The sequence below is a fragment of the Dermacentor andersoni genome, chromosome 4 (genome assembly GCF_023375885.2).
Source record: "Dermacentor andersoni chromosome 4, qqDerAnde1_hic_scaffold, whole genome shotgun sequence".
Lineage (NCBI taxonomy): Eukaryota > Metazoa > Arthropoda > Arachnida > Ixodida > Ixodidae > Dermacentor > Dermacentor andersoni.
In genome coordinates, this window is record NC_092817.1 from 211,575,102 (window position 1) to 211,719,280 (window position 144,179).

Here is a 144,179-nt window from a genome sequence, read left to right on the forward strand (position 1 = left end):
CCTCTTGGCTAGATCGCACTCTCCAGGATCAGTATTCACCATGACTGTACCTTCAGCACAGTGGCTGAAATGTAGAACTGTGGACTGCCAATCTTTTGATTGTATGTTTTAATACTTGCAGCACAATGAGAACCTTATTTGCAACATTCTAGCAAGAAATTTGGGAATTGCAGTGACAACACCAGTAGACATCAGAACCAGGGGAGTTAGCCCATAGCAGCTATTACTGTAAAAAAGAAGACTAGCATAAGCACAAGAATTCAGGTGGGCAGACTACATGCCTTTGTTCTGGTAGCGGTCCACTACTTTGGTACTACAGTTAATGATCTCGAACGAGTTCAAGGAGCAAGGATTTAGCCCAGAAAAATTTTACACTGAACAGCTGTATCTAGTTATATCGGTTTGCCTATGCAGCTTTATATAACCCTGTCCACACGTACCTAAAGCACGAGTGGCATTGTGAAGAAAAAAAAGCGAGCTTTTAATATTGCTTTCGAGAAAATTCATCTGTTTCGGCCTAACAGTATATATACGTACTGCACATACCTGCATTCGGTATACCCTATCACCAACTGTAAGTCACCTTCTTACCTCATCAGTGAATCACTCCTGCAACCAAGTGTGCTGGTCCGGGTTTTACCTGCATTTCCTCCTGTGCAGTTGGTAAAAGTCTTTGGCAGTTTACTGTAACTTCATACTTCAAGCATTTGGTTGCATAAGAGGCTTTGGCAACACTGACAACCCTAATGCCTGGATCGTTAGGGATTTTTTAGAAGGCCGTGGCACCGAGGGACGCCGTGGCGTGTTCGTTTTCGGCGTGATCGTTCAAAAGTTGTTTCTTTATTCTATGATCGTTCTCCGGCCCACGCGGACCGCGCGTTGTTCAACGTTGCTTATGTGATTGTGCTTGCGTTGCTTGTGTGTTGGTTGTAGGTTCTGTGTCACTTGGTGGAAAGCCGCGAGTAGTGGTGGTGCGGCTTTCGCCTCGGTGAGCTCTGGCAGTACAGAATCTGCGTTGTGCGACCCGTGCTTCCTTGACAACTGAAATGTCGAAGTGGCCTAGCGCCTCGGCAGCGAAGTTCTGCGAACCGTGATGTGGCGTCGCCGTGTCCGACTTTGCTTAACGGACATCGAGGGATGTGCTGCTCACTAAAAGTCATGTAAATGCGACTGCGTCGACCGCCCACTGTTCAGCGCTGAATGTGTGCTGTGCTTGAAACAAGTGGTGCAGCCGTGCAGCGGGGGTGGTGTAGGAGCAGAGTGGGTCTCCATTGGCACGTTCACAGATATGTGCTCCCGTTTTGGTCTCATTAGCGGCTGTCGCGGGATTGTGGTGTGCTCCTTGCCTAGTATGAATTTTACGATGCTAACACACGGCATGTTCACGTTTTTCCGTGCTATATGTCATTTGCATGACGACCGAGTTGAAAAGGAGGCATATGTCTGTGTTGTTGGCGTTTGTGTGTCGCAAATTACTTCCTATTGTGGAGGTTCTGGCAGTCTTATTACGCAATGAGTACGAACGTAAACATATAAACATATTTCTGTGTCTGAAATTTTGAAATACCCATAATACCCTTTACGACTGATAAGTGGGCTACACAGCCTGTGTGAATCAGCTGCCTTTTGTTGCGACGCTCTTCCATGTAGTAGACTGATGCATGGTGCATGTTTATTTCTGTACTGTTGTAAAAACCATTTGTTTATTCACCCAATACAAATGTACTGCTTCTTCGCCGCAGTGCGTTTTAGTTACGCGGTGAACGATGCTAAAAGTGGGAGGGGCCGTTATCACCCAGCATAGTATGCCCACTCAGGCGACCTGAGAGGTGGCGGTTGCGCGAGTGTATAATTAAAGGATTCTTTTTTTTATGTCCAGTGACAGTGGCCCCTTTCCACTTTTAGTATGCTTCACCGCAGTACATTGCTTAGGCTTCACCGCAGAACTTAGGTGTATTGCGAAGAAGGTAATTTAAAAAGTTCAATTATGCAACGTTTCTTTCGTAGCTTGCTACACCGCAATACGTGGGTGGAAATAAGCATCGTGCAGTAAAGCATACCAAAAGTGGAAAGGGCACATAGGTTTACACTGTGCTCATTATATTCAATTGTGATATAATTTGTAAGTGCATCTGTGCTTGTAGTAAGCTTCATTGACAATTCTTTGTACATTACAAATTCATATTGCAGGGAAGCTTAATAAAGCACATTCGCCATTTTGTAATGCATTATTCACCTTCAATGCAGGAGCACAATGCGGATTCATGCTTATGTTTCTTTCTGGACTGCACATGCTCCTTGAGAATTGATTCGTCGTTCATAAGTGCACAGGTACTGTACTCTAAACTGGAGGGCTGAAGTTGATACGGAAGCACAATCTTTATTAATGGGACAAGATGTTGCCAAGATGGTTGCAGCACAGCTTTTTTTCCTTCCAGGCACCTTTTCTACTAGAAGCTTGCATTGCAGTGTTTCGAGCCTCTTTGAGCCAGCATAGCGTATATAAACATCGGACCCCGATTGGGAACATCACCGATGCTCTCTGCTGTAAGCTGTGCTCAGGAAAAGGTTATGCCTATCTATAGAAAAAAAAATGTAGCATGACCAGACAAAATAAAAGGGGGTGCGCTGCAGCAATACTAAGTGTTAAATGGTGCCTTATCCTTTCCCTTGAGTTTTCTGTTTTGAGCTTTTTATTATGGTTCCTCCACAGTAACCACACGAGTGCTGAACTTGAGCTTGTTGATTTCAGATCTCATGGTTGTTACTAACAGAACAGTGTGATAAACGAACAAGGGCTTGGAGGCATCCAGTCACCTTGCTTGTCTCATGGTGTTGCTTCATGAGCACCGTGAGCCTCCAGACTAACTAGGAAGGGAGGTGTGTTGCAATCGCTTATGAACACTACTGCCACCAAACCAACAATGACAACTTTTGGACAGTAGAATGCTTGCACCCAGCAAAGTCTAAGAAGGAAGCATTCAGGATGTGCGAACTGGGCCTTTTGAAGCGGGCATCATTGCTGAAGGGGCTCTGCCTATCTGCCCTCTTTATCGATACACAAAGATGATTTCCTCTTTGAGAGGGATCGTTTCAGATGTCGCTACGTGGCAACAATGCTGGGTGTATAGTAGCAGAGAAGCTTGTCTTTACCCACTGTCAATAATATGTTCCTTCTCGAGTGCCCCTGTGGAAGTGCCTACTTTTTGGACACGAAGTGCTCTCCATGCATGCATGCATTTTTAGCTTGTAATGACGTCGATTACCCCTTGCCTCAAGCTGGTCCTTGTTGATGTCACCCAAGAAGGCATTGGGGAGTATGGCGATGCAGACTTACATAACACTGTTGATACCAGTGAAACCAGATCAATGCAGCTGCTGTTTTCTTTTTTTTTGTCCACTCCATCTTCGTCACTTACAATGAGCAGTTCTTTGTCCAAACAGAAGGCACATGTAGTTGGTCATGCATAGTCTGCGCACTAAGACTTGTTGGCGTGTTATAAGAGACCTACTGAGAACCACAGTGTCTATATGCAAAAACCTTCTGATGTGTTGATGACTTCCTTCTCTTTATCACACTTTGCCTGATGAAGCCAGCAACTGGATCAATTAGATGTTCAACAGGCTTCCCACTAGTTTTCCCAGAGTCTCCTTTACCAGGGTGCTGCTCATAGATATCTGTTTTCTTCACCTTGCGCTGCACTTCAACCATGGCCACACCTGCTAAACCTATAGCATGCGATCAAAAAAGTGCTATACATCATGTTGCTCCAAACTCGGGACATGTGCTACAAGGCCTTGAGGAACACCCTCATTTATTTATGCCCTCATCACACTGTACGAAGCTTCGCATGATAAGTGCGACAATTAACATCTGCTGGTTTTTCAGTGTTATTCCTGTCCAGCTTGCTGAAAGCTATCCTGAGTGTTTCAAAAGCAAACGACCGCTGCTGGACAAGAAGTGCTTAAAACAATGGTTGCTATAACCACATATGTCACACAAAATGAAGGCCACTGAGTATACAGGCGGTTTACTTCATATCCGAGAAGCTTGGTTCTCCCTTTACTAGTGAATGAACTCAACTTGCCCCGAATACATGGCCTGTGACAAACTATGTGCCAGATGCTGTGTCCCCTGCAAAGCTGAAGATGTGTATGAGATCCTGACACTCTGCAGCGGCTTCTACAATGGGCAAACAGGCTACTATAAAAACGACTGCCTTTACTAATATGCTAATAACATAAAAACAGGCAGAAATTTGGCTATTCATTGGACCCAACAGCAGGTGCAAGCCACTCTTCCACCAGATGTGTGTTGTTCACAGAAACTGGAGCTATACAAATGCAGATAAAAACAATGATGTTTGAAAGTAGTAGAGTTGAACTACATTCTGCACAAACAGTGCTATCAGCAGCGCTGGTACCTTATAGCCACAATTCATGGCTGCACCACCATGCAAAGGCACTATTCTTGAATTATTAACCTCTATTATATTTATGGTGGCCATATATTGCAATTACATATCCACATTGTGTGCAATATGGTTAAATGTCAATTATGATAGCCATTCCTAATCTGAAATGCAACAAAAGAGCAAATATAGGCAACAAATTGCAATTCAAAGACACAAACGACAACCAGTGCACAGGATAAGTGATAGACTTCCTTTTATTGAAGAAGAAACGCGACATGTGTCATGCCACCACCAGTGGGTAGCAATCTTTCAAGCTTGGGTGACAGAGGCAAAACTTAGCAAAATGCCACAATCACGCTGTAAAACGGCCTTGGACACAAAAAACCGACATCATATTGTACAGAATGAAAGGGCAAGACTCCATCTAAGAACAGTCTATGGCACCACATACTTGAAATGGTGTAAAATACGTTGACATGCCCTACTCGTAAAGAAAAAGCAACAAACACAGAAAGCACGCCTTAAAATGCAATGTGAAGAGTCTGAAACCAAGAAAAAACAACCCGAAAAAGGTTTCGCTAAGTCTTTCAACGATTAAAATTGTCAAACTGTATTATCACTTCTTAATGAACCTGCACAGCTGAAAAGGAAGGAAGGAAAGCCCAATAGCAGGGCTGCAGAAAATGTCACCGAATAAATATACTTTGCTTACCAACGATACCCGTGGTTTAGTTGTGGTCTGTGTATAAACTAATTGTGTATAAACTTTTCTTGTTTAGAATGGTTTAGCGGATAGGGAAAAAATGACCATAAGAACACCAGGTGTATGCATAGTCTATGCACAAAAAGCCACTGCTTTCTTACTTTACTTTCTCTGTACTACTATTCACGAGTATTTAAGTGCCTTAATAGCACTGCTAACATCCTACTGCAAAACACAAAATTGGGCAAGTTGTGGCATAAAGAAAATTGCAGTTTCACTCATAATGTGAAACAATGATGCAGTAGCTGGTGAAATATGTGCAGGAAGCTTACTTCATGCAGTGTTTGTTGAAGTGAACACTTGCCAATGCAAGTCGATAATCTCCTTAAAAAAGTAAAATAAGTAAGAGTCGTATTTATTTGTGGGAGTTGTGCCTCAGTGTTGAAGTGGAAATACTTGGCTTTTCTTCCTCCTCTTTCATATCCGGACTTAGCCACTGATCCACACCAAAACAACCCTTTAGCTTCTTACTGCTGAATTCGTTTTGGTTTTCTCAAATCTATATTTGGGCTACCCATTGCTAGGCCTCTCGCTTTGCTTGAGGAAAACAAGACACCAACAGCTCCATCCAGTAAATCTGAGAAGCCAAGCACTAGAAGAAGATTAATGAAGCAGATGTACTCAATCATTGTCATCACATGCAAGAAGAAAACTTAACATAGGACTGCCTTCACAAATGGGAAGGTCATGTGTAAGAACTTGAAGGTGTGGATGCCAGCTCTATATACAGTACGCAGACATTGAGCAGGTGGTAGCCAATCTAGGCACCTGTTGGCTAGATCACGCTCTCCGGTATCAGTATTCACCACAATTGTACCTTCAGCAGAGTGGCTGAAATGTAGAATTGTGGACTGCCACTCTTTTGATCGTATGTTTGAATCCTCACAGCACAATGAGAACATTATTTGCAATAATCTAGCAAGAAATTCGGGAATTCGAGTGACAACACCAGTAGACATCGGAACAACCAGGGGAGTTAGCCCATAGCAGCTATTGCTGTAAAAAAGAAGACTGGCATAAGCACAAGAATTGAGATGGGCATACTACATGCCTTTGTTCTGGTAGTGGTCCACTACTTTGGTGCTACAGTTAATGATCTCCACTGTCACTGGACATAATAAGACTTCTTAAATTATACACTCGCGCACCCGCCGCCTCTGAGGTCGCCTAAGTGGACATACTATGCTGGCTGATAGCGGCCCCCTCCCACTTTTAGTATGCTTCACTGCGTAACTAAGCTGTACTGCGGCGAAGGAGCCGTACATTTGTATTGAGTGAATAAACAAATGGTTTTTACAACAGTACAGAAATAAACGCGCACCATGCATCATTCTACCACACGAAAGAGCGTCGCAACATACGGTAGCTGATTCACACAGGCCGTGTAGCCCACATATCAGTCGTAAAGGGCATTATGGGTAATTCAAAATTTCAGACACACATATGTGTTTACGTTTACGTTCGCACTCCTTGCGTAATAAGACTCCCAGAACTTCCACAATAGAAAGTAATTTACAGCACACAAACGCAAAGAACACTACATATCTCGTTTTCAACTCGGCCGTCATGCAAATGACATACAGCGCGGAAAAACGTGAACATGCTGTGTGTTAGCGTCGTAAACTTCATACTAGGCAAGGAGCTAGCACACCACAATCCCGCGACAGCCACTGATGAGACCAAGACGGGGGCACACGTCTGGGCAGAGTTCTGACTGGTGTGGTTTAAACCTGTTGCCAGCTTTGCGGGTCAATGTTGCCAGACTGAAGCGAAGTTCGCGGTTCGCAGAACTTCGCTGCCGAGGCGCTAGGCCACTTCGATATTGGTGGCTAGATCACTTCGATATTTCAATTGTCACCACCGCCGGGTTCTCAAGAAAGCACAGGTCACACAACGCAGATTCTGTAGTGCCAGAGCTCATCGAGGCCAAAGCCGCATTGCCGCACCGCCACTACTCACGGCTTTCCGCCAAGTAACACAGAACCTACAACCAACACACAAGCAACGCACGCACGATTACATGAGCAATGTTGAACAACGCGCGGTCTAGAGAACGATCACGCCGAGGACGAACACGCCACGGCGTCGCTCGGCGCCAGCATCGCGCCTTCTCAAAAATCCCTAAATGATGCTGTCCCTAGGCACCTAGGATCAGGTCACGTGAGGTATTTTTGTACGACGAATAGACGCACGCCTCTCTACGTAATGATGACGATTTTAGTTTTGATTTTGCCGCTGCCATCTCTCGGTCGCACACCTTAGTTCACAACGCCACAGCTACTCTTATTTCCGTTCCACTGTGGAAGGTACACTTTCGCTTCTCTAATTTTGTATAGGTGCTCTGTGATAACACATGTTGGAACACTCCGTGTGTCTTGAATGTCGCTGTGCTGATACCGATGCCAAGCAGAAGCTGCCGATCGGAAGGCTTGTGAGACAACCGAGGAAGGCGGTTACTACTGGTGAGCTGACAGCCTGTTTTACGTAATCAGTAGCCTAAAGAGTGGCCTGGCTAGAGTAGAGTGTCTGATACTTGTAGGAAACTACTAGACAATGGTTTAGTGGACCGAACGCCGCTCGCCCGCTCCGCGCGTGCAAAAATTGTGCGAGGGCACTGCGAGCGAACTGAAATGCAGCGGAGACGCTCTTCGCGGACCGATCGCGCACGTACGCTCTTATAATGAAGCTTTATTTCAAATACAAATTTATATCGACACTTTTTTGCTACGTATATATATTAGAGGCATGTGTTATACAACATGATGTCTTCGATTTTGCCGTTGTTGTCAAACGCGTCGTCTGCTAGCGAGCGAGCGCTCGTTGCATGGACACTGGCGGACTGGTGGTTTTTCTCGCAAAAAGTCTGCAGTAAAGTTTATGGTTTTACTTGCTTTGGTGCGCCTGCGACTCCTGTCGGCTGGTATCAATTGTAGTTTTGGTGACATGATTCTTAACTGTTTTCTAAATGTAACATGTAATTTTTTGCCACAAAAGCCGCCTCGTATCCAGCTTTTCTGGACACGAGGGTTTAGTTCGCGTGAGTGTCACCACGTGGCATACTTACCTTAAACTTTTCAAACATGTTTTCAAACTTCTCGCGGTGACGCGTGATGACGTCAACAAAACATAAATAAAATAATTAAACGCTATCCCTGCGCATTAAACTTCGCCACAATGCTTGTCACGCCGGCGTTATCAGTGTTCTTGGTAAAGCGTAGCCGCTCGTCGCCTGGAAATGACTTGTGATCCTAAGAGCGTTTGGTCGTGACGAGCCATGATTGATTCTGGGCTTTTGATATGGTTCTTTTGTTTTTTTTTCCTTTGTCTAATTTTATTTTTCACGCTGCGGAGTAAACAAGCTAGGGTAACCTTCAGAAGCACTCCGTGGCAGCCTTTCTTCAGTCGGCACACATTCTTAACGTCCGAACATCGCACAGCGTCTAGACGCCGTCGTGGACGGCTTTTGATTTTGACCTATTAGTTTCGTGAAGGCGCCCCCAGTTATTTCCCTAGCAACTTTGCTATCCGCACTCATGGGCTACCGCAGCAGCTGCAAATCCAGATGCGCTTTAAGCGACACTAAAGTGAAAAATGATTTCTTCTGCATCAGTAAGTTACCGTTCTACAACACCAAAAACACCACTCTTACAAGTTAGCGTTGTGTGTGTCCCTTTGTGTCTTCTCTTGTCCCGTCTTTGAATCGCTCTACCATACTCCCCTTAACGATAAGACGTTTGGTAAGCCAGAAAAAGCGCAAAAACGAAATACAGGTGGCGACGCCTACTTAAGTTCTCTCACCTGGGTGCTGTGACGTCTTGGATTTTGATGGCATCTCCTAGGGCCTACTAATTATATATAGCGGTACAGATTGACTACATTGCGTTCTAAAGGAACCAAATATTAAACATGGCAAGTTTCGGGAACCTTTATTCAGCCAACGCGCCCCGCAGGGGCGTCTGCGTCAGCAGGCGTTTGGTGTGTTGCGACACCACGTACCCGAGCACACGAGGGTTGGACCCTCCCGCGTGTAGCCGTGCGCGGCTTAGCCGTGTCTGGGGAAAAGGGGATCCTGGGGGTTGAGCCGATGCTGGGTGTTTGGACCTTTAAGGCCCCCCGGCGGAGGCAACACACCTCTTCGGCCTCGGCTTCACATAGACGGCACCCCCGGACTGACCCACCCGGGGGAAATCGGCAGTCGCCTTTTCCTGTCCTTCTCTCCATCTTCGTCTTTCTCTCTCACCTTTTTTATCTTTCCTGTCTTCTCTTCACTTCTTATTACTTCCTTATTTCCTGGCGGCAAGGGTTAACCTGGTGTAGTTTATCCAACCTTGGGTCTATTATATTAGGTTATAGCGTCTATGTACAGCTGGCGTCTGCATTTCCTTCGGGTCTTGTAGCGTCCCCTTGTTGGGCTCGATGGTGGGTGGCTGGCATGGCTGCCGAAATCAAATAAACATGTATGGATTTATCATCCTTCCCCCGTCTGTCTGATCGGCCTCTTAACAAAAGAGGACGCACCGAAGAAAAGCTGCTATTTTCTTGTCAACCTAAGCAAACGTTCGCACGATTTCACGTTATTCATAGTGAAAATCCTGAAAAGACAGTTAGAATGATATCGCCGTTCACGGTTGCGAAATGTCTCACTGACTCAATTGGCCCAGGCTACAAAGTCACAAAAATGGCTAGCGGTGATCTCCTGCTTGAGGTCCGTGACAAACAACAGCATGACAAGCTCCCAAATCTGGTCTCCTTCGGTAATGTAAACGTAACAGTGACTCCACATCGATCCATGAATACAAGCAAAGGAGTAATTTCCGACGACGACCTGTTGTATCTCAGCGAGGAAGAACTTCTAGAAGGTTGGAAGGAACAGAACGTCACCACAGTAAAGAGAATCATAATCAAACGGGAAAACAAAGAAATTCCAACTAAACATCTGATCGTTACCTTTGCGTCCAGTGTGCTGCCAGAAACATTAGAAACAGGGTATACTAAAGTTCGAGTCCGACCATACATCCCGAACCCTCGGAGATGCTTCAAGTGCCAGAGGTATGGCCACGGCTCACAAAGTTGCCGGGGTCGACAAACCTGCGCAAAGTGCGGTGTCCAGGATCACCTTTCAGATAATTGTAATGGCGCACTCCACTGTCCCAACTGTGGCGGCGGACATGCAGCTTTCTCTAGGGCTTGCCCTACAAGGCAGAAAGAAAAAGAAATAATTAGCCTCAAAGTAAAAGAGAACATTTCCTTCCAGGAAGCGCGAAAGCGCATTTCCTTTCTTCATACCGCAGGGTATGCTGCTGCGGCGCGTAAGGGGGCAACGCCGCAACAGACTCCGGCTTCGGCCCGGACCACAAAGAATGTGGCCGTGGCAGAGCCACCAGCCCCACAGGCGACAGCAGCCGGCTCTGCTGCGCCATCTCTGAAGGAGGGTCCATCGACCTCTGGGTTGGTGGCCTCCAAGGCCCTGCTTTTCGAGGCAAGGCCTAAGGTGAAAACACCCCGCTTGTGTGAGCGGAAGTCCAGCGGCTCCCAAGAGTCGATGGACACAACCCCGAGCCAGAAGGCGCATCCAGCGCCTCGGGAGCGGCGCGAGTCTCGCGACCGCTCCAAAAAAGACAAAACCCGTACCATAATCACGGGGCCTGAAACGGCTCCGTGAGTCATTTCTCAAACTTGACTCCTCTTGACACACAGCACATAAACACAAACAATATGGATACACAAATATTACACTGGAACGTGAGAGGTCTGATCCACAACCTCGATGATGTCAAAGAACTCTTACACAAATACAATCCAAAGGTGCTGTGTGTTCAGGAGACACATCTTAAATCTACACAAACAAAGTTTCTTAGGCAATACGCTATTTTCCGGAAGGACCGAGATGATGGTGTTGCATCGTCCGGCGGGGTAGCAATAATAGTAGGCAGAGGCGTTGCCTGTCGGCAACTGCAACTCCGAACTCCTCTTGAGGCAGTTGCTATCCAAGCAGTGCTATTCAATAAACTAGTTACTATCGCGTCCGTATACATCCCCCCAAGTTATCAACTCTCTAGCACAATATTTCAAACCTTTATTGATGAGCTGCATCGCCCTTACATAGTCGTCGGTGATCTAAACGCGCATAGCCCACTGTGGGGCGACTCTCGCTGTGATGCGAGAGGACGGCTTGTAGAAAACATTCTATTCTCTTCAAGTTCCTGCTTGCTGAACAAGAAAAAGCCAACATTTTACAGCTCTACACACAAAACATTTTCTTCGATAGATCTAAGCATAGCGTCTAGTACAATTGTGCCATATCTGGAGTGGGATGTCATTAATAACCCTTATGGAAGTGATCACTTCCCCGTCGTTCTAAACCTTAAAAAACAAAGTGAGTGTCATGCACATCTTCCTCGATGGAAAGTTGACTCAGCCGACTGGACAAAGTTTCGCGAACTAACACAGCTGCCATGGAATGATATCTCTGATCTTAGCTTAGACGACGCAGTAGCATACATAACCGCGTTCATTATTGAGGCTGCATCAGTATGCATTCCCCAAACAAATGGGTCGCCATCGAAGCGACGTATTCCATGGTGGAATGAGGAGTGTAGGGAAGCCAGGAAAAAGCAAAACAAGGCCTGGAACCTCCTTCGTAACTCCCCAACCACAGAGAATCTGATTAATTTCAAGGCGATCAAGTCGCAAGGTAGAAGAACGCGCCGCCGCGCTAAACGCGAAAGTTGGAAAAACTACATAAGCAGCATCAATTCATACACAGACGAACGAAAAGCCTGGAACAGGGTGAATAAAATAAAAGGCCGCGAAACTCATCCCTTACCTTTATTAAATACACAAGGAGACACTCTTGAGGATCAGGCAGATTGTCTAGGATCACATTTTGAGCACATTTCCAGTACATCTCATTACACAGATACATTTCTGAAATACCAGCGACTAGCAGAACAGATGAATTTGGGTCGGTACAGCTCATCCAATGAAGTATACAATCGTCCATTTGAAATGGCTGAGTTCCAGGCCTCACTGAACTGTTGCAACAAGTCCGCCCCAGGAAGTGACAGAATAGTGTATGAGATGATCAGACACCTACACCCTGAAGCCCAAGAAACACTACTGTCACTCTTAAATTGTATGTTCTCCGCAGGCTACATTCCGTTTGCCTGGAAAGAAGCAATCGTAATCCCCATTCTCAAAGAGGGCAAGGACCCTTCCTCAGCCGACAGTTATAGGCCTATAGCTCTGACAAGTTGTCTATGCAAATTGTTTGAGAAAATGATTAATCGTCGCCTCATCCATTTTCTGGAAAGCAACAAGATGCTTGATCCCTTACAGTGCGGTTTTAGGGAAGGTAGATCCACAACAGATCACCTTGTACGCATCGAGACAATTATCCGTGATGCCTTCGTCCATAAACAGTTTTTTCTGTCAGTATTTTTAGATATGGAAAAGGCATACGACACAACCTGGCGCTTTGGAATCCTCCGTGACCTGTCTGAAATGGGAGTTCGAGGCAACTTGTTGAACGTGATTCAGAGTTACCTCGCCAATCGGACGTTCCGTGTTAGAGTTGGTAATGTTCTGTCTCGCCCATTTACACAAGAGGCCGGTGTTCCACAAGGTGGTGTGCTGAGCTGCACTCTTTTTATTGTCAAAATGAACTCGATCCAGACTGTCATTCCACGTACTATGTTTTATTCTGTATATGTGGATGACATCCAGATAGGTTTCAAATCATGCAATCTAAGTATGTGCGAGCGACAAGTACAGCTTTGCATAAATAAACTGTCTAAGTGGGCTGACGAAAATGGTTTTAAGCTAAACCCTCAAAAAAGTACATGCGTCCTGTTCTCTAACAAGAGAGGCATACTGGCGGACCCCGCAATAGATCTAAATGGAGAACGGCTATGTGTGAGCCACGAGCATAAATTTCTAGGTATCCTTTTAGACAGCAAGCTAACCTTTGTACCACACCTGAAGTATCTGAAATCAAAGTGCCTCAAGACTATGAATCTGCTGAAGCTCTTATCACGTACATCTTGGGGAAGTGACAGACGGTGCCTTCTAAAACTTTACAAAAGTCTCATATTAACACGGCTTGACTACGGAGCAATAGTCTATAATTCTGCCGCACCTAGCGCTTTGAAAATGCTAGATCCTATTCACCACCTAGGTATCCGCCTTGCTACAGGCGCCTTTAGGACTAGCCCTGTGCAAAGCCTCTACGTCGAATCAAACGAATGGTCATTGCACTACCAAAGGACATACTTAACTTGCTCCTACGCCCTGAAAGTTAGCTCAGATGTTAAACATCCTTGTCATTCCACTATATCCGACTTTTCCACTGCAAGGCTGTTTCGTAACCGCCCGGCCACTAGGCCTCCTCTGTTCCTCCGGGTGGAAGCACTCTCAGAAAACACAGGGGTCCCTCTTTTACACAATGTCTTAATGGCTCCTACACGGCTTCCACCGCCTTGGGAGTGGCAGACCATAAGATGTGACATCTCTTTTTTAGAAATATCGAAACAAGCACCTGAGGCTCACATACAATCGCATTTTCTTGAACTTAAAGAAAAGTATTCCTGTGACGAATATTACACAGATGCTTCGAAGTCTCCTGCTGGTGTTGCTTATGCAGCTCTCGGACCCTCATTTTCAACATCAGGGCCACTAAACCCACACACCAGTATCTTTACGGCAGAAGCGTACGGTATACTTTCGGCTGTTAAACACATAAGGCGCAGAAATGTCGCTAAGGCTGTTGTCTTTACAGACTCGTTAAGTGTCGTGAGAGCGCTAATTAGCTTACGAAAACATAAGAATCCCGTTCTGAATGAGCTGTATAGCTTGCTGTGCTCTGCATATATGTGCAACCAAGTGATTATACTATGCTGGGTACCCGGCCATAAAGGTATAAAAGGGAACGTAGCTGCTGACGAAAACGCTACGTCAGTGAGTTTTAGCGACACAGATGGAAATATCCCCATTCCTGCCATAGACCTAAAGCCCTTCCTGCGCCGTAAATTAAGAAATCACTGGCAAGCAGAGTGGGATACAGAAACTTTGAATAAATTACACATTATAAAACCAAAGCTGCGGAATTGGATAAGTGAGAAAACAGCACGGTACAAGGAAGTACTTCTTTGCCGATTAAGAATAGGGCACACTTACAGTACTCACTCCTACCTGTTGACTGGCGGGGACTCTCCTACTTGTAGTAGGTGCGGCGATAGTTTGACAGTCCTCCATGTTCTAATCCAGTGCCCTGCACTAGAAACAGAGAGGAAAAAGTATTTCCTTTCTGCATATCGGGAAAATATACCTCTTCATCCTGCATTTTTTCTCAGTGATGAACCGTTTTTTAAACTGCAAGTAGTCCTAGATTTCTTAGCCGAAACCGACACTCTGAAAATAATTTGGCCAGGAAATTCTAACACGTGATTACCAGCCCAGTGATTGAACAGTGATTACCAGGGCTGTCTTGATGCTCTAGTGTAACTGTTGTTTCATCTTCGTATGTTCTTTATATCAAAGCACAATTGCCATCGTCCACGTCCATAACTAATCAGTGTCATTATTTTAGAGACTATATATTTACGCCATTTACAGCGAAAATTTTTAGGCCCTTATACAGCCATGTCACACCTACCATAATAAATTCACAGTCCACGCCATTCACAATAAATCCTTTAAATTACCATTTGTCATGGCGCTCTTTGGCCATAAGTGGCCCTTGCGCCAATAAAAACCACATATCATCATTCAGCCAACGCGGCCCAAATGCGAAAACATACTTTGGAATCCCTGACGTCACGCTGACGTACCGGCGCCGGGTTTTCGGCTTGCTCCAGAGCGAGGCTGAAGACGACCAGCGTCGAGCAATCCGCCTGGCCGTTGAGGCCGTGAAGACTCACCGTCCTCAACGCGCGGGGACTGCTTCGTCCTCCCCCCCTACCTACGTGTAGATTAAGAGGCGGGCACCCCAGCTCGGTGGAATAATAAAGTTTTCAATCAATCAATCAATCGGCGCGAAATTCAAATACTGATACTTGGAACTTCATTTTCTCATCTAATAATCAAACTATCTTTTTGAAATGATGCCTGCAGGGTTCTCAAACAATGCTGCATTAGTCTAAACTGATTTATTGTTTCGCTTTAGTGTCTCTTTAAGTTTTAAGACATATACATGGATATGTTGGTTTCGCACCTCGACGCAGAAGTCACGAAATAAGAATTGAGCAAACTGTCTCTATGTCGCCGGCTTATTGCCGAAGCTGCTCATAATATTCCATCACATTTACTGGCCACCAAGCCAGGTACACCCTTGGGTATGACATATACAGTACTTGCAGCTAGTTTCCAATGTAGTCTCCTATGACGGTTATTCACGTGGGTGAAGGAAGACCGCTATTTAAAATTATTCTGCAGTAATATATGCAGGATTTGTGTGCTCTCCATATTGTCTACCATGTTGCCGTTCCGCCTTTATAATATAGCCGCAATGTAGACTAGCATTTATCGAACGCCATAAAGGCTACCGACAACTCAAAGACCTCGCGCACAGCTCCTGATAATTACTTGTATTCAAGAGTTGTGCGACTGCCAAGAACATCCTTAACGAATGTTACATAACACATTACGGGATTTTACGTGCCAAAACTACGATCTCATTATGAGGCATGCCGTAGCGGGGGATTCCGGAATAATTTGGACCACTTGGGATTCTCTAACGTGCGCCTAACCCCAAGTACACGGGTGTTAACGCATTTCACGCCCATCTAAATACGGCTGCCGTGGCTGGGATTCGATCCCGCGACCTCGTGATTAGCAGCCGAACCCCATAGCCACTAAGCAACTACGGTGGGTAAGGAATGCTGGAAGTTCGAGGAAGGTGACACTCGGCATGTGAGACAATTTGTTCCCATCCTGGTTGCACGAGAATCGGTACCAGCCGTCATATATTGATACCGTAGTGGAGTCCGCGTCCAAAATTTCAGACCCGAATCAGCGTGTAATGACTGACGACCAGGCATCGATTGCGCTTATACATGCAGTCACTTGACAGCTGCCGAGCGCTGGCGTCGGCCACAAGACCTACTTGACCTTTGTTCAACACTTGCCGACATTCTCGCCTTATTTCGCACCATTGCGTTTCAGCTGATCTGCTTCAACATCCAATTTATTTGAGCCAAAGTTTGGCCCCCCTGTCAATGTTATGTTCTTTTTTAGGCAATCCTTTACATTTAAGCTAATGCTGTCCTGAGATTTCAAGCGGTTTCACCTTTCCCAAAATGCCCACATTTTTGTCGGCCTCTTTTCATATTTTGGCGGATTTCTAGCAGACGTTGAACCCATAGCATGGCCCCCTGACCACGCTGTTCAAAGAGTCATTTAATTTCCCTGACGTCTTAATTATGCAGTCTTCTGTCTTCTTGACGTTCATCAACCTCCTGATTTCCCTGTCACTCGTATCCCATTTTGACGACTACGATCCCACGGAAGTTGGCAGCGATGTAATGGCCATGGGATTGAAGCCGTTTAAATCAATTCTACCATGGACACGACAGCCGCTTTTGCTCATTGCGAATGAAAATATTGCCTTAATGAGCGCCATCTTAAGCATATAAATTCACTGTCTAAAAAAATTTTGCGGATCCCACGCACAGTGCGAATCTATATAAGCGAAGCTTTCTGTGTTCTTTGCTTTGATTGTCGTTAATTAACGGTAATGCTGACTGCGAATGTATGATTTCTTCAGCGTATAGTGCAATACGAGAATTGATGGCTAATGTTACATTGCGTGCACTACTGTTCTTTGTCCGCGTAATACACAACATACAGCGAGCCGTGTTTGCTTGAGGCATTCTTGTTTGTAACCTGTGAGAGGGTTGCGCATTGTCATTGCTTCACATGGCACATCGCATTGCGGCAGACGTCTTGGCAGACTTATGGTGCGCTGCGTGCAAAACCACTATCGGATTATGCGGCACGCCTGGTGGCGTACTCCGGATTAACTTTGAACATCAGGGTCTTTCCACGTAAGTACGATGCTCTGAACAGGAGCTATGCCGCTGCAAAGTAACCTGGGGTCTAGCGGACCAACTGACTGAGCCATCTTTCCGGCCAACATCCAGGGGTCACGAGTTCAAATCCACAATTTCCTTCCTTTTTTTATCTCTTTTCTTTTAGTTGATCATTGTAACAGAGAATTACATATCTTCGCCACTACCGTCCACACGGAGACCCTCTTAAAGAATTTTTTTTTTAAATACTCCTACTTTTTTTCCCTCTGTTATTTATGGCCACTAACGTTCAGGTTATAAACTACCCGGTTTCCCTAGTTGAGTGCTATGTGTGCGCTTTAACCGAGCTCAGGTTGGTCGACCTTGACTGATCGAAGAAGGCACCACTGTAGGTTTAATGAGGCATACAATTCCCGTCTCCCTAGTGCTTAGGCTCGCTGCTTTCCCGGAATAACATTCCCTCCTTCTCATTAGCTCTAGTATAATCACTGTCCGAAGTTGTAGAAAGGATGAAAACACCACTGAGAGCCGTCAAGGTGGCCTGCTTTGTGCGAATCTCAGTGGGATAGTGCGACTGAACATTCTGAATAACCACCCGGAACACGAGTGTTCGGACGACAAGAGACAAGCAGACGCGACGAGCGGATCATACAACACTCGGGGCCTCTTGGTAAGCGCTGAAAAGCTTTTCCCTTTTTATCTTTACGCAAAAGTGTTAAGCGCTGTTCAAATTTAGCAAAAATAAATCGTGTACCTAGGCGCGCTCAAGCCCGTGTGCAAGCGTAAGATGCGGGAAACAAGAGGCCAGGGCAACCGAGAATCGACACTATGTGGTGCAACCTATACCAATCAGCAAAAACCCACGAAGGGCGGACAAATTGCGTAGCCGCCTGCGGCATTATCTTACTGAGCCATGTCTTATGCTCGGTTGCGGTAGTCGGAAGTTCAAATCCGTTGCCCTATTTCTTTAACGTGCTCCTAACTCACAGTGCACGACCGTTTTTGGATTTCGCTCCCACCGAAGACCGGCTCCCGCGGCGGGGATCGAACGCCCGACCTCGAGAAAGCCATGGCCGTCAAGCTATCGCGGCGGGCAAAGAAGTGTTGATTTGACGTGCGACCACTTCAGTAATGTCACCTATACCCTACGGTAATTAATTGCGGCTTTGCTTATGCACGCCCTGCGTCAGTTGTCCACTTGACAAATTTGCATGGTGTTTATTTTTTGGAAATAGCAGAAACGTGCAGTGCCGTGCCTTCAGTTTGCCCGCAACCGCTGTCTTGTTTACAGTAGTAGAGTTTCGTTATCCTCTCACGTCGTCTTTTCCCTGTCCCGTCCTTCGATCCCCCCTCCATTCTATCTACCATTCTTCAAGACTTGCATGTTAGGATAAGGGTAAGCGCTGCAGTTTCTGCAATGCTTTTTGCTGGGGGTCACGGATAATTAGAGTTGTCAAGAGGCTAATGTGACGACGCCCAGGGAGCTCCAGTGGGCGCTATGCACATGTGACGCGATGTAAAGGTCCAAACAAGTTTCTTATTGCTCCGCATTTGCTCTTTTCCACGTTCCTTCCATGGCACGCTCTGAACCTTCCTCCGACACGGCGTGCCAGACAGCAACAGAACCAGTGGAAAAGTCGAAGGAAGAAGCAAAGAAAGCTTCACTTTAAAAAAGTTGTCTTTATTTGTTGGCGTACAGTGGCTTGACGCTGTGGCGTCATCGTGTCCTTTGCGGGATTTCTAAGCGGCGAGAGCCAATTGGCCGACTTAATTGGCCACTAGACTTTCTGCCTTCAGGAGCAACCTTATCCTGTTGCCAAGGCGCGAACGGTCTGTGCAGTTTACTGCAGAGCTTCAAGACTGTTTTTTAGCCTGTTCATTATTTGCGCCCTCCACAGCTACACTGTGGAGGTACTTCCTTTTTAGTACACTGCGTTAATAAGTGAACTTGTTTTCAAATGATACTCTCTAATAATGTTGTATTCTTGCTATCATTGTCGTACGTTTTCTCCACGGAGTACTCAGGCACCCTCTAATGAAATTATTTAAATTTTTGCCTGGTTACGCCTACCATTGTGATGCACATAAACGTAACTTCAACTCATTTTCTCAGAAATAAGCGCTGAATGAAACGCTGACGTCATCCTGAATAAGATCAACAAGCGCTGTAGTGCTCTACGTTATGATGCCCGTATTCGCAGGCTAATTTTTGTGTGTTTTTTTTTGGCGGGGGGGGGATGTGCCCTTGAACCGTAGAAACGTCGCTCGGAAGTCTTTGATGTGCTCGTTTTTATTCTCAAGCACCCAAGCTAAACTGTCATCGCCGCAACTTCATGATGTCCTGGTGGCAGGCCACCATGGCGCAAGTATGACAACGCTGACTCATTAAAGTTGGCACATACTATTTTGTGCGTCATACCTCGTCACATTCATTTTTAAAACTATGCCAGAGCTCGAAAAGGCCGGCCAACTCAGTGAACCCCGTTCCTATGTTTATTTTCGCGAACTGTGTGTCTATCGTTGTGGTTACCAAATACGCTCAGCGGTATGCTACCACTTATTAGATCTTGCCGTTGAGTGCGGGAGTTGGCCTACGTTGAGGAGGATTTTGAGAACTGAAGGTTTATTTACATTATTTACTGTAATAACACAAAGTAATGACGGCATCGACGGCCGGCAGCAAATCGGACGCTGCGGCCCGTGGCAAGAAAAATGAAAAAAGAATTCTCCCTGTCTCTCGCTTTTAACCCCTTCCGTCTCTCGGGGTCACGTCAGTTTCGGCCAATCGTCGAGCCAGTTCAGGTGTCGTCGTTTTCCTCCAATGGTAGGCGACCGTGCAAGTGCCGTTACATTCGGCCAATGGGGACGCTCCAAGGGCTCCGTTGTCCGAGGGTGGACTTGCCTCCGGCGTCGCCTCCTCGCCTGGAAGCGCTCAGCTGGAGGAGATGGATTGTTCTCGAACGAGCTTCCAGAGCCGCAAAACAGCTTTGCTCGGGACCACGATCAACTACCTAGCTGGAACCGTGCCAGCCTCCCGTTGCACTTTCGGGAAGAGTCAAGCAAGGGGGGAGACAATAGCTCGACGTGCGGCGCATAAGGTGGGGGTCGCCAACCTGTCTGACGGGTCCGGTAACGTGGTAGACGCGCCCCGGCGCACCATAATTGGAATGCGACGGCGATTGGATGTGGTCCGGCAACTTGAGTGATGCCAGGAAAAGGGTCCGTATCCAACAGCTCCTCCTCGCCCCGGAAGTTTGGAATGGCCAGTGAACTCAATTCGCTGGCCATGAGGAACGCTGATGGAACATGCAGTGTACTGGTGACGAGCCTGGTGTGACGAATTTCTGGATCCCGAGCTCTGGAGAACGTACGTACAACAAACGAAACAACAGAGCGCTGCACAACGTGCGAGCGCAGGCTCTTCACCCCTGACTCGTCAGGCTATTACTATGTCAAAATCAACCCTTGTTTTTTTTTCTAATTTTGATAAAACAGTTCCAACCACCTTTCTAAACAGCTTCCCATATCTCCCCGAATGCCGACAAGGCTAGAGTGATATTGTCGTTGCAAAAGAAACGGGAGAAAGTTAAACAATTTATAAAAAAACAACTTTTTATCTATACACAGATACGCAGCGGTGGCGTAGAGGTAGAACACCCGCCTCGCGTGCGAGAGGTCCGTGGTACAAATCCCCGGTGCCGCGCAATTTTCCACCGGATCAAAAAAAAGTATCCGCGTGTTGATAAAATTGCATAAACAGGCCTGGAGTGTGGCCTGATCCCGGTGACCAGAACCGGTAACGCACTCCCTCACCAGAGCAGGATTGGCCACCCTGGTGTAGTACTTGGCCACAACCTCCTATATGAACACAACAATCAAACCCCGGCCCTCAGTCCCCAGCAGCTGTGAAGCAACTGGCCACGGCGGCGGTCAGACCTGGGACGCAGCAGAGGGTGCTAAGAATCCCTGGCTCCGGACAGGCCGCCATTGGAATATGAACCTGGCAACGTTTAACGCTAGAACGTTCTAGTGAGACGAGTCTAGCAGTACTATTAGAGGAATTAGAGGGCAGTAAAGGGGATATAATAGGGCTCAGTGAAGTTAGGAGGCCAAAAGAAGCATATATACAGTGCTAAAAAGCGGGCACGTCCTGTGCTACAGGGGCTTAACGGAGAGACGAGAACTAGGAGTCGGATTCCTGATTAATAAGAATATAGCTGGTAACATACAGGACTTCTATAGCATTAACGAGAGGGTGGCAGGCCTTGTTGTGAAACTTAATAAGAGGTACAAAATGAAGGTTGTACAGGTCTACGCCCCTACATCCAGTCATGATGACCAGGAAGTCGAAAGATTCTATGAAGACGTGGAATCAGCGATGGGTAAAGTCAAAACAAAATACACTATACTAATGGGCGACTTCAATACCAAAGTAGCCAAGAAGCAGGCTGGAGACAAGGCAGTGGGGGAATATGGCATAGGCACTAGGAATAGCAGGGGAGAGTTATTAGTAGAGTTTGCGGAACAGAATAATATGCGGATAATGAATACCTTCTTCCGCAAGCGGGATAGCCGAAAGTGGACATGGAGGAGCCCGAACGGTGAGACTAGAAATGAAATAGACTTCATACTCTGCGCTAACCCTGGCATCGTACAAGATGTGGACGTGCTCAGCAAGGTGCGCTGCAGTGACCATAGGATGGTAAAAACTCGAATTAGCCTAGACCTGATGAGGGTACGGAAGAAACTGGTATATAATAAGCCGATCAATGAGTTAGCGGTAAGAGGGAAAATAGAGGAATTCCAGATCAAGCTACAGAACAGGTATTCGGCTTTAACTCAGGAAGAGAACCTTAATGTTGAAGCAATGAACGACAATCTTGTGGGCATCATTAAGGAGTGTGCAATAGAAGTCGGTGGTAACTCCGTTAGACAGGATACCAGTAAATTATCGCAGGAGACGAAAGATCTGATCAAGAAACGCCAAAGTATTAAAGCCTCTTACCCTAGAGCTAGAATAGAACTGGCAGAACTTTCGAAGGTTATCAACAAGCGTAAGACAGCTGACATAAGGATGTGTAATATGGATAGAATTAAACATGCTCTCAGGAACGGAGGAAGCCTAAAAGCAGTGAAGAAGAAACTAGGAATTAGCAAGAATCAGATGTATGCATAAGAGAGAAAGCCGGCAATGTCATTACTAATATGGATGAGATAGTTAAGGTGGCTGAGGAGTTCTATAGAGCTTTCTACAGTACCAGTGGCACCCACGACGATAATGGAAGAGAGAATAGTCTAGAGGAGTTCGAAATCCCTCAGGTAACGTCGGAAGAAGTAAAGAAAGCCTTGGGCGCTATGCAAAGGGGGAAGGCAGCTGGGGAGGATAAGGTAACATCAGATTTGTTGAAGGATGGTGGGTAGATTGTTCTAGAGAAACTGGCCACCCTGTATACGCGATGCCTCATGACTTCGAGCGTACCGGAATCTTGGAAAAACGCTAACATAATCCTAATCCATAAGAAAGGGGACGCCAAAGACTTGAAAAATTATAGACCGATCAGCTTACTGTCCGTTGCCTACAAAGTATTTACTAAGGTAATTGCAAATAGAATCAGGAACACCTTAGACTTCCGTCAACCAAAGGACCAAGTAGGATTCCGTAAAGGCTACTCAACAATAGACCATATTCACACTATCAATCAGGTGATAGAAAAATGTGTAACCAACCTTTATATATAGCTTTCATTGATTACGAGACAGCGTTTGATTCAGTTGAAACCTCAGAAGTCATGGAGGCATTGCGGAATCGGGGTGTAGATGAGCCGTATGTAAGAATGCTGAAAGATATCTATAGCGGCTCCACAGCCACCGTAGTCCTCCATAAAGAAAGCAACAAAATCCCAATAAAGAAAGGCGTCAGGCAGGGAGATATGATCTCTCCAATGCTATACACAGCATGTTTACAGGAGGTATTCAGGGACCTGGATTCGGAAGAATTGGGGATAAGAGTTCATGGAGAATACCTTAGTAACTTGCGATTCGCTGATGACATTGCCTTGCTTAGTAACTCAGGGGACCAACTGCAATGCATGCTCACTGACCTGAAGATGCAGAGCAGAAGGGTCGGTCTAAAAATTAATCTGCAGAAAACTAAAGTAATGTTTAACAGTCTCGGAAGAGAACAGCAGTTTGCGATAGGTAGCGAGGCACTGGAAGTGGTAAGGGAATACATCTACTTAGGACAGGTAGTGACTGCGGATCCGGATCATGAGACCGAAATAATCAGAAGAATAAGAATGGGCTGGGGTGCGTTTGGCATGCATTCTCAGATCATGAACAGCAGGTTGCCATTATCTCTCAAGAGAAAAGTTTATAGCAGCTGTGTCTTACCAGTACTCACGTACGGGGCAGAAACCTGGAGGCCTACGAAAAGGGTTCTACTTAAATTGAGGACGACGCAACGAGCTATGGAAAGAAGAATGATAGGTGTAACGTTAAGGGATAAGAAAAGAGCTGATTGGGTGAAGGAACAAACGCGAGTTAATGATATCTTAGTTGAAATCATGAAAAAGAAATGGTCATGGGCAGGACGTAATGAGGAGGGAAGATAACCGATGGTCATTAAGAGTTACGGAATGGATTCCAAGGGAAGGGAAGCCTATCAGAGGGCGGCAGAAAGTTAGGTGGGCGGATGAGATCAAGAAGTTTGCAGGGACAACATGGCCACAAGTAGTACATGACCGGGGTTGTTGGAGAAGTATGGGAGAGGCCTTTGCCCTGCAGTGGGCGTAACCAGGCTGATGATGATGATGATGAACTATACACAAGCAAATTTTGAAACTACAAGTATGACTTCCAGCCCATAATAACAGTTACTACCTCGTTAGTCAGAGGAAGGAAGGTAATAAGTCGGTTTACCGAAACCAACCCGCTCAAACCATCCGCCTTCCAATTTAACTTGCCCCTTTTCTAATGGACAGTGAAGTTATATTCCTGGAGAATCAGACTCCATCTGAGCAAGCGTGCGTTCTTAGAGGACATGTGTCTGAGCCAGGTCAGAGGACAGTGGTCGGTCTCGAAAGTGAATTTCGCTCCGTACAGATAACAAAATGATTTCTGGACCGCCCAAACTAAGCAAGCGCATTGTTTTTGGGAAGCGCTGTACGCCTCTTCTCTGGACGTTAATTTTCGGCTAGCATACAGTACGGGATGCTCCTCCGCGTATTCGCCCATCTGGCTGAGGACGACTCCCAACCCTGTGTCACTAGCGTCGCACTGCCCGATAAATTCCTTAGAATAATCGGGGGTCCGAAGCACTGGTCCTGAGCTCACAACCTTTTTCAGGTGCTGAAATGCGCTTTCCTTGGCCTCATTCCATCGAAAATTTTCGGGCTCTCCATTTCAGAGGGTGTCTGTCAGGGGGCTGGCTACCTGTGAGAAATTTGGAATGTGCCGCTGGTAATATTCCACGAGCCCCAGAAAGGCTCTGACATCCGTCTTAGTTTGCGGTTTAGGAAAGTTATTGATATGCCCTATTTTTAGTTCGGAATGAGCTTGGAAAAGCTAAACGGTGCATTTTGAAGCCCGAAACTTTGGTAGTCGAAATGTGCCAAGCGGGGAAGTGAATGCTGCGTAGCGACTTGAGCTTTCTGACATGGGCACCAGCCAGTACCCCCTAAGTCGATTGTTAAAATGTACTGGGCTCCGTCCGCCCGTTCAACTCGTTCTTCTAGGTTACGTATAGGGTAAAGTTGGTCCCTTGTAATCGCATTCAATTTCCTATAGCCCACACATGGCCGCGGCTCTTTCCCGCTCGCCTCTACAAGAATAATCGGGGAAGTGTTGTCCCTCTCTGCTGGCTCAATGATTACCCACTCAAGCATTCATTTGATCTCTACTTCCATTATTTCTCGCTGACGAGGTGAGACCCGGTACGGTTTGGATTAGAGGGGCTCTTCTGATGTCAACTCAATCTCATGAGTAATGAGCGTCGTTCTCCCCGGCCGGCTACTGAAGCATTGGCAAAATTCCTCAAAGAATTCCCGGAGGTCGCTTAATTGATCGGCCTCGAGAGCCAGTCGGTTTACAAACAGATTCAGGTTGTCCTCTATGGAGCGCTCCGCATTTGTCACTGTCGCTAAAACTGGAAGTTTGACCGCTACTTCTTCAGACTCGTTTACCACCATGTTCACAACCTCTTCCCTTCCACAATAAGGTTACATTAAATTGCAGGGGTAAATTATTTCTTTATTCCTTTTTCCAAGAACTTCTAGGGTTTAGTTAGTCTGCGACATATTCTGGGTAACCTTTACGGGTCCGTCCCACTGTATCTCAAGTTTGTTTTTTCGTGAAGGCCTTAGGATTATGACCCTGTTGCCTATCTTAAATGTTCGCCTACGCGTATTTCTGTCATAGTACGCCTTCGCGGTTGCCTGGGCCTCTTTTAGATTTTTTCAACCAGTTATCGCGAGATGCTTAAGCGATCCAGCAATTTTAAAACGTAACTCACCACCGTCTGGCTTTCACCTGTTCCTTCCTACATTTGTCTTAACATTCTGAGGGGGAACGGATTGTCGACCGTACACCATCTCGGAAGGTGTGAACCCCGTTGCCTTATGTGGGACTGTTCCCAACGCGAACATGGTTGCGAGTAAACAGTCCTTCCAGTCTCCTTTGTGTTCATGGCACAATGCACGTAACACTCTCTTAAGCACCGAGTGCATCTTCTCAACGCTGCTTGATTGTGGATGGTACACCGAGCTGTGCATTAGCTGGACACCACACCTTTCTAGGAACGTCGTGGTTAAAGCACTTGTAGATACCCTCCCCTGGTCAGCCTGAATCTCTGCAGGAAGACCGATTCGCGCAAGCGCGCACAACAGAGCGTCGCCTATCTCGGCGGAGCTCAGTTCCTTCAAAGGAATCGCTTCAGGAAACTGTCGCGGGACAGAGCACGGTCAAAAGGTACATGCACGTTGATCGGTTCAGTGGTAAAGGCCCAACTGTGTCGATCACTAGCCGACGGAATGGCTCCGTGATTAAGGGAAACAACTTTAAATGTGCCTTGCGTTTATCCCCCGGCTTCCCAACTCGCTGACACGCGTCACAGGACCTTACATAATTTTCCACATCCTTAAAGTATCCTGGCCAGTAATATTCTAACAAGAGCCTCTCCTTCGTTTTGTTGATTCCTAGATGGCCCGACTAGCCATTTCCGGGACAGAAAGTCAGGAGATCCGCTCGCTACATCTCCGGAACGATTAGTAGAGGATACAGCCTCTATGATCTCGGTAGTGTCTATACAGCAGTCCTCCCTTTTCGTGGATGGTAACGTTGCGCTTTGCTATGCCCTCTTTCGCGCTGTAGTGTAAACGTGTCAGAGTCTGGTCGCTCTGTTGTTCCGCGATGAGCGACTCCCTGTCCACCTGAAGAAGCCTGTCAAATCCCCCAGAGGCAGGTGAAAGTACAGAGCTGCTCTCCCTTTCTGTTACTTCCACTGACGACCTTTCTTCGCTACGCGAGTTTTCTACGGTGATCACTTTAATTGGCACCTCTGCTGTCACTCCGTTTTTTTTTTTCCTCCGTTGTCCGAGGTTCTACTAGTGAACGCGCTTCCCCGCGTTCCGCCACCGCTGCGCTGGGGTACTCGGTAAGCTGAGCGGCGATTTGGCGTGCTCGCGAGCGGATTAATGCCTGCATCCTTCTTTCTCCGAACTCCTGACCGCGCCCCCGTAACAAACGCCCCGAATGGTTTGAAAAGAGATACGCGTAGTCCATTGGTAGCGTCTTCGAAACGCCTGCCTCTGTCTCTAGTTCTGCGAAAGGACCAGAAATTGTCACTCGTACTATTGGCAGACACACGCGATGTTCCTCAAGCACTGACTTGAACCAAGTTACCTTCCCTGTATAGTCCTCGGTGTTTACAAAAGAAGGGTGAACTAGGTCCATGGTTGCTCCACTGTCCCTTAATACCTTACAGATTTTTCCGCTATTCCGTAGCTCCTGGAGGTGTGGACGGAGAAGCTCCATGCTTTCGTCGCTTCCGCCCACGTAGGAAAGCACTACCGGCTTTTTTTTTTTTTTTTGCAATCCCAGGCATAGTGACCTACTATAGGCCCTGGCACTGATAACATCGGACCGGTCGCCTCTTCTCGAACTCTCGCGTATCAATCTTCTTTGTCCCCTCCTTCGGAGAGCTGCAGGCTCCTTTATCTTTGCTCCCTTCCTGAGCTTTTTCATCGACTCGGCCCTCTGGGTAGTTTTTACCTGTGTCTATTTTTTGCGGTGGATATACCTTCTCGGATTATCCCTTCCATTTTCCCTTCCATTTGAACGCTCGTCGTCGGTAGTAAGTTTTCGTCGCATCACGCACTAATCAGCTAGCCGAGCGCCTTATCTACCATGTCTACGACATCTCTATCCTGCACCAAAAACCTCTTTGACTGTGAAATGCTGCGGTAGAATTGTTCGAGACAAATACACTCTATAATTTTGTCTCTACTTTCGTAGACTTCGGCACCCTTAAGCCACTCAACAAGGTTTGTTTTCAAACCGTACGCAAACTCTGAGTAGCCCTCGTCGCTCTTTTTGCTCGCTTCTCTGAATCGCTGCCTAAATGCTTCCGGGGAAATTCGGTGCCTCCTCAACAGCGCTGCCTTTGCTTTCCCGTAGTCTTCCGCGTCATTCGCCGTTAATCTCGCGACTATATTCGCTGCCTCACAAGGCAACAAAGTCACCAACCACTGTGACCAGGTGCCCTGAGCGAAATTACACCTTTCACAAGTTCTCTCGAAATGAACCAAGAATAAGGCAATGTCCTCTCCAACCTTGTACGGTTTCATCCGCTGGTCCGTCCGACATGGCTCGACTTCGCTTGATCTGCTATGGTTGTCCCCTTCACTGCCCGCCGCTGGACGCAATTTCTTAAGTTCAACTTGTAGCTCTGCCATCTCTTTCTCGTGCTTTTCCCGTTCTCGCTTACGCTCAAACCCATTCTCACGTTCTTGATGCTCCCGCTCCCGCGTTTCTTGTATCACCTCCCAAGAAATCTTAGTGTTTTCATCATCATTGCCACTATCTTGAATTGCCTTTTGGATAGCCGGCTTTTTCATCTTTTCGTCCGCCTCAACTCCTAACACGTCGCACAATAACAAGTCTGACCTCGTCAACCTTCTAAGATCCATGGCAGCTGCCCCGACTGGTGGTTAGAACTGTTTTCCGTAAATAATTCGTGCGAACACAAAATATGCAACAAATTCCTGATTCCTAGAACCATCAAAATGAACACGAAAAATTCGAAGTCTGGCGAATCAAAAGGAAAAAAGCACGCGCTCACTCACGGATGCAGCACCATGCCATCCGGTTCATCGGTCCGCTGTTCCCGGTTCCTCAGAACACCCTGGGTCGAAGGCTTTTTCTTCTTCGCTGTTCCCAGTTCCTCAGGACTTCTTTGGACGAAGGTTCATCCTTACCGGTGCTACCAGTACTTCGATATTGCCGCTGAATGCGAGAGTTGGCCGACGTTGAAGAGGATATTGAGAACTGAAGGTTTATTTACATTATTTACAGTAATAATACAAAGTAATGAACAATCATAAAGGCATTCACGGACGGCAGCAAATCGGACGCTGCGGCCCTTGGCAAGAAAGCGAAAAACTCTTCTCCCTGTTTTTCGCTTTAACCCCTTTGGTCTCTCAGGGTCACGTCATTTTCGGCCAATCGTTGAGCCAGCTCAGGTATCCTCATTTTCCTCCAATGGTAGGCGCCCGTGCAAGTGCCGTCACATTCGGCCAATGGGGACGCTCCAAGGGCTCCGTTGTCCGAGGGTGGACTTGCCTCCGGCGTCGCCTCCTCGCCTGGAAGGGCTCAGCTGGAGGAGACGGATTGTTCTTGAACGACCTTCCAGAGCCGCAAAACAGCTTTTCTCGGGACCAAGATCAACTACCTGGAACCATGCCAGCCTCTCGTTGCACTTTCGGGAAGAGTCAAGCAGGGGGGGGAGACGATAGTTCGACGTGCGGCGCATGATGTGGGGGTCGCCAACCTGTCTGACAGGTCCGGTAACCTGGTAGATGCGTCCCGGCGCACCATAATTCGAATGCGACGGCGATTGGATGTGGTCAGACAACTTGAGTGATGCCATGAAAAGGGTCCGTATCCAACACACTCAAGCCTTTCTGGCGACCTGAGCAACTGAAGTCGCAGGCTTTCTTCAACACGGCGTTGACGTTCAGTATAAGATGTTCAATATGTCCAATATATCCATAAGAAAGGAAACGCCAAAGTCTTGAAAAATTAGAGACCGACCAGCTTACTGTCCGTTGCCTAGAAAGTATTTGCTAAAGTAATCGCAAATAGAATCAGGAAGACCTTAGACTTCTGTTAACCAAAGGACCAAGCAGGATTCCGTAAAGGCTACTCAACAATAGACCATATCCACACTATCAATCAGGTGATAGAGAAATGTGCGGAATATAACCATCCTCTATATATATAGCTTTCATTGATTACGAAAAAGCGTTTGATTCAGTTGAAACCTCAGCAGTCATGGAGGCATTACGGAATCAGGGTGTAGACGAGCCGTATGTAAATATACTGAAAGATATCTATAGTGGCTCCACAGCCACCGTAGTCCTCCATAAAGAAAGCAACAAAATCCCAATAAAGAAAGGTGTTAGGCAGGGAGATACGATCTCTCCAATGCTATTCACAGCATGTTTACAGGAGGTATTCAGGGACCTGGATTCGGAAGAATTGGGGATAAGAGTTAATGAAGAATACCTTAGTAACTTGCGATTCGCTGATGACATCGTTTTGCTTAGTAACTTAGGGGACCAATTGCAATGCGTGCTCACTGACCTGAAGATGCAGAGCAGAAGGGTCGGTTTAAAAATTAATCTGCAGAAAACTAAAGTAATGTTTAACAGTCTCGGAAGAGAACAGCAGTTTGCGATAGGTAGCGAGGCACTGGAAGTGGTAAGGGAATACATCTACTTAGAACAGGTAGCGGCCGCGGATCCGGATCATGAGACTGAAATAATCATAAAAATAAAAATGGGCTGGGGTGCGTTTGGCAGGCATTCTCAGATCATGAACAGCAGGTTGCCATTATCCCTCAAGAGAAAAGTGTATAGCAACTGTGTCTTACCAGTACTCACGTACGGGGCATAAACCGGGAGGCTTACGAAAAGGGTTCTACTTAAATTGAGGAGGACAGAACGAGCTATGGAAAGAAATAGGATGGGTCTAACGTTAAGGGATAAGAAAAGAGCAGATTGGGGGAGGGAACAAATGCAAGTTAATGGCATCTTTGTTGAAATCAAGAAAAATAAATAGGCATGGACAGGACATGTAATGAGGAGGAAAGATAACCGATGGTCATTAAGGGTTACGGACTGGATTACAAGGGAAGGAAAGCTCCATTTATTGGAGCCTTTAAGGTAATAAAATGAAATGAAATGAAGGGAAGCGTAGCAGGGGGCGGCAGAAAGTTAGGTGGGCGGATGAGATTAAGAAGTTTGCAGGGACAACATGGCCACAATTAGTACATTACCGGGGTGGTTGGAGAAGTATGGGAGAGGCCTTTTCTCTGCAGTGGGCGTAACCAGGCCGATGATGATGATGATGATGATGATGATGATGATGATGATAGATATCCTCAAGTACTTTTCGCGGACTTCACTCACCGCTTTCTCTCCAATGTCATCTCTTACACTACTCGCTTCTGCTAGACACAACACAAACACGCAAAGACCTTAATGAAGTATCAATTAAACGCTAGTTGGCATGCTGTCGATGTACATTGCCACTGATCACTGGGATAGGAGCGTGGTCCTGTCTTTGGTGACATTATCGGTCTACAGCCTCGCTCAACAACACCGCTCGTTACTCATCACTTTTTTTTGTCGATAGGAGCATACTGTATTTCCTCTGAATATACTTTCACCTTTAGGTGTGACCTTGCGCGCCCGCTTATTCTGTTACGCTGACGGCGACCGTTGTCGTCAGGCTGCCGCTTCATTTTGAGCTTCACCGTCACCAGAGAGCACAGAAAGCTGACTTCACAAATAAAAGCCACTGGGATTCGTGCATTCTGCATTTGGGAGCTGGGCACGCTAAGCATTACGCTAACCATTACGCCACCACCTACGCTACCACCACAGCGTAGTTGTAATCCACAGACCCTGCCACTAAGGAATACGCGACGACGTAGGACCGATGAATAAGTAATTGCCAAGATTGGTTTTCAGTAAACCTTTATTACCAAGAACGGCGGGTGCCTATATTAACGCAAAGGACGGATGCTGGGCAGTGACTCCAAGAATTTGCTCGCCACATCACACATCTACAATGGAATTCAACTGGCTTCACCAACTCTCGCTTACATTCTGTCGACCGTAAACTGCGACTTCTCCTGCCACCCGGACTCCAGCTTTCCCTCTCTTTGTTCCTAGCTCTTCCCCAATGTGCTGATACCTGCTTGCACCGATGCTTGCTCCTTTTTTTCTTCAATAAAGAACGCATTCAATCATTCATTCCAAAGTTGCTGCAGAAAGTAGCGTGTCTTCATCTCCATATCCACCATGTCTCTCACCGGGACTCTCCCATTGCAAAACAATTTTGCTCTGTTGCAAATGACTGGGCGTCAGATATACAATTTTCTAGGAATGGCCAGCAGCGCGGCGTGCAATTTTGGGTGGGTGACGAGACAGTATGAAACACCTTCTCTGCCACTTCCACACTTAGCGCTCTGCTCCGTGAACTTCTATTAGGCGCTAGGGCGAAGCACGAAATGAAAGAAACCTAGATGTGCTGGTCGCGGGTAGCTCTTATCAGATTGGTGATGCGTCTATTTAAAATATACATTTCTTCTCTAAGCCTAAATAACAGCGACATAGGCGACGTGAGTTACGATAGCTCGTTAGTTTGGACTAACGACGCTTTTCACACAGCGCTTTCGTCTTATGCGTGTTTGCGAACGGGAGTGAAAGGCAGGAGGGTAACACGCCTTCCTAAAATGAAACATTCGGAATAACTCTTTGTTTGACGGTTGGACATATGACAAGGGCCCACGATACGGACCACCTGCGAGTTGATATCAGCATGCAAAGGGAGAACTCAGATGAAACGCTGTCAAGCGGATAGGCTTTTAATTATCGTATACGGATATCTTCATTGAAATTCCTTACCATGTTGTGAAAGCCGACTAATAATAATATAAATTTTCTGTGTTATTAAGACCTCCTGTTAATACGAGGTTGCTGCCTTTCACAGCCTGCTAAATTAAAAAGTAAGCTATGAAAAATAAATTGTTGCGGTAAATATGTAAACGCACGCGCAACAAAAGTCCTAGTCCATTTCCCAGTATTCACTCAACGAAGATGTAGCACGTCTCTACTGCCACGTCCCAGTGATAAGAAGAACAAAACATTCCAAAAGAGTTAGTCACGAATATAACTCATTATAAGGTAAGCTTACACTGGATGAAGATGTAGACAGTTGGGCAGCAGTGCACTACGGAGCCACATCTAAATATTGCCACTGCTTTTGCAGCCCGCGACCGGATTCGACCAGCGTGCTCACCCGTTCCAGTCCCTAGTTGAATCCCCTCGGGGACCCCCTTAGGCACCTCCTCTCCCCAAACCGCTGTCGTTCCCATGGTCGTGGATGCGAGCCACTGTCACCAGACAGTAATCACTGGTCGATTGCCGGTTTCCCAAATCCCACGTAATCTGCCCTTCACACTTATGCCTTGTATTTACGATAACGAGGTTATGTTGCTCACAAAGATCTAGCATCGACTTCCCGTTGCGGTCGGTATAGTCATCTAGATCCTGTATATGGGTATTCATATTACCTAATAGGATAATTTTGGCATCATTCCCGAAACCGTTAAAGGGAAGCTGAAGAGTCTCTCGAATTCAATAAGACGCTCATATACGGATGCGGGAACCTTATAAACCATGAAGGTAAAATTTTTGGGGGGATTTTTCACTTATGAGCGACGCAATCGTCGGTTAAAATTGCGCTGTAGCTCCGCCCCCCGTCGAGCGCCGCGCGCGGCTGCTGACGCTGACGATGCGAGCGGAGATCGGAAACCGCGGAGTAGTGACGTCAACACTGGTGTTCCGCTCCTTCGCAGCCTCCGCGACCGTGCCTGACCGGGCTTATTTCTGCGTGCGTGCCGTCCTAATCTGCTTCGCTCGACCCTACATTCCTTTATTTGTGTGTATATAGGAGTGGTAGTTGACGTGCGCAGCATCAATTGAACTTGTAGGCCGATCATGCCGGCGTTCTGTGCAGCCTACGCTTGCACGAACACCAGCGGCCGCGACGATATTCCGATGTTCCATTAGTTCCTGCAAGACAAGAAGCTTTCAGCTAAGTGGGAGGCTGCTGTGAAGCGAAACAACTTCAAGCGCTCAAGAACAAGTGTTGTGCTCTAACCACTTCCGTGACGATTACTACCGGAGTTTATCAACAATGCGTGCTTTGGGTTCTCCTAAAAAAATATAGTTAGCACGCTGAACGGAAGGCGCATGTTTATCGCCCACCCTTGACGCAGGTTTAATCGCCAAGCGCCGCGAATTTTCTATTCGTACGTGTGTTATGAAACAGCCTGCATGCAGCTAACATAACGCAGTGCAAGCGTAAAGTTTGCATGTGTTGGAAAGCCTGCTCACGCCAAGACGCTGCACTCCCCCTTCTCTCGCACACATAAGAAACGGACCATCTCACGTAGCCGACCGAATTCGCCGGTTACGAGTAGCGTGCGGATGGCGCGCTGATGAAGGTTCTATACTACACGTGCTACAACAGCCGGTAAACTTTTCCCGCGTTTAAACCGTCTGTGTAGATTGCCGACAGCTTTGGGGCAGCGCACAAATGCTGAAGATCGCATCACCGCTTACGTTCTACGAGGAGGCATGCAGGAACATAACACTACAGTTGTTTGCCCGGAAACGTACTCACTGGAACGCTGAATGCAGCTTAGCAAAAAACATACTCGCCAAAAAACATTTCCAACACAAGGAGATGCTAACACTTCGCCTTCGTTCGCGTGGAAAGCAGTGCTTGCGCCAGCATTTTTTGCTTCTTGGAGAGGCCGGCTCTTCGCAATCGGCTCGTACATGTAGTATGTACAAGTATGTACGTACGTGTAGTATGTACAAGTATAAACCCCTTACAAGTGATCTTGCACGCGACAGCGACAGAGCGACAAGCGAGGCGATGGCTGCCGCGTTCACTCGTCGCCTGTAAGCCGAACTCCACGCGAGCGACGGCTTTGAGCGACGACTTCCCGGAATGAGGGCAGCAATATACGCGCCGTAACTAGCGTGACGCATGCTTTATCAATTTAAGTTGATGTATTTTACTGAAGAAGGAGCATAAAATATTTCTGAAGGTCTTGCACTAGGTTCTTATTCTTGCACGTGTAAAATTCAATAGTTTGCTCGTTCCGTGCGACAAACAGCAGTATTTGAGTTATGTACATCCAGTTTCGGCTTCGCACAATTGGCTAGTCGCTCATAGCATTTCCGGGCGACGAGCGACGAGTTCTAGATTTCTAGAAACGAGCGATCGAGCGACAACACCGAGCGATTTGTTCAAGCGACGGCCCGTTTTGTCGCTCGTGCCGTCGCCCGTGACCGTCGCGCGCAAAATCGCTCTCGAAGAGTTTGGACTTAACGCCGAACTCCTCAGGGAAACGCAAGCTCTGGAAAATTTCCATGACCGTCTCAGCAAAACACCACCAAACTACTTTGCACCGTGCTTCGTGTGTAGCGGCAGCAGTCGGTCCGGACGAACACCATTGTTGACGTCACGAGGCGCCCGACCAATCACAGGCGGAAACGAGGCGCGCGGGCTGGGCGTGTCTGCTGCTGCATTTTTCGTCGAAATAAAATATGTTTGCGCTTTCTTTCGCTCAATTTCGATGCGATATTCGAACTCAGAGGGTTGAAGACCACGGCGTACTGCTCTTCACTCATTTTTTTCTGGAAAACCTTTCAGCTTCCCTTTAATATCAGCACTTATGCATTCCACTAACGCTTGATTCTGCTCTGTGCAATTATTTCCGGTCCACAAATACGTTACGCCAGCCCAGTTTTTTTTTTTGCATTCATTGTACCTAATAACCAAAGATGCTCTTGACATTTCGAATTTACTCTTTTCCATTTTGCTCCCTGGTCGATGAGCATTCCGACTCTCCCTCCCTTTCTTGCCGACTTAGTTCTGTTGCACCCTTCCCAAACATTATTATCAATCACTGGCGGCTCTTCCGAGTCTCTTGGGCGCGTTTCTGTAGCCGCACACACCCCTATTCGTTCTCTATTTAACTGCTGCTTAATCTCTGCCCTCTTTTGCTTTCTTCTGCCACCCTGCATGTTGATGTAGCCTATTGCATGGCGAGCTCTCTTTCTTGTTTTCCTCCTTTTTCTATTATTGAAGGCGATACTATCTTGAGGTTCCCCTAGGGGACCTTTTTTACTACTCTTACTCTGGCCTTCTGAGCGCCCGAGGCTTCCCTAGAAAGACAACAGCGCGACCACAAAGTCGCCAGCCCACTTCTCGCCCAAGCCTGTAATTGAAGTAGATCCCGTCTCGTTCAAAACCACCATACCTTCTTACTTCCCTGTTTACTTCGACAACCTCAAACCTTTCTCTCGGCTCATTTTCTATATCCCCTCACTAGCAGCCACTACGGCTCTTCGCACGTGACTGTCACGTACAGGCACCTTCTGCACCCTGAACAGCGCGATCTGCACCTTAGGGGATAGTTCGTTCAAGTGTCTACCCCCTTCGCCAAGCGCTGGGCTAGTCCTGCCCCTTCCTGTTTAGGACGTCAGTTAGCCCACCTGCTGATATGGCAAGGTTGCGCACATACCCGCCGTGGTTGCTCAGCGGCTATGGTGTTGGGCTGCTGAGCACGAGGTCGTGGGATCGAATCCCGCGCACAGCGGCCACTTTTCGCTGGGGGCGAAATGCGAAACTACTTATGTACTTAGATTTAGGTGCACGTTAAAGAACCCCAGGTGGCCACATTTCCGGAGTCCTCCGCTACGGCGTGCCTCATGATCAGAAATTGGTTTTGGCACGTAAAATCCCATAATTTAATTTAATTAAGGTCACCCTCTTCACAATTGCTTCTGACCACCTGGCCAGGTTTGAGTCGCCGGCGATAATCACCATTTAAAGGGACACTAAAGGTTAATATTAAGTCAACGCGGACTGTTGAAATACCATCCCAGAAACCTCGAAACGCTTGTTTCTTGCGAAGAAGACATTTATTTTAAAGGAAAATGCGTTCTGAAGCATCCGCGTACCTCTCGCGCAGTTCAAATCACCCGTCCTCCAATCGAGGAGTGTTGACGTCATGGTCTCATAGTGCCGTTGCGCTGTCGGTGAGTAAAACGGCTCCCGCAAACGGCGCTACGGCTTTTCTGCACAAAACGGAAACGCGCGGCCAGAAACAGAGCCAAGACAGAGCCGACAGCAGCGCGAAAGCGGAACTATGGTGTCTAGCAGAAGGGAAAGCGCACGACGACAAGCTGGTTCTTTATTTTATGATGCCAACTTCGACGCTCGTTGCAATGGATGACCCTGACAACGACACATTGGCTCACGATGCTGGGCTCGAATTCAGCGATTTAAGCACTGATGAACGTTACCTGCGGCTGAGGGCTCGCGCTGCCGGCGTCGTTGCGTACTACTACGACGGCGGCCTGCTTTGAAAGGCACTCCACGGGACTTCAGTAAGTCGGCGTTGAACTCGTAATCCTCTGGACGAAAGTACAGCGAGCACACTACGTGATTTTTCAGCTTTTTGCCAGCGCGCTGTGGCAGAGGCACGGCACTTAACCACTTCGAAAGGAGAGGTTCACTCGTTGGCACACAGTTATAAGTAACGTTGAATTCGCCGCTGCAACTGCCCTTGGCCAAGTTCCGCGGACCATTCGCGCATCCCACGAAATCACATGGACGTGGCATTCTCGCTACTTGTTTCAAATGCAAGTTTCAAGAGCCAGCAGGACCACCGCGGCACGATGCGATAAACGACTGAAACTCCAAAGCGCGGGTGGCGCAAAGTCGAGTGCGCAGAGTCGAGCGAGAACGAAACCTTTCGATCACGCATACTACTCAAGGGTAACGTCAACATGTTCTTTTTTCTTAGAATCGAAGAGAAGTAGACAAGTAGCATAGTATAGTTGAGTACTAGTGACAAATTATGATGAGGAGTGCCTTCGCCATCGGGCTAGTACCGGAATGTCGCTGGGGGGTCTCAAATCGTGTCATACAGTTACCTCAATTTCTCGGTTACTAAAGCTCTGTTCGCGATTATATTGACGCCTTAGCCGTTCTGGAACTTTGCTTTATCACTTTAACTTGACTTTATGGTAACCTTTAGTGTCCCTTTAACTCTCTCCTACCTCTCCCTGCTTCCCTTAGTTCTTTTCCGCGTGATTCACACTTAACAAGGGGCATTGAGCCCTGCACTCCTGCTTTTTTGTGTGGCCGCTTCAAGGTAGGTGACGCTCTTTCCAGCTACCTCCTCCCCACGTTGCGCGCATTCCATGTGTTTTGCAGACACTCCCTCTCCTGTCACGTCGGGGGACGACGTGCCACTGTCACGACTATTCTCGTTCACAATGGCGGCTCTGTTCAACCTTTCCTCGGCAGCTTGAAGTCTTTTTTCCTCTACCTTCCGTGCATCACGCTCCATATTTAGCTCCTTTTTGAGCTCTTCCACCTGTTTGACAAGCTCACACTGGAAAGCCTCCATTTTCTTCAGGCGAGCATCAACATCAATGTCTGCCGATTGACTCGATTCCATCTCCATTCTCATCCGTCCCCTCGTCTGCCTTGAGGGATCCCCTGCACACTGCACGATTTCCCGGCTTTCTTGCCATGTATTGCACGGCCTTTTCTAATGCAAATACTATAATACCGCAGAGCACGTGCCTTCTAGCGAAAACCGATACGCAAAGAATCAAAATCCTTAAAATGCCGCAAAGTAATTCTCACCAATGTTTTAAAAGCAATTAATGCCACACATACTTAAGGTATGACACGTTTTCACACGTGTTCAACCACGCGGCCACGCTCTCATTTTCCTACCAAAGTAATATTCCCAATACCAAAGCACACACAGTAAAATCACTTATAGCTATTAGTCTTGCCACTTCCAAGCTACTATTTAAAAGCTATAAAGACTTGACGTCCCACTCGGTAGCACGTGTTGAAGCACGTGGCACGAATGGATGCTCTGACTATCCTGCAAAGCCAAATTGAACTCACGAAATACACGAAACACACCCGCGCACACGGAAAGAGAGAGAGAGAAAAAAAGGAAAACTACCCAATTATTATTTAAAGACAACAAAAATCAGCAAATCATAAACAAAAGCAGGCTCAAAGTATGCACAAAAACTTGTGATTTCGTCGCCCCTACGGAGCCCTGGAAAAACACGTCTATTCGCCACGAAATCTCACGCCACCGCCATTTTGCAATCGCAGCGCCGTCTATCGTGCGGCGCCATGCTAGTATGTGGGATCCGAAGTCCCGGAGCGCACACGCAAATTTGGCTATGCGCAGACAAGTGTGCAGTGCGCACGCGCAAATTTGCCAGCCTATCTGGGCCTCAGTGTAGCCTCTGAGAGTGAAAATACTGCTGGGTGCCACAAGAAATACGTTCAAGCGTTTGTAAAATGCATGATCTTTAAAAAATTCCGCTGTCTTGTGGGAAATCACACATCGGGCAAACTGGACGTTGCGTTGGCGATCCTGTAAGGGAGCATGAGCTTCGAGGAAGAAGCAATGCCTTACTGCGCATTGTCGAATCTGCATGTGCGCAGCGACAGCTGCTGCCGGCATTGTGCCAGCTGCCCAAATCTGCCGCACCTGCTTTGATTAGGTGCAATGAACGCATGCGTACCCACGGCGCAACGGTATCGTATTCCATGCGCCCGTACCCAGACGTTTACTCACCGCACAATTGTTAGGGAGCCGCCGTCACAGACAGTCGACACTTTTGCCGTGGATTCCTTCTTACGTAAGCCATTGTTTTACTTCCACCGTGCTTGCAGTATTCGTGCTGTTTTCTGTCGTATTGATTTTTTGGCTTACAACTACGGGGCTCTAAGAAAGGCCATGGGGAAGGGCTTCGCATTTATTTTGCCACCTTGTGTTGTTCAACGTGCGCCATGGGCTCAGTACACAAAAGTGTGTGGATTCCACCCGGCATAAAACCTGTAGATATAGTGTGGGCCCATGGGTATCCTTAAAGCACGCAGACCTCTTATGGATAAGCGCATTGTATTCAACGGCTTCCTTGACTTGTTCTATTATTATTTTTATTTTGTTGCTGGGTATGTGCCCATTTCTGGCGGATCCTGAAGGTGTACGTATCACTGTGCAATCCTTAAACCGTGTGCTTCAGGTTAACTGAACCAAGCTACAAAACTAATGTGATACATCTTACGTGATTGAACCAAGTGTAATGACGTTCGTATCGTTTTGAGTTACTCACAGTACTGTTAATGTGCCACTATCTATCTTATTACCTATGGAATGTTATGCAAAATGTGTAACTATTCCCTGTAGGGCATAAGTTTGATTGTAAAAGTTGTAAAGCGTGCTTAGAAACAGCCAAAAAAAAAACGAAGTTGTTTCCATGACGATGTCTTTTTTCAGGGTGCTGAAGCAAGCACCCGAAAAGCGAGAAAGAGGACATCGCTGCGTATTTGCGCACTTGGTTTTGCAGTCTTTCGAACTGTGTTTCCAAAAGCCTGAATGGCTGTCGTAAAAAAAAAAAAAACACCGATAAGCGGTGTTTCGATCATCTTTCATCTCCGGCTTATGGCTTATCACTTAGGGACATGTGACGGGGTTGCATAGATTCTGGGGCATATCGTTTTTTTTTACTAAGGAACAGACTACCTTCGTTCTTTGTGAACATGCTTGAACTGAGCACTGAAAGCCATACGCGCAAGCGGGATGTCATACTTTTTAGTGACACGAGCACCGAGTGACACTCTTGTTTGTTGCGCAGCAGTTCCGGTTCACCTCCTGAGACGACCGGGCACCAAATTCAAAATAAATCTGAAAAAAATTGTAAATTACAAAATTCACGGCTGTCATTATATATATGATATCGGAGCGCAAGCATAGTTACAAGTCGAGTTACTGACATGTCTAGAATAATTAGAATTTATTAGAAATCGCTGATTACCGCACACCAAACTACAGAATCGTAGACTTGAGAGACCCGACATGTGAGCACGAATTTGGCGAAATTGCTGGAAACCAGGAAGTAGAAAGCGGAAGTAATGATGTCACTAATGACGCCACACACAAGAAGGTGGAATAATATTTCACCGGCTAGTTAATGGAAAACATTTGCTTGGCACAGACTAAGCATCTGCCCAGCAGAGCGGATGTGACGTCGATTGCTCCTTTCTCGCTTCTCCTCTCCCGGATCTCACCTGCTCGCTCGCTCGCTTGGTCGCAAATGCTGCGCCCGCACGCTCGTTACATGCTCTGACGTCAGCACCGGTGAGGGCGCGTAACGCGCGCTTCTTGCGCGGCTCGCTAGGGGGCTACACCCCGCCAGGTGGAGCGCGCTGCGCTTGCTCTTCGAAAGAATAGAACACCTCATACTAAAATGTGATGGTATCTATACCGATGTCGATGCGGGCACAGTGACGCTTCCTGAGTGCCTAAGGTTTAGAGATAACAGTAGTCATGTAAATAAATATGCGGTGGAAATTAGCGCAAAGCGATTGGAAGATTGGTGGCTCAAAAGCAGAGATGTGACATAAGGTTAAAAGTGTAGGAAGAAGTATTTAAAGAAAATGGCGAATTTTAAGTTACAACACAGTTAAACAAAAAGCTGAGCATGGTGGCAACATCCATCACCCCGTTTCAAAGGGGACGCTCCTACCTTCCATCCTTCGCCTTCCGTCGCCCTCATATCGTGCCATGGGAAAGACGTTCGCTCGCATAACCTAAAGAACACCAACGCCGAGGTGCGAGTGCCACTGAGCTACGCCTAAATCAAAGATTAGGGTCGCCTACCATTTTTGTATCTAGCGAGCTTTGTTCGAAGATCGAAACATTCTGCGAAGGGTAACGTTCTGCAGTCAACTTAGTTGGCCGTTTGCGAGCACGCGCTGCAACTTTTACGCCCAAACTTATGCCCCACATTAAATTCTGGGGTGTTACGTGCCAAAAACCCGATGTGATTATGAGGCACGCCGTAATGGGGGACTCCGGATTAATTTTGGTCACCCGGGGTTCTTTAACATGTACCCAATGCACGCTATACACGGGCATTTTTGCATTTCGCCCTCATTGAAATGTGGCCGCCGCGGCCAGGATTTGATCCCACGACCTCATGCTTAGCAGCGTAACGCCAAAGCCACTAAGCAATCATGCCGTAAAACTCTCCGCAGGGGCGTCGGCGTGAGCAGTTGTTTAGTGTGTTGCGACGTACTCGAGCACATGAGGGTTGGATTCTCCCGCGTGTTGCCGTCGGCGGCTTAGCCATGTCTGGCGAAAAGGGGATTCTGGGCGTTGAGCCGAAGCCGGGTGTTTGGACCTTCATGGCCCCTCGGCAGAGGCGACGCATGTCTTTGGCCTCTGCTTCACGGCACCCCCGGACTGACCCACCCGAGGGAAATCGGTAGTTGCCCCTTTTGCTGTCTCTACCTTAAGTCTTCGTCTTTCCCTCCCACTTGCAATCTTTTCTGTCTTCACTTCGTTTTACTTCCGCTCCTCTCGGCAGCAAGCGCTAACCTTTTGTGACGTAACCAAACTTGTGAATAACCAAATCGGGCCCCTCCCTTAATCCCTTTCTTCTCGTTCATTAACCAAGTTAGCTTAGTCATACAGTAAACTCTCAGTTGTACGAACGTCGGTTTATCAAATATTTCAGAATAACGAACTTTTTAAAAATCCCCGGCAGTTTTCTTATAGATTCTATGCAAAAATGTTTCACTTAAACGAATTTCGGAACAGTCAATATTTCAGTTTAACGAACTTGCTCAGAGGACCAAGGCTTGCACTGCACTGCGCTGCAGGCGTAACCGATGCCCGCCCTCATCAAACCGCCGCTCCAGCGGCAATGTAACGTGGCTGGCGCTACAGCGCCCCTGGGGCAAAGCGGCGGCCCGGAAAATGAACGGCAACAAGGCATGGCCTCCGAGATCGCCCGCACAAAACGAGCAAGCATGTAATCTCGGAGGCCATGAACAAAGTAACATGACTGGCGCTTCAACGCCGCCAGAGCAAAGTTGCGATCTGTCACAGCACAAACCACGTGGTGTGTGTTTTTTTTTCCGACCGGCTAGTCGCGGCATGGTCGTCGTCTCTTTCTTTCCAGTCTCGTCGGCTCCGCGTGTGCACACAAACGACCCACGTGGTGTGTTTTTCATTGATATGTACAAGTTCTATTTCACACATTTCTAACACTATGGATGCCATGTCTTTTGCTCCATGAATTGCACTTCAACCTTTTGAGTCTATATGCCATATCTTATGCTGGTCTAGTGTATATTCAGTTTAGTGAACTTTCAGTTAAGTGAACTATGAGAGTGAGAGTTCACTGTATTTGGTTTGGGGCGGCGTAAGGTTGGTGTTTGTAGGACCTGTCCACTACAGATTCTGCAGCCTCCCCTCGTTGGGCTCCTTGGTGGGTGGCTGGCGTTACCGCCGAACTACTTTCTACATATATGTCTAGTTAATTTCTTGCACTTGCGGATCTCCCCCGAAAACGGGGACGCACCGAAGAAGCATTTCAATTTTTTTTTGCCACAAGGAAGACATTTTTTCCGCGCTTTCACGTTATTCATTCAGACAAGAGCGTAATAGCTGTATCACCTTTTCTCGTTACAAAATTTTTGGCCGAAACCATAGGAACAGGCTAAAGTTGGCAAAGGCAGACCTCTTTCTGAACTCCGCTGCCAAAAGTATGAAAAGTTACTTATCCTAGAGTCTTTTTTGCGAAATACCAGTAACAGTGACCCCGCGCCGCACGATGTGCACCACTCGTGGTGTCATCCCAGATGATGATCTGATGGACCTAACCGAAAGATGAAAATGTGGTCAACGTAAAACGAATTAATATCAGGCGCGATGGCAAAGAGATTCAAACGAAGCGCATTATTCTCACATTCGGCGCAAGTGAACTTCCCGAGACTACACAGGCAGGGTGCATAAAGATCAGAGTCAGGCCCTATATTCCAAATCCTTTCCGTTGCTTCAAATGTCGCTCAATTGGCCACAGTTCACAGAGCTGTCGTGGCCTACTCACCTGTGCCAAATGTGCCCACGAACGTCTATCCAAACCCGGTTAGAACAAACTGCGCTGGGTCAACTGGGATGGCGAGCATGCCGCCTACTCGCGGTCCTGCCCGTCATGGAAGAAAGAGAACGACATAGTTTTAGTCAAAGTCAATGAAAACACTTCATTTAAAGAGGCACGGAGGCGGGTGTCTTACTTGTGCAAAACCAGCTTTGCCGAAGTGGCACGTCAGGGGACCGCGTCACAACGGCTTCTGGCTGCTATCCGGCTCACGCGTAGTGAGCCAGCGGTGACGCAATCCGCCCCCTCGCCATTTCAGAAGGGGCCATCAACCTCCGCGCTGGTAGTCTCGAGGGTATCGTCCCCAGAGACCAAGTCTTCACCGCGAACAAAGCGCTTGCAAAAGCGGGTGTCCAGCTCCCAGCAAAAGGCGATGGACACATCTTCCAGCGAGATGGCGCAGCCAGCGCCTAAGGAGCGGCGAGAATCTCTCGACCACTCCAAAACATAGGATCACCGCATTACAAGGTCTTAAAGAGCTCTGTGGGCTAACTTTATTTTCTTAAACAGAGAGCACAAAACTCTTTTTAATATGCGCACTCAAACAGTGTATTGGAACGTCAGAGGTCGCCTTTACATTCTTGAAGACGTTAAAGAACTCCACAAGTTTAGTCCCAGGGTGCTGTGCGTTCAAGACATACACCTCAATCATACACAAACTAAATTTCTCCCACAATATGCTGTTTTTCGTAAAGAGAGCAGTGACACTGTCGTGTCATCCCGTGGTGAAACTATCATAGACGACAGAACTGTTTCCTGCCGGGAAATAAAACATCATACGCGCCTACCGGCAGTTGCTGTCTGAGGGGCGTTGTTTGAAAATGTAGCCACTATCAGCTCTATATGCATCCCTCCCAGTTATCAACTTCATAAAACCGCATTCAAAACTGCATAGATGAACTTCCGGCATCACACATAGTTGTCGGAGATTTAAACGCACATAACACTTTTTGGAGAGATTCGTTGCGATGCGAGAGGTCGCCTAACAGACGTTTTCTTTTCCTCAGGAGCATGTATACTTCATAAAAAAGAGCCAACCTACTACAGCGTGGCACATAACGCACACTTCTCCATGGATTTAAGCATAGGGTCGAGTACACTAATGCCGCACCTGGAGAGGTCCGTTCTCAAGAACCCATATGGGAGCGAACACTTTCCAATTATGTTAAGCTTAAGAAAACAAGATGAATGCTCGCCACACGTTCCCCGATGGAATGTTGACTCGGCTAACTGGGAACTTTCTCGAGAACTAACTTTCACGAGAACTAACGGGATGATATTGCCTCTTTTAACATACACTCTAATAAACAGTTGCGCCCTTTGGGGCGCATATTTGCCTCACAACAATAATCGTCATCTGTCTTGCCCGCATTTCCTTTAACGCTGAGAGCCCGGTAATGCGAAGTCGCGAACGGCATGCGTGTTATCAGTATGATAGAGCATTCTCGACAGGAAAGTAACGAGCGCAGCGTTTTCAAGAAAGGAAATACGGGCAAGACAGACGACGATTATTGTTGTGTGGCAAAGATACGCCCAAAGGGTGTACACTTTCTTTAGAGTGTACACCCTTAGACAAAGCTATTCCTGATGTGGCATTGTCACGTACGCCCTAGTCCATCAACAATACTTAGAACGTACGAAGTCCTGTGGGAGATGGGTAGCTTCGCAAGAAGGCGACACAGGACTGCGACGGTAGTTCTAGAAGCGGAAACGGATGTCCTGGCATTCTTTTTAGCTAACCCTCACGGTAGTGTCTTTGACACACCTACTGTGACCTCAAGGTCATCAGTGTGGTTGATTTTTAGAAAAAGCACCCGTATGCACCCGTACCATGTATGTACATCTTCATCAACAACTTGAAGACGGAGATTTTGAAAACAGACTTGACTTTGCCAATTGAATTTTCACTAAATATGCAGAACAACCGGACTGTCTCATTCGCCTGCTTTGGACGGATGAGGCTAATTTCTCCAGAAACGCACACGTTAATCTTCACAACGCACACTACTGTAGTGATAGGAATACCAGTGGTCGTTTAATCTGTGGTGCGGTATTTTTCATGGCGCACATCATCGGACCCGTCTTTTCTGACAACACAGTAACTACACAACGCTACGTCAACGACATCGTCGAGAGCCCCGTGAACGACGTCTGTGGCAACGTTTCACTGACCTACTTTCGGAACATCTTGTTTCAATGCGATGATGCTCCTGCGCATAGTAGTAGTTAGTATTGAGCGTGGCTCGACAAGCTTTTTCCTGGACAGCGGATTGGCCGGCATGAGCATGTACCTTGGCCTGCAAGGGCGCCGGACCGCTGGACTTCTTGTGGGGCTACGTGAAATAGCGCGTGTATAGCAGCGGAACTGCCGCACCGGACGAACCGAAGGCAAAAATAAGCAGAGTCTGTCGCGATATTCCGAAGTCGTTGGTCAAAGCTGCAACAGCACAAGTGTTCTCTTCCGCTGTCCCCGTCTTTATCTACGGTCAATATGATATGCAGTAAAAACCAACTAGGCCAAACTGAAGTTCGTCTGAACAGCACAAGTGTGGGAAAGGAGCAAGTACTGTATTGGGGGGGCTTGAGACGGTGTCCTGTTGGAGCACGCGCTAAAAATGGCAGTAGAAAATAACAGCTCAATACTGGTGTAAGATGTGACTGTTTAACGCACCTTCACGATGTCGCCCTACCCTTACAGAAAAAGCTTGCGACAAAGATAGAAATAGGTGAGAAAACTGCTTTATTTTGCCTGTTTTCCGGAGTTCAAGAGACAGAAAGGGTAAATGCCTAAACCAGTTACACCTTTGGATGTTTCTTTGTGGGCGCATGAGACGCCTTACGTGCTTTTCGGTTAGTTTTTTATTGAAATAAACTCTTGATTAGCTCTTTTCTGTTCTTCTGAGAGCTGCCTTTTCTTTTTTCGTGCTCTTTTGCGCAATGTTCTCTCTTAACATTACTTGAATTTCCTTTGTAGCTATGTTTCATGATGGGTGAAGGTTAAAGCTATCCCGGATGCCTCATGATCGAGCAAAACATTCTTGCGTACGCTGACGCTTATTGCACCACGCTAGTGAGGTCGCAAAACCTCTCGAGCCATCCTACATGACGAAGCCTTGTAGGATGCGGCGTTAAACGAATGCAGCCGGATATCTTTCAAAGGTTGCTTGGAGGCGCTTGAGGAGCGGCGCGCGAGCGCGCATCTATTTGGTATTCCACGTTTTTAGCGGGTTTTTGTTTTTTCTTGGTAAGAACAATGGGGCGAACTTCAGCGTGAAATAAATGCTTAATTCGGAGACCATTTAAGGTGCCCTACAACATTGTAGTTGACATGTTTGCGATTCAAGGAATACTTGAAAAGTTCACGAACTAAATGCGATTATTTTATACTTCCTGATGAAAAACATACTGGCTATAAGTGCACACGACTGCCGCTACTATGCAGTCGGTGCGATTTGTCTAGAGCTGTTGGTTTTTTTTTAATCCGTTAACTGGGATACCCGGTATAGACGATGTCGGGGCGTATATAAAAGGCTTTAAAATTGAGACTTCCACAATATGCATCCGTCAAAGTAACGCACTGGCGAATAATAATCGTAATTCGTGGTGGAGTGAAGAATGTAAAAAATCACAGAAAAATCAAAACAAAGCTTGTGGGGACTTCGTGACTCTCCAACTACGAGAGATTTTATTAGTTTTAAGCAGATAAAGTTGCAGGCTAGAAGAGCACGTTGACATGCTAAAAGAGAGAGTTGGGAGAAATACATCACCAATATAAATTCTTACACGAATGAGACCAAAGTGTGGAATAGAGTAAATAAATAAAAGGCCGGCAGGTACACCCATTAGTAAGTACTGATGGTGAGAGCGTGGAAGATCAGGCAGGTTGTCTGGCCGAACACACTGATATATCTCCAGTGCGTCCCGTTACACACATACATTCGTGAGGTTTAAAGAAGACGCAGAGCGAGTAACCCTCGATCTAAGATGGGCACGAAATGATGATTACAGCCGCCAATTGATCCTAGTTTTTCGAACTCGCTGCAACAACTAGGCGCCAGGTGGCGATTGTGCCATGTTTTAAATGACTCAGTACCTACATACTGAAACACTGAAAACACTTCTGTCTATTGTCAACGCATGTGGGTGGCTAAGTGTGTGCTGTCCTCGTGGAAGGAAGCTAAAGTCATCCCTGCGCTTAAACAAATGAAAGACCCGTCCCTAGCCAGCAGCTACAGGCCAATAGCGCTAACAAGCTATCTGTGTAAACTGTTCGAAAAAATGGTAATCTGGTGCTTAACCTGGTCTCTAGGAAAAAGCAAAATACTGGACACCTTCTAATGTGGTTTTCGTAAAAGTATGTCTGCAATAGACCACCTTGTCCGCTTTGAGGCATACATTACGGATGCTTTTATACATAAGTAGTTGTGTTTGTCAGTATTTCTAGACCTAGAGAAAGCATAAGACAGGACATGGGCGTTTCAGAATTCTCCGAGATCTTTCGGTGATGGGTGTCTGTGGCAACATCCTAAACACAATTGAAAGTTATCTCTCTAATTGTCCATTTTACATCAGAGTGGGCAGAGCTTTGTCTGTGTCATTCAGCCAAGGGGGGCGTGCTTAGTAGTAAAAAAATTATTCTAAAAATGAATTCCCTGCCTACATTTGTCTCATGCACAATGTTCTGTTTATGTCGACAATGCGCAGGTTGGCTTCAAGTCATTTAATATTGTCATCTGCGAACGACAAGTGCAGCTTAGAATAAGCAGCTTGTCCAGATGGGCAGCTGAAAATGGTTTCAAGGTAAACTTCCAGAAGAGGACTTGCGTACCCTTCACAAACAAGAGAGGCGTGACGCCAACCCCAAAGATTGAAATAAATGGGGATGCGCTTTCTGTGAGCAGCGAGCATAAGTTTCTAGAAATAATTTTAGATTCTAAACTCACGTTTATTCCTCTTCTTAAGCATTTGAGGACAAAATACCTGAAGGCAATGAACCTTTTAAAACTTCTGTCGCGCACAACTTGGGACAGTGATCGAAAGTGTCTCCTGAACTTGTACAACAGTATCGCCCGCTCACTGCTTGATTATGGAGCTATAATTTATCATGCCGCAACGCCAAATCTATTAAAAATGATACACTTTGTTCACCATCTGGGTATCCCCATCGCGACGGGTGCATTCAGGACAAGTCCGATCCAGAGCCTCTTCGCAGAGTCGAATCAGCGGTCACTTCATCTGCAGTGGTCACGTAGCAGTTTTATGTATTTTCTGAGAGTACACACGAACACTGAACATCCTTATTCAACCAGAAACGATAGTACCGCTGCCTATAACCGACCTGCAGCGATAAATCCGTTCTGTTTCCGTGTAATGAACATTAGTGAGGAAATGAGTGTTCCAGTGCTTGAACACTGTCCTATGGCTCCAGCTAAACTCTTAACGCTGTGGCAGTTGCAGCTCATAAAGTGTGACACATCGTTTGTAGAGGTCTCTAAACACGCGCCAGAGGCACATATTAGAGTGCATTTCCTCGAACTTCAGTTCATGTTTTCGCACACAGTTTTACAGGCGCTTCTATGTCACATGCCGGGATGTCTTATGCAGCTGTCGGTCCATCCTTCTCGGAATCCGGTGTACTGCACCCGGAAACAACTATCATTACGGATGAGGTCTATGCATCATTGTTCGCTGTGAAGCATAAAAGAAATTAAAACTTAATCTTAAAAAGCAATCCAATATACAGACTCCCAAACCGTCGTGAAAATACAAATATCCTGTACTCATTGTGCTCTCTTTCGTTTGCGTAGAGAGTAGATATCTAACCGTCATGTATAAACTCTAAATCGTTTTATCATCATCATCATCAAATCAAATTAAATCATAATTCTAAATTACTCGACGCATATACTGCTAAGTTACTAAAATCACTCTTTCAACTGACGTCTTTTCGGGTGTTTTTGTTACTTGCGCACTGACCGCCTGACCGGCTCTCCTAAACCCACAGAAGCATGTCGCCAAAGACACTCCTGAATGCTCCCTAACCTCTCGCTTCCCCAACCTTCCTTGCCCGTCTTTTTCTTTTCTTATTTTCCTCCCTCTTGGCGTCCCCCCTCATGTTTTCCTTTTTTCCTCTCCCTGCTTTCTTTTCTTTTCTCCCCACCTTCCCACTCTCCCGCTCTTGTCCCCCCGTCTTGGAAACCGCGCTCACAGACGTCAGGCGACAGCGCTGTTTCTCTTTGAAGTCTCTCCATTTACAACTGGCCGCCACCGACAGCCGTACGTGACCCCACTGTATTAAATTAACCTTCAAAACTAAAATGCCGAGGATGACGAGGATGACGAGGCCGCCTTTGAAGAAGATAGGTCCTCCTATCGAAACGTTGGCCAGCCTTTCTGAGGCACTTTATCCCTGTTTATAACCTTTATACCACGCTATAGGCATAGCTACTTTTGGCCTAGGTTTTAACGCCTGCTTTCTACGTATGATGTATGAGGAACAGCGAAAGCAGACGGACTCGTAGAATCCTTTGCGCTGGCGTGTCCACTATTATCGCAGACGATGGGTCGTATGTCAGTCCACCCGGGATGGCAACTGTCAACCGCGCACACAATGGGCTTAAACTGCGCATTCTCCCCTTCCGTTAGGGTTAGAAGTTTTCAGGCTTCACATTAGATTCTCCGACCAACTCGCTTATAATGGTGTGCATTAAAATCTTATTGTATAGATAAGTAGCGCAGATTGGGACGGCTGGAAAATCAGTTCGGAAGCAACGGTCAGTGACATCGATGAACGGCTTGTGACCGAAGCTTGACTATGAGGTTGGGGATGAAATGAGTGGCAACGAACATTAATTCTGGAAAATTTAGAAGTGTAAATAACAAACGTTGGACCCTAAAGTACTGCGATGATTATATGCACAATATCGTAGGTTCGTTAGTGCTGGTAATATCCAAATATATATACTTCTTACTGCCCTCTTCAGTTGATGGCGAGGATGGCGTTTTCTGTATCCTTTGTGACGTTTGAAACGACGCGTACAATCGTGACGTCTGTCGTCTTCATTATGCTTTTCAGGTGCATTTAAACTTGATTGTTTAACCCGTAATGACTATTTTTGTCACTCAAGTTTACTGCGCGAGCAGGGGGAAAGCGGGTTTCCGTCTGGTGTTTTCGGTACACCATCGTCGTCGTGCTGCCGTCTTCGTGTCGTTGTCGCTAGGCCACCTTGTTCATCCCCAGCTTAACTATACCCATATGACAAAAAAAAAAGAATATGCTAATTCAACGCACATATTGTAACTATGTGAAGCGAAGGTTCAGTGAAACGGTTAATGAAATGCTATACAACTAGCCGCGATACGTACAATAGTCCTAACTTCCATACTATTCACTGTGTAGACTCATGCAATTTCACAACTTTAATGTGTTGCAATTTTTACTTTACGCACCGCTCACAAGCTATGCCGAAATGATAACACCCATTCAGACGTATACACTGTGTTGGATATGTACGCAGCGACGCCAGTGGTACAAATGCGACAATGAATTGAATTCTGGTTTTTACGTGGCAAAACCATTATTTATGAGGCACCCCGTAGTGAGAGATTCCGTATTAATTTTGACCACCAGGGTATCTTTAACGTGTTTCCAATGCACGGGATACGGGCGTCCTTGCATTTCACCACCATCGAAATGTGGCCGCCGCGGCCGGGATTTGATCCCGCGACCTCGTGCTTAGCAGCAGAACACCATAGCCGCCTTGCCAACACGGGGAGTCCAAAGGCGATGCGCGAAACTTGTCGAGAGGAGAATGGTGACGACGGTTGTATGCACAGAGGAATGCGACACATACCTAAATACAGTCAATGATTCCATAGACCGTTTTATCGAGGACGCCGCCATTTTGCTCTCGCAGCGCCGTCTATGGTTCAGCGCCATGATGGCACGTGGAATCGCGCTAAACAGAGGGTGCACAGCGACCGTGCAGTTTGCAACGAGTGGCGAGTTTTCGCGCTTTGCTTAGAGCTATGAACAAGCTTTTGCAATTGCATAAAGCTTCTTAGCGTGTCGTTACATGGCTTTGATATAGCCGCCATATCTAAAGGCAATGGGCCTATAGGTGCCGCCATAGCGGTGCCCGCGATGAAAATAGGAGGCGAGTCAAGTCTGAACATTGTCGCTACTTAACGTGAGGCATGCTTTTATCGTATGTCTAGCCTTCAACTCCACTAAGGTATCACTCAGTCGACAACAATCAGAGGTCTCTCCGTGAGCTATATGGTGTGCCCCACCAGCATACATCCCAGTCAAGGTAACTAGCCAAGCTCCGAGGAAACACGTTTTGCGAGCTTTCGGGCTCCTAAAGTTTCTCGAAGTACGATTTTCGAAGCTTGGTTTACCTGCCACGCGGGCATCGAGTTTTACTAAGTAAACAAATGTAAGATAACTTCACCACGAGGGTTGTTGAAATCGAGTACTCAGTAAAACGACCTGGTGATAGTGGCCGCGAATATGCCGCGAAACACCAGACGCACGCAATCAGTTGAACGAATATGCACACTCTTAGGCACCAAATGGTACCGGAGCCAGGGCACCTCGCCTTGTCGAGACAACTGAAACACGGGCAACTACTCTCTGCAACAGCAAAATGATTTTCTGAAGAAATAAACAGCGCGCCATGGGCGGCGTAGGTCAAACAGCTTGCCAGCGGGATTCGAAAGCACAGCAGAGCCCATGCGAACTAGAGGATGCGCCAGAATATGGTAGGCATGGTTTTGGTTACAAAACTAAGAAGAACCCACCTTCATTTTCTTCGACGAAACGTACTGTTTTCATTATACGTCCCTGGTCAAATTCCACCAGAACGTTGGTTGTCAAGCGTGATGATGTTAGAACACATTTTAACAGAATAACTTAAATGTGCGTGTACGAGCAAATAGTTGAGTTCTTCCATTCGCACTAGTTGACCGACTCGAATGCGCACCTTTCTTTCATATTCCCAGTTTGAATATGTGTGCCGAGTTCGTCCCCGTCCGCTGACTTGAAGCAAGATCTTCTGAACGTACCAAGCTGACGGTGTCAGCGGCAGAGTCCGCGGAGTAGCCGTGGTTGAAGGGGAAGTTTACACTCGCTTGCGAAAGTTATAGCGCAGCACTAATGCGCCCGTTCCTGCGTTGAGCGCCGGAGTCGCTCAGCGTAACCGAGCGAACGAGGACGGAGGAGGATGAAATAGCGAACGCGTGACGCAGCGGATGTTGACAGACTGCGATAGCGAAGAGAGCGCGAGGAGGAGGGTGCAGCGGAGAGCGTGATAAGCGCCGCGCAACGGCACTACGGCGACGACCGCTACGAGATGGCGCCAGAGTAGCACGCCGTCGTCTGTTCACCGATGACGCCATCCATGAGGCATGCGGCGAGCGCGTCCACCTTATATGTAACCAAAGCGCTGATGAACGGAGGTCTATTTGTGGCTACTGCTGCGAATCGCGCCCGCGTGTCACCCACCGCCCTCACGCTGGCTCTCGCTATCTCCCCATTAGCGAGGCGGTCGCGCCACACTTCGCTCCGTTTGCAATGTGCCACTCGAGAGAAATCGTTCGTGTCAGCCACGCTACTCGCAAGGTTCTCTATATAACTCGTGTACATATATAATCATAATACAAAATATTGACACGCGGAATGAGAACACGCATAGAGCTGCGCTCAAATTTCGCACTAGGGAGTATAGTAATCGTTGGTGATTTTTTTTCTTCAGTTGTATACAACACAGTGGTAGTCCATTGACCTTGAGTCATCTCACACCTCAGCAATCACCGACAGAAAACGTTAGGATCTCTAATTCGCAATGAGAACTGCAGCCGCTACCGTTCCAAGCCGCCGCTGGCAAAATCGGCAATCTGCACATACCACTGCCAGGAGGAGAGCGGCGCGCTGGTTCGAGGCTACGTGGGTCTTCGCCGATAAAACCATCTATACCTATTTTGTCGCAGTGGTACGTAGCCATTCTATGCAAGATTGGCCGAGAATGTGCAGAGTGGTCTTTATGAAAGGGAACATGCGAGCGCGTGGCCCGCGCCCTCTCAGCCGCTCCGAGAGGGCGCGCGCATCGAAGCACCCTATGCGGAGGTAAAGTCCCTCAATGATTTCAAAGTAGAGAAAGGCTTTGATCCAGCTGACGACGCCAGCGATAGGCTGATCGGTGACATGTGACCTTGCTCCGCCCCTTTGCCGCGATGAAGGTTCCTGCGCGTCGGGCGAACTGCGCGCGTTTCGCCTCTTTTGCTATGCACATTGCTGCGATAATTTCGTTCCGGGAGGGCCGAAATGCCTTGTTGCTGTGTGGTTGGGTGCCGAAACCGGACGAAGGATGGCAAGAAGTCATTTTGCATCCCGCGCGGCAACCAGAACCTAATCACAAGAAAAGTATGGTTGCACAGAATTTGACGGAAAGACTGAACCATCGGTAACTGCAAGACTATGCGAGGAAAGTAACGTACAGCGATACGAAGGTGCGAGAGAAAGTATACACCTGTGTGTGCAGAACTGCGATAGTATTTCATTCGCGCGCATGAATGTTGACGGCCGAAGTTTGTAGAGATTACTGATTTTAGTGCATTATGAGCCCGTTGACTTAGCAAGTGCAGTATAACCTGGCATGCAAGTAAATAGTGGGGCAGAAGCGCATTAACTCGCTGACAAATATCCGCATTGCGTTACGTGCGATAAAAGATCAGAAATTTCAGCAGCGAAATCTACTTTTACACTTTCCTGTGTTAGTGCGCGCGTTGTTAACTGCGCTTTACAATATGTCCAAAAAGTCATTTCCAGCTCTCACTTCCAACTGAGAATATGTCCAAAATGTCATTTCCAATATCCTAATCGTATTTTGCTCATTGCATATGTGAATAAATATATTCCTAAGTGCCTGCATTACTGTGCTTTTAAAAACAAATTCTGAATAGCCACTGCTACTGGCCATCCAATAATAAAGTATAATACAATATATCAAAGTACATTACATACACCTGCGAGCTCGTTCCTTCCAAGTTTCCCTTACACTCGAAGACGTTCCAGTAATCGGCGATGCCATTTTACTGATAAGAAACACACAACTGCAAATTAACATAAGAAACACGCCAGAAGCGATACACGGATCGCCAGCAAAACACAGTGCAGTAATAGCTAGGCCGATCCGCGTGCGTTTCGTACAAGCGCCCTCTAATTCTTACGGGGCTTTAGCGGTGCATGGAGGCGAAAATGAATAAACAACAATGCGCGTCATGATTCAATTTTACGTGGCGACGTTGCACAGTTCACAAGAACAGTCAATCGCATTCACACACGCGCACACACTACGCTCGATGTTGGTTTGCCGCGAGATTAGATCGCGCTGGCAGCCCGAACACGATCGAGGAGACACGCTGACACGATCCATGCCGCCGCTTCAGAACGTAACAATTGCGCTGGCTCGTAGCATTGAGCCACAAAACACAACAGTCATCGTGTAATCGCTACACGACAGACACACTCAGCGGGAAGAAGACTGTTGGCGCACTCGTTTCCACACACACACAGGATGTTTAGTTGCCGTGAGGGTCGCGCGTTTCAGCGACGTTATGTCGAAAGTGTTTCGGTCCAAGCGGCTGTCTGTCTTCTTTTTTACACGAATTATTCGTTCAAAGTAACCGCTATGTGCACGCAGCACACTTACAAGCAAAGGAATTCACAGAGCAAACGGGAATAAGCGCAAGCAATCACCAAGGCTCGCGCCGTGATTGAGCGCAAACGAACGAAATGTAAACATGCGGAATCGAGGCGATCAAGCACTCATTCCGCTCTCTTGAGCGTTTTTCCTTCAGCGCTCATTTGAAATCAAATGACTAGATTTAGCACTTCGGGCCCTTTAGTTTTTCACCCCAGTCAGGCAGCAGTAGCGTTTTATTTCCGCGCGTGTGCAGATATTTTTTCACCTCACGTATACCGCGGCGCCGCGGTTTAGCTTGGGCGCCGTCTGCTACAGGAACTTCCTAGGTGGCGCGCGTGGCAGATGTCGCTTAAAACCCCTTGATTAAAGCCCCTCAATCTTTAATGTCGCTACCTCACGGAGGAGGGAAACTCAGGAGAGGCCCTGACGCCACTCTTTGTGCAGCGAAAGTGAAGCCGGAAGTTAGCGTTGCTCATGGCGTTGCTCCGCCTATCGGGCCAGCTCTCCTCTCTTGTTTACATTTCTCGCGAGACCACGCCGCGCTGCGCGCAACCGTGCTGTTCGGACCCGCGCGCTCCGCAGCGATGATAAACAATCGTTAGCACGTTAACATGATTCCGCCAAAGAGGGCAAAATTTCCCGCGGATATTCCTTCGTCCGTTCCCATTGCCGTGGCGCGGTACATTGCCTACAGCGTTGCATGCGCGTTCATTTCACGAACTTTAGTTCCGCCTGTCCCACCTGGCCACAGCAACATCCGGTAGAGCACGGTCGAGATAACGCAGCGCAACAAAACACGGAGACCAACGCAAACCTGCGCGCACGGTGCCTTTGACGCTGTACGAAGCCTGCGGAGCAACACCTGTGAGCGCACAGAACAATAAAAAAGCCGCCATTGTGGCCCGAAAGGCCACAAAGGCCACCCTCAAGGGCCACTACCGCAAAGAAATAAAAAAAAAACAGCAAAACAAAGGAGAACCTACTACGTCATTTCCTCTACACTTTTCTCCTAGCGCGCGGAGGGGGTAGGGCCTCCCTTCAGTTTCCTTCCTCCATGCGCTACCTTGTGCGGAGGTTGCTTAGAGCGCCGGCAAATGGCAGCAAGGAGAAGCACGTCTGCTTGTGGCTTCATCTGTTGCCGTCCAGAATAACCAGGCATGGCCGATAGGCAAACGCCTGAATCGCGCCGAATCAGGTGACGTTTATTCATGCTATAGGGGGAGGGGGTAGCCAGGGCTCTGTATTGCAAAAAGTATGCAGAAACTCTACTGGAGTTGTCAAAGTGTGCACAAGCTTACCCTCCAATTTAAGTCGCCCCCCCCCCCCCAAACTTCATCTTGACCCTCTACCAAATTTGAGTTGGTCCACGCTCAAATTTCAAGTTGGCCCACTTCCAAATTTCTCAAAATTTCAAGTTGGTCCACCTCAAAAATTTTAAGCTGGCCCACTCCCAAAATTTTAAGCTGGCCCACTCCCAAAATTTTAAGCTGGCCCACCCCCAGAATTTTAAGCTGGCTCACCGAGAAGTTTATGTTAGCCGACCCCCAAATTTATGTTGGCCCACCCCTAAATTTCAAGTTGACCCATCCTCACATTTCAACTTGGCTCACTACCAAATCTTAAGTTGGCCCACCCTCAAAGTTCAAGTTGGTCCGCCCCTTAATTTAAGTTGGCCCACTCCCAAACTTCAAGTTGGCCTACCCTCAAATTTCAACTTGGCCCACTACCAAATATTAAGTTGGCCCACCCTCAAATTTCAACTTGGCCCACTACCAAAGTTCAAGTTGGCCCACCCCCAAAGTTCATGTTGGTCCACCCCTAAATTTAATTTGGCCCACTCCCAAATTTATGTTGGCCTACACCCAAATTTCAAGTTGGCCCACCCCTACTATAGGCTTCCCCATGGATTTTCTGTGGACCCTATGTGTCTGTATGATTAATCTCTCTAATCAATCTTCTTTTGAAATGTTCCTCATCGCTGATAAAGCTACTAATCATCTGCAATTACACCATTATAATGATTAAATGTCGTAGCTTCGCAAATTACGCATTTTGTGCAGATAAAAGGCATTACAGGCAGATCTTGTGGCGGTACTCGCCGAAGAATGCTTACGCATTAAAATACGCTGGGAGTGCGTATTAACTAGCGGGCATATGTTGGCCCTTCCCCGTTTCCAATGTGCTAGCGTGCCGAGTGCGGTTTGACAGCTGCAGACGCTGCGTTGCAGGCCCCGCCTGTTGAGCATCCACCTGGCGTGGGAGGCAGTCCACAGCCGCTTGCCGCCAGTAGATGGCGCTACAAGCGGACGTGCTTCCCCTTGTTGCCTGTTGCTGGCGCTCTAAGTAGCCTCTGCAGACACCTTGTACACATACACGAGGCCAATTCAAAGAAAATCAAAGTGAGATTGCACAATGCGAGGGCAAAAAAAAAAAAGCAACAGGACCTTTGTCGTAGTCTTTAGCTCGCGCTGTTATTTGTTGCCAAGTAGTCTAAACCCGTATATCAGTTGGAATAAAAAACTGGGCCTGCTGGTTTAGCAGAATATCGACTCCATGCGCCAGGTCGCACCGAGAAAGGTGCAGTGTGTCTGGTGGCTTCTTAACGCTTGCACGTCCAGTAAACCTTCTTGGATGGCGGGTTTGGTGGGAACATTGTTGGAGGGCAATCTGCTATGGAAACAGATCCGTACGTTATGTATGCGAGTGAAGGAGATCCACAAGCAGGAGTAATATTGGTAAATCGTATAAAAATTTACAAACGGGGTCATTGCTTAGGCAGCATAAAAGTGGCCGTAAGGATTGTCGTTTTACAACGTACTCAAAGCATAAAAAATATAGCCAAAATATACAGCAATTGTACCCGCACAGTACAAGTACGACGGGAATGTCGCACAGTGCATGTGTTCTCCTCTAGACCATCGGATTCGCTGAGAAGCTTCTTTTCTTAAACATAACTCCGGCCAAAATTTGCTGGTTACTTCGAGACCTTTTTTAACATGCATGCTTTACGTGACCAATGAATTGTTTATCACGAAGACTTCAGTGTACTCAGCAAAGCGGCAAATATTCATGTGCTTTGTTAAAACAGGGCAATATTTGTGCACTAACATTTACTGTCAGTGTATTCAATTTATGCACGATGTTCCACGTAACTTGAGCCAAACATCAAAAACATGCAAATGCAGGGTTTGTATCAACCGGGAAAACTGGGAATTCTTAGGGATTTTTAATAGTCTGAAAATACGCAGGGAAAACTGAGGGAATATGTGCTTCTATCAGAGAAAATGACCAGTTATTTTGTTGAAAGGGAACGAAAGTCGCGGTAATGCTGGCTCGAATAACAGAGCAATCGTAACGAGTTATCTTTGACGCAGCGTCGTCCGCTGGAGGAGTTGTCAACGACCTACTTTCCGGACGCCCGATAATTCGGACGGCATGGCGGCACTACCACATACCCCATAGAGTCACTGTAGAAGAACGTCTAGAATTTCGGACGCGAGCATCCTTCGCCATCCGATTGTTGCCGTGACCCCAGGTCCGAAACGGCATTACTTAAAGCCGCGACCACTACCGCCATTTTGATTACCTTGCTGCCTAGTTCGAAGCGGGCCTCTTGCACGCAGATCCGCTGCCAGCAGTAGCAACCACTGCGGCAACACTTGGCCTAGCTGCTTCGATGGTCGCTATTAAGCTTCTTTCCGTTCTATGCTGTGTTTTTCATTGAAAGACTTCGCCGCTGTGAGCAATGGTACCGAGTCCACCTTTGTGGTCCTCGCGATTGGCTTCGAAGCTTGCAAAGCACAGCGCGTTGCATAATGCCGGTTTCCTAAAGTCAGCTTTGCCTCACTATGGAAGTGTTACGCAATGAAGCATACGCAAAAGTATTGCGGTGAAGCGTAGCAAACGTGGGAAAGCGCAATTGTCACTGGACCCAGTATGTATTCCTTAATTATACACGCACGCACCCGCCATCTCCTGTCACAGTACGAGCACCTATATGCCTAATACGTGCACTAGCAGGCCTTACGAGCTTTTTCGGATGTGCGTGTGGCGATTTGAGCCTTTAAGCAGTAAAAGGCATGCATTTTTTTTTTTCGAACTGGCCGATGTTTCGGACGCTTTCGCGGCTCCTAAGGAGTCCGAAAAATGGGACGTAGACTGTACAAGTGACTAGGAGGATACTTCAGGTGGTCCATGTGGTGAACGCGCGGCAGAACGAGAACGAGAATAGAAACGGCTTACGCATTGAGGAGTGAATGATAAAGGAAGTGTGCCGCCGCTTCTTTGAAGGAGTTTGAGCTCGAAAAGCAAAGTGTTGGCTGACACCGACATGCAGGTGCCCTCATCCAAGCCAAAATAAACTCTTTAAAACAGTGAAACGCAACACTGAGGCTTTGTGCACGGGCTGAGAGTATGTCAGGACAGTTGAGGTTGACATACTAAATCTTGAGAGAGCCTCACTTGTGACAAAGTTCAAGCCTCATACCAATGAGCTTGCTATCGGTTGGTAGAAATAGCTCACATTCGAAAATATTTGCTTCTATATGCATCTCCTTTTCATTCATATTTTATTCAAGTACCCTAAAGGCCCATACGGGCATTACATAGGGGTGTTACAATTAATTAGTGATAGTTACAGTATACGCATTTAAACAGGTAATGCATGCTACAATCAAAAGAACAAAAGCGGAAAAACAGGAAAACAGACAAAAAGAAACCAGTAAGAGCAATACAACGACACGTCCTAAACGCTGAAGATACATATAGATTTAAAATGGGTGTTACACAAAATCAACGTAACTTGGTCACTTTCTACAAGGAAAAATACTTGCTAAAAACGTACACATACCAGCAGATACTGCATGAAACAATGAAAAGCACAAGCAGAAAAAAAATTTATGCAGTACAAGTGACTCTGCGCTAACCTAGAACAAAACCATTTGCGCAAGGAACATCAAAACATGGTGAGGAAAAAAAGTAAGATAAGAGTAAAAAAAATAAATGAAAAAGGCGCGCAACAACACAGTGATGCCTATAACAAATGCGCAAGAGAATACTATGTTAGTACGTTAAAATACTGTTTCAGTTTTGCTAGGAAATCATCGTGACTTGGAGCTGATACGATTTCATTTGGTAACATATTCCAATGATATATCGCGAGAAAGAGGGGTGAGTGTCTCAAGAAGTTAGTGCGCGCAAGAACGGGCTGCACTTTAAAGGAATGATCAAGGCGCGGAAAGATACGATGGGCGGGCCTGATGTGGCATGCGCTGAAAGACGACCCGCAGTGATATAGCTTGTGAAAAGGGGAAAGAAGTCCTATCAGCCTTCGATTTTCTAGCGAGGTGAGATTTAGAGATATCTTTATGTTAGTGATACTAAAAGTTCGTGAGTAATTTTTCGTGATGAAGCGGGCTGCTTTGTTTTGGACCGACTCGAGCTTGTTTATGAGGTACGATTGATGCGGATTCCAAATAAAAGACGCGTACTCCATTTTCGAACGAACTAGTGTCGTATAGGCTAATAATTTAGTGGACTTGTTTGCCGAGTAAAGGTTACGCCTAATGTAACCAAGGGTTTTACACGTGCTGCTAGTAATCGCATCGATGTGATGATTCCATGAAACGTTTGAAGATAAATGAATTCCCAAATATGTTATTGTTTGCGCATGTGCAATACTAATGTCGTTCATCACGTAACGGGTAACCCTAGGGTTACTAGATCTAGTGAACGCTATAGCCTTAATTTTTGAAACATTTATTTCCATTTGCCACTGTTTGCACCAGTCGGTAATTTTCGCGAGGTCAGATTGCAAAATGTCAGTGTCGAGAGAGTTAATTATTCGACTATAAATTACACAATCATCTGCAAATAGTCTTATTGTAGATTTAATATTATTGCTGATGTCGTTGACGTATAGCAGGAATAAAATTGGTCCCAATACAGATCCCTGCGGCACTCCGGATTTAACTAGTGATCGCGGAGAAGAAAATTCATTAGTAGTTATAGATTGGTACTGGTTAGTTAAAAAGCTACTAATCCGATTCGTAATCCTACGATTTATATTAAAATAGCGAAGTTTCAATGATAAACGGTTATGAGCTACCTTATCAAATGCCTTCGCAAAATCAATAAATATGGCGTCTATTTGTGAGGAGTCGTTAATAGCTTGGTGCAGGTCAGAGACTAGCTCGAATAACTGCGTCTCGCATGAGCGACCCCGTCAGAACCCGTGTTGGTTAATGAAGAGGAGATTGTGATCGGTTAGGTATTTCATAATTGCTGATGAGATAATGTGTTCTAATAGTTTACATGGAATACTGGTCAGTGAAATAGGTTTGTAGTTAGAGACAGATGATGGGTCACCGGACTTAAAGATTGGAATTATTTTAGCCATTTTCCATTCGTCAGGAACACATCCTGAATCAATAGATTGTTGAAAAAGAGCGGCGAAAATGCGAGATATCACTGGGTTAGTCATTTTTAGTAGTGTTGGACAGATTCCGTCTGGACCGGGAGCCGAGCTGTTAGAAAGACGATCAATAGCAGCTTCAAAGCCCTTTTGGGAGATTATGATATCACTCATGATGGAGGTAACAGAACCGACTTCAATGTTAACGGGAACGGGAAGTTCACTTGCAAAAACAGAACAGAAGAAATAATTTAATGCAGTAGCGACCTCCGATGATGGAAGGAATTCATTGTCTTTCTTTATGGAAATGAAGCCTGGTGATGATGGTTTGGGGTTTATTACTTTCCAGAATTTTTTTGTGTTGTGGGCTAACATGTTGGAAACATTATGGTTGAAAAATGTGTCTTTGGCTGCTTCAATTTCGGCTTCGCATAACTTGGATTTCGCAGAACTTTGATAACTTCGCATAACGCGGCCCTTTTGTTTTCTTTTGGGGTAAAATAAACACTACTCCTTACTATTCAAACTGGATTAGGTCGTTTTTTAAATTTTTTTAACCCGCTTACTAGGGAGCGACAGCATCGGGCGACATGGTGTCAATCTGTCTTGGCATAAAACAAAATTCTGTGTCACCCAGGCGATTTCGCAAATGCACTCACGGCAAACTTGGAAAACTCAGGTAATTTGGAAGTGTCAACTTGGTAGACACCCTGAAAATGCCACGTAGCTGGACAGAACCAAGGTAATGTTTCAAGAAAAAAACCAGCCAAAAAAGGACGCAAACAGGAAACATACAAGAAGACAGAAAAGAGGCTGGACTTGGTAGTAGTTGGTAGTCCAGCCTCTTTCCTGTCTTCTTGTATGTTTCCTGTGTGCATCTTTTTCTTGCCGGTTTTTTCTTAATGCATTGCACTAACCAGCCCGGCAACGTGTTTCACTAGTAAGGGAATGTTGTTTGTCGTCGCTTGGAGACTGAAATTATTTTCTGAATTCCACCTAATTAGATGATTAGTCCTAATTAATTCATCAATTTCTCAAATAATATAGTTAGATGAAAAATATCAATGAGAAAATTGTAGAGAAACATAGAAAACTCCCGATAGAGATTTCTCTTGCTCGATACGTGCTACATAAGTGTTTTCCTGAGCCTGAAAGAAGCCCCAAATACACGCAAAATTGCCGTGCGACTGGCAGCTCGAAGCACTTTGCGTGTATTCGCGTGCTATATGAACTGCTACCATACGCTATATGATCTGTCACCATACACCGTATACGTTTTGCTAACGGGAGCCGTTACCATGCCCTATATGAACTGTTACCACACGCCGTATACGTTCCGCTAACGGGAACTGTTACTATGCCTATATGAATTGTGACCATACACCGTATACATTTTGCTAACAGGAAGTGTTACCATGCCCTATACGAACTGATACCATATGCCCTAAACGTTTTGCTAATGGGAACTGTTACAATGCCCTATATGAACTCTTACCATGCGCTATATTAACTGTTACCATACGCCGTATACATTTTGATAACGTGAACTGTTACCATGCGTTATACGAACTGCTACCATACGCCGTTAACGTTTTACTAACGCGAACTGTTACTATGCGCTATATGAACTGTTACCATACGCCGTATACATTTTGATAACGTGAACTGTTACCATGCGTTATACGAACTGCTACCATACGCCGTTAACGTTTTACTAACGCGAACTGTTACTATGCGCTATATGAACTGTTGCCACACGCCGTTACGTTTTGCTAACGGGAACTGTTACCGTGTCCTACATGAACTGTTACCATACGCCGTATACGTTTTTCTAACCGGAACTGTTACTTTGCCTTATACGAAACTCTTACCATACGCAGTCTACGTTTTGCTAACGGGAATTGTTACCATGCGCTATATGAACTCTTACGATACGCCGTATACGTTTTGCTAACGGGAATTGTTACCTTGCCCTATATGAACTGTTACCATACGCCGTCTACGTTTTGCTAACGGGAACTGTTACCATGCGCTATATGAACTCTTACGATACGCCGTATGCGTTTTGCTAACGGGAACTGTTACCATGCCCTATATGAACTGTTACCATACGCCGTCTACATTTTGCTAACGGGAACTGTTACCATGCGCTATATGAACTCTTACGATACGCCGTATACGTTTTGCTAACGGGAACTGTTACCATGCCCTATATGAACTGTTACCATACGCCGTCTACATTTTCCTAACGGGAACTGTTACCATGCGCTATATGAACTCTTACGATACGCCGTATACGTTTTGCTCACGGGAACTGTTACCATGCCCTATATAAACTGTTACCATACGCCGTCTACATTTTGCTAACGGGAACTGTTACCATGCGCTATATGAACTCTTACGATACGCCGTATACGTTTTGCTAACGGGAACTGTTACCATGCCCTATATAAACTGTTACCATACGCCGTCTACGTTTTGCTAACGGGAACTGTTACCATGCGCTATATAAACTCCTACGATACGCCGTATACGTTTTGCTAACGGGAACTGTTACCATGCGCTATATGAACTCTTACGATACGCCGTATACGTTTTGCTAACGGGAATTGTTACCATGCCCTATATAAACTGTTACCATACGCCGTCTACGTTTTCCTAACGGGAACTGTTACCATGCCTTATATGAACTCTTACCTTACACTGTATACGTTTTGCCAACTTGAACTGTTACAATACATTATACGAACCGGCACAGTGGCGGTGCCCAGCGATATAGAGTCAAACTGTCCTCTAGTGATATCTCTGACTTTTCTCTTCCTAATATAGCACGCATCGCAATAACGGGACAGACGTTTAAGGCGCTGTGTCGTTTGTTCCCTTAATATTTTTATCCCGCTATTGCGCTGTTTGATGTATCAACAAGCCTGGCTCGCAACTATTATCTCTTCCTGTGGCACAGCAGCGATGTTTCTACTTATGCCCAGTGATCCATGCCGTCCAACGTGGAGTTGAAAGCCCGGCTGGCTGACCGTTCCTGCCTGCTGGAACGCGTTCGCCCTCTGGCACGCTCGCACTCGGCGCTGCGCCAGCAGGACACCTACTTCGGCGCGGCCCGAGGAAGGCTGAAGCTGCGGTGGCAGGAGCTGCTCGCCGAAAACGGAGACGTCCAGGTGACAGAATATATTGTTGGGCGAAGTTAGATAAAAGAAAGGTTTAAGCCATGTCTGCTGCACCGAAGTATCGCATGCGGCGAATGAAGAAAAATGAATAGGACGTATTCGTTACGTCAAATATAAAACGTACCGAAAAAAAAAAAAAACAGGGGGTGGGTTTCTACTACCACCGAGGCCACGGCCAAGAGAACGCGACAGCAAGCAAACAACGGGATTTATTATACAATTTCCATATATTTACATGCAATATAGGTATACATATTTCAGTCTTCAGCTTGACTAAGAAACTTATATTTTTGGTGGGACCTGCTTATGTACTTAAAGTCGTTCTTCTCTTCATGTTGCTTGTGCTTGGTAGGTTGGGCGTTCAGGTTCCACCAGGTTTTCTTCTTTCTCTGAGCCAGGGTCTCTTATGGAAAATATGATCACTTGGCGCAAGCAAAGCGGGACAGTAGTTAACCAGGGAAGCGCCAACTTTCGACTGTTTATTCTATATTGTGTAACATCCAATATATACACAGACGCTAATGCGCAACATACAGAGCAGCTTCAATCACGCAACACCCTAATCGCTGCCGGCTATCAAAAAACCTTCTTTCTGCATGCAAAGGTGAAACTGATGTGTCCCTAATGCAAGATGAACCTCGCTCTTTAATGTGAAACGTCTCTAATAATTCACGTGCCGTGGTGTCCCTGCTTTTTCCAAGAATCCGTATCTTAATTAGTTGTTCACTTGTGCCTCACACGGATGTGAATTGCAGTGCTTAGGCAAATGTGCTCCGTCTTTACCTTGCAGTGACAGCGCACGTTCCCGCGCACGCTCGTTTACGCAACGCCCAGTCTGGCCGACATATGTCTTACCGCAAGACAGCGGAAACCTATAGACGACTCCGGTAGCACAGTTCTTGTACGGGTTGGCATGTATTTTACAACAACCACGCGACTCCGCAACGGCAGTAATGAGCGCGCCGGGAAACCCAGCGGAAGACATTCGAACCAATTGATTCTTAAAGCTTGCCTGCATTGCGTGAGGGCACGACCGCACAAGAGCGGACTCGAGGCAAAGCTTAGCGGTGGCTCTCTAACAGTCTTGGAATATGCAGATATCAACATCACCTTGTAGACGGGTGACACGTGCTCGCTTTATTCGCCTCGGACAACAAAGAAATTACTGCCATATCAGTCGGCATATTTGCCTAAGCACTGCAATTCACATCCGTGTGAGGCACAAGTGAACTACTAATTAAGATACGGATTCTTGGAAAAAGCAGGGACACTACGGCACGTGAATTATTAGACGTTTCACAATAAAGAGCGAGGTTCATCTTGCATTAGGGACACATCAGTTTCACATTTGCATGCAGAAAGAAGGTTTTTTGATAGCCGGCAGCGATTAGGGTGTTGCGTAAGTGAAGCTGTTCTGTATCTTGCGCATTAGCGTGTGTGTGATATTGGATGTTATACAATATAGAATAAACAGTCGAAAGTTACCGCTCCCCTTGTTGCCTCCCGTCCTTCCTTGTTCGCGCAAAGCTATCATGCTTATGGTCTACTCAGCAATGCGAACCGACTGGCCCAGCAACACGTACTTCTCTTATGGAAGTCTTCCTCCAAGGCAGTGCCTTGCAATATATATATATATATATATATATATATATATATATATATATATATAGTCGTATCATGGGACGCCAAAAAACACTGCCACCAAGGTCAACATAGGGGATTTTACTTGTGCTTAAAAAATTTAATAAGGAAATGATAAAGTAATAGAAATCAAAGTGGATGAAAAAACAACTTGCCGCAGGTGGGGAACGATCCCACGACCTTCGCATTTCGCGTGTGATGCTCTACCAATTGAGCTCTGCGGCATCGGGACAATGCTTTTAAGGAGGGGGTAATGACACGTGTACTTCTTTATCTTTATCGGGCGACCACTTCTCACCACCTAACAAATGTTATCGCACAGCGCAGGACGCGCCTGCATGTAAAAGAAGTTTCTGGAATGTTATCGATGGTTCCATCCGCTTTCCCCGCAACTTGTGTAATCTGATTGCATGTATGCGCGACGCGAATAGCGTAGAACTTCGTGGATGACATGCGGGTCCCAGCGGTTATTCTGGAACATTCAATGACTGATCTATAAAAGCCGACGCGCTTGACCCGCTGATCAGATTTTCGACGATCGCCGACTGTGTTCGCCGCTGTCGTTGTGCTTTAAGTGTAACCTGTCTTTGTGGGCACAGGTTCGCCCAATAAAAGCTAGTTTTGTCTTTCACAGTATTGCTACTGTGTTCTTTACCGTCACTACCACGTGCCAATATATATATATATATATATATATATATATATATATATATATATATATATATATATATATATACGTGTGTGTGTGTGTGTGTGTGTGTGTGTGTGTGTGTGTGTGTGTGTGTGTGTGTGTGTTGTCAAGTAGTAGCGACGTTGAAGAAGGCAGCAAAACTGCTATTGAAAAAAGTGGCGTTTTATTGGGCGAACATATGCCCTGAAAAGCAAGCTACACAAAAAGACCAGCAATAGCGGCTCAATCTCTCAATAGTGGCAAGATCTGATCAGCGGATGAAGCGCGTCGGCTTTTATACGTCAGTCACGGAAGGTTCCAGAGTAATCGCTGGGACCCGCGTGTCTTCCAGAGAGTTCTACATTATTCGCGTTTTGAGAAAGTTGGCTGACAACAGATAGCGGATAGAACCACCGATAACTTTCGAGAAACTTCCGATACATGTAGGCGCGGCCTGCGCTGTGCGATAACACACACACGCACAGTGAAGTGGACGCACGTATGAAGCGATTTATTGATGTTTCCACAGGGGTCCGGCCTTCATCAGAATACAATGCATAGTATAGGTACAGTTTATATACCTAAACTCTAATAGCCAGGAATTTGCAAAGTATATGTCCGTCCTCGAAAATTCAGGCAAACTATAGGAAACCTTCGGCCTTATTGCTTTGAATCAGGAAAGAATGTTCCAAAAGTAGTTATGGTAAAATTAGTGATATGTCACTAGCCTTGTCACCAGACGAGCGAAATTTTCAACTTGACCCTATGCAATGCGCCAAATGGTGTCCTTTTCTTGTTTTGTGATTCTGAGCCTGGCCAGGTGGTCGCAGTAACACGAAACAGATTGTTCAGTCGAATATGATAGGGCAACCTGCCTGGTAGTACTTCAAGATTATAGACTGACTAGTAACTTGAGCAATCTAAAAGCCAACTATTTTTCTGTGCTCCTGAACCTCCGGTGTCATAACATGATTGAGAACTTTCATAAAGTCAGAGAAATTCGGGGGAACCCAAACAAATTTGACGATGCAAGCGCAGTGACATCCTGACTAGTTTACAGAGTTATAGCTATTGTTTGCCGGCCGTGGTGACTTAGCGGCTACGTAGCGCTGCCCTGCTACGCACGACGTCGCGGGATCAAATCTCGGACGTGCCTGCAGCACTTCGATGGGGGCCAAATGCACTGCTGTGCTTGTCCTGCCTCGACCTGTCCTTTCTTCTTGTTGCGCTATGCACTCTTGAACAAAAAGTTAGTAAATAGTTAGCAAATGCATGCGTGAACTAGATTCATATGTATTTTACTGCCATCTTACTATTTCTGTACTAGCCAGCGGCTAGTAAACCTAGTAAGTGCTGCACTTAATAGTCAGAAAGATTTCTTAGATTTTAATAAGTAAATACCAATCTACTGCTACCTCATGTGGGTGTAGTCTGTATTAGGCTGTGATTAGTGTACGTTTATTCAGCCATAGGCTCTGATTGTGACAGTATTCGGCAAAATTTATATAAGCTGTAGTATTACTCTGTATGTTGTACTAACAGTTACGTCAACATCGTAGCACAAATATGTGCAGGCTGTAGAAATTAGGATACAAGAATCAGGATACATTATTCATCCAAATACATAAGTGTTCAACGCTGCAACATGTGCTGCCTAAAACGACTTCTCTAAGTACTCTTGAAGTTCGTCTTCGCGTACGTGTCGCGTAGCACCCTTATCGTTCGGCATGAGCGATCTTTCAAAGAAAACCGCCATAAGCGAGGACGAGAAAGGAAGACTGTTCTTGCCTATCGTACGTTGCTTGATGGAGTTATCTAGTACTTTGTTATCCGTAGTCATTACGCCGTCATGTCCTTGGTAAGTATTACCTACACCAACAATTCTGCTTAATAGATAGCGAAAGGACGCCGTTTATCCTTTTTCATACTGGCACGTATACCTGTTTATCTTTATCGAGTGACCACGTTTCACCTCCTAACAAATGTTCGCACAGCGCAGGACGCGCCGCCTGCATGTATCGGAAGTTACTCGAAAGGTAAAGACAGCCGCCATCGCAAAGTTCCAGCAGCCCATCGACAAGAAGGCAGTGCGTAGATTCCTTAGCATGTGTGCCTACTACAGGCGTTTGTCAAGGACTTTTCACGCAAAGCTGAGCCGTTGACATATCTAACAAAATGTGATGTCGAGATCAAGTGGGAAACGCCACAGGCCGACGCATTTAAAGAATTGAAACGACGCATGCAGTCGCCGCCGGTACTTGCATATTTCGACGAAGACGCCGGTACCGAAATCCACACTGACGCCAGTAGTCTAGGCCTCGGTGCCGTCCTGGACAAAGGAAAGACGGATTTGAACGTGTGATAGCTTACGCTGGCTGGTCGCTGTCAAAAGCGGAAGGCAATTCTTCTACGACCGAAAAGGAATGCCTCGCCATCGTTTGGGCTACAGCAGAATTTCGCCTTTACCTATATGGCAGACAATTCAAAGTCGTCAGCGACCATAACGCGTTGTGTTGGCTAGCGAACTTAAAGGACCCTTCAGGACGGCTGGCGCGGTGGAGCCTCAAACTACAAGAATACGACATCACTGTAGCTTATAAGCCCGGACGAAAACAAACTGAATCCGAGTGCCTATCACGCGCCCCCATTGACCCGCCGCCGCATGATGACGAGGATGACGACGTCTTCCTTGGAATAATAAGTTCGGAAGACTTCACTGAACAGCAACGAGCAGACGCGTAGCTAAAAGGCCTCGCCGAGTATTAGGAAGGGCACACCGACGTTGTACCTAGGGCATTTAGGCGAGGATGGTCTTCCTTCTCGCTTCAAAACAATCTACTCGTAAAGAACTTCTAAGGAGTCCGCGCCAACTACCTGCTTGTTGTTCCGTCAGCGCTGCGTCCAGAAGTACTGCGCGGCGCCCTACATGATGATCCAACAGCTGGACACCTCGCATTCTCCCGGACGCTATCGAGAATACAGGAAAAGCATTACTGGCCGCACCTGACCGCCGACGTTGCCCGCTACGTCAAGACATGCCGAGACTGTCAGCGACGCAAAACACCGCCGACAAGGCCAGCGGGATTGCTACAGCCGATTGTGCCTCCTTGCCGACCATTTCAGCAGATCGGGATGGACTTGTTGGGACCCTTTCCGACGCCAACATCCGGAAATAAGTGTATCGTCGTGGCGACGGACTACCTCACCCGTTTCGCTAAAACGAAAGCTCTGCCGAAAGATAGTGAAGCCGAAGTGGCGAAATTCTTCGTCGAGAACAACCTGTTGCGACATGGCGCCCCAGAAGTCTTCATCACCGACAGGGGAACGGCCTTTACAGCAGAGGTCACGCAAGTCATTCTGCAATACAGGCAGACAAGCCACACTGGGACAACTGCCTACCACCCGCAGACGAATGGTCTTACGGAGCGCCTGAATAAGACCCTTGCCGACATGCTATCAGTGTACGTCGACGTCGAGCACAAGACCTGGGATGCCGTCCTGCCGTACGTAACCTTCGCTTACAACTCTGCAGTGCAAGAAACAACACAGATCACGTCATTTAAGCTGGTTTACGGCAGGAATCCGACGACGACTCTCGACGCCATGCTTCCGCACGTCATCGACGAAGAGAATCATGACGTTGCCACCTATCTCCAGCGCACCGAAGACGCCCGAAAGCTCGCCCGCCTGCAAATCAAGAACCAACAGAGAACCAACAGCTCATACTACAACCTTCGACGACGCTACGTAGAGTACCAGCCTGGTGACCGTGTTTGGGTTTGGACCCCAATTCGCCGACGAGGACTTAGCGAGAAGCTTTTTCGCCGCTATATCGGACCTTACAAGATCATCCAACGCATTGGAGCACTCGACTATGAGGTCGTGCCCGGCATTTCGCTATCACAGCGGCGCCGCTCAAGACCTGAAATAGTCCACGTTATGCGACTCAAGCCATTCTCCAAGCGCTATTGAACTATGGGAATTTGCGTAGCTGACCTTTGGACTTTCTTTTTTTGGACTTTGTTTCTTTTTGTTGCTTGGTTACATTTGTTTAGTAAGTGTCCTTTTGTGTTTCGCTCTGTTATGTTGGTAGCATCGGGACGATGCTATTTAAGAGGGCGGTATTGACACGTCCACCTGTTTGTCTTTATTGAGTGACCACGTTTCACCGCCTCACAAATGTTATCGCACAGCGCAGGACGCGCCTACATGTATCGGAAATTTCTCGAAAGTAATCGATGGTTCTATCCGCTGTCTGTTGTGCACCCAACCTTGTGTAATCTGGTTTCAGCACGCGATGCGAATCGTGTAGAACTTTCTGGAAGGCACGCGGGTCGCAGCGATTACACTGGAACGTTCGACGACGGACGCATAAAAGCCGACGCTCTTGACCCGCTGATCAGATTTTCGACAATTGCCTCCTGTGTTCGCCGCTATCGTTGTGCTTTAAGTATAACTTTTTTTTAAGGCACATGTTCGCCCAATAAAGATTTAGTTTCGCCGTTTACAGTTTTTCTAATCTGTTCGTCAGAGTCACTACCACGTGAGAATATTATAGTTTCTTATGCACCTACAGTACCATCGACTTAATTTCACAATGCAAGCGGCACTCGAATGAGCTCCATTGTATTGTTCGTAATTATTTTGCAGTTGCATTAGTAACTGCACTACTGAGTTCGTACTAAGTGATTTTTCCTAGCTTCAGCAGGTTCTGAAAAGTACTAGCTGTACTTTCACTACCGGCACTTCCTAAAAGGGTAGTGTTTTTTGTAACAACTATTGTGTTAGTATTTGGTTTGTGGATATCACGACATTTGAAGCATGAAATGCTTTTAGCTCCCATTGTGGGCAACCTTCATGTGACCTTGAGCAAAAAGCCGTCTTATCCGGGCACTCAAACGATAACATCGGGCAACCAGTCAAGATCGCATTACATACGCTAGTTACTTTCCAAACAAGTTACAAAAACATTGCTTCCGAGTTCTTCACAATGTTTGTTCACAATATCACTGAAGCTGCAACTTATAGCATGCTGAAGTCTCATTTGTCACTTGCAATAGCAACGTTCGAAAGGCAGATAGATACCAGGCACTATACACTTCATTGTCATCATTTCTTTTTTGGCTGAATGCTCTTTTCAACGCCAGTGGTTCGCGAGTTCCGTGGCGCCTACGGCAGCGTCCAGCGCGCAGCGAATGGCCGTTTGACCGAGACGATACTTGCAATGAGGTTTTGTCTGTGACAGCCAACTATTGCGTCCATATGGACCAGTGCACAGTATGGCGTGGGGCGGTGTGATGTGGTGGGGTGTGTCGTTATGAACATGCACTACACCCATTTTAAGATTGTGGATAGTATAATCTCCAACCAATATGCTTTTCCGGTAACCATTTCATGCTTACATCTGCTCTCCATTACGGGAGAGCCAGAATTTTTTTTAAGAGTGCGTATTCTGTATGACGATGAATTGCCAACATGCCTAAACCTATTCCCTTCTGAAATGCAAAACTGGTATCGTTCACTGTGTACACGTTAAAGAACATCAGGTGGTCAAAATTAATCGGGACACGACGCGGTGGTTTAGCGGCTGTGGTGTTGTGCTGTTATGCACGAGGTCGCTGGATCTAATCCAGCCAGGGCGGCCGCATTTCGATGGAGGCGAAATGCAAAAACGCTTGTATCCCATGTATTGGGGGCACGTTAAAGATCCTCTGGTGGTGAAAATGAATATGGAGTCTGCCTCTACGGCGTGCCTCATAATCAAATCGTGGTTTTGTCACGTAAAACCTCAGAATATAATCCAATTCAACATTAATCCGGTGTTTCCCACTATGGCGTGCTTCATAAGTAGTCGTCTTTGTTGCACGAACAGCCTCAGAATTATTTTGGGGGCGGGGGGGGGGGGGGGTTATAGCTCCACACTTGTGGAAACTATGATACAGAAGCATTCGAGCTTTCTCAAAATTTTTTATCACGCTTTGCTACCGCCTGTTTATGAAGATGTTGAAGGTGCAAAAAGAAATAAAAAGCTGTTCGTGGGTGAATGTGGCGTCTCCAAAGGGTAATCACTCGGTGCTGATGTCCTCTTGTGCAGAAGGAGACCGCCACGCTGTACTTCTACGACCGGCCTGACACGGAGGGACCAAAGCGCAGCGACTACGACTTTCTCCAGTTCTCCACCATTGACGAGGCACTCCTGCTGAAGGTGAGGTTGTGGCAACAGCAGCTTTCTGGGGAGTCTTTGCCTAACGCCGATGGATACATTACGACGTTGTGTTATGGGAACACGGACCGCTCGTCGAGCATGTATGTTACCTGGCAGGCAATGCCAGTAGGTATCATAAAGTAATGGCGCAGCCATCCGAGGCATCTTGTTGCTGAGACATTTCATCTCTTCGCGTTCATAACTGTGCGGGCGTATAGAGATGCTCCTGGGTCGAGTCGAAAGTGACCGTGTGCCTGGATGTTGTCGACAAGAGCGTTGGATAACATCCCCACTGAGACCGCCACCCTTGGCTATTCGTATGAAGCTGCAGGGAGAATACCTGAAGGACGTTTAATTAATGAGCTTGACGTCTTTAGCGCCAATTTTCCAACAGGAAAGTACTCCTAGGGACACATTTGGCGTGGAAGCGCGTTGACTTGACACTACTGCAGCCTACAATCAACATATCTCGTGAATACTGGGGTGGTATTGTTCAGCTGTCTATGGTGACGGTGACGCCAAAGTGAGTGCATAATATTTGAGGTGTTCCACACAGACGGGTGTTTTGGGGCTACTTTTGTGGACAACTATGGAAGGCGATGGTAATACCAGGGCTGTCAAATGAACTCAGCGGAAGCGTGCGAAATGTGCACGTCGTGATTGTACAGCGTACTATGGGCGTACACAAACTGATGTGCATTATTTTACGACAGTCATCAAGAGTTCAAACTATGGACAACCAGGATACGAATACTTTTACAATTTGTCGCTAATACTGTATAACGCTGCACGTTTCATTCTGTTTTTTCTTTGTTTATATGCTGTCACCCACTCCCCTCTGCAATGCCTCGGCGATTGAGGGTATCGAAAATAAGTAAATAAATAAACGTACAGCTTGACGATGATGACCTTAGGTGGCTGGTGCGACGTATGCGTAATGACACGTTCTGCCGTAGAAAAATTTTATTGACTTTCTGACATTTTAGTGAAAGGCAACTCATAAACAGCGCATCGTGCTGTCTCACACATGATGATATTTATTCTATTTTCGTGTAAAAGTAATAATTAAATTATTGTTATTTGATTTTTTCCTGTAGGGATAAACACGAATTGCACGTAAATGTGGTTGCACATAAGCTCGGGACATCCGAAATTAGTTTCGCGCGAATTGTAGTCCTGCAGTGTAATTCGTGGACTAGTCGCAAAATACTTATTCAAGCAACTAGTGAGACATAATATCTTTATATAATTACTTTATTTTCCGCATATCCCAGGGCTTGAAAGGCGAACCGTGTTACAATCCATGGTAGCTTGTAAAATAAATCGTACTGCGGATAGGACGGTAATAATTTGTGCTTCTGAATGGATGAAACCGTTAGAGCCTTTTGGATATCTTAGCCTCGTTAGAAACTTGGTGTGCAGGGTGTTTTTCTTCTGTTTTTTTTTCTCTGTCTCTTACTAGACACAGTTGTCTGTTGAACAGCTACATTCGGCCCTGAATGCGGCTTTCTTTCGCTTAAGCGTCCCCTTTTGCTTTCGATGCTCAAAACCGGTATGTTGCGAAACCATCTTGAAGAGGCTTTGCCATAACTGAGGCATAACGTGAAAGAAGCCATCTTGTCGAGGCCTTTCTTTCCTTTCCACCGTCAGTGGCTTTGTGGCTTTGTGCACAGAGACTGCTGTCGCGAAGCATGGGCGTGCGCGGCGTGGTGAGCAAGAAGCGGGACCTCTTCCTCGTGGGCCAGACGAGAGTGCACGTGGACACGGTCGAGGCTCTCGGAGACTTCGTCGAGCTCGAGGTGGGTCAGTCTGCGTTGTGCTGGCGTGTGGAAAGCCGGCAGCTTGGGAAGCTGATCTTCCAGAGGGAAAGCAATGAAAGTGCTGTGTTGCAAAATTTTTGATTGATTACCAGTCAGTGTGCTTTACACAATGAGAATACCACCAGCGTAACCAAGAGATTGCAAAACGCGATCTGCTCAATAAGAAAAATTACAGCTGAAGAAGATGACCCGAAACGCGTGCTTTCGGTTTTCTGAGATTTATCCTGTTGCTCTTCGTTTCCATCTTTCCTCCCCTCCTTCCTATCTTCCATTTCTGTGTTGCTGTCACCTACCTTCTGAAGAGTAGGTAGGCGTTGTGCCCCTTCTGGTGGCAGTTGCCAGCCTGCTGCTCGATTTTCCTTTCCTGTTAATTGTATATGTGTGTTCAAAACAAACAATAATAATAAACGTACTGCCTTAAGTTCAAAAGAATACGTTATCCTAAACAGGAAATAGCGTGTCTATCTCTGTCTTTAGCGTATGCTGCGGCGCTGTTTATTTTGATTCGCAATAACTTCGCATTCTGCTGCAATCAAAAAGCCTTCTCTTCACAAATTGTCACGATTTATTTAGATTGATTTCAGTAATTTCTAAGGCATGAGCCGCCGCGTGTCGTTCCCGCTCTTTCTTTCCTTTCTCAGAAGGTCTGCATAGAAGGGCAGTCTCCTGGTCGCTGCGGACCTGCGCGCAGATGTGAAAATCGTTTTCCATAAAAGGCATTATGCTCAAAGGGACCCGCGAGTGCAGAAAACTTTTACTTTCACGACAGAAAACTGCTGCACGAGTCTGATTCACCCTTTTGTACCGCGCTACAGTACGTTAACTGTGTTTTGAGAAATACCGAATGACAACATAAAAAGTAAGCAAAATGGCACAACACATTACTCATTCCATCAGAACGGTAAGTTGGGCCAGTTGGTTGAGATTCATGGTAAGGTTTATAACAGCGCAGCCAAGACAAGGACAACAGAAGGACAACAACGCTGTGTCGTCGTTTTATTCCTTCTGTTGTCCTTGTCTTGGGTGTGCTGTTACAAACCTTACCATGACATTACTCACTCGATGGAGCATTATGACAGAGAAGGAAAAACAACCGCGCTCATGTAACGAACTCACAAGCGCATTTGTATACGTTAGTCTCATAAGAAACCAAAATGCGTGAGGCTGCAGAAGCTACCCATGAGCAATCCAGAAAGTAAATTCTACCTGGCTAAACAGTACTGACGGCTAGGCCATGCGCCTACTCGAACTTTATAGCGAGTTGTTCGTCAAACCAGCATTCTTGTATCGTTATAGTGGGCACATCCCGTAAGCAGTGCAGTATAGCACGGCGTCTCGAGGCGCCGGCTGTCACGAGGGAAGAATGCGAGAAACTGGCACGTGACGCTCGCGCCAGGTGCTCGAAAGAGCGAGAACGAGAGAAGCGTGCCTGCGATCGTGGCCGCTGTGCTGTAAGGCTCGATTACGATTTTTTTAAGGCGCACTGCACCCACACCTAGATGTGTGGGGCGTTCGCCACTGTGCAGGAAATCGCAAGTACGTAAGAGATTGGAGTGGTAGAAAAGCCACTTTAACAAAGCGAATAGCTTTTCGGAAGCGTCGGGCCCCCAGCTTGCATTGGCAATCACCGTCGATGGTTTCTGCACCTGTACGGCATATGTGCTCTTCGCTAGGCTGCGCGTGGCCACACTTTCCCACCGTGTGGCGTTCTGCTGCTGAGCACGGGGTCGCCGATGTGATTCTCGGCGGCCGCACTCGAAGAACGCTCGTGTATGCCTAGATTTAATTTCACGCGAAACAGCCAACGACGCGTTGTCGAAAGCTTTATCGCGATAGCGTTGGGAGCCCGTGTTGCAGAAAGTCCGCATTCCGCGTCGGACGTCGTTTCGGCCAAAAAATTTTTCAAACACACCTAGCCAGGCCTTCCATGTGACGCAAGGAATTGACGGAACTAATTGATTTTCCCAAGCTAGCAAATTTTCCAAACAGGATGGCAAATGAACAATTTCATTTCAAATAAACAATTTCATTTCAAAATACGTGGAAGAATCGTAAACCAAGTCTTACACGCAGATCACAGACATGATGTAGCTCTCGGATTGTAGTTTGAATATACGAGGAAACATAATTCTGTTACCGGAGAACACAAAACCCTTTTTCAGCATTGCTACAATGCATAGACCGGAGGCGGCGTCCGCCATTTGCGCACGTCGGTGCGTAAATATCTCGGAGTTCACGGAGGAGCGTGCCCCCTTCCTGAAAGACTTCCAGATGGCGCTCGCCTTGCCGCATCGTGGCCCCTGCAAGAGGCCGCGTTTCTACCAGAAAGCCCGCCTTCGTGCACAGCTTCGGCGCGAGCGTTTCCCAGTAAACATCACGGTTACAGTTGCCGGGAAGCGTGAAAAGCAGTTAGGGATATTTGAATGCTATCGCATTCCACTCTTAAGGCGACCCTTAAGCGTCCTCCAAACTTTTAATTTGCAACTGTGCTCTTGCATTACAGATGTGATGCCTGAAGTAGTCGCTAATTGAGAAAAAGAAAACGATTTGCCAATCAGCTACATGCGCTTTATTTTCCCCACTTTTGGTGCTTCTCCAGCCCTGGCAAGCCGCCTAACTGGGGAGCACATATCAGGAGTGCGCACTCAGTATGACAGGAAAGAGGGCAAAGTCTGCTCAAATACCGTCGACGGGGGATACTTCCGCAAGTCGTGTAGCGCAATGAAACGGAAACTTGCAGACCAAGCAAGAGGGAGCGCATGCGGGAGTGCCAATGAATAGCACAACGCTTGCCATCGGACAGGTGGTGTTTGGGTAACGCTTATGTCCTCCGGTTGGCCTAATTGCATGGGTTGGCAGTGGTGATAACGAGAGGCTCGGTGGTGATGATGATGATGGGAAACTAGCTCTCTACAAAGGACACTGCTGCTGTTTCATGGATAGCATCGTTTTACATGCTTTTTACTGGTAGTTGACGTTAGGCAGTGAATTTGTTCTCGGCTGGAGCCATATTTCTTCCTTGCCTATATTTATCCTCCTGTCAGCGTATGCGAGAAACCTAGAAAATTCAAGGTTAGTCGCCTTAGCGTGTCTCGAATGGTGCATCGCCAGTCGCAGATGGCGCTGCGGCTAATCAGTTCATTTTTTCAGTCTTGCCTCCAGAATGCAGGGTATATGAGCGCATACGTTTTTTTTTGGCGCAAATCTACACTGCGAAACAAGTGGCGATCGCGCTGTTTGTGGTGACGACTTGGAGCGCCGTCACGTTGTTTCTCACTCGTAGGTGAAATTCCGTCGTCTATAGCAATAACACATGCGGCAGATGACAGCCCCAAGAATAGTAGAAATAGCATACGGTACTCCTCACTCTCATTGGAGCTTCGCCATCGGCGTTAAATGCAAAAATTGCAAAATGGGTAATGTTTGAGTTTCCGCGTAACAGAATTTTGTTTTCTCGAATTTTCAAATTAAACTCCGACGCTATCATGTCAGTATATGTTGTCTGTAAGTCGCACTTTAGGATCTTTTCAGGCATAGTTTTCTTTGAGAAATTTCACTCGCTGAGCGCTTCATGGACGGCCTGCGTGCTTGCGTATGCGTGGTTCGGAATGATTTTTGCCGGAAGGATGGTCGACGCTGGATTTTCTGCGACACGGGGTCCTTAACACTGTCGCGTTAAAAGCAACGTATTTAGACAGGAGATCCTGAGCTAAAGCTTGCTCTCGTTACAGAGAAAAATATTTAGCCATGACGCCGTGTTGAGCGTGCGTAGATCCCTGCTAAACTTGGCCTGACTGCTGTAATGCAATGATTCTCCATCATACTTCGTCATCCACCGCTCGCGACCAGCCAATCCTAGTGACGAAGTATGTAAATAACGGCTTGGACCATTGATGATCCCAGCCCTATTTTGTTCCCACTAACGGCAGAGAGAAAGGAAAGTAATTCTGGGTTTCACGCGCCAGAACCATGATCTGGTTGTGAATGAGGCCGTGGGACTCCGGAATAATTCTTACAGCGAAGCTGTATACCCTCCAGCAGTGGTCGATGTCCGTCCGTCTACGATTCCCGTCGACACGAAAATGTCATCTCCAGTTCCTTGCGATTGCTCAGTAGCTGTCAATCTAATGTAGGTATGATGGAAAAATATACACTAAAGTTGGCCGCTAGCACGACTCCATCATGCGCAGAGTTTCATTCCCGTCTGCTGTGAATACATGGCCCTCTACGGAAAGAGTATGATTACAGAAAAAGGCTGTAACTATTGTTTCGTCTAAACTATCCCGATACAAATTACACTGAAATTGGCTGTTAAGAGGGCTGTAACATCACACCTAGTTTCGTCTACTTTTTATGATTACGTCGTTCACAGGGAAGTTGTAAATACTGTGGAATTTCCGTCTGCTGTCAATACATGGGCTTCTGCGGGAGTGAAACGGACAGACGCATGTTTTTCCGCTAGAATAAAACTCTAGTCCTTCCAAGTTTCATTCGGCTAATTAACTAGGAAGTGTGCTCAATCGCAAATTACAAAGTGCTTTGTTTAGGCAACTCCTTTGACTGCGCCCCGATCAACGCATGTCGTCGCCTACGTCGAGGCTCGGTTTAACTGCCACCCGTGTCCTGTGCACACTGTCACCACCAGTGGGCGTTGTGTGCGGTAGCTGCGTCATAGTCGGCTAGACGGCTTTATCGGCAGTGTCCACCTCGCTCTTGTATGGGTCGGACGCGTGTTGAGCGCAATACATAGATGGGTCCATTGAGGTAAACACGCCGCAGCTTCGCTGCTCATCCTTCTTCACAGAATGGAAGGGCTGATAATTTTTTTTGACCACCTGGTATTCTTTAACGTGGACCTAAACACGGGTGGTTTCGCATTTCGTCCGCATCAAGATGTGGCTGGCAGAAAGCAAATACACGGCCTCTACACGGCGAACCCATAACTTGCGTATAATGTTATTTGCTATGGTTTGGAATTTGTTGAGTAACTTGAGATTCTATTGTTCTTTTTTACATATTTAGTGGATTCAGTACGACCTTAACGACTTGTGCCTATCTGCTCTGATAGTAAGATAAACTTCCACCGACTAGCCTAACTTGTCGCTCTACTGATATTTTGGGGCGTATGTTTTATTTGGCAATTGAGATAAAAATAACAGTGCCGATAATCGGAAACTTCTTGTAAGTGAAAGCTCAGGTTAACATTTTCGTAACTCCCCAGGAAAAGTCAATTACCATGGATATGTAAACTGTCTTTCCGGGAAATTTAAAGCAGATGAAATTGTTGTAATATACATAGCCCTGATATAATAGAAATAACCTGTTTATAGGATTTCTGTGAAACTCAAGGCAACGATGTACTTATTTGACACAAGCTTTCAACTCATGTTTGACCGCTGTGCACGATTTAACAAGCGCACTTTCCTTAATTGTGATATCTGTATGCGTGAAGAGCTACGCCGCTGTAAACTTCTAGCTTTTTATTGCGATAGCAATTATATCGACGCTCCAAGGGCATTTCTGCCGTCGGCGTCGCGGTCGCCGTGAGGTTGCATATAAAGTCCAATGGCGATAGTACCATAGCCGCGCACCCAGCCTGTATGTGGGAGAGCAGCCGACGATCGCAGGCTCAATCTCGCCCGCGCGAAAGGGACGCAAAGGGAGAGGATGGGCGCCGTCTTTCGTCGCGCGCGAGGAACCCAGCGTTGCGAGGTATCGGGCGGAGTGGGGTGGGGTTCCACATTGGCTGCAACTGCGCATGTGGCGACTGCGCGCGGTTTCGCGGCGGTATCTTGAGAGCGATCTGCGTTGGGGGCAGAGTCACGGCTACGTCAGCTGGTGCCTGAGCCTGAGAAAACGGCAACTTTACGGCAACTTTACGGCAACTGCGTCACCAGCGCCAATTTTTCCCCTGGTGCTTGGTGGGCCAAACTTCCCAGAGAAATAACGAAGAAAAAATCAAACATGCTGCCATGGCAACGGTTTTGTTGATGCGTGAGGGGGAAACTCTATCCCGCTTCTCGTCTGCTGTGCGCTCGACGAGCACGGGTCTTTCCCTGCAGGCCCCAGGAGAAACCGACGCCTCTCGCATTTATATTTACAGCTTGTGTTCCGCTGTCAGATATTGCTTTCAACACCCTTCGGCTTCTAATCTTTTTGTCATACAACATGTGTGCAGCGCACCTCTCTGAAAACTTTTTCTGTTCGAGATGCGCGAGCCAGCACGCCATGGCGCGCGGCTATATTGTCTCGCCAGAACATAAGTAGGCAGAAAAGTGGTTTGTTTACTGCTTTCAATAACAACCTTTCGCATTCATACATAACGTAATAATGTGGAGATGAGTATCTCATTATTCGGTATAAATGGACGTATTCTGTACTACGATCATGCATACATAAGACCGCTTCCTACAATTTCTCAAAATTTGTGCGATGACCGTTTTGCAAACATGGATACAGAGGCCATGTTTGTTTGCGGTGCACAAGTCTACCGAAAGAGAGAGAAACAACTTCATTTAGTTGCCTGCAGAACGACACCATGATAAACCTGTTTACTTAAAGGCGAGAACTTCTCTGGACGTGTGTGTTCGTAACCGCCTACATGCCACCCACACGAGGGGCCAAAGAGCGCTGGGAGAAGGAAAAGCGGGCGAACAAATAAGTTGCTTGAAAGCAAAGACAAAACTAAGTAAATTACTGTGTCGCACGGCTTGTCCTTACAAGCACCATCAAGTGCCTATTCTCGCTAAAGCTAACTATAGGCTGTGGTATTGCCCTAGTGAGCTCGAGGTCGGGGATTCGATCCTGGCCGCGGCGGCCGGATTTTGATGGAGGCGAAATGCAAAAGAACGCTCGGACAATTAGATTAACGTGCAGATGAGAAAGCCCCAGGGGGCCAAAATGAACCTGGAATCACCCACTACGGAATGCCTCAATGATAGCGTGGTTTTGGCACCTCAAAACAAAAGTATTTAAACATTTTTCGAACTACGTTGAATACTGTAGGTCCTATACCTAATTCATGAAATGAACGTCAAGCGTTGGTCTTTTTGTTATCATTGCTTCAAGAGCCTTGCGTATAGTTGACAAGCTCTAAAAATGTTCATCTATCACCTTTTCTAAATATACAAGGTCGTACTTCATAGCAATTCTTAGCACATTGTGATGTACGTTGTAGTGCCTCAGATCTCTGTTCGGTCACCGACAGGTTGTGCTGGAAGAGAAGCAGACGACAGATGAAGGTCAGGCCATTGCCAAGGGGCTTTGCAAGGAACTGGGCATAGACACCAGTGGCCTCATCTCTGGCTCGTACATCGACATGCTGCCTCAACAGACCCTCTGGGAATAAAATTTACCTTGCAATCAGCCACTGCCCTTTGTATAAGCTTACAACTTTTCTGGTTTAACGGCACCAAATCATAAGCGGGTAAATATGGAATAGCGCTTTGTAGTGAAATTTCTGTACACTTTGATGCCCAGCCCGTCCAAGCGTGGCAGGGCAATAGCGTGAGCGCAGCTAGACATCTGTGCGCTTGTGCATAGCCGGCACACTAAGAATAATTCTTGCGGACACAATCTCAGACCGAAACGGAACACCAGGATACACTTCAATGATCAGCTTCAGTAAAGCTCGTGACAGGGGCTAGTTGACGTGATTCATGGCTGAGTGCGCTCCCAAGTTTCTCTGCGCACTGTGTGACATGCATGCATGAGCCGCGCTTCCATGGCGCGAAAGTCATCACATGCTCGAAGGACAAAACAGTAAGGGAAATTAATGATGTATTTCAAAGTGGATGTCAATGGTGGATGTGTGAGCATGCCTTAGATTGCTCTATGAAAAAAATTGAGAAATGTCAATCCACAAAAAAAAAGAACCTGAAAGATGCATGTGACTTGAGCATGTTGATGTTACTTGAACTGTGTCGATCTACTGTTTACTTATTTTGGATCTCGTTCCTGTCATCTCCAAACCAGTTGCCAGTTCGCGCATCACCTTGTCTGTCTTCTTGTGTCTTCTTTTAGCAGTCGTTCGTCAAAACTTGGCAACGCACTGAGCCATGAAGATCAGCTTAAACACAGCGAACTGCACACATGACGGGACAAGTGAAAGATCAGGACAGATGCACTGTTCTGCATTGAGTTTTTATGTACTCACTTTACTAGAAGGAACACCACTGATGCGATTAGCTTTCTCGGGATACTTCACGCACTTTACAGTGTCTGTATATCTATCTATACAGCTGAACCACGATTTTGCAAATTTCTATTTCACGAAGAAATTCAAGTTCACCAAATGTTGATCGTGAGCACGTGAATATGGCAGATATTTGTTTTGGACGCGTTCAGTGGCCTCATTTACTGGGATGTAGGCGCCTCTATTGCCTCGAATTTCTAGAAAATCGTTCTCTGAACGCAGAAGGCAATAAGAATTCACGTGCATGCTGTATCACTGCGAATGATTTGGCTTGTAACGTAATATTTTTGTTGTGCTACAAAACGATTCAAAGCCCTAAAAACGAAGATTACGCATATACGCGTACACTACCCATTCATCCCCATGCTGGCTAAACCGCTATGCTGACAACTCCCGTAGACGCTAGCGCCGCAGTTCGCTGTCGTTATTATTGTAGGGAACTGTGCTGTCCTGTCCACTTGTTGCGTAGTCTTTTCAGTCGGCCATGTTGAGCTTCAGGCTCAGTCGGCAAGGCCGCGCCGTTGGCATGCGGCCATAGATTAACCCCATCCTGTTTGTACTGCAGGCCCTATCGTTGTACAGTGGCTGTACACGGGATGGAAGAGCTGTTGAGGATCATCGGTCCAACCTGACCACTGCAAGCATCGTTTGAGGCTTTTCGGCTTAGAACCCAATTGAGGAATTCCACGAACATTAAAGCTACGGCTTATTTTCGAGTTCCATCACGGTATCGCTGGCAGCCATATCATCAACGACAGTGAATGCTTTGTGTCACGCCTCCTGCTTTGACTCCATCATTGGACAAAGGATCAGGGTTAGCATGGGGCCACAGAGTAACATGCTCTTGTTTGTACTGAAGTTCCTTTCGTTGTACAGAGGCTGTTCAGGGGATGGAAAGGCTTTTGAGCATTATTGGTCCAACCTGACCACTGCAAGCATCATTTGAGGCTTTTCTACTCATGACTAATTGCGGAATCCCAGGAACATTAATGCTGCGACTGATTTTTGAGTTTAATCGCGGTGTCGCTGGCAGCCATATCGCCAAGGACAGTGAATTATTTATACCATGCCTCCGGCTTTCACTGCGTTATTGGACAAGGCCACAGCGTTGGCATACCGCCACAGAGTAACCCGCTCCTGTTTGTACTGCAGCTCCTTTCGTTGTACAGTGGCTGTGCACAGGATAGCGGTTATTGAGCATCATCGGTCCAACTTGACCCACGAAAGCATCGTTTGAGACTTTTCTGCTCAGAACCTAATTGCAAAATCCCAGGAACTTTAATTCTGCGGCTTAATTTCGAGCTTCATGGCGGTGTCGCCGGCAGCGATGTCGTCAACGACAGTGAATGCTTGGTGCCACGCCTCTTGGTTTCACTCCGTCACTGGACAAGGCAACAGCGTTGGCCTCCTTTTGAAAATGGTTATGTCCTTTATGTTTACTGTGTGTTTCCTGGAGTTCACATGAGGAAACGTCCTTTATGTTTCCTCCATGTTGAAATTTGGCTACTGCTTTTATGTTTCCTTCGTGTGTCCCGTCTTTAGGCATCCTTTATGTGGCCCCAGTGATTAAATCCTGTATTTTATGTAGACATGCATAGATGAAGAGTTCTCTGTACCCATTTTATATTTATGCACTTATTCTGAGTTTTAAAGTTTTGCATTGGTTTTAATTGTAAGGTTACTCTTCCCTACATGATGCAGCATACGGATTGGAACACTGCTATGGCACAGAAATTCATGCCAATTATTCTAAAGTTACAAACTAATTGGCCTTCATAGAATACTTCAGTATGACACTTCGAGTACCATTTACGTTCCTCACTGCAGTGCTGCTGTTGTTATAGTTATGTCTTTCTTACTAATATAAAATGTAATGTTTAGATGGAAAGTTCAGGTTGTACTAGTGCGTACACTTTTAAAAGAAAATTTTGACCATACATTATAAAGATTTGTCTGAAATTACGAGTAGTTTATTGGACCCTCTGCATGTTACTTCAATTTGCCACGTCTGCTCACAGCAGACCTCTGGAATGCGGTGCTTGAATGAAAGCTCAGAGGGCAGCTGAAAAATAAAACAAAAGCCAATTTTTTTTTCACTTATTCAAAAATATTCATATAAGCAAGAACAGCTTGGGCTGTATGCACACAGCTGAGAAACTTGCAGCAGTCAAAAATAGCTCATAGGAACATCACGGCAACACAGAAGCTTTTAACTAATTGTTTGAAACAGACTGCGCTGTTACCTGCAAGTCCACTCTGCTATGAAACTGCTCACAAATTATCTTAATCATTATTGTTGCAGCTGCTAAGCAGTACATGAACTTTAGGAGTAGGCAGCTGGCCAATAAACCTTTGTGTGCTACTTCAAGTATCGAGGTTCCCAAAGTTGAGGCCCTCACTATGCCATGAGCAAAAACTTGCAAGTATTTCCCAGGAAAGCTTGCTAATATCGCAGGCCTCCCATCGTGCAACACTACTGTCTATGCCATAAGGTGCTGTGGTTAAAAGTTAGTCGCGCACACATTCTAATACCAAATTGAAAGGCGTTACAATATTCTGTGCATTTTTCACATTTTCACAATGTTTTTGTAGTTCTTACACATCTTCAATGTCAGTGGCAGGTTGCAGGTGCGCATTCTGCTGAACCTTTAGCACAACAATTTACTACCTTCAGCATGCCACAGAAGGTGGGAGGCAAACATGCTGTGTATGTGTACCTACAGCAAACTGAATGGTAGCAGCATCTGCTTCACAAGCATGAAAAGGTGTTATTCGCGTGGCGAGTTGTTTAGGCTTTATCAAAATTGGACACACAATCAATAAACTTCATGTGAATACATTATTGCAATCTTATGCTTTCTAAACAGAAAAATGACGTGTTAACTGGTGTTTAATCTAAGACGAACTGCATTATACTTCATCACGTGCTTGTCATAGAGCAAAATGTGGGAGACTATCGACGTTTGTATTAAGCAATTACCTTCCATCAATGCTGCATCCTTTAAATGTTTTCAGTTGCGTTGATATCCTGCAACTGCATGCTGCTTTAGATTCAGTGGTGGTGTGTAACAGGCGGGCGTGATGCTGGCACGTAAGGGATGCGGGTTGGCTTAGTATGTAATCAATGCTTTGCAAACTTCCAATGCCAGCGATTAGCATGCTCTAGTATCTGCATTGCAAGTGCAGGCACTGGAAGCTTAGATGTCATTGTTTCTACCTTAATCTGATAACACCACAGCGGTGCAAGCGAAAAGCGTTACCATGCCATACCAGCATTGGTGTGCTTTCCCTAGTGTGCTACATACTGCCAGCCCATATGCCTTAGCATGCCTGACAATATTCTTGTGTATATCGTGTGTTGCTAATAAGCACAATGGCATGATTGCCTAGCCCAGTATGCAAGTTTGTATCCATAAGAATCCGGCCAAAAGCTCAACAAATCAGAAAGCAGTCCAAGAGAAACTATTATACAGGATGCCAGTCAAAGGATCGCATTGTGCAGTGCAGAACATGCCATGAGCTCTCATTTCATCTCCAACCCACCACAATCAAAACCAGCACAAGTTGAACCCCAAACTGCCAAGTCACATGTGAAACCATCATGAAAAGAAACAACCACTGTGTTCATGCTTTCAGCTGAGTCTGGGACATCTAGTTGGCCTTGAAGGTGCCACCATTGCAGCAACAGTCAAGAATGCATTGGAATTAACCAGACATAGTAAGACAGATTGGACCGCCTACTTTAAACAGACAGAAGTCTGTCACTATAAGAATAGTGCTTAAAAAGCAAGATGTTTGTTGCACACACAATTGTGTTGAAAAAGCTAGGGCTTGAAGGCCAGAAATTTAGTTATGTATGGATCTTGAGACACTCCGCACTGTTATACAACTTTTGTGTGACAGCATTACTTAGGAGACTTTCTCCCTAAACCATGTTTTTAGGTGGTTAAAACCTTTTCGTACAACCACCGAGAGCGCATTATTCACAGTAGAAAACCTCAATTCAGTGAGAGTGCAACAAATAATTACAATATATGAAAAAGTGGCTGTGTCAATATTGCCCGAAGTGCAGTGTGGCCCGAGCGTGAAGCAAGCCTCCTTGTAACATATCGAAAATCTGAGGTGGTGAGCATATGGTACCACAAACCACAGATGCATGCATAAGTTCTAGGCAGTACTCCGCATTGTTTGTATGTCACGGGAAGCTTGCGTATTAGGCAGTTGATAAGTAATAAAAAAGAGAAGGTAAAAATATTCTCCACATTTGAGATAAATGACGGCATATGACAAGCATTGTCTTATCAACTGAACAAGTGCAGCGAAACGGAGAAAAAAATGCAATGTAACAGAGAATGCTCTGCTTTCAGTTGTGCTGCTATGGTGGGCTTGCAACTACTCTACTGAGCTGACTTTTATAATTCAGCAGCATTCTATACCACATTATCACCAACAGTAATTTATGTGACATATAAAGGAGACCCGCTTCCACCCTGAAGCCCACGAGCTTTTGGGGCACATATTGAACTTGCCACTTTAAAAGGTTAATGGCTTGTTGTTTGCATGAAAAATTGAGCTCTCATACTGTGACTAGGAATTAGGCAGCTACCTAATAAAGCAGCAAATTTTATTGTCTTCATGCTGGTATTTTTTTAATGAATTATGGTATGCAATACATAATTGTGACCGAGAAAAGGGAAGAATTTAGGTGTGCAGGTATTAGTGCGAGAAGTGACTACATAATAATTCAGGTAACCAAAGCCTTCTAGGGTGGTTGCTTGGGCTAGTTGGTAATTCATGATCAAAAATAACGTACAGCGCAAAGGACAATGACAGCGATAGACGACATACACAGCGCTGTGTATGGCGCATGTCGCTGCGTATGTTCAGTGACTTGCTGTTAGAACACCCAATGTGACTGTCTGACATTTTCTGCGCATGCCCTTTCTTGTATATATACGCACGATGTGGCAACGCAATAAAATATTGTTGACAGCGCTGTGTATGTCGTCTATCGCTGTCCTTGTCCTTTGCGCTGTCCGTTATTTTTGATCAAAGCGTTCTGTTTCTCTCGGGTGGATGATAGACACCCTCGTGCTCCTCAATGTTCCTAAAAAAGCAATCTGGCTCGAATAATATACAGTCTGTATAGAGTATATATACAGTCACTCCAGCGCTGTTTATATTTATCTCAGAACCTAATTTAGTTACATTGCTTCAACTCAGGGCTCCCCAGATAAGTAAAAGATATTGTGCAAGTGATCTGCTACTAGAAATCGTGGAAATCGCACACACAGTTGAATGATTCTATATTACACAAGCATATCCTACAACTCACAGTGCAGCGACAGTTTTTTACGCACCTTGTAAAAGCATGCAGGTCAAGTGCATCATTGCGCGATCCAGCATGTAGCAGTGCAGCAGGTTCCTACAGGTTGTAGGCTTGACTGCAGAATCCGCATAACCTTCAACAGTAAGAAAGGTTTAAGTTATTGCGATGTGAGGCTCAATTGTGTTATTTACACTGTCATGTGGAATTGAAAGAAAGGGACTCGCACATCAATCTGTGCCTGTTTGTACAGATGTCTCGTAGTTATATCTAAAGTGGTTTCACTGTTATGTTGTGAAATTCAGGCGGGAATAAAACCAGCAGCAAACATAAGACTATTTGGGAAATTATAACCAAAACCTAAATATGTAGTGAATCAAAAGAATCGATTATGCACAGTCTAAAACCTAGGCCGCGATTTTGTAGCGATGCCCTTTCCGATGCTACTCCTTTTTCTGAGTGGTCTGGCTGACACTCCGCCACCTTTATTTACTAGAACCGGCAGCTGTGGATAGTGGGCTATAAGAGAGGCAAACATCGAGTGCAAAGCATCGCAACAAAATCGCAGCCCTATTTACGCAGTGCTACAACCCACATACTTTGACAACAATCGCATGAGCTGACATCGTGTTCTTCAGATGAAAATAATAATGAAAAGAGCGTCTGATTCACGTGCCTCGATTAAAAAGAAATTTTGCTGTTGTAATATCGCTCTATATTTGCCGTGCAATATAGAAGCCAAATATGCGAGCACGTCGAAGAACAGAAACAATGCAGACAGGTTCTCGCGAAGTTGGACTTCTAACTGAACTGTATCAATAAAATAATCTTAAGACCAGCTAATATCTGCTCAAGTGTCAAACACCGCAGTCGCGTGCCAACTCGCGATGCACATGACACATCGAAATGCATTACACACGGAACTTGCGGAAATGCATATCCATGGAAAAATTTCTTGCCGGAAAACTACCGGGAAAACAAAATTTCAGCGTTTACGTAAATATTTGCCCATTAAATTCCAACAATCAGCGGTGGTAGCACATCACTACAGAAAGCAAGTAAGCGGTAAGAAATAATACATTTCACGGAAACTCCCATCGTGAAATTGTTTGCTAAATGTGAACAGCAACATGGGCAACATACGCTCCGAAAGTGTTCTGTTGTCGTTGCACAAAGCTTAGTACATGAACCATAAGCTGCGAGAATGCGCGCAAGCGTCAGACCTGCTTACCTTCAGGATGTGGTCAGCAAACGCTCTTACTCTCGCGGGCACCATGCGACGACGCTCTTTCCGGCGCGAACACTGTCGAATTGACGATGAACACCAGCGCACGAAAGCACAACTTACAACAAATTCTTCCACGCACCATAATTCGAAGCCACAGTACCAGGTATTTCACAAGAGAACGCGGACAGGCGAGAACAAAGGCAGCTCGAACGGGCCCTGTAGTACACGTAAGACACTTGCATATCACAGAGAAAAGACGGGGAATGCGGGAGATGGAAATTCAAGAGGATGAGCAGAACGTGAACAAGGTGAATGCAGGAGCCAACGTTTCCACAAGTGGACTTGTCTTCTTCAAAGCGACGTGTGCTTTCCTCGCCACAGTATATATAGGTGGGGTTCTTCTAAAGGGGAGAGGATGTGAGGCGGCAGGACGCGGAAACGAGGGAAAATGTGTTAGCGTGTCGAATTGAGAGTAAAGGAACCCTGTGTACAAGGTCAAAGCCAGGGCACCCTTCCCCCCCCCCCCCCACCCCGGTCTGTCAACGCACGCGCGTTAGCCGGCGTGTCAAGGGCGTCTGACACGCCGGCTGACAAAAAAAAAGAAAGAAAAAGGAAAGGAAAGGGGAAACAAAAAAAAAAGAAGGGTGGGATACGCCAAGAAATCAAAATAAGTGTTGTTGCCTATACCTTGAAGTTTAGCATAGCGAATAGATTCTAAAGCTCCCTTTGAAACGTTTATGCCTATTGGTTGCAATGTCTTGAACTTATGGATAAGTTATGACTCTCTATTTTCTTTCTCGTTCAGAACGGAAATTTGACTGTAAGATGTAGAGTTTAAGTTCATCAAAGTTATGACCTGGTTGGTTGAAATGCTCGGCGACGGCTTTGGGAAGCGTTTTAGGTGTGTCCGCGCGATGTCCGTTTAATCTGACGTTCATTGATTGTCCTGTTTCTCCGATATATTGTTTCTTACCGAAGGAACATTCAAGCATATAAATCACATCCGAACTTGTACAAGTGAAGCTAGATTTGACTTCATGTGTATAACTATTTGCGGTGCTTTTAATTTTAATGTCACTTTGAAGGTGCCTGCAGGTTTTGCACCTAGGGTGACAACATGCTTTTATTACGGGGGAATGCTGTTGGCTGACTTTTGCGTGCACTAACATGTCTTTAAAGTTCTTGTTTCGGCGATAGGTAACCCTGGGTACATCCGGGAACGCTTTTCGCAGACGTTCGTTACTTGATAATATTGGGTGGTATTTTCTTAGGATGTTGTTTATGTTTGGGAGTGCATTAGAATATTTTCTTATAAAGGCCGGCGGTCTGTCACATCCTAATGTGGGCTGTTTCTTCGCCAATTCCGTCTGTCTCTCCAATCTTGACGCGGCATCATAAGCTCTATCGAGAGCAACTTGGGGATAGTTCCTTTCTGTTAGCGTTGATTTAAGGTCATTTAGGTGGTGGATATAATCGTGGTCTTCGCTGCATATTCTTCTTATACGTTTCGCTTGTCCGACAAAAATTCCTTGCTTGCAATGTCGCGGGTGATGACTGTTGTAGTCTAAATATTGCTGGCTATCTGTAGGCTTCCGGTAAAGTGTCCTTGTCAGTTTTCCGTTTTCTATGTAGACCGTCGTGTCCAGGAAGTTGATCTGACTAGGAGAGTGGGGAGCAGTAAATTTAATGCTCTGGTGAAAGCGATTGAAATGGCTAATTAAGTCGGTTAAGGCGCTTGTGCCGTGTTCCCATATTATAAATATGTCATCAATGTATCGAAGATAGGTGTGGGGTTTTAAAGGGTAGGATTTCAGCAGGTCTGATTCAAGCTGTCCCATGAAAATTTTCGCATACCTGGGAGCGAATGGCGTACCCATGCTAGTGCCGAAAATTTGCAGGTAGTGTATAGAATCGAATTCGAAATAGTTGAACGTGAGAACTAACCTAAGGAGCGATAAGTAAACTTCAGGAGCGTGCGCTTGGGGATTGCTTGCGAGGGATCTAGAAACGGCTTCAATTCCTTCACTCATGGGAATGTTGGTGTAAAGGGCAAAAACATTCAAAGTGACTAGAATAGCGCGGTCGGAAAGGATTTGGTTGGCGTTGATGCCGTCGATAATGCGGAGGAAGTGCGGCGTGTCTTGAACGAAAGATGGGAGGGTGGTGGGTATGTTTGACAGGTGGTGATTTAAGAATTTAGATAGTGACTCAGTAAGTGTGTTGTTATTAGACACAATAGGCCGACCTGGGATTTCTGCTGTAAATATTTCTTCGACCGAACTTTATGTATTTTAGGAAGAAGATAAAAGCGGCCTGCTGTTTTGTTCTTGGGCATCATGAAGCGATATTCAGATTGCGTGATTAGTTCCCTGGACAGGAGCTCCGCCATGAGTGCTTATCACAATATTGCTGTAATCTGAAGTTGGGTTAGAGTCGAGTTTTCTGTAATGGGTGTGGTTGCTCAGTTGTTTAGAGGCCTCATTCTTGTACTTTTCTATAGGCCAGATTACGATACTGTCGCCTTTGTCTGCTGGTTTTATTACAATATCATTCCTTTTCGCAAGTTCTTTAAGGATTTGGTGTTGAGCGGGGGTCAAATTTTTGCGTTTCCGGCAATGCCGCGTTGACTCTAGAATTTCCTTTGATATCAGTTTTAAATATAAATCGAGGTCTGGGCACTGTTCGGTTTCCGGTGTCCACGTGCTAGGTGGTCTAAGAGAGTCTCTATCTTCTTTTCCTACATCTGGTCTACCGAAAAAGAACTCCTTGATGCGCATGCGTCGTCGGACAAAACGTTAGACCACGTTTCAGGAGATCAACTTCTTCGGGGCTTAGACTTGGGGATATGTCTACTACATTGCTGCAGTGCTCTGGATGCTTGCCTGTAGGACTGTCGGTGGAGCTACGTGCTGCAGGGGTTACATTAGTTTCTTTGGGTGGATCTGCAGCTCTAATATCTTTGCGCTGGTATTTATCTAGTAATTTTTCCTCCTTAGTTTAGACGAATCGTTTAAGTTCTCTTCTTTCCGGTTCAGTTAACTTTATGCTGTCGAGTTGATCAGAGATTATCATAAGTTGTTCTTTGCAGTGTTCTTCGAGAATGTCGATAAAGGAGAGCGATGCATTTTCTAGGACAGCATTCCACTTTAATACTAGCCTGGAGGGTAAAGAACCGAGGGCGCATCTAACCTTAATTCTGAGACCTTTTGGGATTTTCCTCTGTTTAATGCAGCTAGTGTAAGTTTTTAGGTGAAATGTGTAATTTGTTTCTTTGGCGACGAGTTTGCGGGATTGGAGGAAAGGGCGAGATTTGTTGTTGCGTGTGCTATCCCTATTACGTGGTAGTCATTTCTGTTTGGTTCGGGCAGACCTCCGGGCCGAAAAATCTTCAGGTGGTGTCTTTTTACGCTTAATTTTCTTGTCGAGGCCTGCGCCCATGTCTGTCTGCGTATCGGTTTGCTTGTTAGTGTATGTAGCTGATTGCGTGAAGGCTTCGCGGGTGGTTGTGGGCTTGCGTATGCGCGGATGTTGTAAGGGTGGTGTTGGTTCCGCGTCCACCGTCTGTGTAGATGCTTCTTCGTCTGTGTATATGCATCCTAAGAAAATACCACCCAATATTATCAAGTAACGAGCGTCTGGTGACCGATGCTTAATTTCTAATTACAGGCCGATATCAGTTCTCCCCTTTTTTAGCAAAGTAATTGAAAAAATAATACATGTTCGCCTGTCTAGCTACCTGGCGAAATTTAACCTACTTCATCCGAAACAATTTGGGTTTAGACAAGGGTATTCGACTAACCTAGCCCTCATTTACTTAACAGAAAAATGTAAGCTAGAAATTGACAATGGTAACTTCGTTGGTTCTCTTTTTCTAGATTTTACTAAAGCTTTTGATACACTAGATCATGACATTCTTTTTTCTAAACTTGCATCTTATGGCATTATTGGCAACTATCTCAATCTTTTCCGTAGTTATTTATCTGATCGTGAGCAATTAGTATCCATCTCCGGCATCAATTCCACTAAAAAATTATTAACATCGGCGTTCCGCAAGGCTCAATTCTAGGCCCGCTTTTATTTCTACTATACATTAATGATCTTCCACAGTGTCTAACCACATTATCAGAATGCATCTTATATGCTGACGACACGACTGTCTTATGTTCGAGTAATTCTCTAAGCAACATTTCAACAACCCTTAACGCTGAACTTATTAAGGTTAGCGCATGGTGTGCTAAAAATAAGCTTTTGATAAATCCTTTGAAAAGTAAGTTCTTAATTTTCTATTCCAGGTCAATAAATAACGCGCAAGTTAGGCCCCTCTTTATAAACACACATCCTATTCATCTATCAGATCAATGTTCCTTCCTTGGTATCAAACTTGATTCCCGCTTAAAATTTAATTTGCATATTAATGAGCTACAGCGGAAAACTTCCTATGGTATTAGGGTATTACTAAAAGCTAGATGTTACTTTGACTTGACTACTTTGGTCACCTTATATTATGCATTCATTCACAGTCATCTAAATTATTGTGTTGCTTCCTGGGGTCAAACATATAATTGCCACCTTTCTTCCCTCCAACATGTACAGAATCAAGCCATTCGCATTCTCACCTGGAGCAACCGACGTTCACATGTTACTGATCTGTACCGGGAACTGCACATACTGAATATTGACAATCTAACCAAATTTAATGTCTGCACATTTGCTTACCAAGCAGTTAAAGACCATAACCTCCTCAAATTTGTTCTTATCCGACACCTTACTAACTCAAATATTACGCGCTTTTCCTCCAATAACAATTTTATACTCCCTAAGGTACGAACTAACTATGGTTCACAAAGAGTAGCATTTGTTTTAATCAAACTTTGGAATTCACTGCCTTTTAACATTAAATGTGCCTTTTCTATATCGTCATTCAAACATCAGCTTCGCAATTTCATGTTTAACCTATAGCTCCGTTTATTGAATATGTCTTTTAAAACACAACTTCAGTTCTGTCGTTTCTAATACTGTTTGCCTCGTTTCTTAGTTCTGCTTAAGCCTTATCCCTACCGTTTTATATTTTCCATTGTATTATTCTTTTGCATCATTATGTATTTGCATTTGTATTTGCATTTTCGTATTTTTTTTGACTCGCTGCCTTTTTGCTGTCAAGTAGTATTAGTTTTATTTAACATTATAAAAGGTCCCCCTACAGTGTTTACACTATGGGACCTTTTCTGCACTAAATACCAATATTTTTGTATCTGCACTAAGTATTCAATAAACTTCAAACTTCAAACGTCTGCGAAAAGCGTTCCCGGATGTACCCAGGGTTACCTATCGCCGAAACAAGAACTTTCAAGACATGTTAGTGCACGCAAAAGTCAGCCAACAGCATTCCCCCGTAATAATAGCATGTTGTCGCCCCAGGTGCAAAACCTGCAGGCACTTTCAAAGTGACATTAAAATTAAAAGCACCGCAAATAGTCATACACATGAAGTCAAATCTCGCTTCACTTGTACAAGTTCGGATGTGATTTATATTCTTGAATGTTCCTTCTGTAAGAAACAATACATCGGTGAAACAGGACAATCAATTAAACGGACATCACGCTGACACAGCTAAAAAGCTTCCCAAAGCCGTCGCCGAGCATTTCAACCAACCAGGTCAGAATTATGATGAACTTAAACTCTACATCGTACAGTCAAATTTCCGTTCTGAACGAGAAAAAAAATATAGAGAATCATACCTGATCCATAAGTTCAAGACATTGCAACCAATAGGCATAAACGTTTCAAAGGGAGCTTTAGAATCTATTCGCTATGCTAAACTTCAAGGTATAGGCAACAACACTTAGTTTGATTTCTTGGCGTATCCCCCCCTTCTTTTTTTGTTTCCCCTTTCCTTTTTTTTCTTTCTTTTTTTTTGTAAGCCGGCGTGTCAGACGCCTTTGACACGCCGGCTAACGCGCGTGCGTTGACAGACCGGGGTGGGGGGGGGGATGGGTGCCCTGGCTTTGACCTTGTACACAGGGTTCCTTTACTCTCAATTCGACATGCTAACACATTTTCCCTCGTTTCCGCATCCTCCCGCCTCACATCCTCTCCCCTTTAGAAGTACCCCACCTATATATACTGTAGCGAGGAAAGCATAGGTCGCTTTGAAGAAGGCAAGTCCACTTGTCGAAACGTTGGCTCCTGCATTCACCTTGTTCACGCTTTGCTCATCGTCTTGCATATCACAGGAAACACAAGGCCATCTAATAGCGTTACACGAATCCAGAGGTTTCCTGATGGTTAATGCGCACGATACGGATCACAGTTTGTTTAGACACTTCCAAAATATGATACAATTACCGTGTAACTGCAACGAGCACTCGCACCGCTCACACCAACACAACGTGGCCCAGCTCAATATATCATCCAGTAATGTTACCGAACATAAACGGATGGATGAATGGATGTTATGAGCGTCCCCTTTGAAACGGGGCGGTGGGTTGCGCCACCAAGCTCTTGCTATTATACCGGTTATTGCCCTACCTAGGTTAAACAATGAAAAAAAAAATACTATGAACTACCACGCCCAAATTTTCTGATCCCCTATTGCAAACGTCACACTGCTGCAGCACCCCACTGCGGTTAACAAGGTAATTCAGCCTCCGAGATCTACATTTGCTTCTAGGGCGTGCAGTTTGCAAAAGCACGGCCTTCGAGATTTAATTTTGTTACTCAGGGAAAGTCGTAGCTGGAAGGAAGCCTGGTATTTAGACGAAACTTATTGAGTTTAAATTGTCTTGGTGCGCTGCCTTGTTTTTTTTTAAGCAGATACAGAGATTTTAGACGAACTATGCGCAATCTTTTGCCGGCGGACACGAGCCAATCAGCGCGCAGCATGTGCAGCTCCGTCTGCTTGGGATGGCGGACGGTGTGGGGGCAGGCGCGATAGCTGCGTGACCCACCGATGAGAAATTCGGAATTATTACACATATACACGCTTCTTATGGCGCCCAGTGGCGTGTTTTTGAGAATGTGAGGCCTTATCTTGAAGAGGTGGAAGCATATTTCCTCGTAGCGTAAGGAATAAAGGTGACAAAACGTGGCGATGGCTGGCTTGCAGCGGCAGCGGAACTTCGGCCAAAGTGAAACAGGCGTACTGCTTGCATGCTCGCGTAATCAAACAAATCCGTCCATACTCTGCACACAACTTTCACACTCAGCCAACTCACAATTATAAATAATTCAGTTGTATGCCCAAGCAAGCATTTATGGGATCGGCGCTGCCCTACTTCTACCCCTGCTGATATTAACACAACAATGGACACGTGTACTTGTGGTCAGCGCGAAAGCGACACGGACAAACGGAAGAAACACAACAACACGGCGCTGTTCCTTCGCTGTGTTTGTTCCTTGTTTCCGCGTTTCTTTTGCGCTGTTGCTAAAAGTACGATGAATCATAACCAACTCGCCCACTTTGCTATCTCGCTACAGCAATCACATGCAGTTTTGAAAAGAAAGGCACTTTTAACATCGACCGCAGGTTCTGCATTGGTTAGTGAGCGAACTTTTGTGTATAATTTGCGTGAGCAGTAGAGAAAAGATATCATGACAAGGCCGAGGGCTGAAAAAAAAATAGCATAGAAAAAGCAACATATTAAAAAGTGCTTCGAAGACCACGGTTTTGAGGTGGAGCACTGACAGCGTCTCCCAATGTTCAAGTTTTTTTTTTCAGTTTATTCTATCAGAAACGTTACAGATATTCAATTTCACTACATTCTTTCGAACTAGGCTTTCTGAAAGTTAGCGGCCGCTCCAGTTCAGCTTTGGAGGTGGCAGCGCTTGCACTTCCCGCTGACGGCTGCAAAGAAATCTTCCTAGCTTAACATAGAGACAATCGTAACGTACGCATTAGATATTTACGTGTAATGAGGCTATCATGAAACCAATATAACACCGCGGACAGCTACTTAAATGGTAGGTTGTATATTCATATACGCTCACAACAAAGCGGCGGATTGGCCCCGGAGGCGTCCGCCTCTCTTTCCCCGCAGGGGCGTCTGCGTCAGCAGGCGTTTTGTGTGTTGCGACACCATGTACCCGAGCACACGAGGGTTGAGCCCTCCCGCGTGTAGCCGTGCGCGGCTTAGCCGTGTCTGGGAAAAGGGGGATCGTGGGGGTTGAGCCGATGCCGGGTGTTCGGACCTTTAAGGCCCCCCGGCGGAGGCAACACACCTCTTCGGCCTCAGCTTCACATAGACGGCCCCTTCAGACTGACCCACCTGGAGGAAATCGGCAGTCGCCTTTTCCTGTCCTCCTCCCCAATCTTCGTCTTTCTCTCCCACTTTTCCATCTTTCCTGTCTTCTCTTCACTTCTTATTACTTCCGTATTTCCTGGCGGCAAGGGTTAACCCTGTGTAATATATCCTGTCTTGGGTATATATATATATATATATTAGGTTATAGCGGCGATGCATGGCTGGCGTCTGCAGGTATTCTTCCAACCTTGTAGCGTCCCCTTGTTGGGCTCGGTGGTGGGTGGCCACCATCGCCGCCGAATTTTCCTGCTCTATATGGCAAATAAGTTTCTCCCATTACCTGATCGCTCCCTCAAGAGGGGGCGCACCGATGAAACTTTCACATTTTTCATGCAAACAAAGCAATCTTTTCCCAAGTACCACGTTGTACACAGTCAGAACGATAGCAAAACAGTCAGAATGATCTCACGATTTGTTGTAGCGAAATGCCTCACGGAAGCAATTGGCCCAGGCTATAAAGTAACGAAGATGGGAAGTGATGATCTTCTTGTAGAACTTCGTGACAAAGCGCAATATGACAAGCTCTCGAAACTTGTAGCATTTGGGGAAATTCCAGTCTCAGTGGGCCCACACAGATCCATGAACACAGTGCGCGGGGTTGTCTCAGAAGATGACCTTCTCGAACTGAGTGAAAGCGAACTACTAGAAGGACGGCAAGACCAGAACGTAGTAAAAGTGCAAAGAATAACATTAAGGCGAGATGACAAAGAAATACCGACCTAACACATAATCATTACTTTCGGAACCAGCAACCTGCCTGAAACAATAGAAACCGGATACTGCAAGCTACGTGTTAGACCATACATCCCAAATCCGCGTCGATGCTTCAAGTGTCAGCGTTTTGGGCATGGGTCGCAAATCTGCAGAGGGCGTGATACTTGCGCTAAATGTAGTTCAACAGAACACGCTTCAGACATCTGCACTTCAGCAATGTGCTGTGCCAACTTTAAAGGAGATCATTCATCCTACTCGCAATCGTGCCCCTCGTGCAAGAAAGAAACAAATCATAGAACTGAAAGTTAACTAAACCTATCTTTTCAAGAGGCACGTAAACGTTTCGCTCTCCACAATCAGTCTAGTCCTTCCTACACCGATGTGGCGCGTCGGGGGGCAGCGCTACATCACTCGGCGGCCGCCGAAGTCACACGGAGTGTGACGGCGGTCACGCCATCAGCCCCCCCGGCCGGAACAGCCAGCGCTGTACCGGCCCCCGCAAAGGAGGACCAGCAGACCCTCGGGCCTGTTGGACCCACGGCTACTGCTCGTGCAGATCGGCCCATCACTCCCGCGAAAGACCCCGCTCCGCGGGCAGTATCCACCGCCTCAGACGAGGTGATGGAGACAATAAATACAACTCCGGCGTCTGAGACGCCCAAGCAACGGCGCAGCTCTCTCGAGCGCACCGTGAGCTAATATAACCTATATCTCTTAGACACACTGCACAAAACATACATATTATGGGCACACAGATATTAGAGTGGAATGTGAGGGGTTTACTCCACAACCTAGACAACATTAAGGAACTTTTACATAGGTACACCCCAAAGGTGCTGTGTGTCCAAGAAACACATCTTAAACCTTCACAAACAAACTTCCTCCGGCTGTATGCCATTTTCCGAAAAGACCGCAACGAGGCCCTTGCCTCGTCGGGCGGTGTGGCAGTAATAGATAAGAGTGTTGCTTGCCGGCAGTTACAGCTTGAAACGCCCCTAGAGGCAGTTGCAGTCAGAGCAGTGCTTTTTAGTAAGCTGCTGACAATTGCATCCTTATACATTCCTCCCGACTGTCAACTCTCCAAAACTGAATTTGAAAGCTTTATTGCGCAACTTCCGGAACCCTACATTGTCGTTGGAGATTTAAATGCCCATCATACCTTGTGGGGCGACTCTAGGTGTGATGCCAGAGGGCGTCTGATTGAAAACTTCCTCTTCAGTACGGGTGCATGCTTGCTAAATAAGAAGGAGCCAACTTTTTACAGCGTTGCGCACAAGAAATTTTCATCTATAGATTTATCCATTGTTTCAAGTGCAGTCGTGCCGTACTTGGAGTAGAAAGTACATAAGGACCCATACGGGAGTGATCATTTCCCGATTGTCTTAAAATTAAGGAAACGGGACGAATGTTCTCCACATGTACCGTAGTGGAAAGTTGACTCAGCGAACTGGCAGCGATACGGAGAGCTGACATATATGACCTGGGATGATATTCGTGCGCTTAGTATTGACGATGCAGTGTCATACTTAACCGCATTTATTCTCGACGTAGCGTCAATATGTGTCCCGCAAACAAATGCATCGCCTAATAAACGACGTGTTCCCTGGTGGAACGATGAATGTTAGGAAGCACGAAAGAAACAGAATAAGGCTTGGAATCAGCTCCGTGACTCTCCGACTATTGAAAACCTTATCAGCTTTAAGAAAATAAAATCAGAAGGCAGAAGAACGCGCCGCCGTGCCAAAAAAATATTTGGCACGGCCAAAAATATATTTTTTGCCAGCAAAAAATAGCTGGCAAAAATATATTCCCGACATTAATTCTTATACAGACGAAAGAAAAGCCTGGAACAGGGTAAACAAATTAAAAGGCCGCGAAACTCATCCTCTACCATTAGTAAACACACAAGCAGACACTCTTGAGGACCAAGCTGATTGTCTAGGAGCACATTTCGAGCACATTTCCAGTACATCTCATTAAACAGATGCATTCCTAAAATACCAGCGATTAGCAGTACAGCTGCATTTGAGTCGGGAAGGCACGTCCAATGAAGCATACAATCGTCCATTTGGAATGCCTGAGTTTCATGCCTCACTGAACTGTTGCAACAAGTCCGCTCCAGGAAGTGACAGAATTATGTATGAGATGATCAGACACTTAAACCCTGAAACCCCAAAACACTACTGTCACTCTTCAATTCCATGTGCTCTGCCGACTACATTCCTTCTGTCTGGAAAGAAGCAATCGTAATGCCTATTGTCAAAGAGGGCAAGGACCCTTCCTCACCCAACAGTTATAGGCCTATAGCTCTGGCAAGTTGCCTATGCAAATTATTTGAGAAAATGATTAACCGTCGCCTCATCCATTATCTTTAAAGCAGCAAGATACTCGATCCCTTTCAGTGCGGTTTTAGGGAGGGTAGATCCACAACAGATCACCTTGTCCGCATCGAGACAAATATCCGTGATGCCTTTGTCCACAAACAGTTTTTCCTTTCAGTATTTTTAGATATGGAGAAGGCATACGACATAACCTGGCGCTTTGGAATCCTCCGTGACCTGTCTGAAATGGGAGTTCGAGGCAACTTGCTGAACGTGATTCAGAGTTACCTCTCCAATCGCACGTTCCGTGTTAGAGTTGGTAACGCTCTGTCTCGTCCATTTACGCAAGAGGCTGGTGTTCCACATGGTGGTGTGCTGAGCTGCACTCTTTTTATTGTCAAAATGAACTCTATCCAGACTGCCATACCACATACTATGTTTTATTCTGTATATGTGGATGACATCCAGATAGGTCTCAAATCATGTAACCTAAGTATCTGCGAGCGGCAAGTACAGCTTTGCATAAATAAATTATGTATGTGGGCGGACAAAGACGGTTTCAAGCTAAACCCACAAAAAAGCACATGCGTCCTGTTTTCTAACAAGAGAGGCATGCTTGCGGACCCCGCAATAGATCTAAATGGAGAACGGCTGTCTGTGAGCCATGAACACAAATTTCTAGGAATCCTTTTAGATAGTAAGCTGACTTTTGTACCACACCTGAAGTATCTGAAATCAAAGTGCCTCAAGACTATGAATCTGCTGAAGCTCTTGTCACGTACATCTTGGGGAAGCGACAGACGGTGCCTTTTAAGACTTTACAAAAGTCTAATATTAACACGGCTTGACTACGGAGCAATAGTCTATAATTCTGCTGCACCTAGCGCTTTGAAAATGCTAGATCCTATTCACCACTTAGGTATCCGCCTTGCTACTGTCGCCTTTAGGACTAGCCCTGTGCAAAGCCTCTACGTCGAATCAAACGAATGGTCATTGCACTACCAAAGGACATATTTAACTTTCTCCTACGCCCTGAAAGTTAGCTCAGATGTTAAACATCCTTGTCATTCTACTATATGCGACTTGTCCACTGCTAGGCTGTTTCGTAACCGCCCGGCCACTAGGGGCCAAACAATGAAATCTTCCTTACCTCAGTAAGGAAGCCTTCGTTGCGGTGAGGCTACCTTATGTCACTCTGAAAGCTTCCTTACTGAGGGGCCCTCGGTGAAGGCTTCCTTGGTGCTTCCTCAGCATAAGGTAGCTCCAAAGCTACCTTCATGCGTCCTTACGCCGCACCGGGCCCTGAACGAGCGTTTCACCTCACTGCTTAACCACGTGAGGTTTGCTTGCGCATGCGCGCTGTCGCCCACCTGCGGATAAGCGCGAGCATGGTACGTCTTGCCAGGCATGTTCGTTTAAGTCACGCGTGCGGCATGAAAGCGTTGCTAGGCGTTGCTAGGCGCTGCACGACGCCGGCGTGCCAGCGTTGATGGAGTACATCAAGTTTTGCACTGTAATGCGCTACTTTTTTAAACTTTAGTAAACAAAACTAGAAGAAAGCGTCCACGCTTCTCTATATTAGCTCTTTAATTTAGAGACTGTGCGGCGATACAACATTTTTTTATTGAATAATGGTGTTCGCGTAAAGCTTTTAAGAGATAATCTCGAACCCAGGCATGCGGCAGCCGTTCCTTACGTGCGGACGGGCGAAGGGAGCTTTCCAGAGTATGCTTGCTTCCTCCATCGGTCCTTCGCTGTAAGGATCGCCTCACGTAAGGTTAGGAAGCGCTCGAAGGAAAGGAACGTTTCATTGTTTGGGCCTAGCCCTCCTCTGTCCCTCCGGTTGGAAGCACTCTCAGGGAATACAGGGGTCCCTCTTTTACACAATGTCCTAATGGCTCCTACACGGCTTCCACCGCCTTGGGAGTACCAGACTATCAAATGTGACATCTCTTTCTTAGAAATATCGAAACATGCTCCTGAGGCTCACATACAATCACATTTTCGTGAACTTAAAGAGAAGTATTCCTGCGACGAATATTACACAGATGCTTCGAAGTCTCCTGCTGGTGTTGCTTACGCAGCTCTCGGACCCTCATTTTCAACATCTGGGCCACTAAACCCACACACCAGTATCTTTACGGCGGAAGCATACGCTATACTTTCGCCTATTAAAAACATAAGGCGCAGAAATGTCGCTAAGGCTGTTGTCTTTACAGACTCATTAAGTGTCGTGAGAGCCCTAATTAGCTTACGAAAGCATAAGAATCCCGTTTTGAATGAGCTGTATAGCTTGTTGTGCTCCGCATATATGTACAACCAAACGATTACCCTATGCTTGGTACCTGGCCGTAAAAGTATAAAAGGCAACGTAGCTGCTGACGAAAACGCTACGTCAGTGAGTTTTAGCGACACAGATGGAAATATCCCCATTCCTGCCACAGACCTAAAGCCCTTTCTGCGCCGTAAATTGAGGAAACATTGGCAAGCAGAGTGGGATACACAAACATTGAATAAGTTACTCATCATAAAACCAAAACTACGGAATTGGATAAGTCAGAAAACAGCACGGTACAAGGAAGTGCTTCTTTGCCGATTAAGAATAGGGCACACTTACAGTACTCACTCCTACCTCTTGACTGGCGGGGATTCTCCTACTTGTAGGAGGTGCGGCGATAGCTTCACAGTGCTCCATGTTCTTATCCAGTGCCCTGCAATAGAAACAGAGAGGAAAAAGTATTTCCCTTCTGCATATCGGGAAAATATACCACTTCACTCTGGATTTTTTGTTAGTGATGAACCGCTTTTCAAACTGCAAGTAGTCTTAGATTTCTTAGCTGAAACCGACATTCTGAAAATAATTTGGCCAAGAAATTTTAACACGTGATTACCAGGCCTTGTACTCGAGGGCCGTCTTGATGATTTAGCGTTTTCGTATGTTTTTTATCAAAACACAACTGCCATCGTCCACGTCCATAACTAATCAGTGTCATTGTTTTACTAGCTATATATTTACGTCATTTACAGTGAAAGATTTTAGGCCCTTATACAGCCATGTCACACCTAGCATAATAAGTTCACTGTCCACGTCATTCAGAATAAATCCTCTAAATTACCATTAGTCACGGCGCTCTTTGCCCATAACTGGCCCTTGCGCCATGAAAAACCACATATCATCATCATCCGCCTCTTTTTCGGTTCATGTAGCCCAAGCCATCGAACACTGCGCGTCGTTCGTGCCACCGCGTCTCCAGCCGCCGCGCAATTGTTATTGGTCGTGAAAGATGATTCGCTGCATGAGGAATTGATGTACGTATGTACTGTTGATGGCGCGTGGTGATCAATGCGGCCATGATAGATAGGGAGGTGGGGGCAGGCGCCCCCACCCCATTTTTTTTACTTTGATACGCCAGTAGTTAATACATCTTTCAGGTAGATTATCTATCTGCAGCATGTGTTAAAAGATAATCACTGGGCGCACTCTATGTTACATGGATGTGCACTCGAGGGAGTACACAGCCAGGTAACATAGAGTGCACACACAGGAGACATCCTGCTGGTAACACAGGTAGCATAGTGCTCAGGTATATATATATATATATATATATATATATATATATATATATATATATATATATTGTCACCCAGCTATGACAACTAAAACAGTTTAGCACCGACAGATTGAGAAAAACACGTCTGCCTTTAGCGATGGCTGGTCCTCGGAGAGCACGCGCGCAACCACAAACTTCGTCGTTCTCGCCTTAAGGGTCCCGTGTCAACACGTGCAAACCTATTTCGCGTCATTGCTCCCCTCTCAAAAGCGACCGGCCCGGTCGCTTCAAGGGCAGCTGGCGCGCTCTATGGGCAAGAGTGCCAACATGAAAAGACAAAAAAAAACATACAGGAATGTACACAATGCTGAAGCGGTTTGTGAGAGTTGCTTAGCCTTGGCGTGCGTAGTACGGCTTCATCCGTACTACGTGGATGACTTCAGCACAGGGACGGCGTCGGTTCGAGCCAGGATCAGAGGTTTGAGGTAGCACCTCGTAGTTCACTTCACTGAGGCGGCGTACAACTTCGTAGGGGCCGAAGTAGCGGCGCAACAATTTCTCTGAGAGCCCGCGGTGTCGCACAGGTGTCCACACCCACACGCGGTCGCCTGGTAAGTACTGGACATTCCGTCGGGTCCGGTTGTAACGGTAGGCGTCGGTATTCTGCTGGGTGCGGATGCGATTCCGAGCAAGCTGGCGAGCTTCCTCGGCTTTCTCGACGAAATCTTCAGTGTCGTCATTCCTTGTGGTTCCGTGGTCTACCGGGAGCATGGCGTCTAAGGGGGTTGTAACGCGACGTCCGTAAACAAGCTCGAATGGTGTAAACTCGGTGGTCTCCTGCACAGCGGTATTGTAAGCAAACGTGACGTATGGCAAAATTTCATCCCATGTTTTGTGTTCCACATCAATGTACATGGAGAGCATCTCGGCTAATGTTCTGTTTAGGCGCTCTGTTAAGCCGTTAGTTTGGGGATGATAGGCTGTGGTCTTTCGGTGGTCGGTGTGCGTTAGTGTGACGACTTGTTGCAATAACTCCGCTGTAAACGCAGCACCGCGGTCAGTAATGAGTACTGCGGGTGCACCGTGGCGAAGCACGATGTTGTGGACGAAGAAGCTGGCGACTTCAGCAGCAGTTCCCCGCGGCACAGCTTTCGTCTCCGCATAGCGGGTTAAATAGTCAGTTGCCACGGTTATCCACTTATTTTGCAAGGAGGACGTGGGGAACGGCCCAAGAAGGTCCATTCCCACTTGCTGGAGCGGCGCCGGAGGCGGATCCAAAGGCTGAAGGAGGCCGGCAGGCTTGACGGGTGGAACTTTACGCCTCTGACAGTCACGGCATGTTCGCACATAGCGCTGAACCGACGAAAATAGGTGTGGCCAATAGTATTTTTGCCGTATGCGCGCTAATGTCCTCGCGAAGCCTAAGTGGCCGGCACAGGGATCGTCGTGACATGCCTGTAAAACTTCCTCGCGCAGCGCCGCCGGAACGACGAGAAGGAACGTTTCCTGGCTGTTCTCGAAATTTTTCTTGTACAGGACATCGTTTCGCAGGCAGTACGACGTCAATCCTTGTGAAAGTGGGCGTGGGACAACAACGTCAGCTCCCTCGAGATATCGGATGACTGGAAGCAGCTCAGAGTCTGCACGTTGATAGTCAGCCATGCGCACCACGTCGACGACACCAAGAAACGGCAAATCTAGCTCCAAGTCGGAGGATGTCAAAGGAATAGGAGAACGTGACAAGCAGTCAGCGTCGCTATGCTTATGGCCGGATCTGTAGACAACAGTTATGTCGTATTCCTGAAGGCGGAGGCTCCAACGAGCGAGGCGACCTGACGGGTCTCGTAGATTGGCAAGCCAGCAGAGCGAGAGGTGATCACTGATCGCTCGAAATGGCCGGCCGTATAAGTAGGGTCGGAACTTGCTGATGGCCCACACGACTGCTAAGCATTCTTTTTCGGTCGTTGAATAATTAGCTTCTGCTTTTGTCAGACTATGACTGGCATACGCAATTACACGTTCTGCGCCATCTTGCCATTGAACCAGAATGGCCCCGAGTCCTACGTTGCTGGCGTCGGTGTGTATTTCAGTTGCCACGGTGTCATCAAAATGCGCCAGCACTGGAGCGGATTGAAGGCGTTTACGCAATTCGGTGAAGGCCTGCTCTTGGTCTTCCGTCCAAGCAAAGGGCACATCTTGTCGCGTCAGTCTCGTGAGCGGTTCAGCAATCCTTGAGAAGCCTTCAACGAAACGACGGTAGTAAGCGCAGAGGCCCAGGAACCGCTGAACAGACTTTTTGTCTTTAGGACGAGGAAACTCGGCAACGGCAGCGAGTTTTTCTGGGTCTGGTCGTACTCCTTGGGAGCTGCCCACGTGGCCTAGAAACTTGAGTTCCTGGAAGCCAAAGTAACATTTTTCAGGCTTGATGGTGAGGTTGGCCTTGCGTATTGCGGTAAGAACACTTCGTAGCCGGGTGAGATGTTCATCGAACGTGCTGGAAAACACAACAACGTCGTCTAGGTACACTAGACACGTCTGCCACTTTAGTCCAACGAGTACAGTGTCCATAATTCGTTGGAACGTAGCAGGAGCGGAACAGAGGCCGAAAGGCAGCACTTTAAATTCGTACAGCCCATCGGGAGTCACGAAGGCGGTTTTTTCACGGTCACGCTCGTCCACTTCGATTTGCCAGTAGCCTGACTTTAGGTCTAACGAATTAAAGAACTGAGCATGACGCAGACGGTCCAAAGCGTCATCGATCCGTGGCAGGGGATAAACGTCGCGTTTGGTGACTCGGTTAAGCCGTCTGTAGTCAACGCAGAAGCGGAGTGTGTTGTCTTTCTTTTTTACTAGTACGACAGGCGATGCCCACGGACTTGTCGACGGCTGGATGACGTCATCCTTTAGCATTTCTTGAACTTGACGCTTAATCGCCTCCCGCTCCATAGGTGACACGCGATACGGATGCTGACGAACAGGCCGCGCCGACTCCTCTGTAACTATCCGGTGTTGCGTAACGGAAGTGCGCTGGACTTTGGATTCCGTGGAAAAACAGCCGGAGAATTGTGTCAGTAGGCCCAGCAGCTGATCCTCCTGGACATCTGCTAAGTCAGCATTAATGTGGACGCGGGTATTCAGGCTGGCGTGAGTTGTTGCGTCCGGTGAAGTCACTTGTAACGTGCCGATATCGGAGAAGTCAGCAATTTCGTTCAGGAATGCCACAGCTGTACCTTGAGGGACGTGCTGATACTCATGGCTGAAGTTTGTCAACAAAACTTGCGAGCACTTATGCTGTATTCGAACAAGGCCCCGGGCGATGCAGATGTGTTTTTCAAGCAGCAGCGGGATATTTGCCTCGGCAATACCCTCATAGCCGTCGAATGCGTCGCAGGTGACGAGGGTCAATACGCTGCTCCTTGGCGGCACCGTGATGTTCTCGTCAACAATCCTCAAGGCGTTGACATACGTGTCGTCAGTGCTGCTCCCTGCTAAGGCCTGCGCCGTCGAAAACGTTACCCGTGACTTTTGTAAGTTGATCACAGCTCCATTAGCCTGCAGAAAGTCCATTCCCAGAATTAGGTCCCTCGAGCAGCTTGGGAGGATAACAAAATCTCCGAGGTACGTAAACCCACGAATGCTCACTCGCGCTGTGCATCTCCCTACCGGGGTTAGCAGATGGCCTCCTGCAGTTCGAATCTGCGACCCTGTCCACTCGGTAGAAACTTTCTTCAGCTTGCAGGCAAGGTCCATGCTCATAACTGAGATGTCCGCTCCAGTGTCGATTAACGCCGTTATTTCTTCGTCGTCTATGGTGACGGGAATGTTCGACGTTACTACCTCTCGTAAGGTGTTCTACTCCGTCTGTACGTCTGCGTCGTTCTGTTTTCGTCGTTGTCGTCGTAGTGGAGGATATTGCGTACGGTCGTCGTCAGCGGCCTCACCTCCGGAGGTCGCTGAACTCAGTTTTCCCGACCCGCCGGGCTAGGCGAGCGGCGTCTCAGAGCGCCGCGAGTAAAAGCTTGGCTTGGTGATGGTGACCTGTAACGAGCAGGAGACGACGAACGGGGCTCCGGCCATCGCTGATCATCATTGCGACGATTTGTGACGAAACTCTCTATTTCCGGCGGCCGCTCACCAGGTCGTGGACGAGGTGCATTCGGCGAGAATCCACGAAGCCCCAGATGACGATAAGGACACATTCTGTAGATGTGCCCGGCTTCGCCACAATGAAAACAAAGGGGTTTGTAGTCTGTGGTGCGCCAGACGTCGCTCTTCCTAGTCCTTGCTTCGGCGATGTGCGGTGGGCTGCGAGGCGGCCTGAAGCTTACGTCCATTTGTTGAGTGGGGTGCACCATGCTCCACGCACTTGAGGGTGGCGGACGGCGTACTGCTTCAGCGTAACTCATTTTGGCGTGCGGTACCTGCTGTGGTGCCTCGTACTGTCCAGGAACATGGACGGCCTGTCGGACCTCGGCGCGCACCATTTCCGCAATGGAAAGTTGTCCCACAGGGGCAGTGGTCGTCTGCATCTTCTGCAGTTCCTCCTTGACGACAGCCCTGATGAGTTCTCGCAAGGCGCCAACGTCGTTACCAAGGGTAACGGCAGAGAGCTCCCTTGAAATCACGGCGTCGCGGTTGTTTTGCCAGGCCCGCTGTTGAAGGGCCTTTTCCATAGTACTGGCTTCGTCATGGAACTCTGCAAGTGTCGTCGGCGGATTTCGAATTAGGCCAGCAAAGATTTCCTCTTTGACGCCGCGCATGAGATGGCGCACCTTCTTTGTTTCAATCATCAAAGGGTCCGCACGTCTGAAAAGCCGATTCATGTCTTCTACGTACGCAGTCACTCGCTCATTCGGGCCTTGAATTCTTGCCTCCAACGCTAACTCCGCTCTCTCCTTCCTATCCGCCCTGGCGAAGGCATTGAGGAACTGCCTACGAAATTCTTCCCATGACGTCAGTGTCGCCTCGTGGTTCTCAAACCATGTTTTCGCGGAATCTTCAAGAGCGAAGTACACGTAACGTAGCTTACGCTCGTGGTTCCAGTCATTGAGGTTGGCAACCCGGTCAAAATGGTCAAGCCAGTCATCGGCGTCCTCTGAAGCACTTCCGTGGAACAGATTCGGCGTCCGGATGTGATTGACGACAACGTGCGATGCTGCAGGAGTGGCAGGAGGTGGTTGGGTCGTCATTCTAGTTCGTTCAGGTAGCAGACCGTGCTGTGGCTGGAGTCCCTGGAGGCGTCGGCTGGCACGTACGTGCACAGGGGTAAGCTCGGTTGAACTACTCGCCGGGCTTAGGTCTCGGGTATGCTCCGGAGATCTTAACATCGACCGTACCCCACACGTCCACCAGAAATGTCACCCAGCTATGACAACTAAAACAGTTTAGCACCGACAGATTGAGAAAAAACGTCTGCCTTTAGCGATGGCTGGTCCTCGGAGAGCCCGCGCGCAAACACGAACTTCATCGCTCTCGCCTTAAGGGTCCCGTGTCAACACGTGCAAACCTATTTCGCGTCAATATATATATATATATATATATATATATATATATATATATATATATATATATATATATAAATTAGGCAGATTAGTTCACAAACTGCAGGCCAAACGGAGCATCTGAAAGACGCCTGCTATGAGAACCGCCTTAAACATTGAATCAACTATATTTGATAGCCTAGCTGGCACCCAACTTTCATGAAATTCTTGCATATTAGGTTAAATACTTCAAATTTTTGCATCTCACTTGCTGCTGGAGAATAGCAGGTCGAAAAAGTATGAAATACTTTATTTATTAAGAGAATGCATGACATAAGGCACTATACACAATCCTATTTCATGGCATGCTCAATTTTCCGCACAACATAGCCACAATTAGTGCCGGTCGGCATGTCTCTAGTGTGAGGGAGGCAAGCAGTGCACCTTCCTTGAATCTGCCAGTGACTAACACAGAGTACAGATAGATCTAACCCTATTATTTTTAAAAGATGCTAGCACTGCGCATATTCCGTTACCTACATGTACATTTGAGTGCACACCTAGGTAACATCCCGCCGTAAACACAAAGGACACAGCCTACAAGGATTATAATAAGGGTTGTTTTCTTGGAGCAAATGAAAGGATAAGTCAAGATTTAGTACTTACAATGACTCTGCCTAGTGTATCAATGGCTGTCACACAGTAAAGATACATTTGCCTGTGTTATATGTACAGACAGTTGTTATGCACACTCTATGTCACCTACATGTGCAGTCAAGTGTACACTCAGGTAAGACATAGTGCACATCCAGTTAACATCCTGCCGTAAATATAACGGACACATCCTAGAGGCATAATAAAGGTTACTTCCTCGAGGTACACGTTAGGGTGAGTAAACACATGGTACACACAAAGTTGGCGTCCCGGAGTTCACACAAAGTACAAGGAATCATAAACGTGTAATGGGGCACAAGAAGGAAACATAAAGGAAACATAAAGGCAATGGCCATTTTCATAGGGGTGCATGCGGCAACAGAGTAACCCGCTCCCGTTTGTTCTGCAGATCCTTTCGTTGAGCAGAGGCTGTGCGCGGGATGGCACGACTGTTTAGCATCATCGGTCCAACCTGACTACTGAAGGCATCGTTTGAAGCCACAGAACACCTATGCAAACTTAGAGAAGGGAAACTGTACCTTCCACAGTGCTACGGAAATAAGCGTAGCGGTGGCGTCGTGAACTAAAGTATGCGACCACAGGTGGCGCTGTACAACAGGAAACGGAAACGGGGTTTTGCACAGTATGGCCGCTTTACCAGGTGTTCTGTGGCTTTACTGGGTTTCTGGCTGCTGCGCCAGCTGCGCCTCGATCGTGCTCCCGCCAGTTTAGTTGCTGTGTGGCAAACGTAGCGCCTACATATATATGTAGGCGCTACGTTTGCCACACAGCAACCAAACTGGCGGGAGCACGATCAAGGCGCAACAGAATACATGTAGCGCTGAGTCAAATCGAGTTAAGGCGCCAATACACTCCGACGTAACGCGCGCGCGCGCGCGCGCTCGTCATGGCGACGTTACGTTGGCGAAAGCCCGACCCTCTACAGTCCGGCGGCACCTGGCGCCAACGCGACCGGCGGCATTCGGCGCGCTCGGACGTCGTCCGGCGCCGAATGCAACCGACTGCATTTCGCGCCGACCGCGCCGAGCAAGTTAGCGCCTAGCGCCCTCTCTCGTCGAGGTAGAGACTCACTACTCGGCAGGCTGAGCCAGAACGAGATGGCCTCTTCGCAAGAAAGCGTGCCCGACCTGTGCGGCTCCAAAATCGAAAGGTTTCTGGACGTCGTCCAGCAACACCCGTGTGTCTACGACACCAAAAGAATAGACTACTGGGATGCGGAGCGGGAAAACAACGCGCGGGAGCAGATACGCATGTACTCTGGTCTCTCAACAGGAGCGTCAATGCTACGCACGTGTGTGTATACGTCTCTGGATATGCTATTCATTCAGCGCCTGTTTGTTTGTCTTGTTTTCCCTGTTCCAGTCGAAGAGTGCCTGAAACTATGGAAGCGGCTGAGGGACCGCTATGCTCGTGAACTGAAAGCTGTTGAAGCGACGAAAAGGAATGGCAGCGGCTACGTGTCTGTGTTATGTAGAGAGACCTGTTCCTCTTTCGACGCACACCACGCGACACACGGTCCGATTCGGTGTCCGATCCGGCGTCCGACGCACCGGAACGGCAGCCGGAATCGAGGTGTTTTGCCGTGCCGAAGCGCCGGATCGGACGTTCGGCGTGCGACAACCGCACCGTCGTTTGGCCGCAGCAAATGACAGCGTGGCTCGCATGTGACGTTCTCTCACGTTCCCTCCACGGAGGCTGCGCTGGCTGGCCGGTTTCTCGCAATCTCTTTTTTTTTTTTTTTCCTTGCCTGCTGCAGTTTGTTTCCGACACGAAATAGTTACCAGCTCAGTAAAATTATCTCGAACGTGTGCCTGTTCTGCAAAGCAGCGCCTAATACACTAGCACCAAGCTACTGGCGAGATGGGTAGCCGTGACGTGAGGGCATTTCGCGGGCAGACAGCACACACCGACCGTCTGAGCGAGGCTGCTCGCTTCGCTTGCACGTTTGCCCTTCGCAACGACTGCGTCGAGTAAATCAATTGTATTTGATTACGGGCGACCTAAATGTAAAGCGTTAATTGTTTTGGCAAAAATAAGCGCTCTTTGACGAGCTCGCGTTGGATCGCCAGCGCCGTCGGCCGCCTAGCTAGGCCTACCGGCCCTATCACTGGTTGTTGGCGGAGCCGTCAGTAGACAGCGCGCCGTTGTGAAGTGTTCCATCACTCGCAGGGGCATAATTTTATTGACACTATTCGCGTAAAGCGAAACAGTGTTGTGCAGAGTTGTTTGTATTGTTTCTCGATGTGGATATGAAGTGAAGCTGGGGGGCTGTATCTCGACGGAGCTTACGCGCCGCTCAATCTTTCGGATGCACGCACCGTGTGCCCCGAATAGTCGTATGCCGCATGCCGGAGCATGTGGCACCGCACGTCGGATCGGACGCCGAATAGTACCGTGAGTCTCCTGCTTAATTTCGTCTTGCGAAATGTGTCTGCATCCGTGCCATCGCCGAGCAACAGTCCGGTCCGCGGTCGCAATCGCTACCGACAGAGAAAGCGCGCGCAAGATTTGTTTCGATGTTCCACAACAGGCGCCACGGAGCGGCGCGGTGTTCTGCGCATGCGCTACTCCAGCTGTGGCAGGGGCGCGGCGTTGTACTGTAGGGGGACGGATTTCGCCTGACGCGGCGTAGCCGACCTGGCGTGACGTAGCGCAACCACCGCGCGCGCGCGCGCCGGGTCACGTCGAAGTGTATTGGCGCCTTTAAGGCACACTCTGAACTGACTTTTAAGGGCATCCCGAGCGGTGCTTCGTTTATTACGCCGCCGTTACCACGAGTTGTGCCGCCGCGCTCCAGCTGTTGCATTTCGTGTGGGGCTACTGACAGAATGCGGTTTCCAGGTGGCACGATGGCCTCGACTGGAATAAATGCACACGACACCAAAGATTGAGTAAGCCTGAAAATATTTTATTTGCATTTTACAAGTACAACAAAACGCACACGTCTACGCATCCACACAAACGCGGTTACATAGTCAAGAACATAGTCAAGAAATGGCTCATTAATAAGGGTAGCACAAACGCACAAGAAAGAAGACCTCAGCTACAAAACGTACGGTTGGCTGCTAAGTATAATAATTTCCCTGTCACCGCGTGTCCCTTTCATACAGCATCTTTACAGCATAACCAGGCCGGGTAGTTTGGCGGAAAGAACGCAACAGCTTACGGCCGTCAGCTGCCTCTTCCTTACGGGTGTCATAATTATCCTATATCTCCGCATCAACGTCGTGCAAGTCCGCATACAGGTATTTGTATCTGAACCATATGTGCCAGCTTAATACATGTGTAGTGAAATTATGATAACCACTGCGTCTTATCAAACGTATTGGTTTTGCAAATGCGCATTACAGCTGACAGAACGACATACTGTAAGTGAAGCACAAGAGAACAAGGACAAAAGGAGGATACAACACTTGAAGAAGAAATGAAGAATTATTAGGCGTACAGCAAACAAGCGATGACGGAGAACACACAATGATGCATCGGGTGTTCTGTGACGTCGGTTTGCGTACTTACGGTGTTATGGAGATCAACGGCATAAAAACGCACCTTCAAGCGTACTCCCTCAACCTCCGCCGCATTCATTATGATAATCAATGCCTAAACAAAATGAGGCACTATTTTTTGCCAAGAGTAGACCCCTTTACAGCAAGTCTATGTAATGACTCGCAGACGAAACCAGCATGCTTTGGAATATGTTTTACCGCCGTAGTATTCGAACGCCAACGGCCAGGAAACCCATCGATACCAATAGGCTGTCGGTGGTTAATCAAGTACAAAAACCTTGACGCTATGACTAAAGAGCAGCTTCAACAATGAAATAAAAAAAAATCTACTGCCTATTTGCCTGAGTTAAAAAAACATCCTTAGACACCTCGATTGTTTATGTCAATGATTTGTGTAAAGCAAAAAATTCAGCATGTTCAGCGCCCCTAGCAGAAAAAGCACAAATCAAAGTATGCGACCAAATTACAGTAGCTCCACTTGCGCGCTTACGCTGAAACACGCCTCGATTGATTTTTCGCCCTCTGTGGCCATTTGTTGAACTTGAGAGTGTGCGGGGCCTGTTGAAGCTTTTCAGCTCTGAACTGTTGTATAGTGTCTCTCTCTGAGGGATCTCATGTTAACTGCTTAACCATGTTGTAGACTAGTTAGGCTAGATGGCGCACCCTTTTCGGGCACGTGTTTGGCTTCGACCAATGAGGCGGTAACATCTAGCTGGGAAGTCTTCGTGCATTAAACGGCCGCTTGTTGGTCCAGTCCTTTGTGTGGTTTGCTCAAGAGCGGTCTCCGCCTCCCCAGCGCCTCCTCTACACTTACAGTGCCCGGCGAAAGAGCGCAGGACAATAGGCCGTCGCCGTCGGCGATAGTACAACGCATTGCCGCCAGGTGCCTCCACCTAAACAGGGTTCCCATACGCTGGTTTTCCAGGGCAGCGGAGGGGCGGAGGTGGCGCGCGAGGTGTCAAGTGGCAACGCAGCGGATAGAAACACAGCAAGATATGTTCTCCCGCTTTGTTTGCCGCAGGTCTGGATATGTGACGATGTTTATTTCAACCTATCTTGCCGCACGAGGAGTACTGAGCAAAGATATCAAAGAAAAACAACAGAAAGACATCCGAAGCAGATACAGATATTACAGAATGTGAATGGATGTGAAATGCACTTGTCTTTTTCTGGCGCCAGTTGAATCCATTGAGAATTTAGCTTTACTGCATTTCTAGCACCTTAGGATAACGCAACGCGCACAGCAGCAGAACAGACTAAGAATACTCAATTCAATAAGCGATGTTGGGTTGGAAGAATGCACACACCATGCTTTAAATCACCTCAACAGAATCTATTCAGTGAAGTGTCAAGTTTACAGAATCCGAACGCCATGCAAAGACCTTCTAGAATCAAGTCAATATGAAAAAGAGCCTTGTGTGCTAAGAAAGAGCCTTTCCGACTTCGTCAGTGGCATACCTGAAACACAATGAAAAGTGCGACACTTATTCAAATCTGCAGAATAAATCCAATCAGAAGTGTTTCAAGTTTAATGAAATACATAGAAGGGATGTTTATTTTAAACTGTTCTCGCTTTTTAACTTCATGTGCACAATTGTGCAAAGAGCACCTGAAGGTGTTACACTGCTTATCGCGGTTTTAGACTCTTTCTTGAAAGTGGCTTTCGAGCAAAGTAATTGCAAGCATCATGCTTGTGTGTGATGCTAAATGCATAGTTTGCAAGGAGAGGCCTCACAAAACGCACTGCAATAAGTTCCATCAGCTTCTGTCGGTGCATCATGTCATTCTCTTTACATTGCAGCAACTTTGAGGCACACAGAGCTGGAATAGCGTGTGCCACCAAGCTAGTCATGGGTCCCTGAAGAGCTGGATTTTCCTTCAGGGCTTGCTCAGAGAAAACACGCAAGATGTCCGGGACAAAAAGCAGCTGGTCAGAGAGATATAAAAGTCCCCCACGGTCCTGGCTGCGAGTGAACGTCTACAATGGCTGATTTGTTAGTGGCTTGGATGCGATTGCAACACAGTTCTCGCAGTTTATCTGCTCACTGATGACGCGGACAATATAGCCACCAACATATACGGTCGCAGATATCTGCAGGGAAGGCATGTATACAGGCAAAACAGTAGTGTTGAGTCTTTGAAGAACATTCAGAGCAGCGCTTCCCAGTTGCGAATGAGGTTTAACAGATGTTTCTGGCTTCTCAGGTGATACAGTTATTGACATGACTACCGGCTCACTGTGTGCCACATTCGAAAGTGGATTGGATGCAGCTATTCCAATTTTCAGCACCTTCTGAAGCCCTGAAAGGGCAGCACGGACATCTAGTGCATCACTGCATCCAGCTGACCTTTTCAGTGTTCCAAATAGAGACTCTATCGGGTTACTGTTGAACTTCCGTGTCAATACAAATGCAAATTTTTCAGCCCTCAACAGGTGTTTTATGCAAGCCATAGGGTTGCTGTACGTAGTGGTCAAGAATGCGTCGTATGTCTCCTTTGTCAGAAACTCACGAGGATGGATGCACCTTGTTTTCAGCTCATGCAGATACATTGGCATTATACCTCTAGTCACTCTAGCCGGGCATCTTCTGTGCTGTCGTACTGCTTAACATCTGGGAACCTATGGCGCAGATGTTGAACTGTATTACTGGTGTCGTGGAGGATCAACCAGCTATAGAAGTTCTCCATAAAAGTGATGGTCGGGCCTGCACTTGCGAATGAAATATGAAAAGTGGGACCAGCTTGTTCCTGAAGATGTTGCAAAACAGCCGTTACCGCAGGAGATATGAGTTGAATAGCCCTCACCACGTTCATTTTTGCTATGTTATTAGGAAAAACATGTTTCCGACTGAGGTAACGCACCGGCTTCACAATCAAGTTCTTTTGGAGCTCATACACATCTTTCAGATATGACGCTGAAATTTCTCCTTTGGGTCCGATGTTGTGTGCCAAAAATTGAGACCGCGCATTTTTTAGCACATGGCAGGGGTCAAAGCTCATGAACAGCGGCCTATCCGGGTCACATGGATGGTCAGTTCTGTAGGTAACGATGCCGTTCCCTAGAAGTCTCATGGCTTGTACGTTTATTTACCTTGTAGTTGTCAGTGGAAAGTCTGATAATATAGAAACCGCAAGACTCAACTTTCTTCATTATGAAGACCGTCAGCGCATAAAGCTGGGTACCGGTTAAACCCTTTGTAAAGAAGTAACCAACAGAAATACTGTACGAGGATGAAAGTCCACTGATCACAAAACAAAAAAGGGAGTTCGCTAACACAAGGTCACTGCTAGCATTCGGCGAGCTCATGTCTGCCTGCCCCACAAAACAGTCTTGTTGCTTATTGTACTGCAGCTTCTCTTTAATACGCATCTGGTCAATGATGAGAGAACACATTCTTGACTGAGGCACCTTCAAATTTTCAAGCTCTGCTTTGAGGCGAGCTTCAACCAGTTCTGTGAAGCCTGTTTCACTGTTCTGTATTTCAATGTATGCGGATAGTGTCTTTCTGCCAGGAAGATTGAAAATTCCATGGCCCCGCATGTGCTCATACGCTCTTGTAGAAAGGTGTCTCAGCACAACACATTGACGGGTCATTTCTTCGGACCATGTTGGTCGTATCTTCCTAAAATTTCTCACCTGATCAAGCAAAATTAAAGCAGAAGACTCATTTTCCGTTGCTTTCTGCCGTATGTAAGAAAGATCTGTAGCGAGCGAATCCTCCTTAAGCTCCTTTAGCAGCTGCTTGTACTTATCAACTGTCTGTGTCAGCCGCAAAATTTGGCTTCTTAGGTCTTTCTCTTTTCTTTTCCACTTCGCTCATTTTGTTGTCAGTAGACTTGTTGGTGCTCTGCAGTCGACCTGGACGCCTCGATTGCTCATATTACTCTTCACATAACAGTGGTCCGCGGGTTCACTGACAGGTGTTGTGTCCATTAGAGCATCTTCTTCAGTAGGTGGTTCGGCCAGAGTTACGGACGGTAGCAAGGCAGAGGTTGATGCGGTGGCCGCCGGAGCGTTCGTCGACAGCGAACACGTAAACTGGGCTCGTTTCTCTATGCTTGCTGTGCTCCTGTCTCGTGTTGCCTTCCATTGCAAATGATGAGGGAAGTAATCGAAAACGGAAGGTACACTACCTTTCTTCAGTCGACGTCTTTTGCCTTCAATGAAAACTTCCTTCTTGAAGTGCCGGCTGCAAACCTTTGTATAGCACGACCTGTCGTTCGGTTTCCAACCATCGCGTCGAACAGCAGCAATCCACTTCTCCCTCAATGCCAAGTCTGATGGAAATTCATGAAGCGATAGTCCCGGAGTCTTCTTTTTCTCATCCGACATGCACAAAGGCACGCAACAGTACGCCATGTCAGACGAAGCGAGACGTGTCACAAAAGCACATGTTTCAAGGCAGCAAAGCACGTCGCCAAATGGCCAAATCACGCGAGCCGTCGCATCGCGTGATAAACAAACCCTGTTTCTGTGGCGCCTCCTCGCGGCTACCAAGCGCGCTACGTGAACGGAGACGCGACGGCGCTGAGAGCGTGAATTGCCGGGCACTGAAAGGTTCTCGTTAGTGTTCCTGTATATGCTCCCGCAGGGAGCAGAGTTGCGCATAGGTCGGGTTTTTGATCCAGCTCTGCAGTGGAGCCACTCTTCGCGCGCGCAGGAGGCAAATGCCACGCGGTGTTCCAGTTGCTTTTTTAGTCTGTTGGTCGCGAGCTACACGCGGCAACTATACGCAAGCGCTGAGCAAGATGATACATTTTAATGCAGGCTAAGCTCGAGCGGTTGGCATAACCGGAGAGCTGTCAACCCCACGAAATTTTTAATTTCTGTGTACACACGCACTAATGTACACATAAAGAATAGGAGCCCCCTCGATATGAAATCCTGACCACGCCCGTGGCTCGAATAGCTCAAAAGTTCGCGTGCAAACGCGCATTGCCTTGCAACAAAAAGCGGTGCAATGTTTTTCAGCATGCATATGAAGTTTTCCCGCAGAGGTGGAAGGCAAGAAATGATTTAAAGGGCATGTTTAAAAAAAACTTCCTACACGTGTAGTAGACAATTATGTGAGCACATTTTGGCTGCCGAAACGAGACGAATAATGAATTTCGCCAACAGAACTATCGTGCCTGCAATAATGTCAGTGACCGTTGACCGTCATTCATCACTAAACATCGTTCCCAGCAGCTGCACGTTTTCAATGTATGCGGTGCAGACACGTAAGTTTAAGCGCATTTTAAATGTTCATATGCGCACATCTTATGCAAAGCTTATTTTTACGATTCATACCGCAAACTTAACAGCTGCTTCGTAGCAGCAGCTCTGCAAATGGAAAAAGATTCAACATGCACGAGCTTCTAGATCAAATTTATTTCGTACAAGGGAATGGATGAGCAATGGCTGATGGCGTCAGGGAATGAGTGCTGGTTCTTGGAGCCTTGGAGGGGCAGAATTCAAAGCCACTGGAAATACAACAAGTTATTAAGAGTAACAACAGGTTATTTTTATTGGACGAATCACATAAGATGACAAACTGGCAAAATAATTATTCACACATTGCGGACTGTAATATGACAGCACATTTTTCTTTAGCTCTTAATACTACTCAGGTTAATTTACTGTAACACAGCGCTTATTAAACGTACAAAAATAATTTCACATTCCTCACGTCGACTATAAGGCTGATCGAACAAGCAACCTATTGCGGGCGGTAAATGCTGAATAAGCTATCGCAGCTGTCTCATAAGCGGGAGCGCACGGTGTTTTCGCTTACTACAAAACAATGAACATCAGCGCATCAATCGACTTTACACGAAAAATTAGAACGCCGACAAAAAATAAAAAAAAAAGACGGAGCAGAGAAAAGCCAGGGTGCAGCGGGCAAATTGTACGTGTTAGTATTTACTCTGTTCTGAACACACTTTTCTGGAGCCGCATAGTCAGAACAATCGTAAAAGCAACAAACGAATTGAGCGAGTTGGTAAGTTAACATTCTTGGCGTATATGTGTAGCGCGACACAGCCGTGTCGTCCTTTCTTTCTACCGCGTCTGTGTCGCGCTGCACATATACGCCAAGAATTACACAAGTAAACAACCTCTCATGCCAGGCGTCCGCATTTCAGCGTGTACAGGAGTTTTATTGGAGATAAATACCGCTTTAGTCTAAACAAGCCGAACTCACCTCTGTAGACAAGGCGAACGGACCTCGCATATCAGGCTGGGCCCTTTCGGAGCCGGCCGCTCTCGTCCGTCCACACGGCAACGCGTAAAAAGCTTTGCCACTTTCCGTGCGATTTGCGCAGTTTGGTGCGCTGCAACCCGTCATACTGGAATACAAGTGTAAAAATTATCTGCTTCGTAGCACTTCACCAAAGTCATTAACTTAATATCCTCGAATACCGCACCTGCAAACCGGAGCCGATGGTTGCTACGCACGCTCGACGGTCCGCTGATTGCAATTTCGAGGGCACTGACAGAAACGAATCGGCGCCGTTTCCGTAAAGTTGGCTTCGGAGCGCGTAGTTGATCATTTGACGTCATTTTCCACCACGTGATCGCGCTCGGCGAATAGCGTTGCGAGCGGCGCCGGAAAAGTTATGCGCAACTCTGCTCCCTGCGGGAGCTTATACAGGAACACTATCACTCGTGTGGGCGTTGCCGCCTGCCGCTGCCGACACAAGAACCTAATCGAAGAATTCCAGGAACATTAATGCGGCGGCTTATTTTCGAGTTTCATCGCAGTGTCGCTGGCAGCCATATTGTCACGTGGAGTGACGTATGAAGAACACAGTAGCAATACTGTGAAAGACGAAACTTTTATTGGGCGAACCTGTGCCCACAAAAACAGGCTACACTTAACGGCGACAACGGCGAACACAGTCGGCGATCGTCAAAATCTGATCAGCGGTCAAGCGGCTTTTATACATCAGTCGTGGAATGTTGCAGAGTGATCGCTGGGACCCGCGTGCCTTCCGCAAAGTTCTACATTATTCGCGTCGGGCACACATGCGATCTGATTACACAAGGTTCGGTCACAGACAGCGGATGGAAGCATCGATAACATTCCAGAAACTTCCGATACATGCAGGCGCGTCCTGCGCTGTGCGTTAACATTTGTTAGGCGGTGAAACGTGTCGGCCGATAACGACAAGTACACGTGGGAAGGCTACGGAGCATCATCGGTCCAACCTGACCACTGCAAGCATCGTTAGAAGCTTTTCTGCTCAGAACCTGATTGCAGAATCCCAGGAACAGAATCTCAGAATCCCCCCCCCCCCAAAAAAAAAAAAAGAGCATCGACCCGATGCTGCAAACGAAAGCAATAAAGAAAAACAACCGCAGCAAAGATACCAACAAAATAAGGAAGTTTGTCAGCGTCCGTAAAATGGTTTAAGACGCACCACGTGGATCACTTCAGATCGTGCGCGGCACCGCTGTCAATGCGAAATGCCGTCTCGCACGACCTCATAGTCCAGTGCGCCAATACGTCGAATGACCTTGTTCTGTCCGAAATAGCATCGCCATAGTTTCTCACTCAGTCCTCGTCGGCGTATCGGGGTCCAAACCCAAACACGGTCGCCGGGCTGGTACTCGACGAAGCGTCGTCGGAGGTTGTAGTGTCGGCTGCCGGTACGCTGTTGGTCCTCGATCCGTAGGCGGGCGAGCTGTCGGGCTTCTTCGGCGCGCTGGAGATAGGTAGCGACGTCACGATTGTCTTCGTCAGTGGCGTGCGGTAGCATGGCGTCGAGCGTCGTCGTCGGGTTCCTGCCGTAAAGCAGCTTGAACGGCGTGATCTGTGTTGTTTCTTGCACCGCCGTGTTGTAAGCAAAGGTATCGTATGGCAGGACCGCGTCCCACGTCTTGTGCTCGACGTCGACGTACATTGCTAGCTTGTCGGCGAGGGTTTTGTTCAGGCGCTCCGTGAAACCATTCGTACGTGGGTGGTAGGCAGTTGTCCTCCTGTGGCTTGTCTGGCTGTATTGCAGAATGGCTTGGGCGAGCTCTGCTGTAAAGGCCGTTCCTCTGTCGGTGATGAGGACTTCTGGGGCACCATGTCGCAGCAGGATGTTCTCGACGAAAAATTTCGCCACTTTCGGTAGAGCTTTAGTTTCAGCGAAGCGGGTTAGATAGTCCGTGGCCACGATGATCCACTTATTTCCTGATGTTGACGTCTGAAACGGTCCCAACAAATCCATCCCGATCTGCTGAAATGGTCGGCAAGGAGGTTCGATCGGCTGTAGTAATCCTGCTGGCCTTGTCGGTGGTGTCTTGCGTCACCGACAGTCTCGGCATGTCTTGACGTAACGGGCGACGTCGGCGCTCAGACGCGGCAGAATCCGAGAGGACAAACGTATTGCTGGTTTCCAGAATTTCCTCGATGTATGCGATCATCGTGCCCTTGTTGATGTGCTTGAACTCCTGGCTGAAGTTTGTCAGCAACACTTTCGTGTTTCCTCCGTGCAGTCGAGCGATCCCTGTTGCGACGCAAATTTCACGGTCGAGCAGTAGACATTGGTCGCCTTCGATGATGCCTTCTACGTCAGCGGGTATTTCGGTGCCGACGGAAATAACAATGCTGGAGCGAAGCGGGATGCTCACTTGATCTTCGAGCACACTCAATGCGCGGTGAATAGGAAGGCTCTCCGGCGTTATCGCTTGATCTTCCGACAGCGTTATTGACTTCGACTTCAGGTCGATGATTCTGCGGTCTTGGTTCAGGAAGTTCATGCCGAAAATAACGTCTCGTGAACACTGTCGGAGGATAACGAAGGTGGCAGTGTAAGTCCGGTGTAGAATGGTAATTCTTGGCGTGCACATTCCAGTCGGCGTTATGAGGTGTCCTCCAGCGGTACGAATTTGAGGGCCGTCCCATGTAGTCTTAACTTTCTTCAACTGGGCGGCGATGTGTCCACTCTTGACGGAGTAATCGGCCCCTGTTTCGACTAAGGTGGTGACTGCGTGGCGTTCGAGAAGCACGTCGAGGTCGGTGGTACTTTGTTTTGCATTACACTTCGGCCTTGGCGTCGGATCACGGCTGCGTCGCGTTGACCCGTGGCTGGTATGTGACGTCGTCAGGTCGTCTTTCGTCATCGTATTCTTTGCTTCTTGATTTCGTCGGGACGGCGGCGTGTCGTTATGTCGTCGAGGTAGTTTCTTCGGTGTCTTCGTCGGCGACGGAGGATCTTCGTCAGTTCGACGAACAGCAACCGCACCTCCATCGGTTGCTGCTTTTAGTTTTCCGGATACTTGCTCGCTGACCGGCCCCGGGCTGGGCCAGTGTATGGTCGGCGCTGCGGCGACAGATAGCGTCCTGGTGATGGCGAACGGGACGGTCGTCGAGAGCTCCACTGAGTAGCGGCGAGGTAGTCGGCGATATCGCGAGGGCATTCACATTGCTGCTGGGCTGGCACAGAGCGTCGACGGCGAAACCTCGCAGTCCACCTCCCGGTGTGGGCATCGTCGGTAGATGTGACCCGCATCTCCGCAGTGGTAGCAGAGCGGGCGATGGTGTTAAGAACGGCCAGCTGCAGTGCAAGTTTTGCCACCCAGTTGTGACTGTGGAGGCAACATTCCGGGAGCGTCGCCGCCAACCTCTAGCCACGGCGTGACTAAGTCGACTTTGTGTGATGAACAATACGCGCATCCTCCACTCTCCGTCGCTTCAGCTAGGATGCGTTCGACGAAGCAGGCTTTGTGCTTAAACCGTCACCGTTACGCTCTAGCTTCGTCGCCGTTGTGACTGAAGGAGTTCGACGAAGCAGGCTTTGTGCGCAACAGCACAACGCCGTCCTGATCTGCTACGGGTGGGGGAGTTGATGCGGGAACGCCGACGCAGGCTCCTTCCCACGCACCGACCAAGACGCAAGACAACGCGCTACCTGGGACGGCTCCGAGTTCTACGAAGCCCCTCTGACGTCGGCTCCGGACCATCGCACTTGTGTGTATGAGTGTGTGTGTGTAACCCGTCCCGGAGAGAGGCGGCCTGTTTAAAATGACTGAACGAACGTTCGCATCACCTTGTATCGGGAGAGGACCGAGTGTTTAAAAACCGCTGTTGTGCGGCTGCTCAGGACACTCTCCCTCAAGCAGTCATATTAGACTGATGTACTTTCTCAAACAGTCATGTTAGACTGATATAAATACTGTAAATAAACCCGTATTCCTCGTTCTCGATGAGAAGCAGTCCTTCCCTTCATCAACGTCCTCAGCGTGGATAAGTTGGACGACGGCATGGGCCAGCTACTTTCTAATTCATGCCCGACTCCAGTCTTGACAACGGATCACGAGCGATGGGATTGAACCCCCAATCATAACAACTGGCTGACAGCGGTGGGATGGACTTTGCGACGTGTTTCTGTGACTGCTTGGTTCTTGCTTTGGCTCTCTAGGCTTCATTTTGTGGTTGTTCTGTTTAGAACAGTAGGAAAGCTAGATTGTTGAGTGTTAGCTAGGTTGTGTTTTCCTAGCTAGATTTAGAGAGCAGGATCAAGGCAGTAAAGCAGCAATCATGGAGTTAAGGACACTGCTGAGAGACGAGTTGCTGATTGTTGGTGAGGAACTGGGCCTAGATGTACGCAAGGAAATGCTAAAATCGGAATTATTGCACCTAATTTCCGAACAGGCCAGTGAGGAAGAAATTGAAATGGGGTTTGGACTTCTGAAAGAGAGAAAAGAACGAGAGATAAAAGAAAGGGAGGAACGCGATAAAGATCGCGAGTTAAGAAAAATGCAACTGGAACTTGAAAGCAAACGTTTGGAGTTGTCTCAAGGAAATGAAGGGGCTCTGGGACGATCAAGTGAGGCAGAATTATACCGCATGGACAGGCTATTAAAACCATTTTAAGTGGGGACCGACATAGGCTTGTTCCTATGCAATTTTGAAAGGACTTGCGAGAAGATAAACTTCAGCCCGAGTACATGGCCACAGCGGTTGCTGTCTACGTTGCCGTGTGAGGCGGCGGAAGTAATCGCCAGACTGAGTACACAGGATACATATGATTATGTAAAAGTTAAGGCTAGTCTCCTGAAGAAATACCGCCTTTCAGCCGAAGCTTTTCGGCAAAGGTTTAGAAGCACAAGCAAGAAAGATAGCGACGGGTATCCGGAGTTTGCATATAGCTTAAAGGCCAACCTAGTCGAGTGGCTGAAAAGCGCGGAAGCGTACGACAGCAGAGACATGACCATAGAATGCATGTGTCTAGAGCAGTTTTACAAAACCATTCCCCAAGCTGTGAAACTGTGGGTGCAAGACAGAGGGCATGTAAACACTGTGGAAAGGGCGGCTGAATTAGCCGAAGTGTACGCAACCCGTAGAAAGTTGAACGCCGAGGACGGAAATTGGGATGGTCGACATGGACCGCGGAAACCATTTCCGTTCAAAAAGGGTTCGCAGGCTAGACGATCGGAGCCTGTAGACATGGAGCAAAAGGCCCGCAGAAAAGAGCGAGGAGAAACTTAATGGGGAAACCGCAAAAAAATGAACAGAAAAGAAAATTCGAATCTTTTAGGCCGATCCGCTGTTATAAATGCCACAAACTGGGACATATAGCTGTAAACTGCGGGAAGCCTAGCGTAGTTTTTTCCTACGTAGAGGAAAAAGACGAGAATATGGAACATTTAAGCCCCTATCTTCACGACCTGCAAGTTAATGGCAAACCATGCCGAGTGCTAAGAGAAAGTGCCGCCACGATGGACATTGTCCATCCGTCTTACGTGACGGTAGATGACTTCACCGGAGAAGTAGCATGGATCAAACAGGTTGTAGAACACAGCGTATGTCTGCCCATGGCCAAAGTCAAAATCGGTGAACCATTCGGGGAACTAGAGACCGAGGCTGCAGTTTCCAAATTTTTGTCACTGCAGTACCCTTACATCTTTTTGAATCGTTCAAATCAGTTACTGCGTGACAAAGGGCTTAAACTGGGAGAGGGCATAGTACAGGCATTGACGCGAGACCAAGCCCGTAAAATCGCGTCGCTTTCGGCTGAAGATGCACAAGCTGCTCCAGCGGTAGCAGAAAAGGGGATAACTTCCATACCTGAATCCGAGCTAGGCTCGAGGGATGAAAAATCATTCGAGGAGAGCCTTCCAGCTGACGAGCTCATTGAGAGCGTATCACCAGAGTGTCCAAGTTCAAGCCTGCAGGAAGAGCAAGCTGACGCACTCACAAGCGAGACAGGGTCGTTATTATCACCGGGCTCAAAGAACTTTGATAAGCTCTTACGTGTGGATAGACAGTCATTGGCAGCCGAGCAAAAGAATGATGAGAGCTTAGCTAAATTACATCACACAGCCAAAGAAGGCATTGCTAGGCGCAACGTGACGATACATGAGACAGGAGGATTGTTGTATCGGCACTACAGAGATCGAAAGGGTAGGATTTTAGATCAGTTAGTCGTACCTACTAAGTATAGGGAGGACCTTTTGAGCCTCTGTCATGGAAATGGGTGGACCGGCTACCTAGGTATAATAAAATCAAAGGAAGGATTGCTTATGGAATACTACTGGCCTGGCTGTTTCAAAGACGTACAAAACTTTGTAAGATCATGCGACGCCTGCCAGCGCTCTGGTAAACCAGGTGAGACATGGAAAGCTCCACTGAAGGTAGTGCCCTTAATAACAGAGCCTTTCAGACGACGTGTAATAGACACGGTAGGGCCTCTTCCAAAAACAAAATCGGGCTACAGGTACTTGTTTACCATGCTGTGTCCGGCTACAAAGTTTCCAGAAGCAATCCCTCTGAAACAGCTCAGCTCCACCGAAGTAGAAGACGCGCTTTTGACAGTGTTTGCATGAGTTGGGTTTCCAGCCGAAATTCAGGCAGATCAAGGGTCAGTATTCACGAGCGCACTGACTTCCACATTCTTGCAAAAAGTGCGGGGTAAAGTTAATACACAGTTCTGTGTATCACCCTCAGTCAAACAGTGTAGAGAGGTGGCATTCGGTGCTTAAGCGAGTTTTGCGTGCGCTCTTTTAGGAGCACAAGAAGACTGGGAGAACTGTCTGCCGGCAACGTTGTTCGCTTTGCGAACGGTTCCACATGAAGCGACAGGGTTCTCGCCAGCAGAACTAGTGTATGGGAGGACACTCCGTTCTCCACTAAGAATGTTGAGAGAGATGTGGGAGGAAAGAGGGCAGAGTCCAACAGTGGTTGAATACGTGGTAAAATTGCTGGAACGGCTAAGCGCAACCCAAGAACTAGTTGGAAATAACACGGGAGTAGCTCAAAAGAACGCCAAATTCTATTACGACAAGAATGCGAGGCTTCGTACCTTTATCGGCGGAGACCAGGTAATGATCCTCAAACCTTCAAGAAAGAACAAACTTGAACTTCAGTGGGACGGGCCCGTTAAAGTGTTGCACAAACTTTCAGATACTAACTATGCTCTGAAAATGCCCGGTCGCAGGAAGGAAGTGAGGATATATCACTGCAATTTGATGAAACCGTATATAGAGCGGAGCGGAGTCGTTAACTATACCATGAAAGAGCGGAATGGCACTAGTACCAAGTTTAAGGAGTTTAGGGCGACCTCCAACTCAGAAATCGGCCTAGAAGAAGTAGTAGAACACTCGGTAAGCTCGCACGCTCTAAGACCCGAGCAGCTAGGTGAGCTAAAAGGGGCGTTAGGGGAATATATCGACAGGTTCAGCGATCGGCCGGGTAGAACCGAACTAATAACGCATGAAATAGAGCTGACATCGACCGAACCAGTAATATCAAAGCCTTACAGGGTGTCTCCAAGACAGAGAGAGATTATGGAGGCAGAGATACAGCGCATGCTAGAGTTGGGAGTTATCGAGCCCGCTGAGAGTGACTACACGTCACCGCTAATACTGGTAGAAACCCCTAACAAGGACCCTCGTCGGTGTGTTGACTACAGGAAGGTAAATGCCATCACTAGGGATCAGCTGTACCCGATACCCAACATTGAGGAACGAATTGAAAGAGTTAGCGCTGCTAAATACATTTCAACTATAGATCTCGTGCGGGGGTACTAGCAAGTTGCCCTTTCAGAAAGTGCCAGCCGCTATGCCGCATTCATCTCACCTGTAGGCACTTTTCGCCCTCTCGCACTCAGCTTCGGGCTGAAGAACGCCCCATTTAGCTTCTCTAAGTTAATGGATATTGTCCTAAAATACTTGCAGGAGCTTGCCTTGCCATATCTGGATGATGTAGCAATTTTTTCGGACAGCTGGCAACAACACGTATCGCACCTCAAACAGGTGTTCTCACGGTTGAGGGAAGCTGGCTTAACGATGAAAGCGGAAAAGTGTAGATTTGGTTGTTCACAGGTTACTTATCTGGGCCATGTTGTCGGCCAAGGCACGAGACGGCCGGGCGAGCTGAAAATAGCTACGTTTGGACAATTTTCTCAGCCGCGCACGAAAACAGACCTTCGGTCATTTTTGGGACTTTTGGGGTACTATCAACGGTACATTCCGAATTACTCGCAAATGGCAAGTCCATTAACGGACGCCCTCCGAAAGGGAGCACCGAGTAGCGTACACTGGGATAAATATAAAGAGAACGCTTTCCAAAGTTTGAAAACGCTATTGGTTTCTCGTCCTGTGCTTCGCGCGCCAGACTACACAAAAGAATTCACAGTTCAATGCGACGCAAGCGACAGAGGTATGGGCGTGGTACTTAGTCAGGTCGGCGACGATAACGAGGAGCATCCTATCCTCTATGCCAGCCGTGAACTAAATGTAAGAGAGGAAGCCTACAGCGCTTTAGAGAAGGAATGCGCTTGGTTAGTTTGGGCCGCCCAGAAGTTGTCGTGTTACTTGTACGGAGCGAAGTTCATCTTCGAGACCGACCACTGTCCTCTGATGTGGCTCAATCAAATTTCACACAAAAATGGCCGCTTGCTCCGATGGAGCCTCACTCTCCAAGAGTACAACTTCTCCGTTGGATATAAAAAGGGAAAGTTTCATAGCAATGCGAATGGTTTGAGCAGGCTAATTTGAATTCTGCATTTGAGGGTCCCGCCTAAATTTTAGGGTTGCTAGTGTTAATTTTATTAAGCGAAGAAGATCCCCTCTAATTTAGCAGGATCCCCTCCATGATTGCTGAATTTGTCAGCACGAAATTGCTTCAGAAATTGGCATAGCGAAATGCAGCCTTTTTTTGTTTGTGCACTTATTTTTTTTATTGAAGCCTAGCGGGTCTAAAGTGAGAGCCAAGGTACGTCATCTCGGCGCAGAGCCGTGTTGTGGCGTTCATTTTGCAGTTGCCTGTCCTTGTTGGATGTTTTGGGGCGGTGACATCATTGCACAAGTGGTGACTGCGAGCCAAGACATCACCCACCGGCCACCAGCCGTTCTCTTCCTGCCCAGCGGTTGTCAGCGCTACAGTCGAGGTTCTCCGGGCCATGGAGGCGCTGTTAAGAACGGCCAGCTGCAGTGCAAGTTCTGCCACCCAGTTGCGACTGTGGAGGCAACATTCCGGGAGCGTCGCCGCCAACCTCTAGCCACGGCGTGACTAAGTCGACTTTGTGTGATGAACAATACGCGCATCCTCCACTCTCCGTCGCTTCAGCTAGGATGCGTTCGACGAAGCAGGCTTTGTGCTTAAACCGTCACCGTTACGCTCTAGCCTCGTCGCCGTTGTGACTGAAGGAGTTCGACGAAGCAGGCTTTGTGCGCAACAGCACAACGCCGACCTGATCTGCTACGGGTGGGGGAGTTAATGCGGGAACGCCGACGCAGGCTCCTTCCTACACACCGACCAAGACGCAAGACAACGCGCTACCTGGGACGGCTCCGAGTTCTACGAAGCCCCTCTGACGTCGGCTCCGGACCATCGCACTTGTGTGTATGAGTGTGTGTGTGTAACCCGTCCCGGAGAGAGGCGGCCTGTTTAAAATGACTGAACGAACGTTCGCATCACCTTGTATCGGGAGAGGACCGAGTGTTTAAAAACCGCTGTTGTGCGGCTGCTCAGGACACTCTCCCTCAAGCAGTCATATTAGACTGATGTACTTTCTCAAACAGTCATGTTAGACTGATATAAATACTGTAAATAAACCCGTATTCCTCGTTCTCGATGAGAAGCAGTCCTTCCCTTCATCAACGTCCTCAGCGTGGATAAGTTGGACGACGGCATGGGCCAGCTACTTTCTAATTCATGCCCGACTCCAGTCTTGACAACGGATCACGAGCGATGGGATTGAACCCCCAATCATAACAACTGGCTGACAGCGGTGGGATGGACTTTGCGACGTGTTTCTGTGACTGCTTGGTTCTTGCTTTGGCTCTCTAGGCTTCATTTTGTGGTTGTTCTGTTTAGAACAGTAGGAAAGCTAGATTGTTGAGTGTTAGCTAGGTTGTGTTTTCCTAGCTAGATTTAGAGAGCAGGATCAAGGCAGTAAAGCAGCAATCATGGAGTTAAGGACACTGCTGAGAGACGAGTTGCTGATTGTTGGTGAGGAACTGGGCCTAGATGTACGCAAGGAAATGCTAAAATCGGAATTATTGCACCTAATTTCCGAACAGGCCAGTGAGGAAGAAATTGAAATGGGGTTTGAACTTCTGAAAGAGAGAAAAGAACGAGAGATAAAAGAAAGGGAGGAACGCGATAAAGATCGCGAGTTAAGAAAAATGCAACTGGAACTTGAAAGCAAACGTTTGGAGTTGTCTCAAGGAAATGAAGGGGCTCTGGGACGATCAAGTGAGGCAGAATTATACCGCATGGACAGGCTATTAAAACCATTTTAAGTGGGGACCGACATAGGCTTGTTCCTATGCAATTTTGAAAGGACTTGCGAGAAGATAAACTTCAGCCCGAGTACATGGCCACAGCGGTTGCTGTCTACGTTGCCGTGTGAGGCGGCGGAAGTAATCGCCAGACTGAGTACACAGGATACATATGATTATGTAAAAGTTAAGGCTAGTCTCCTGAAGAAATACCGCCTTTCAGCCGAAGCTTTTCGGCAAAGGTTTAGAAGCACAAGCAAGAAAGATAGCGAGGGGTATCCGGAGTTTGCATATAGCTTAAAGGCCAACCTAGTCGAGTGGCTGAAAAGCGCGGAAGCGTACGACAGCAGAGACATGACCATAGAATGCATGTGTCTAGAGCAGTTTTACAAAACCATTCCCCAAGCTGTGAAACTGTGGGTGCAAGACAGAGGGCATGTAAACACTGTGGAAAGGGCGGCTGAATTAGCCGAAGTGTACGCAACCCGTAGAAAGTTGAACGCCGAGGACGGAAATTGGGATGGTCGACATGGACCGCGGAAACCATTTCCGTTCAAAAAGGGTTCGCAGGCTAGACGATCGGAGCCTGTAGACATGGAGCAAAAGGCCCGCAGAAAAGAGCGAGGAGAAACTTAATGGGGAAACCGCAAAAAAATGAACAGAAAAGAACATTCGAATCTTTTAGGCCGATCCGCTGTTATAAATGCCACAAACTGGGACATATAGCTGTAAACTGCGGGAAGCCTAGCGTAGTTTTTTCCTACGTAGAGGAAAAAGACGAGAATATGGAACATTTAAGCCCCTATCTTCACGACCTGCAAGTTAATGGCAAACCATGCCGAGTGCTAAGAGAAAGTGCCGCCACGATGGACATTGTCCATCCGTCTTACGTGACGGTAGATGACTTCACCGGAGAAGTAGCATGGATCAAACAGGTTGTAGAACACAGCGTATGTCTGCCCATGGCCAAAGTCAAAATCGGTGAACCATTCGGGGAACTAGAGACCGAGGCTGCAGTTTCCAAATTTTTGTCACTGCAGTACCCTTACATCTTTTTGAATCGTTCAAATCAGTTACTGCGTGACAAAGGGCTTAAACTGGGAGAGGGCATAGTACAGGCATTGACGCGAGACCAAGCCCGTAAAATCGCGTCGCTTTCGGCTGAAGATGCACAAGCTGCTCCAGCGGTAGCAGAAAAGGGGATAACTTCCATACCTGAATCCGAGCTAGGCTCGAGGGATGAAAAATCATTCGAGGAGAGCCTTCCAGCTGACGAGCTCATTGAGAGCGTATCACCAGAGTGTCCAAGTTCAAGCCTGCAGGAAGAGCAAGCTGACGCACTCACAAGCGAGACAGGGTCGTTATTATCACCGGGCTCAAAGAACTTTGATAAGCTCTTACGTGTGGATAGACAGTCATTGGCAGCCGAGCAAAAGAATGATGAGAGCTTAGCTAAATTACATCACACAGCCAAAGAAGGCATTGCTAGGCGCAACGTGACGATACATGAGACAGGAGGATTGTTGTATCGGCACTACAGAGATCGAAAGGGTAGGATTTTAGATCAGTTAGTCGTACCTACTAAGTATAGGGAGGACCTTTTGAGCCTCTGTCATGGAAATGGGTGGACCGGCCACCTAGGCATAATAAAATCAAAGGAAGGATTGCTTATGGAATACTACTGGCCTGGCTGTTTCAAAGACGTACAAAACTTTGTAAGATCATGCGACGCCTGCCAGCGCTCTGGTAAACCAGGTGAGACATGGAAAGCTCCACTGAAGGTAGTGCCCTTAATAACAGAGCCTTTCAGACGACGTGTAATAGACACGGTAGGGCCTCTTCCAAAAACAAAATCGGGCTACAGGTACTTGTTTACCATGCTGTGTCCGGCTACAAAGTTTCCAGAAGCAATCCCTCTGAAACAGCTCAGCTCCACCGAAGTAGAAGACGCGCTTTTGACAGTGTTTGCATGAGTTGGGTTTCCAGCCGAAATTCAGGCAGATCAAGGGTCAGTATTCACGAGCGCACTGACTTCCACATTCTTGCAAAAAGTGCGGGGTAAAGTTAATACACAGTTCTGTGTATCACCCTCAGTCAAACAGTGTAGAGAGGTGGCATTCGGTGCTTAAGCGAGTTTTGCGTGCGCTCTTTTAGGAGCACAAGAAGACTGGGAGAACTGTCTGCCGGCAACGTTGTTCGCTTTGCGAACGGTTCCACATGAAGCGACAGGGTTCTCGCCAGCAGAACTAGTGTATGGGAGGACACTCCGTTCTCCACTAAGAATGTTGAGAGAGATGTGGGAGGAAAGAGGGCAGAGTCCAACAGTGGTTGAATACGTGGTAAAATTGCTGGAACGGCTAAGCGCAACCCAAGAACTAGTTGGAAATAACACGGGAGTAGCTCAAAAGAACGCCAAATTCTATTACGACAAGAATGCGAGGCTTCGTACCTTCATCGGCGGAGACCAGGTAATGATCCTCAAACCTTCAAGAAAGAACAAACTTGAACTTCAGTGGTTCAAGAAAGAACAAACTTGAACTTCTGTGGGACGGGCCCGTTAAAGTGTTGCACAAACTTTCAGATACTAACTATGCTCTGAAAATGCCCGGTCGCAGGAAGGAAGTGAGGATATATCACTGCAATTTGATGAAACCGTATATAGAGCGGAGCGGAGTCGTTAAGAATCAAGAATCAAGAATCAAGAAGTCTTTATTGAGTAACACAAACAAAATGTATACACAGATATTTGGACCGATAGCCAATGAGGCTAGTAAGCGGTCCAATACAAAATAACATATAGGACAGCAATCACAAACACATTGAAGAAAAACTAACTTTGTAGCCTTGCTTCCATTCCCAAAAAATGTTTCTTGCATGTCAGTTTGAAATTCCTAGCTTGCTTTACTTCAATTGGCAACGAGTTCCAAATTTTCGCTCCTGTAAATTCTATACGTCTTTCTCCGTACGCATTATGGCAAATAGGAAGGTTAAAATTGCCATTGCTGGCTTGTCTAGTGTTGCGGACGGGAATACTGAATGCACCAAGAGGTAAGGGGTAGTTGGTATTTATAATATTATTAACCATAAGAGCTATTTTGTAATCGCGTAAGGTTGTGAATGACATGATTTGCATTGCGTCAAAAATGTTATTGTTAGAACTATTCGAAGAAGGTAATCCCATGGTTTTCAAGGCACGTTTTTGTAGTCTTAGCAATGGTGTTAAATACGTTTTGTATGTGATTCCCCATGATTCACTGCAATAACTGAGATGACTGTGACATAATGAAAAATACAGTGATCTAAGAATAGCAGGTGGAAAGTGCCGCCGTGCCTTAGACAAGGTAAAACAACCGTACGCAACCTTTTTACACACACTGTGCACCTGTTCCTTCCAAGACAAGTGGCAGTCGAACATGACCCCTAAATATTTAAAAGAAGACACACTATCAATAACATTGTTGTCAACACATATAGAAAAGTCACTTAATTCAATACACTTTTGTTTTGAACGAAAAATAACATATTTAGTTTTTTCAGTGTTTAAAGTTAGATGATTATTACGAAACCAGGTCGAGATACGTTGGAGTTCATTGTTAATAGGATTTTCTATTGACTCAAGTGAGTTGCCAGTAAAGATAAGTGCAGTGTCATCCGCATACATCAAAATTTGAGAACACTGTATTGCATTGGGGAGGTCATTAATAAAGAGCGAAAATAAAAGCGGTCCCAGAACTGACCCCTGGGGTACACCACACGTAACAGTTTGGTATGCAGACTTGAACTGTTTGAGGACAACTTGCTGCTGTCGTGAAGAAAGATAACTTTTAAAGAATTCAAGGGCCCCGCTACGCACACCATATGCTTCCAGTTTCATTAAAAGAATGGAGTGTGAAACTGTGTCGAAAGCTTTTTTGATGTCTATAAATACGCTTACAGCAACATTATGGTTATGAAGAGCAGATAGGATAAGCTGTGATAGAGTAACTACAGCCGTGGACGTGGACCTGCTAGAAACAAATCCGTGTTGCTGAGGACAAATAATATGATTAACATCAAGAAAGGTTTTCAGTTGGAAAGCAATTAATTTTTCAAAAATGGTATTGACGACACTCAGTACAGATATTGGCCTGTAACTAGACGGGTTGTTAGGGTCACCAGTTTTAAATATCGGAACAACTTTTGCAACTTTTAAAGTATCGGGGTATAAGCTAGAGTGTATCGCATGATTGAATATTCTGCACAAAGGAACACAAAACAAATCAATGTTGTCCTTGATTACCTTAGCCATTATGCCGTCTGGCCCGGCCGCTTTATTCGTGGGCATGTTCGCCACAACACTTGCAACTTCATCGCTAGTAATGTTCGAGAAACTGAATTCATTATTAATACATCGAGGTATGTCGGATGTCACTGAAGCTAAGGGAGTAGGTTGCGCACTGTTCTGACCGTATGTTGTGAAGAACTGATTAAACTGGTCTGCAGTCTCTATTGACAAGTTGACAGGAACAATCTGTTTTCTTTTAGCTGTTCCCGTAACTTCTCCTACAATCTTCCATACTTGCTTTGTGTCATTTCCTTGACGATTAACCAAATTAGTATAATACAATTTCTTTGATTTTCTCATCAGCGCCACGGATTTGTTTCTGTAATACTTAAACTGTTTCAAGTAATAAGCATTTGTTCTGTTGTTTTTGAGCTTATTATAGTATGAATCCTTCTTTTTCAATACTGGGAGTATTTCCTCAGTAATCCAAGGACATATGGCATGTTTGTAGTTGCGCCGAGAAAACTTCAGTGTTGACTTAGTAATTGCATCGGAAACAGCAGATACGAAGTTAGCAAATTCTGTGTGAACGTCACTGTGACACAGATTTTCGAAATGAATAGATTCGAGCAAACGCCTGACATGCGCGTAGTCCACCCGTGAAAATACATTGGTATGGGTAGGGCAAGTACAATCGATACCCGACCGTGGCAGAAACAGAAAAGTTGAACAGTGATCAGCAATGTTTTGGTTACAAACACCAGCGCAGGCATCCATATCACGGTTACATAAGATGTGATCAATAATTGTTGCAGACTGATGTGTAATTCTAGTGGGCACATTGATAACATTCTTGAGGTTGAACGATTCCAGTAAGAAAATATAATCTGGACAGTCATCCTTTGATAAGTCGATATTGAAATCACCAACTATTGCTAACTGATTATTAAAAGACATCAGAGGAACCAGAATGGACTCCATATCAGATATGAACTGACTTGTGCACGTGTTTGGCGGACGATATACCACGCCTATTACGACGTCTGTCTTAAGGCGAATAAAAAGTGCTTCTGTGGTATTAGAGCTCAGAGAGGAATCCGAGAGTTGTTGATAATCTATGCCGTTTTTTATAAAAAGAGCAACGCCACCCCCTCGTGCGGTGCTATCTCTTGGTAAAGATAGCGTTGTGTAACCCGGTATGTACGGTATTTCTCCTTTCTTAAGCCAGGTTTCAGTTACAGCGATAAGATCATACTGGAAAGAATGTTGCGATAAATGTACAGTGAGTTGGTCTAAATTTTTATTTATGCTGCGGACATTGCAATGAAAAATGGAAAGGTTTTCGCTCTCGTGCCACTTAGCACTGATTTCCTCGAGGGAAAAGGCCATGTTTCTAGACTACCTGAGCAAGATCAGCGTCACAGGTTATATGTAGAACATGCGAGGTATCTGTCTTGCGCATCAGGATCTTGCCATCTGATACCCATGCGTGTTTCCACTGTTTTTCCTTTTTGGCTTTCCGTGCTTTACCTAGCAAAATTTTGTTTGCCGGGCACAAATGTTCGTTGATGAACACGGGATTTTCGTGATCGTCAAAGCTCAGAAGTGTAGTGTTCAGCCGTTGCTTTTTCGCTGTTTTCAGAATGCTGTCTCTCACTTTCCTGGAAGCAAACTTAACAATGATGTTGGGTTCGTCCTTGTTTTTTGAGGGCACACGATGGATAGCTTCAACATCGGATTCATCGAACTTGGTGCTCAAGAGATGACAGATCGATGTCATCACTGAAATCAGATTTTCAGTGGGTGCTGGAGGGATGCCTTTGATTTCAAGGTTATTTCTTCTACTGTACTGCTGCAGTTCAGTCAATTCGTGCCTGAGAGTTTTCACTTCATTTGTGAGTCGGTTGTTTTCTTTTTTCATTTCCAGGTTTACGTTTTTCACGTCAGACAGGGTCTTTTTGAGCTCAGAGATCTCTGTTCTAAATTCTTCGAACTTTTCATTGATAAAGCCCATTGAAGTTTTGACAGATTCCATTTCAGATTCAATCACATGCTTTATATCTTGCTTTAGTTCACTTTGCTTAGAGTTAAACTGTGCACTCAAGTCAGTCATAGCCTTTACAAGTTCTTTTATAGTTGAAGGAGGCTTATCACCCATGCTGGACACAAACACGAACGGAGCAATCCAGTAGCCTAAGATCGATGTAATCAAAGATACAGGATACACACCTGCAATGAACGAAGAAGGCGGTTAGCCTCTGCCTGGTTGCGAAGGCTGCCTGGATTGCTCCGTGAATGATGTGGGGACCGTCGTGCAGCGGTTATATAGGGGACGCCGTTGATATCGGTCAGTAGTGCGCAGGTGCGGCTTGCCAGTAGAGAACGGAGGGAGGGGGACGATCCGTGGACACGTGTAGGTTCCACCAGCAGTGACGGTAGCAGCTTCGGATTCCGCTCCTCAAACGCGCATTTCTGCAATGAACGAAGAAGGCGGTTAGCCTCTGCCTGGTTGCGAAGGCTGCCTGGATTGCTCCGTGAATGATGTGGGGACCGTCGTGCAGCGGTTATATAGGGGACGCCGTTGATATCGGTCAGTAGTGCGCAGGTGCGGCTTGCCAGTAGAGAACGGAGGGAGGGGGACGATCCGTGGACACGTGTAGGTTCCACCAGCAGTGACGGTAGCAGCTTCGGATTCCGCTCCTCAAACGCGCATTTCTGCAATGAACGAAGAAGGCGGTTAGCCTCTGCCTGGTTGCGAAGGCTGCCTGGATTGCTCCGTGAATCACCATGAAAGACTAATCACCATGAAAGACTATACCATGAAAGAGCGGGATGGCACTAGTACCAAGTTTAAGGAGTTTAGGGCGACCTCCAACTCAGAAATCGGCCTAGAAGAAGTAGTAGAACACTCGGTAAGCTCGCACGCTCTAAGACCCGAGCAGCTAGGTGAGCTAAAAGGGGCGTTAGGGGAATATATCGACAGGTTCAGCGATCGGCCGGGTAGAACCGAACTAATAACGCATGAAATAGAGCTGACATCGACCGAACCAGTAATATCAAAGCCTTACAGGGTGTCTCCAAGACAGAGAGAGATTATGGAGGCAGAGATACAGCGCATGCTAGAGTTGGGAGTTATCGAGCCCGCTGAGAGTGACTACACGTCACCGCTAATACTGGTAGAAACCCCTAACAAGGACCCTCGTCGGTGTGTTGACTACAGGAAGGTAAATGCCATCACTAGGGATCAGCTGTACCCGATACCCAACATTGAGGAACGAATTGAAAGAGTTAGCGCTGCTAAATACATTTCAACTATAGATCTCGTGCGGGGGTACTAGCAAGTTGCCCTTTCAGAAAGTGCCAGCCGCTATGCCGCATTCATCTCACCTGTAGGCACTTTTCGCCCTCTCGCACTCAGCTTCGGGCTGAAGAACGCCCCATTTAGCTTCTCTAAGTTAATGGATATTGTCCTAAAATACTTGCAGGAGCTTGCCTTGCCATATCTGGATGATGTAGCAATTTTTTCGGACAGCTGGCAACAACACGTATCGCACCTCAAACAGGTGTTCTCACGGTTGAGGGAAGCTGGCTTAACGATGAAAGCGGAAAAGTGTAGATTTGGTTGTTCACAGGTTACTTATCTGGGCCATGTTGTCGGCCAAGGCACGAGACGGCCGGGCGAGCTGAAAATAGCTACGTTTGGACAATTTTCTCAGCCGCGCACGAAAACAGACCTTCGGTCATTTTTGGGACTTTTGGGGTACTATCAACGGTACATTCCGAATTACTCGCAAATGGCAAGTCCATTAACGGACGCCCTCCGAAAGGGAGCACCGAGTAGCGTACACTGGGATAAATATAAAGAGAACGCTTTCCAAAGTTTGAAAACGCTATTGGTTTCTCGTCCTGTGCTTCGCGCGCCAGACTACACAAAAGAATTCACAGTTCAATGCGACGCAAGCGACAGAGGTATGGGCGTGGTACTTAGTCAGGTCGGCGACGATAACGAGGAGCATCCTATCCTCTATGCCAGCCGTGAACTAAATGTAAGAGAGGAAGCCTACAGCGCTTTAGAGAAGGAATGCGCTTGGTTAGTTTGGGCCGCCCAGAAGTTGTCGTGTTACTTGTACGGAGCGAAGTTCATCTTCGAGACCGACCACTGTCCTCTGATGTGGCTCAATCAAATTTCACACAAAAATGGCCGCTTGCTCCGATGGAGCCTCACTCTCCAAGAGTACAACTTCTCCGTTGGATATAAAAAGGGAAAGTTTCATAGCAATGCGAATGGTTTGAGCAGGCTAATTTGAATTCTGCATTTGAGGGTCCCGCCTAAATTTTAGGGTTGCTAGTGTTAATTTTATTAAGCGAAGAAGATCCCCTCTAATTTAGCAGGATCCCCTCCATGATCGCTGAATTTGTCAGCACGAAATTGCTTCAGAAATTGGCATAGCGAAATGCAGCCTTTTTTTGTTTGTGCACTTATTTTTTTTTATTGAAGCCTAGCGGGTCTAAAGTGAGAGCCAAGGTACGTCATCTCGGCGCAGAGCCGTGTTGTGGCGTTCATTTTGCAGTTGCCTGTCCTTGTTGGATGTTTTGGGGCGGTGACATCATTGCACAAGTGGTGACTGCGAGCCAAGACATCACCCACCGGCCACCAGCCGTTCTCTTCCTGCCCAGCGGTTGTCAGCGCTACAGTCGAGGTTCTCCGGGCCATGGAGGCGCTGTTAAGAACGGCCAGCTGCAGTGCAAGTTCTGCCACCCAGTTGCGACTGTGGAGGCAACATTCCGGGAGCGTCGCCGCCAACCTCTAGCCACGGCGTGACTAAGTCGACTTTGTGTGATGAACAATACGCGCATCCTCCACCCTCCGTCGCTTCAGCTAGGATGCGTTCGACGAAGCAGGCTTTGTGCTTAAACCGTCACCGTTACGCTCTAGCCTCGTCGCCGTTGTGACTGAAGGAGTTCGACGAAGCAGGCTTTGTGCGCAACAGCACAACGCCGACCTGATCTGCTACGGGTGGGGGAGTTAATGCGGGAACGCCGACGCAGGCTCCTTCCTACACACCGACCAAGACGCAAGACAACGCGCTACCTGGGACGGCTCCGAGTTCTACGAAGCCCCTCTGACGTCGGCTCCGGACCATCGCACTTGTGTGTATGAGTGTGTGTGTGTAACCCGTCCCGGAGAGAGGCGGCCTGTTTAAAATGACTGAACGAACGTTCGCATCACCTTGTATCGGGAGAGGACCGAGTGTTTAAAAACCGCTGTTGTGCGGCTGCTCAGGACACTCTCCCTCAAGCAGTCATATTAGACTGATGTACTTTCTCAAACAGTCATGTTAGACTGATATAAATACTGTAAATAAACCCGTATTCCTCGTTCTCGATGAGAAGCAGTCCTTCCCTTCATCAACGTCCTCAGCGTGGATAAGTTGGACGACGGCATGGGCCAGCTACTTTCTAATTCATGCCCGACTCCAGTCTTGACAACGGATCACGAGCGATGGGATTGAACCCCCAATCATAACAACTGGCTGACAGCGGTGGGATGGACTTTGCGACGTGTTTCTGTGACTGCTTGGTTCTTGCTTTGGCTCTCTAGGCTTCATTTTGTGGTTGTTCTGTTTAGAACAGTAGGAAAGCTAGATTGTTGAGTGTTAGCTAGGTTGTGTTTTCCTAGCTAGATTTAGAGAGCAGGATCAAGGCAGTAAAGCAGCAATCATGGAGTTAAGGACACTGCTGAGAGACGAGTTGCTGATTGTTGGTGAGGAACTGGGCCTAGATGTACGCAAGGAAATGCTAAAATCGGAATTATTGCACCTAATTTCCGAACAGGCCAGTGAGGAAGAAATTGAAATGGGGTTTGAACTTCTGAAAGAGAGAAAAGAACGAGAGATAAAAGAAAGGGAGGAACGCGATAAAGATCGCGAGTTAAGAAAAATGCAACTGGAACTTGAAAGCAAACGTTTGGAGTTGTCTCAAGGAAATGAAGGGGCTCTGGGACGATCAAGTGAGGCAGAATTATACCGCATGGACAGGCTATTAAAACCATTTTAAGTGGGGACCGACATAGGCTTGTTCCTATGCAATTTTGAAAGGACTTGCGAGAAGATAAACTTCAGCCCGAGTACATGGCCACAGCGGTTGCTGTCTACGTTGCCGTGTGAGGCGGCGGAAGTAATCGCCAGACTGAGTACACAGGATACATATGATTATGTAAAAGTTAAGGCTAGTCTCCTGAAGAAATACCGCCTTTCAGCCGAAGCTTTTCGGCAAAGGTTTAGAAGCACAAGCAAGAAAGATAGCGAGGGGTATCCGGAGTTTGCATATAGCTTAAAGGCCAACCTAGTCGAGTGGCTGAAAAGCGCGGAAGCGTACGACAGCAGAGACATGACCATAGAATGCATGTGTCTAGAGCAGTTTTACAAAACCATTCCCCAAGCTGTGAAACTGTGGGTGCAAGACAGAGGGCATGTAAACACTGTGGAAAGGGCGGCTGAATTAGCCGAAGTGTACGCAACCCGTAGAAAGTTGAACGCCGAGGACGGAAATTGGGATGGTCGACATGGACCGCGGAAACCATTTCCGTTCAAAAAGGGTTCGCAGGCTAGACGATCGGAGCCTGTAGACATGGAGCAAAAGGCCCGCAGAAAAGAGCGAGGAGAAACTTAATGGGGAAACCGCAAAAAAATGAACAGAAAAGAAAATTCGAATCTTTTAGGCCGATCCGCTGTTATAAATGCCACAAACTGGGACATATAGCTGTAAACTGCGGGAAGCCTAGCGTAGTTTTTTCCTACGTAGAGGAAAAAGACGAGAATATGGAACATTTAAGCCCCTATCTTCACGACCTGCAAGTTAATGGCAAACCATGCCGAGTGCTAAGAGAAAGTGCCGCCACGATGGACATTGTCCATCCGTCTTACGTGACGGTAGATGACTTCACCGGAGAAGTAGCATGGATCAAACAGGTTGTAGAACACAGCGTATGCCTGCCCATGGCCAAAGTCAAAATCGGTGAACCATTCGGGGAACTAGAGACCGAGGCTGCAGTTTCCAAATTTTTGTCACTGCAGTACCCTTACATCTTTTTGAATCGTTCAAATCAGTTACTGCGTGACAAAGGGCTTAAACTGGGAGAGGGCATAGTACAGGCATTGACGCGAGACCAAGCCCGTAAAATCGCGTCGCTTTCGGCTGAAGATGCACAAGCTGCTCCAGCGGTAGCAGAAAAGGGGATAACTTCCATACCTGAATCCGAGCTAGGCTCGAGGGATGAAAAATCATTCGAGGAGAGCCTTCCAGCTGACGAGCTCATTGAGAGCGTATCACCAGAGTGTCCAAGTTCAAGCCTGCAGGAAGAGCAAGCTGACGCACTCACAAGCGAGACAGGGTCGTTATTATCACCGGGCTCAAAGAACTTTGATAAGCTCTTACGTGTGGATAGACAGTCATTGGCAGCCGAGCAAAAGAATGATGAGAGCTTAGCTAAATTACATCACACAGCCAAAGAAGGCATTGCTAGGCGCAACGTGACGATACATGAGACAGGAGGATTGTTGTATCGGCACTACAGAGATCGAAAGGGTAGGATTTTAGATCAGTTAGTCGTACGTACTAAGTATAGGGAGGACCTTTTGAGCCTCTGTCATGGAAATGGGTGGACCGGCCACCTAGGCATAATAAAATCAAAGGAAGGATTGCTTATGGAATACTACTGGCCTGGCTGTTTCAAAGACGTACAAAACTTTGTAAGATCATGCGACGCCTGCCAGCGCTCTGGTAAACCAGGTGAGACATGGAAAGCTCCACTGAAGGTAGTGCCCTTAATAACAGAGCCTTTCAGACGACGTGTAATAGACACGGTAGGGCCTCTTCCAAAAACAAAATCGGGCTACAGGTACTTGTTTACCATGCTGTGTCCGGCTACAAAGTTTCCAGAAGCAATCCCTCTGAAACAGCTCAGCTCCACCGAAGTAGAAGACGCGCTTTTGACAGTGTTTGCATGAGTTGGGTTTCCAGCCGAAATTCAGGCAGATCAAGGGTCAGTATTCACGAGCGCACTGACTTCCACATTCTTGCAAAAAGTGCGGGGTAAAGTTAATACACAGTTCTGTGTATCACCCTCAGTCAAACAGTGTAGAGAGGTGGCATTCGGTGCTTAAGCGAGTTTTGCGTGCGCTCTTTTAGGAGCACAAGAAGACTGGGAGAACTGTCTGCCGGCAACGTTGTTCGCTTTGCGAACGGTTCCACATGAAGCGACAGGGTTCTCGCCAGCAGAACTAGTGTATGGGAGGACACTCCGTTCTCCACTAAGAATGTTGAGAGAGATGTGGGAGGAAAGAGGGCAGAGTCCAACAGTGGTTGAATACGTGGTAAAATTGCTGGAACGGCTAAGCGCAACCCAAGAACTAGTTGGAAATAACACGGGAGTAGCTCAAAAGAACGCCAAATTCTATTACGACAAGAATGCGAGGCTTCGTACCTTCATCGGCGGAGACCAGGTAATGATCCTCAAACCTTCAAGAAAGAACAAACTTGAACTTCAGTGGTTCAAGAAAGAACAAACTTGAACTTCTGTGGGACGGGCCCGTTAAAGTGTTGCACAAACTTTCAGATACTAACTATGCTCTGAAAATGCCCGGTCGCAGGAAGGAAGTGAGGATATATCACTGCAATTTGATGAAACCGTATATAGAGCGGAGCGGAGTCGTTAACTATA

At 46.8% G+C, this 144,179-nt stretch overlaps 1 protein-coding gene across 2 annotated transcripts; it reads left to right on the forward strand.

The window, feature by feature from the left end:
* The first annotated feature begins 7,487 nt into the window (after nt 1-7,487).
* Nucleotides 7,488-82,568, forward strand: LOC126538482 (adenylate cyclase CyaB). 2 transcript variants are annotated; one of them, XM_050185325.3, is made up of 5 exons: nt 7,488-7,640; nt 64,672-64,857; nt 73,272-73,382; nt 75,056-75,181; nt 82,410-82,568. In XM_050185325.3, the coding sequence occupies exons 2-5, from the start codon at nt 64,678-64,680 to the stop codon at nt 82,548-82,550; spliced, it is 558 nt and encodes a 185-aa protein (XP_050041282.2). In that variant the 5' UTR covers nt 7,488-7,640; nt 64,672-64,677; the 3' UTR covers nt 82,551-82,568. The 2 variants fall into 2 exon arrangements, with proteins under 2 accessions (XP_050041282.2, XP_072144122.1); XM_072288021.1 differs by lacking the exon at nt 7,488-7,640 and adding an exon at nt 39,096-39,256.
* The last annotated feature ends 61,611 nt before the right edge of the window (nt 82,569-144,179 follow it).

What these genes read in the sequence shown, in the direction of transcription:
- LOC126538482 (XM_050185325.3), top strand. Translation starts at nt 64,678, where the DNA reads ATGCCGTCCAACGTGGAGTTGAAAGCCCGGCTGGCTGACCGTTCCTGC. An exon ending in CCGAAAACGGAGACGTCCAG is followed by an intron (nt 64,858 to 73,271) that starts GTGACAGAATAT and finishes CCTCTTGTGCAG; the next exon opens with AAGGAGACCGCCACGCTGTA. An exon ending in ACGAGGCACTCCTGCTGAAG is followed by an intron (nt 73,383 to 75,055) that starts GTGAGGTTGTGG and finishes CTTTGTGCACAG; the next exon opens with AGACTGCTGTCGCGAAGCAT.